The 140,091-nt window shown below is 49.7% G+C and overlaps 3 protein-coding genes and 2 long non-coding RNA genes across 9 annotated transcripts; 2 read left to right on the forward strand and 3 right to left on the reverse strand.

Moving 5' to 3' along the window:
• Positions 1-13,892: 13,892 nt before the first annotated feature.
• On the reverse strand, positions 13,893-19,644 carry LOC128783128 (maestro heat-like repeat-containing protein family member 7). 3 transcript variants are annotated; one of them, XM_053933716.1, is made up of 16 exons: positions 19,486-19,644; positions 19,123-19,369; positions 18,637-18,701; positions 18,378-18,527; positions 18,046-18,194; positions 17,576-17,723; positions 17,144-17,331; positions 16,919-17,056; positions 16,535-16,649; positions 16,221-16,361; positions 15,850-16,026; positions 15,561-15,716; positions 15,299-15,400; positions 14,830-14,932; positions 14,501-14,557; positions 13,893-14,210 (listed from the first exon to the last, which is right to left on the reverse strand). In XM_053933716.1, the coding sequence occupies exons 4-16, from the start codon at positions 18,477-18,479 to the stop codon at positions 14,011-14,013; spliced, it is 1,776 nt and encodes a 591-aa protein (XP_053789691.1). In that variant the 5' UTR covers positions 18,480-18,527; positions 18,637-18,701; positions 19,123-19,369; positions 19,486-19,644; the 3' UTR covers positions 13,893-14,010. The 3 variants fall into 3 exon arrangements, with proteins under 3 accessions (XP_053789691.1, XP_053789690.1, XP_053789692.1); XM_053933715.1 differs by having other exon boundaries at positions 19,070-19,369; XM_053933717.1 differs by lacking the exon at positions 19,123-19,369.
• Positions 19,645-50,682: 31,038 nt separating this feature from the next.
• LOC128783125 (uncharacterized) lies at positions 50,683-52,736 on the reverse strand. The gene is made up of 2 exons (XR_008429009.1): positions 52,665-52,736; positions 50,683-51,873 (listed from the first exon to the last, which is right to left on the reverse strand). It is a non-coding gene; the product is annotated as an uncharacterized LOC128783125 (long non-coding RNA).
• A 93-nt stretch (positions 52,737-52,829) lies between these two features.
• Positions 52,830-76,713, forward strand: LOC128783123 (TOG array regulator of axonemal microtubules protein 2-like). Of its 2 annotated transcripts, none has more exons than XM_053933709.1 (16): positions 52,830-53,066; positions 54,279-54,481; positions 55,326-55,486; positions 56,796-56,842; positions 59,917-60,075; positions 62,217-62,349; positions 64,016-64,121; positions 64,856-65,091; positions 66,608-66,760; positions 68,031-68,148; positions 69,145-69,248; positions 70,631-70,835; positions 72,014-72,230; positions 73,311-73,397; positions 75,574-76,023; positions 76,480-76,713. In XM_053933709.1, exons 1-15 carry the CDS (start codon positions 53,027-53,029, stop codon positions 75,807-75,809), a joined length of 2,205 nt encoding a protein of 734 aa, XP_053789684.1. In that variant the 5' UTR covers positions 52,830-53,026; the 3' UTR covers positions 75,810-76,023; positions 76,480-76,713. The 2 variants fall into 2 exon arrangements, with proteins under 2 accessions (XP_053789684.1, XP_053789685.1); XM_053933710.1 differs by having other exon boundaries at positions 75,574-75,989.
• Positions 76,714-88,573: 11,860 nt separating this feature from the next.
• Positions 88,574-112,456, reverse strand: LOC128783124 (TOG array regulator of axonemal microtubules protein 2-like). Of its 2 annotated transcripts, none has more exons than XM_053933713.1 (16): positions 112,221-112,456; positions 110,806-111,008; positions 109,801-109,961; positions 108,445-108,491; positions 105,212-105,370; positions 102,938-103,070; positions 101,166-101,271; positions 100,196-100,431; positions 98,527-98,679; positions 97,139-97,256; positions 96,039-96,142; positions 94,452-94,656; positions 93,057-93,273; positions 91,890-91,976; positions 89,298-89,713; positions 88,574-88,807 (listed from the first exon to the last, which is right to left on the reverse strand). In XM_053933713.1, the coding sequence occupies exons 1-15, from the start codon at positions 112,258-112,260 to the stop codon at positions 89,478-89,480; spliced, it is 2,205 nt and encodes a 734-aa protein (XP_053789688.1). In that variant the 5' UTR covers positions 112,261-112,456; the 3' UTR covers positions 88,574-88,807; positions 89,298-89,477. The 2 variants fall into 2 exon arrangements, with proteins under 2 accessions (XP_053789688.1, XP_053789686.1); XM_053933711.1 differs by having other exon boundaries at positions 89,264-89,713.
• A 94-nt stretch (positions 112,457-112,550) lies between these two features.
• On the forward strand, positions 112,551-114,604 carry LOC128783126 (uncharacterized). Its single transcript, XR_008429010.1, has 2 exons — positions 112,551-112,622; positions 113,414-114,604. It is a non-coding gene; the product is annotated as an uncharacterized LOC128783126 (long non-coding RNA).
• The last annotated feature ends 25,487 nt before the right edge of the window (positions 114,605-140,091 follow it).

Genomic DNA, 140,091 nt, shown 5'->3' on the forward strand with positions numbered 1-140,091 from the left:
CAATTAGCTAATTAGCATTTCACTATCGGTACTTAGCTAGAGTTCGTAGGTTTTTTTTTTTTAGTGTTGCCATGGGAACTAGGAAGGCCCTGCCCGCATCTCTGAGGAACACGTGGAAACTATTCATAACAATCTGACTTGGACTCCTGGAAAGGTTTGTGCAATCTCCTCTGAGGCCCTGAGGTTCCAGGGCTCAGTTCCAAATGCACCCCGTGGCTCATTAGGATCAAGCAAGTCCTGACAAACCTTGGCTGTGCCTTGATTTCCCTCTGCTCTGGGGCAGTTCATCAGTAAGTTTTCCTACTGCAATTATGGAGAAATGTTTCAAAGAGCTTCTAAAAAAGCCACATTCCTATTATAAAGGATGTATTTTATTCCTGTTCTTTTGTGAGAAGATATGACTACAGCATTCTGTGACTGATATTGATCCAGGGTCTTTCCTAACGAGGTCTGGCCTGCTCAGAGAAGCTGTGCCTTGAGATGTGACCCAGTGGGGACAACCTTGCTCCACATTCCCCAAGCCCATCCTGTCTCTCCTCACTCACCTGGGACCTGCTTTGCTCAGAGAAGTGGCTGTGCACAGCCAAAGAGGGGTTTTCTTCTTCTTTTTCAAGCAATAGAAAACTCCTGAGTTTCCCCACTGAAAACAGACACCCTCCTCTAAGGGTGTGCCAAGCCTAAGGTGCCTCCAAGGTGGTTCCCCTTCCCCAAGGCAGTACCATGCAAGGAATGATTTAGACACGCAGGAATTTCTGCAATAAACACAAATGCAGACTTGGCTCAGGGCAGAATTTGACCAGCTCCTGGAGGACAGAGCAGCTTGGAACTCCTTGCAGCTCAAAGCACCCAGTGGGTTGTTGGGAGGTGTGGGAGTGACCCAAGAGTGAGGGAAGTGCAGAGAGCCCTGGAAGTGCTTCTGTGCAGACAGGCTGTGGGGAAGGGCACTGCAGAGCTGCCCTGGGCCAGCTGTGAGGGTGGATCATCATGCCAACCTGCACTGGGCCATTGCAAGGGGCTGTGGCCATGGACACTGTGCTGACCCCACGGTGCCAGCACATTGCTCAGGGCTGCTGTCACTGCCCAGAGCCAGAGGGGATCCCGTGCTGGGGGCTTGTGCCACGGCCACCTGCCCTGTGCCGCACTGGCCGCTCAGGCGCCGCGGAACCAGCAGCAAAGGGCAGTGCCTGGGCCAAAGGCCAGGTCAGACAGACAGAAAGGGGCCGTGCTGGGCACTGTTTCCATGGCAACCCTCACTAGCTGTGACACCTGGGTCACCTGTGCTGGAACTTGCCATGGAAACCCCTGGCAGGCACTGATGGCACAGACACTGGCACTCAGACACTGCTGGGCCGGGTGCTGAGCACAGGGCTGAGCACACAGAGATGGTTTTGTTCTTGCTGAGCTCCCACTGAGCCAAGCCCTGTCCTGCCCCTCATCCGGCCACCCTGGGGAGGGGCTGGGGCTGTGGGGAGGTTGGGAGGGGACACAGCCAGGACAGGTGACCCGAGCTGAGCCCGGGGATACCCCAGACCATCGGACATCCTGCTCAGTGTATAAAGTGGGGGAACAAGGAGGAAGGGGGGACATTTGGAGTGAGGGTTTTTGTCTTCCCAGGTAACACTTGACAGGATGGGGCAATGTTTCACCAGAGGGCAGGGTCAGCACCAAAGACACAGACACCAACCTAAGAAATTGTGTCATTTATATCATGCAAAACAGCAAAGAATCACAAAAGGATAAGCTCAGCAAAGCACATTGTCATTAGCAAAGTATTCCAAAAGGAGCAGCTCAGCAATGCACCCAACCATCACTACCCAAGATTGCCTGCAGTGATTAAGAAAGATCCAGCACCAGTTGCCCTCAGGCTTTGCCATCCCCCAGATCCAACCTCCCTGTGGGAGGGCCCAGCTTTTAAACTGTTAAACAAACAAGCTGACATCACTGCTAGTGTGGGAACTTATGGTTTCATTCTCCCGTGTCGTGGTTTGACATGGAAGTGAATTTTTTCCAGGAAGTTGGGTCAAACCAATCAGTGGTCAGGTTTGGATATTGGCACCTGGAGTGACCACTGAAAGTATGGACACGCCTCTGAGAACACAGGGGGTTAAAAGCAAGAACTCCCAGGAGAACTCTCTCTTTTGGTTCCGGTCGTCAGAGAGTGCAGACTCTCCCCTGCCCAGCCATCGGCTGGGTGGGGGAGGGGAAGCCACACGGCCTTGTCCAGGTAGGCCGAGGGGCTGAGGGTCTGGAACCGAGCCAGCTCCTGTGGACGGAAGGGTGGAGAGAAGTGGAGATTGCCTTTGCTCCCCCCCCCCCCCAACAGGGAAAGAGATAGAGAGCCTGGCGGCACCTGGAAATTTGCCGGCAGAGGAGAAGGAGAAGGGGGGGGAATGTCCAGCGTGGGAGGCGGAACACCGGACCGAGATATCAGCCGTCCAGGGAGTCTGAACGTTTAACCCTTTCCAGGAAATGAGGGCTTTTTAAAAGTATTACTCCTCCTTGATTTGTAGTAGAAGAGAGATAGTCCGGGACCTGAGATGTTAGAAGAAGAAATATTTAGGTGGGAGGAGATGATGAAGTAGCTTTTGGCTGGACTTTTCTTGTTAGCCATGGACTGAACCAAAATCTCCTGCAATAGAGACTGCATTTTAGGGGGATGCAGTGGTGACCCAGGGAGACCTGTTTCAGCTTCGAACAGCACGAGAATGGCGAGAAACGAGGAAAGCTGAAGAGGGAATGGTGATACCCTCTGTCTTCGGGAAGAAGATGAGTCCTGTTTTTGGACCCCTCGGTCCCAGGATGAGAAACTGAACTGTTGTAGCTTTGAGTCCATGGCAAAGCATCCTTAAAGGAGCCCTATGAGCAGTCTGTCCATGCACGGTGGTGAGAGCACTGTGACATGGAAAGGAGAGTGTCACACTGGCAGATTTTTTTTTTCCGTGCTGTTGCCATGTGTGACAGGGAAACACAGGGGGGCAGCTGTGTTTCCTGGGGGGTCTGTGGTGCAAGAGAGACTTCTCTCTCCCTTGATAGTTTGAGTATGGATTACCTGAAGGGTGGTAATTTGATCAGGAATCCCGGGTGATGTTTCATGGCTGAGTGTTTTTAGAAATTGGGAGGAGGAGGGGTGTTTTAAAAGGTCTTCATCCTAGATTTAGTTTATGTGTTTTCTGTATTAGTAGTAGTTTAATAAAGTTTTTTTTCCCTTTGTTATTAAGCTTGGGCCTGCTCTGCTCTGTTCCTGATAACATCTCACAGCATTTATTTTAGGGAAGGTGCATTTTCATGGGGACGCTGGCATTGCGCCAGTGTCCAACCATGACATCCCGTTTGGTTTCTCCCAAAGCCTGGCCAGGACTCCAGGAGGAACCAAGGGAGGTGACTTTGATCCTACAGCCCCAAACAAAGCCAGATGGGGCCTTGTCCAGTTTTTAAATACAGAAAGATAAATATATGTTTTACCAATGAACACATACATAGATCATATTGTTAGTAATGCTTTCGAAATGAGTGGATGCAAGTATAAAATTGGGTTGGGACGTTCATTGCGAGGTCACCTTTGGCTCAGGGCCTGTTGTTCAGGCCTCGATCAGGGCCTGGTGTTCAGGCCTTGATACTTGAAGCTGTGCTTTGACCTACAGATGAACTACAACCTTCATAACAATTCTTTCAATAACACAGTTTAGATTTAGGTATTAAGCACAAAGGCATCACCTCTTGTTCTTCAGTTAAGTTCTGCTTAAGTTCATTACTTGGAGCTCCTCACATTCCTTAAAATACATGCATAATTACTTGCTGTTTTCCATTCTTTATCAAATGCCTCTGTTTTTTCTTGAGACTGTCTCTTTTTAGACAAGTCTCAGTACTTCATTTCCAGCACAAAGTGTCACAAGAACTCTACCATGGACTCATAACACACCAAGTGCTCACACGGCAATGATCACAGTGTCCGCCACGAATGCATTTTGCAGCAGCCTCCAATTTGGCAGCCATGAAGCCAATGCCACCATCTTCTTGCTGCCACTCTTCTACTGCTCTTTCTGCCAAGGTGATTCCTGATTATTGGACCTCAAACCCAGCACTGATAGACAATTTCTGCAACATTCCTGTCCCATGATAGCCCAGGTTCCTCCTTGGCCAGCAAGCAGATAGTCCAAGGCCATGCAGTTCTGTAGAGCCCCATTCGTGTTGGAGCTCATGGGATATGCTATTGGATATTTTAACAGTATCATTTGCTGATTCTTCTAATAATTGATTTAACTCATTAATGTAAACTCCACAGGATGAGGCAGTGCACATGGGGCACAGGGTGAACCAGATCCTTTGGCTTTCTGAAACCCAAGGCACTCCTTGGGGGGAAAGTGTTCTCTTGGCCTCAGCTCTTCCTTGTGGCTGTTGCTGAAGGACCCTAAATGGTGGCCCTGCAGCTGGGAGCGGTGTGACACTGACACTGACCAGCTCCAGCACTCCGAGTTCTACTGGCATTGGGAGTGATGGTAAAGCAGAGAAATCCTCTCATGCCGTGGCCTCTAGAACTAGAACAGGGTTTGGTTTCTCCGGAAGGGAAATCCTAGTGAATCCTGTCAAACTGAGCATTGTATCCCTGTGTTCCACAGCACAGTTTTCTGTACTTGTCCCTGCACTGACTCCATTATGAGGCAGAGCTCATGGACAGAGTTCTGGCCACCCCACAGGGTGGGCCCTCCAAGGGAACCCCATTCCTCCCAACTGCAGCTGAGAACACACCCAGCCATTAGTGCCATTGAGTACTTTGGCTACTTTGAGTTTTAAATTTTCAAAACAGTTTCCATGACTAATCCTTGGTGAACCTCTAGAGGTGTTTGTGGCAAAGATTCTGGCTGACTCTCAAGATACAACTGAGAGAGATCAGCAGTACTTCAGTGACAAGGTTAATCATTCTTTTTCCTCAATCTCATTCGGGAAAAGAAGAATAATTCTGTTGTCCATGGAGCTGGCACCTTTTTAATTCCAGAATAATGCCCCCGAGGTCCTTTGCTTGTCCATTGGGGCAAACAGAGAGATTTGGTCTGGCAGGATGTGTAAAACAATATCCTGCAATATCTACTTGTTCTCACACACAGAACACTTGGCTTCAGGGACACATTCCCATCATTCCTGCCCAGGTTTCAGGATTCAAACAGTGCTGTCTTTCCCAGGAGCTGTCCCTTCAGCTGCCTTGGGAGGGCCTTTTGGCCTCTGGACCCACACTCTGGTTCCATTCTTAGCCCTGCTGGATCCAAACCCTTTATCTCCACCAACAGCAGTGATTTGAGGTGGATGTCCTTTTTCCCAATTGTTTTAACAATTGACGATATTAATAATTGTGCTACCCTGTCATGGGTTTGAATAATCCAATCTTGTTCACTATTGTTTAACCAATTTACTTCAATTTCTCCTTGATAATCTGCATCAGTTCCTCCTCCCATGACATAAGCACTTTGCAAGGCCAAGCTCCCGTGAGCAGTTATCAAACCAAAGTGTCCTGGAGGAATCTGGATTCCTGTTCCTGTGTTGTTAACTCTCATTTGCTTCTGATTTATCCTAACTAATTCCAATGCATGAAGGTCCAGCCCTGCAGCCTCTGGGCTGGCCCTGCCAGGGCCATCACACCCAGAACAATTTCCCAGGTAGTCCAAGTCTCACTGTCCATGGCTGTATTTGCAAATTGGGATCAGCCGTGCACAGCCAGGGGGCTTCCATTTCCCCAGGGGACCATTGTTAAGGGCATGGAGCACATCTGGGAGATGGCTTCTCCAGCAGAATAGGTTCCCATCTCCTGGTTTTTTCAACTGCTCTTTTAACAACCCCTTCACCCGTTCAACCAATCCTGCAGCTTGGGGATTGTCTGGGACATAAAAAAACCCAGCAGTCTTAATCAGTGTATTTCTCATGTAACAGACAAAGCATTCCACACCACAGTATCATCAAACCCTATAAAAATAGCCAATTTCATCCCTTCCTCCTTTATTCATTGTATACAATCTTGCAGAGTTTACCACTGACAGCTGGATCTTGGCCAGTCCTTTTCTGTAGGGTATTCAGTGTCACAGGGAGCAGCCAAACCTGACAAATTAGTATTATCAGCATTATTTCACATTATCAATTTATAATTATATAAAAAATAGATATGATCATGTTATATTTTTATATACCTGCTATTACTAACAATAATTATATAGTATTTCACTTGCACAAATGAACCTGAGTTCATGACTTAAACCTTCCTCTGTCCCTCCATGTGGGAGCATTCCAAAAACAGTTCTTCCTTCTGTTGGTGCTATTTCAAATGTGCTGTTAACAAAATCCATCCCCGTCTTCCCAAATCCACAAGTTCTTTTCCTTTTCCCATATGCGATTTTTGGATGCATTTTAAGACATCCAGGGGTTCAGCCTCTTTTAACCAACTGCCCCACTGCTCACACGGTGCTCTGACCTCAGCCCACTCCAGAGCCAGTGAACTCCAGGGAAGGGCACACAGGAGGGAAGAGTGGCAGGGGCTGTGCTGAAAGTCAGCTCCATGTGCTGCTGCTGCTGGGGGGTCATTTGTCCAGCCCTGCCCAGAGTCAGGGATCAGATCCAGGCCCTGCTGCTGCTCCCTCTGGATCAGCCCCAATTTGGGTGTTGCTGTCAGGGCCAGCAGGAGCCGTGGCTGGAGCAGCGGGTGCTGACCGTGCCCCAAGCCCTGGGGTCGGAGAGGTCCCTGGGCTGGGGCTGGGAGGGAGCTGCCCCTTGTTCTCCCCCTGCCTCACGCAGAGCTGGGACAGGCACAAGGGAGGCAGCACAGCCAGCGGGGAGCCTGCGAGTCTCTTCCAGCCCTGTCTGCTCCAAGTTTGGGCCTTGGAGCCTCAGGTGGCCAAAGGCAGCTGCTGCTGGTCCCTCTGTGTGTGCCCGTGTTCAGCAGTGCTGCTCCATCAGTCTGTGCCCAGCAACGGGGAAAAGCCTCAGCCCTGCAGGGCCAGGAGCTGCCGGGCTCTGCCTGAGCAGCTCAGCCAGCGGGAAGGGAGCTGCTCCCCACGAGAACCAGGAGCAAAGGACACTCCTTTTATAGGACATGTTTTCTATTTAAAGAAAAAAAAAAAAAAGAAAGAAAAAAGAAAAAGCAATAAAAACCTATATAAATGTGAAAGATAAAAACAAAACCTAAGTGTGTAGTGAAAAAACTTCTCTAGCTTAGGATTAAGAGATAACTGATCTTTTGAAAAAGAGAACTCAGTTATTTACTTTGTGAATGAGCTGATGGCATGGATCCATCTAACTGGCCTCAGCAGCCTTTTTAAAAAGTTTTCGGGGTTGGTTTCCAACATTGTTATTTTAAATTGTGCTTGAAGCAAGAGGGAATTGCTTTGTGCCCTTCCAGCTCCAAGCAGGACTGGGAATCTAAACTCTGTCAAATCCCAAACCCTTCAGAAGATGCCCTTCCTTCTCACCCTGTGAATGAGCTGCACATTCCCTTTGAAACTGTCAGGGGTTTCTTAAAGACACAAAGTCCCACTTACAGCTTTTTGCTCTGGTTCGCAAGTGGGAAGGGCAATTCTTCATCCATCAGCTCCAGACTGCACTGCCTCGGGAACACGGCCCACTTGCCAGGTTTGGCCCACACGTGGCACTTCTAAAGGAGGAAGAAAGTGCAACTGCACAATTCCAGCCAAAAAGAGTGGGACAGACAAACCATCCTGAGGAGATCAAGGCATTCAGCTGGGACTGTGGAGAGTTTGGGTCCTTGCCAATTGGATGTGTGTCCCCAAGCACAATCTCCTGGCCTGCAGGAGAGTCTCGCTCACCTGCCAAAGCAGAAAGCTCAGGGCTGTGCTCAGAAGGGGCTCGTCTGATGCAAAGCTGTCAGAGCAATGTAAGGGCAGAGCCAGCCCAGCTGTGCCCAGGGCTGAGCCCAGCAGAGCCCAGAGCAGCCTCAGCATCTGCAGAGCCCGGCTGCAAGGAGAGAAACCAGAGAGCGCTCGTCACCTGAAGGCTCCTGTCCCCTTGTCCCAGCTGCCCGCTGGGCCCAGGCCATGCTGGCCGTGCCCAGCACGGTGCCCAGAGCTGCCCATCACTGTTGCCTTTGGCAGCAGAGCAGGAGGGCAGGACATGTGCCCAGCCTGCAGCCAGCCACGGCACATCCACCTCCTCAGCAGCTGCCCAGAGCAGGATGCTCCTGTGCTCACTGCCATCTCCCCAAAGCTCTGATCCCACCATACCAAGCAGATGGGGACCCACCTCATGCCATCCCCGTGTAAGAGACGGTCCGAACTTTCCTTCATTTGCATCATGGCCGCCACAAAGACCCTGCAGACCACTGACAGGAATTCTGGCCTGGCTGAGGTGGACACATGTTGAGGAATTGGCACAGCTGCCCAGCCAAAAAGGAAAAGAAAGAACAAGCTGTCAAGTTTTTCAAATATTTATCCTGCTTTGCTGTAAGAGTTGTGCTGCACACACGGTGTGGAAAGCCAAGAGAAGCTGCAGTTGGTGGCACATCTTGTGACAGAAGCTGCACCTCGTTCCCCAGGAAAAGTTCTTGGAAAGAGCAAACAGGACTCCCCGGAGTAGATTCCGGGAAAACTGAAACAGCTTTTAGGAAGTGAAATGAAAATGGAAAGAAACAATCCAAGATGTTTTTCTTTGCTTATTTTTATGCTCTCCTTTTGCATCTTGCACTACTTCTCCATCCCATTAATTCCAAACAGCTCTCACCTCTAAGATCCATGACATGGCAAGTTTCAGGCACTGGAAAATACCATGAGCTACACACAGTTTGCCCTCCCCTGGTTTTCTTGGAAAGCAGTGTTTGAGACTAAGTGCAGTGCTTGGGTCAGGTACAAATTCTGCATTCAGGGAATGAGCTCCGATAGTGTTTGACCCTCAGCAGGGACAATGCACAGCAGCGACCGAGGGGATTCCTGTGTCCCTGTGCAGGAGTCCAGACTCTGGGTCTGGGCTGAACACGGCAAAGTTCCCGTGTTTGGACAGGCTCAGGGGCTGCCCCCGGGGACCATGGGGCTGGGCGCAGGGGCGAGTGGGCAACGGACAAACGGACACGGGGACAAACGGCCCCGGAGCTTCAGCTGCAGCGGCAGCAGCGGCAGCAGCAGAGAAAGAAGCAACTTTGCTGAGTCCCTCTTGCTCCTCCTCTCCCACTCCCGCTGTCCTGCAGCCTCTCCCGCTCTCCCATTCCCGTTGTCCCCTCCTCTCCCAGTCTCTCTCTTCCAATGCCCGGCCGGGCCATGCCCCCAGCCCCGGGCGGGGCTGCCCCATCCCCGGCCGTCCCGCCGCGGTCTCGCCTCTGCCCGGCTCTGGCCGTACTGGCGCTGGCGCTGCTGGGTGGGCATCAGTGCCTGGGGCTGGGGCGGCATCGCCTCCCTTTGGCTCCGCCTGGCCCGAGTGCGGGCCCCGGCCCCGGCCCCGACCCCGCCCCGGCGCCGGCTCCTCCCGGGCCCCGCTGAGGACACAGGCGGCGCGGCCGCTGCCGCCGCCTCCGCTGCAGCTTCCCCGGCCCGAGCTCCGCCGCTCGGCAGCGCAGCCGCCGGCCCCGAGCCGCCGCTGTCCCGTTGCCAGGAGTGAACGCCTGGGGATGGCCAGCCCGGGGAGCTTGAGGGGCACTCGGGGGCCGCTCCTGGCCCCGGGCCAAGCGCTGACAGCCGCGTCCCGCCAGCAGGGAAGGCGCAGCAGGGCCTGCAGGAGCAGTACCGCCTGGGTTCGCTGCTGGGCCACAGTGGCTTCAGCAGCGTCTTCGGTGCCACGGAACGGCGTCCTGCACTGAGGCGAGCTGGTGAGTGAGCGGGGCCAGCGGGAGAAGCCGGGGCGTGCCGGGAAGGGATGAGCCGAGGCCCAGCAGGGTGGAAGCCGCCAGGATGCCTCGAGGGAGAGCAGGCGTGGGGCCAGCGCAGGGTGCAGAGCATCCCGGGCTGGCGGAGGGGTTCCCGACCCCCGGCACGGCATCAGCTCCACTGACGGCATCGTGCTCCTCCCGCAGCCCGACGGCACCAGCGCACCCCTGGAGATCGTGCTGCTGGCCAAGGTGTCCACTGGCTTCCCCGGTGTCGTCCAGCTGCTGGAGTGGCTTGAGCTCCCCAACAACATCGTGATGGTGCTGGAGCGCCCAGAGTGGTCTCAGGACCTGCACCATTTCATTTGGGCACGGGGGATCCTGTCCGAGGAGGAGGCGCGGGAGCTGTTCCGCCAGGTGCTGGAGGCCGTGCGGCACTGCACCAGCTGCGGGGTCCTGCACAGGGACATCAAACCAGGGAACATCCTGGTTGACCAGGCCACCGGGCAGGCCAAATTGATTGACTTTGGCTGTGGCACCTACCTGCAAAACACACACCCTTTCAGGGGGTGCCAGAACATCAGCTGGGACCATCAGCTCTTGCTGCCACAACGGCTCTCTCCAGGTGGATCCTCATCCCTGGCCACAGGGGCAGTACCAGTGCTGGGAGACAGCAGCAGCTCGTGAGCATCCCGCTCTAGCAGCTGTTGAGGAGGTGGCACATGTCCTGCTCTCGTGCTCTCCTTCAAAACAGGGAATTGATGGGAAAGTTTAGGCCCAGCTCTGAGTCCATCCAGCAAGGCCTGAGCATGGCATTAGTGGGGCAAAGCCAACAGGAGCCTTCTCCAACTGACCGGCGGTTCTGGTTTCTCTGCCCAGCATGCCAAGATCTGATCAGGTGGTGTTTATCCATGGTGGACTTGGAAAGGCCCTCGTTAGAGGAGCTGTTCTGTGATCCTTGGATGCAGGACATTCATCTGCCCTAGAAGAAGGGAGAGAGCCACAGGCACACTTTGATGCAAGGCCCTGGTAAGTTACAGCTCCACACGCCTTGGCAATCAGAAGCAAAGGCGCCCAGATTTTTTTTGTCCTGCCTGTGTCACTGCCCAAGGGTCATCAGATGGGAACACGCAGCCCTTGTGCTGCAGCTGAGCTGCTCTGCCCAGCACTGGTGGCCGCCATCTGAGCTGGTTTTGCTTGTCAATGGTTCCCTGACAGCTGGGGCTCTGGGCAGAACCCTGACAGCCTGGTCTCACCCCCACAGAAAGAGAAGGAGCCCCTGGAGAAGCTGTACCAGGTGGGGCTGCTGCTGCTGGAGACAGCAAGGACAACATCATGGATGACAACCTCTTGCTCCATCTGGTCACCGGCAGGCTGAAGATTATGGGCTTTGATTCTGGCACCTTCTTCAAATCCAGGCTCCACAGGGAATTTGCAGATGAGTCCACATGCAGGGGATGCTCCCAGATTTGGGCATTGCACAGCCTGGCCAGGAACCAAAGGTTGCCCCTTTGCTGGGACGGATGAAGCTGATCCTTCAGTCGGCTGCCCAGCTGCTTTTGGCAGGGCTGGGGGGATGGGCTGGGGTGGGTACAAAATGGGAGTGGGCTCCTGGCCCTGCCAACAGCTCCCACCACCCACAGTGCCCCAGGCTGGGGCTCGGGCTGGGGCAGCCAGCCCAACACAAACAAACCTCCATGGTGGGAGCAGAGGCGGGACTCCAGAACCTGTGCAGGGGCTGCTTTGCTTTGCAGGCAAGGAAGAGCTTGGGCTGCTCCACTGCCCTTGTTTGCTTTGGGATCATCCTTATTTTGGGGGGCAGTGCAGGGGGAAAGAGAAAGCCTGGGCTTCCCTCACCTCTGGGTGGGTTTTTCCCTGGCATGCAGCGGTTGGGCCTTCCTCAAGTCCCTGACAGAGATACGGTTTTTGGCCTTTTTTCTTGTTTCCCCTTTTTGTCTGTAATCTATTTTCAATAATTTGTTGTGTGTTTTTCTAGAGGAAGCGTTCTAGGTGGGGTCCAGTCTGGATCAGGAGGTGCTTGGGAGCAGCTGGGGCGTGGATGGGCCATGCCCTTGGAGAAGGCTGAGGACATCGTTCGGGACCAGCTTTTCTTCCAGCGATGGATGGCGTCAGGTGGGTCCCGTCTGCTTGGCATGGTGGGATCAGAGCTTTGGGGAGATGGCAGTGAGCACAGGAGCATCCTGCTCTGGGCAGCTGATGAGGAGGTGGATGTGCTGTGGCCGGCTGCAGGCTGGGCACATGTCCTGCCCTCCTGCTCTGCTGCCAAAGGCAGCAGTGATGGGCAGCTCTGGGCACCGCTCTGGGCACGGCCAGCATGGCCTGGGCACCGCGGGCGGCTGGGACAAGGGGACAGGAGCCTTCAGCTGACGGGCGCTTTCTGATTTCTCTCCTTGCAGCCGGGTTCTGCAGATGCTGAGGCTGCTCTGGGCTCTGCCAGGGCTCTGCTGGAGCTCAGCACCGGGCCACAATCAGCCAAAGAAGAAATGGTGTGACCTGCAGCACAGACTTGCTTGAGCATTTCAGCAACACAGCTCAAGTTTGGAGAGTGTACACCTCCCAGGGAAAACATGCCACCACCCAAAAATTAAACTTGTTCAATAGCTTCTGAAATGAAATCAATCTGGCATGACCCCAAATGCCATTTTTCACCTTGCTCAAGCTGTAGCTCAGGCCTTCTCTGAACTGTTCTCTCCCCCACCTGCCTTTTACTTCCCAACGGCTCCCTCTTTTCCCCCAGTGAGTTCCCAGCCCATGGCAGTCTCCATCACACTGTTGCCTTCCTTGATGCCCCTCACCACGAGGAAGGCCGAGCCCCTGGCTTAGGGACTCATCCTGTCACTGGCTGAGGAGCAGCAATGTCTCAGAGATCTGGTTGGATTTTAGTGTCATTGGGAGTTGCTCTCCAGCCCTCAGCTCTCCTCACTGCTGAGCTCCCACTCCCTTTTCCTTGTCCTTCCAGCAGGATGAGCTCTGTGAATCCCCTTGGGCCTCCCCACTCTTCCCAGCCCATGCAGTTAGGCTGAAGCTGCAGCTTCTCTGTCTCCTCTGGCACACCAGTCCAGTCCCCTGTGCAGGGAGCCCCAGCCCCAGAGCGCAGCACCCAACAGTGCAGTCCGGGCTGGAGCAGCTGCCCTGCAGCCCTGGCTTGGCTCTTGGAGGTAAGGGAATGCTCCCTGTTTGCAGCTGTCCCTGCAGGATGGCCCCAGGGCAGAGACCAGCCAGGCTCCCACTGCAGCCCTGAAGCTTGGGGCAGACAGGGGTCCCAGAGCTGAGGTTCATGGGGAGCACCCGCAGCTGTGCCTGGCACTCTGTTGCCGTGTGTCACAGTGTAGGCTGGCTTGTACTGGGTGAATGGACCAGCCCCTGCTTTGACTGACAGGGGCCTCGCCCATCACATCTCTGCCAAGGCTGCAGGCATTTCACAGGCCAGAATCTGAAGGGCTGCAGAGATCAACCAGTGAAATTATCCAGACTGGCTTTTTCAAAGGCCCTTTAGAAGGAAGGGCTTGAGAACAAACGCTCTCTGTTTGCCCCATGAACATCGGGCTGAGTGGTCTCTTTGGCTCCAACCCACATCCCTCCCTGAGCCAACGTTACCCACTCCCTCCCACATCCCCCCCGTGCCTTCCCACTGCCTTGTCCTGTCAGGGCTTTCGCAGCCCCTCATCCCTTGGTGGCCCCGTCCCCTCAGGGTCTCCCTCAGCCCGGCCAACCTGCCTGGCAGCAGTGTCGCAGCCCCACAGGAGCTCCCGAGGAGCCCCATCGAGAGGCACCTCAGAGCCCTCAGCAATCCAGCCAGCAACACACGGGCAGGAGGACACAGATGGTGGTTCCTGCCTGGGACAGGCCTTGTGGCCATCTCCAGGCACCGGTCTCACAGGGATCCCTGGAACTCCGGCCCCTGCCCACTGGCTCTGTTGGCAGCACAAAGGTTTCAGCAGAACCACCAAAGGCCAAGGGCCTTCTGGCCATTTTCCCTGCAACCCTGCACACCTGGGCAGCTTGCTGAGCCCAGGCACCCTTTGCTCCCTCTTCCCCTATGCCCTGCAGAGCCTGGGCAGCAAAAGAAAGATCCTGGGAGTCTGTCTATTACAACACATCCTATATTTATATGCTAAAGAAAAACGAAAAGAAGGAAAGAAAATCTTGAAAAAATGAAACATTCCTGCTGGCTTAGGTGGCCCCAGCAGACAGAACCTCTGGGATCAGCTCTCTGCAGAGCTCCAGCAGCGCAGCCAGCCAAGCCCCAACAGACGAGGCCGTGTCCTCCATGCCCTGCAGAGCTGATCATGCAGCCTGTCGAAGATGGAATATCGAGCTCTCTCTACTGCCTGGAGGATGTAAAAAGTTTGAATTGCCAGGCTTCCAACAGCGATGCTGATGTCATTTGCCATGCTTTCAAGGGCTGAAAGAGAGAGGAACAGAGCCACGGTCAGATCCCGGATCTGAGGGGACCGGAGGACACCTCCGTGCCAGGGCCATCCCAGCCGGCTCCGGCCACGGCCAGCAGGGAGCAGGGACCAACGGGATCAGCCCCAAGCTGCTGGCCACGACCCCCCCAGGTGGCCCTGAAATCTCTGTGTGCTCTGCCCACGCCGCCCCTCGTCCACACAGGGAGCAGAGCCCTGCGCAGCTGGGGCACGGCTTGCAGCTCCCCCCGCCAGCCCCCGCTGACAGCCCGCTGCCCTCACTCACCCTCACAGATGAGCTGGAGCTCTTCCTTCTTTCCCCTCAGCTGCCGCCCGGCAATCCCTGGCAACACAGAGTCTGTCACGGCCCAGCGGCACAGCTCCCTGATAGCGGCGCTGCCAGCCCCGTGGCCACACGGCCTCCTGGCCCGGCAGGGCTCAGCCGGGCCCTTGCCGCACGCTGCCGCCCAAGGGCACGGCTAGCAGAGGGCGGCAGCAGTGCCCAGGCCAGGCGGGGCTCCACCCCGCCGGGCCCGGATGGCGCTGCCGGGGCAGCAGGCGGGGCTGGGGCCGAGCTGCGGCGGGGAGGGGAGGGAGCCCGGGCTCGCGGCTCACCCAGGAACCTGATGGCCGCCTCTCGCAGGGGCTCCTGTGGGCTCTCCAGGTAGGGCAGGGCCCGGCGCAGGTGCTCGGCCGCTCTGCTCCTGTCGTCTGCCAGCTGGAGAGAGCGGCAGGAGGGAAGGGTTGGCGCGGGCTCAGGCCCTGGGCCGGGCGCTCCCTGCGCCCAGCCCCGGCCTCCCCTTCCTGCACCGCCCTGAGGCGCGGCCAGCAGCCGCTGGCGCCGGGCTCTGGAGGGGGCAGAGGGCCGGCTGCTACCCGGGGAGCCGCGGGGCCGCCGCGCCCCGCAGCCCCGCCGGGCCGGGGCTCCATCGGCCCCGGCTCGGGCCCACAGGAGTCTGGAGAAGAGCCCGCGCCGCCTCTGGCTGCGGCAGCGGGCAGGGGCACAGCTGCCAGCCCCGCACACTGAGCACCGTGCTCAGGGGGCTTCTCCAGCCTGAGGCTGGCACTTCCAGGCCATCCTTACCAGGCACTCGGTGAATTTCCACAGCTTCTTGTTCCTCACAACTTTTTCAAGGTCCCTCCTCTTCAAGAACTGGGCCACACAAAGCAGCATTTCCTGAGAAGCCTGGAGAGCAGCAGAGACGCGGAGATGGCCTCACAGCCCAGGGCGCAGGACCTGTGTCCCTGTGCCAAGGCCTGGAGGAGGCTGCAGCCCACCAGGCACCAGGGCAGGAGGCAGCTGAGCCCCCTCCGGGCGTGGGCTCCGTGAGCCCACGTGGCCTCACCTCTGCCACACGCCGATTCTCATCATGGCAGTGGAAGAAGAGTGGCAGCAGGCTCTGGTGCACGTGTGTCTTCTGGACCTTTTCGTCCTTTTCCAGTGGAAGAGACAGCAATGCTTGGAAGAGCAGTATGGAGAGCAGCTGCACCTGGCTATTGTCCTGCATGAAAGGAAGAAAAAAAGACCTCAGCATCAGCTGCATGGGGCTCAGCTTGGCTCAGGCCTGCAAATCCACAGGGCACAAAGCGTCCGGGCAGCAGCCAGTGGCTGTGGCTGGAGGCAGCGAGCCTTACGTGGTCAAAGAGTGGCAGGAGCACCTCTACCAGCTGCAGTGCAATGGGGCTGGCTATCAGCGTGTCTTTGTCCCAGAAGATAAAGCTGAGGAGCATGACTGTCATGCTAACTATCTCTCCATCTGTGTCCCACAGGAGCTCCACAAGACTTTCAGTCAGGCTCCACATTTTTTCCCTCTGTGCGGAACACAAGTTTGTGAAACGCCATCCTGCTGCCACAGGGCCTAGAGGCCAAAGACCTGTTCCAAAGCACTTGGGCAGCTGAAGCAGGAGACAGGAGAGCTGGGAGCAGCTGCCCCAGCGCCCAAAGCCCAGCCAAGCCCAACTGACTGCATTCCCAAGCGCAGCCTTAGCCGCTGCCCCCTTCTCACCATTGCCGGATCATCAATGAGCTTGAGAAGGGCCCTGAGTGCCAGGTGACGCCTGTCCTTGCACTCGCTCCTCAGGTGCCTTGACAAGATTTGCAGGACTCGGTTAGCACCGTGTTCACTCAAGTTCAGGCACTCGAGGACCTGAAAGGCACAGGGCAGTGACAGGGGACTCGGCCGTCAGGAGCCCAGAACTGCACAAGGCTGGGCCCAGGCAGCAGCACAGGGCGCAGGCACCCATCCCAGGCAGCTGCGGCTACGAGAGGGCAGAGAGCTGGGAGGCAGCTGAGCGAGGCAGCGCTGGCCATCAGGCTCACCTTCACAAGGAACGCCAGGGCGGGCAGCTCCCAGCGTGGCTCCTGTGTGCTGAGCAGCCGGAGCAGGTAGCGAGCGATGCGGGAGCACAAGGGGATGGAGACAGAGGATATCTCCCTGGCAGGAAAAAAAGTAACCAAGACTTTGGGCTGGGGGACAAACCTCTCCCAGGACAGACTCACAGAGGTCTGGTCTTTCTGCAGCATCCTGCAAGGGGCCCTGGGCTATTTGGGAGGCGGCTCCTTGTGGGCACCCTCCTCTCCCAGCCTTTTCCAGTCTGTTTGGCTGTCCCTCGGTGACAAGGCCCTCTGGCCCATGACCACGGGGACTGTGTGGGGCACCCCAGGCACAGAGCACAAATGTCAGAGGGGAGAAGGGGATCTCACCTGGCCAGCAGACCCACGGCATAGTGGTGGGTGTCAGCACACAGCAGCATGTCCCAGCCACACTTGCGTTGCATTGCCACCACCACATCCTCGTGCTGCATTTGGCAGAGCAGGGACTTCAGGGTCCGCACTGCAAACCTGTGTGCAGAGCAAAGCCCAGGTCACGCTGGGAGCACTGGCTCCTGCCCAGGGATGTGGCAGGGACAGAGGAGTGGGATGGAGCACCTGTTGGGGCTGGTGGCAAGGCCATATTGCTGCTGGCATCCCTTCCAGAAGGTATCGACCTCCTCTGGCATATCCAGAGTGCTGAAGAACACTTGGAAGAGCAGATGCACCAATAGGCGGGGGAAATACACCGTCACCATCTGTGGGACACAGGGCACCTGGAGGATCTTCCACATCACCACAGTTGCCTGCAAAGGACAAAGCCCCCGAGACAGCGCTCAGTGCCGAGGTGTCCGTGTGGCAGGGCCCGAGCACGGGAGGGAGAGGCCCGGAGAGATGCAGGGGGAGCAGCGGGCCTGGTGCCACTGAAGCTGCCCCGAGGCCAGGTTTCAGCCCAGCGCCTGAGGCAGGGAGATGCAGTGGGGGAAGGAGGATGGAGAGCTGCTGGACAGGTGGCCTTGGGGCCAGCAAAGGCCAGTTGCAGAAACTCACAGCCAGGACAAAGACACCCGTTTTGTCCCCATCAGAGGTGCACATGCTGTGCTCTGGCCAATTCCCCAGCACATCGAGGAGTATCAGCTGCACCGGCTCCGCAGTCCTGGGCGAGCACATGATGCTCTTCCACATGGTGAAAGCAGCTCTGCGGGGTTAGAGCTGTGTCTCAGGGGGGTCTGGGACACAGCACCGTGGCCTGGGCAGCAGCGGGGACCTGAGCTGGCTGCCAGCTCTGCCTCTGCCCACTGCCCCTCACCAGCAGCACCCAGTCAGCCCAGGCCTGTGGGGACAGGCCCCTGAGGGGCAGCGAGGGAGCATGGCAGCAGGCTCGGGGGCTGACATGCCAGGGCTGGCAAAGGGAGCAGCCAGAGGGCCCTGGGGACGCTCTGTTGGTCAGACACCTGGGACAGGCTGTACAGGCTGATGGGCTGGGGAACCCTGAGCCCTCTGGGCAGGTGGCCCCGTACCTGTCACAGGATGGGGCCACACGCAGGAGTGTCATTACAACATCAGCAGGCTGTTCTTTGGTGAGATCCAGCAGGGCGCTGTTCAGCCTCTGCTCAGCAAACTGATTGGCCATGAGCCACTGGTGGATGTACCTCACCATGGCGGGCACCTGGAGAAGGCACGGGGAGACTTGGAAAGCTGCCAGAGGGAGGAATGTCCCCAGCTTCCCCAGAGAAGTGCTTCCCTTGCCACCACACTGCCATGGCCTCAAAGGCTTCCAGTGACCAGCAGGCGTGGCATGGGAGGCCAAGCAATTCCTGGGAGGATCAAAGCCTGGCCACAGGCTGCTTACTTGCTTTGGATTGCAAAACCCCTCCTCTACGAGCATATCCAGCAGGGCAGCACAGGTCTTGGTTTTGAAGATGTGCGAATATGCTCTGAGCCCTGTGCCCATGGTGCTGGTCTCTTCCTCCCGAATCCTCTTGATGAATTTGCAAACCAGCTGTAGGAGAAGGGCAGGAAGCCAGGGATGTTCCACGGAATGCTCCAAGCGCGCTGCTCGGCTGAGCGCTGACAGTAGGCCCAGCCCAGGTGGGGATGGCTGCAGGTACCTGCGCTGTTCTGCGGAAGAGGCCACGGGCGGGGTCCTGCTCTTGTGTGCGGTCCACGGCTGCATCTGGCAAAGAGCGAGGGCAGCCAGAGCTGAGGGGCTGCGGGAGAGGCCAGAGAACACAGCCCAGCCCTGCGCTCCCCGGGCAGGGACAGCCCCGGGATGCCCCAGGGGATGGAGCACAGCTGCTGCGGGGTGTCTACCCGGCCCCTCTTTCATCCTGTCCGTGGGCATGTCCCCAGGGGATGGGATGGGATGGGATGGGATGGGATGGGATGGGATGGGATGGGATGGGATGGGATGGGATGGGATGCCATGGGATGCCATGGGGTGCCATGGGATGCCATGGGATGCCATGGGATGGGATGCAATGGGATGCAGTGGGATGGGATGCAGTGGGATGCAATGGCACCAAGCTGGCTGCAGGCACCAACCCTGTAGCCCAGCTCTGCCACTCATCCTCCTGCAGTGGCTCAAATGGCACCACCTCTGCGATCTCCTCTACTGGGGCAGCTCCCAGGACTTCTTCCTCCTCCTCCACCCAGGCCAGCTTGGGCACTCTCAGGGGTCTCTGCTCCATGGCAGTGATTGGATTTGTGGCTACTTGCAGGAGAGATGCCTCGGAAAAGCTCCGAGTCAGCAAGTCCTGCAGTCGTGCCTGGAAGGCACCTTCAAGAGAGAAGCCTCAGGAAGGCTACAGGACAGCAAGTCCTGCACTCTGGTCTCGAAGGCTCCTGCCAGAAGGACAGGAGACTCTGTCAAAGATTGTGGTCTGGCCTCGAGGGCACTGGTGGCAGGGATGGGAGATGCCTCCAGGGCACCAAGTCCCACGGTCTGCCCTCAAGGGCACCTGCAGAAGAGAAGCCTCGGGAAGGCCACAGGTCACCAAGTGCTGTGGTCTGGCCTCAAGGTCAGCTGCAGGAATAACGCCTGGGAAAAGCTCCGGGTCAGACACGAACGAGTGTGCTGTGTGGGGGCTCCTCACGGCACTGCTCTGTCCTGTCCTGTCCCGTCGCGTACCCCGGGCACTGTGGCATGGTCTTCTCACCGCCAGCTCCTGTGTCACTCCATGTCACAAAGGGCCCTTGGACACGCTGTCCCGTTCCATGACATGGTGACCATGCTGCACCGTGTCACAAAGGGCCCCTGCACACACCGCCCCCTGCCCTGGGGCTGCCCCCAGCCCACCCAAAGTGGCTCAGGTTGGAAGGAATTCCTCACCCCAAGTGTCTAAAAGAGCCCAACAGGGTCTTTAGGAACGGCTGAAACCATCAGCAAACGCTGCCCTGCTCTGGGGGCTCAGGGCAGCAGAAGGAGCCCCCAGGGCTGCTGACGCAGCCGCGCTGGGAAGGGCATGGGACCTTCCACAGAAGCTGGCACGGCCTCCTTGGGACACGTCCCGGCTGGTGGCCATCCTAAACCCGCGGATGTGACACAGACAAGGAACGTGTGGGCCAGGGCACCAATGCTGCTCAGACCCCTGTGGCCCGGGGAGCGCTGACATCAGCAGGTGTGGCAGAGTCCCTGCCCAAGCAGACCTGCCACCCCCCGAGCCGTGGCAGTGCTGGTGCCCGTCTCCTGTCCCAGAGACCTGTGCCCGTGGGGGGCTTCCATGCCAGAGGGAGCCAAAGCCCACGTGCATTGGGGGCTGTGCTCCTGCCTGCAGGGGCTGTTGGCAGGAGCACCTGGAGCAACTGCTGGCAACACTTGGTCTCTGTCAGAAGCTCTTACTCCATGCTGAAATTATTTTCTCATTGAAGTTCTTGCCTTCAGCACAAAAACACCTTAGTGGCAAAGGCACGGAAGAATCTGGCAAGTCAGAATCCTCAATTCAGGAAAGCTTTACTTCCCATTGCTCAACTCAAGTAGTTCCAAAAAATGGCAAACTTCCCAAATTAATTGGGATGGCCTGAGGAGGGGAAGACTTGGAATTTTGCTTCCCATCTCAAAGCAGCAAGTCGTTTGCCTTAACCTCATCCACTAAGAGTCACTTTACAGAACATAACACTACACAAAAAAAGGGCAAAAACAAGGGCCATTCTTAGGTTTTCTAGGAAGGGATGATAATATCCTAATTCTCTTAAGGAATAAAAGCTCTCAAGAAATCAAAGTCCACTCAGTGGTAGCAAAGTAGCCCAAAGAAATGAGTAGATGGCAAAAGGGCTAATCCTCCCCCTGGTACGGATATCTAAGTGGCCAGTAAAGTGCAGCTCTGCCCTCTTGTTCCCTGCAGCAGAATCAGGACCATGAAGAGGAAAAGTCACTGATACTCTTTCTGCCCTCGCTAAGCAAAGCTGTTCCAAAGCACAGATGCTGCCTTCCAACTGACTCACATTCCAGCCTAGACCTCTCAACTTCCACACAACTCCTTCTCCAACACCTGCGCAACCCCACCAGCACCAACCCCCCTGAACTCCTGCACAGAAGGCCTCAACACACCGCCAGGAGCCCCAGCTGTCCCCGTCCCTCTGCAGAGCTTTCCCACCCTCCAGCAGACGCCCTGGTTCCCTGCAGGTGCCGTGGGATGGCACTCAGGAGGATCTGCTCCAAGGCCTTCCCCTGGAGCAAGCTCAGGCTGCCAGGCCTATGGTTCCTGGATCATCCTTCCCACCGAGCCTTCCTGTGCACGGCTGTTCCATTTGCACCTTTGCGCTCAGCTCAGATTTCTCCACTGAACCACAAGTGCTGGTAAAGGACAGAGAGCAGCCTGGCAAGCTCTTTCTCCAGCTCCCTCTTTACTCTCAGGGAGGTAGAACATTCCACAGGAAAGCAACTGCTGCCACAAGGGGCAGGTGGCCTCAGGCACCTTTGGCAAGGAAACAAGGCCTTTGTTTGACATAAGGAAGCACAAGCAATTCACATGAGTAAACAAGTAATTAGCACAGACATACCTAAGTACTTAGCACCAGTTAGCATCAGAAAAACTTGGCAGGCCTAACTTGACCTGAGAGGGACTTGACAAAAAGTTTTGGACATAGTCTACCAGAAGAACTAAGTGTGGAGTCAGCCCAGTGCAGGGAAGCCATGAGGAAGACTTTGTGCTGCTTTAGGGCATAGAGACGGCTCCTGGCCATGGCCCTGACATCAGCTTCAAGTACAGCAATCTGACACAATGTATTTCTAACCCCCTGCCTATGGAATCACCTGAGGAGTGTAAAGATGGATGGTATGTTTGATACAATTCCTACATCAACCCACTGGAATTTATAGGTGGTGGAGAAACATTTCAGTGGGTGCAGAGCCCTCCCCTCCAAATAAAAGGGCTTTTGGCAGACCATGCATTTGTCTGTTGATTTCTTTGAACAAGGGAGACCCCTCAGGACTGCTATATCCTGAGGGAACACTGTTGGCCTTGACCTGTAGGCACCTGCACAAGCTTAAAATCAGCTGCCTCAGCTTCCAGGACCTCTCTTGGCCAGCATCCTGACGTGGATGCAGGACTGCTGCAAGGCACTGCTGGGACCCAGCGGGACGGGACCGGCTGTCTCGTGTCCATGTAGCACCCCCTGACACAGCCAGGGTCATCCCGAAACCAGAGAAACGCTCACATGTCAGCACAGGGGAGCAAGGAGCACTGGGCTCCTCTCAGGGTATCTCAGCTGGGCTTGCTCCACAACACAGCCAAGCTGCCAGAAATGCCTACCTTGTTCTCTCCAAGATGCACAGGGAGAGCCAATGAGCAGGACGCCTTGGGAGGCAAACCTTCCCTGCCTTTTCTGAGGCCAGGGACACACCAAGATCAGCCAAGACTCTCCACGCTGCCTGGCCCACACAGCCCAGCTCTGTGCTGGCCCTGGGCTACAGCAGCTTCCACCAAGCAAGAGGCAAATGCATATTGCCAAGAGTTGAAACCCAGCAGACAGGGAAGAGGTGAAAAGTGTGTGCATAAAGGCCTTTTAATTCACAGCTCTCAAAGAGAGCTTTGGGCCTCACGGCTGGACAGAGATGCTCCTGCTCAAGCCTCTGTCCAAAGGGGGGAACACACCCTGCTGCAGGTGCTTGGCTTGGTCTCCGCAGGTGCAGGCGGATGCCAAACCTGCTCTTCACAGCCTTCTCCCTTGCCCTGCCCCTCTGCCAAGTGCAACGAGCCTCAAGGACTGAAAGGACCACAGAGAGCCAAAGGGGGACACTTGCACCTGCCTCCCTGGGAGCTCCCTGGGAAGCACTTCCCTTGAGAAGCAAGCCTCTTTCATCCAAAGGCATTTCCCCAAACGTGTAGCTTTCCTGAGAAGCACCAACACACTCTTAAGAAAAGCTGGCAATGCTGAATGACTTCAGGTACTTTCAGGACAGGCACTCCAGCTGTAGCTTGTATTCCCCCAAGTGTGTTTCCAGGTGGAGGCTCAGAGGTGCAGCCCCAGGCCCTCTACAAACACAAGCTGCCCGCTGCCTCTTCACCTGCCTCAACTCCTGCCTGTGGTCATGGCAGCAAAACCAGGCTATTCCAGCCAGAGCCCAGAGCCCTGTTCCCGCAGGACGCTCTTGCCAGCACCTTCCTGCAAAGAAATATCATCTAGGCTATCATGCCCTGGTTCCACAAGAAATTCCTCTACACATTCCCCTTTTTCTTTCTGGACAACCCAGGCTCTATTTACAATAGACTCTAAAGTTTTTTTCATACACGCAAAAATACTGCCAAAGATAATACGCACAGCAAAAGTGACAAGAAGGATTCTAATTCCTTCCATCAAGAAGGTTTTCAGCCATCCAGTAATTCCACATTCCTTGAGCCATTTGTCAAAAGGATTTTCAACACTAGTAAGCTTTTTCATATTCTCTTGAAGTAGGGAAAGTCTCTTGTCAATGGAAGCAGAGTGATCAGAAAGATTCATGCAACACATTCCTTCAAAATCCTCACAGCTACATCCTTGAGCCAGTAATAAGAAATCAATTGCGGCACGATTCTGTAATACAGTGTGTCGTCTACTGCCAACGTCAGTGGTGAGCTCACTTAATATTTTGGAATTGATCCCTGTCCAACAAGCCAGTCATCTTATTAGTTCAAAAGCTCAGGCAGAAGCAACTCCTGGTGCAAAAATTGATGCTAAAATGACAGATGGTCGTCCCCACAATTGAACATCATCTCTACAGTCAGGTCCTAATTCTAACTGGTGTACACTGCGCTTAACACGTTGAGACTTGTGACTTATGTTGAGTGCCTGTTGGATGCTGGGGGCAAATGATGTTAATTTGCCAAAGTAACACGGTCCTCCTGCTGCTTTAGCAGGTATGGCAGGCCAGGCACGATCCGCACAAATGAGGAATACTCCTGGAGGTTACATCTGTGCCGTGGCCCTAAACCGTGGAATAGGCCAAATCCAATTGTCACAAACAGCAGTAATGTTGTTGTACCAAGGGGATCCAGGGGCAATGCAAGTACTATTACTTCTTGGTTTGAATGCCTGAAGGTTTTCTGAGCTAATGTCCTTTCTCTGAAATACAAAAACTAAATAGTAGTTTCCTGGAGCAGACCCTAAAATGTCAAGCTCCTGAGGTTCTATACCTGCAACATTCAGTCCTTTTTGCAATTAAGAATGCTTGGGACCCTAGGGGGGTTTGTCGAAATGTTGAGTTGTTTGCAGCAATTAATTGGAACGGCTTTTGTTTCATTTCATTGTTGTGGATATTCTCAGTTCAGTCAGAAAGAAAAAGAGGTATTTCTACCAGGCTGGGCCTGGGAGAGAGTTGGAAAAGAATGTAAAGAATTCACTATGTCTCTTGTTGTTCAATTTTGTTTATAGATATATTCTGCCACTGTGCGTCATTCAGAGTGCGCCAATGGTGTGAGATGATTTTACTTTTAAGAGCAATGAAATTTGTCTGCACAATGTTCTCTCTAAAGAGAGTGGTGCATATGAAATAAATCAGTTTTCCTTCTCGCCCTCTGAACTGGAGTTCTTTGTTCCTGTCCTGCCTCAACAACAACAACAAGAGGTGGTAGTACAAAACTCATCTGCTGCTTGTTCAGGCTTGGGATATACTTTACTTTTTGTCCAAGGCCTGAATTCTGTGAGATTGTTCAAAGGAACTCCAATGAAGCAAGTACAAAAGGGATCAGAGGGGGTAGCTAGTGATCAACAGAATGATTTTTGCCCTGCCTGATTGGCCCAGGTAACCCACATATTTCTTCATGGTTGGATGTTAATCCATGCTGTCTTCTCCAAGGACAGTTTTGTCAGTCCTAACAGCCCTATAATCAAATGAAACAATTTCATCATTTTGTAATTCTTGTTCCTAATTGGCAAAATGAACACCACAGGCTAAGAGCTTGAGTTCTTTTTGTGAATAAGACAACAGTGTAAGCCTTGGTTAAAACATGCCAAAAGAAAGCTTTGTATAGGCAGGCCTTCAATATTTTCTGGTGTCCATGTTTCTGGCAAAGGCTGATCTGGCTCAAGGTTCAGAAATGCTCTACCACGTTCTTCAAAGGTAATACTAACAATGACATCTCAGCAGTCTAAGCACAAAGCATGATCATTTTGCAAGTGGTTCCACTGTATAACAAAATTCTTTCTACAACTACTGCAATGTAACACTATGTCAGCTTGCTTTCCACAGTTCTCACAAGCAGAATTTTTATAGCACTTTCTTAACACAGCATTACAAGCTAGCAGTCCAAATGATTGTCCTGCTCTTACTTTTGACATGACGTCTTCTATGGAAGGTGGGATTGGTCCGAGTTCTTTGTGGAGTCTCTTGAAGATTGGGAAGAAGTAGAGCTGATATCGATATTCCCTTCATTCTTCTGAGGTTGACATGCAGGGCAGACAAATCTGCTAGGGACCCACAAAGGTTCTTTACCTGTGGAAATACAGAAATATCCTTGACCGATAAAGAACACTGGACTGGGTCCCTCCCAGTTGCCCGTAGTCATATTTTTAGAATGAACTTGCATCCCAGGAATGGTTTGATTTTGACTGTTTTGAATAGCCTGATGATGTATAACAACAGGAGGCCCCTCTCTTCCTTCTGTTAGAGAGAAGTAATTCAGTGTAAAAATTAGTTTATTTAACTGTTTACTTGCATCCATCTCAGTTGTCTTTTCTTTCCTCAAGTATTCTTTTATTGTGCGATTTGCTCTCTCGACTATGGCCTGTCCTGTAGGGGAGTGTGGAATTCCCCTGACATGTTTCACCCCTCATGTTATCATAAATCTAGCAAACCATAAACTACTGCAAGCAGGGCTATTATCTGTTTTGATTTCTGCAGGCACTCCCATAACTGCAAAGCAAGCTGTTAAATGTCTTTCAACATGAACTGCCTTTTCTCCAGCCTGGGCAGTGGCCCACATGAAGTGAGAATATGTATCAATTGTTCCATGGACACATCTAGACCTTCTAAATTCAGGAACATGTGTTACATCCATTTGCCAAATCTGGAACGCTTTTAAACCTTTTGGGTTTGTTCCCAACCCTATACCAGGCCCATGATGACTACACCGAGGACAGGAATGAGCAATTCCTTTTGCATCTGCCAAAGGAATTCTGGTCTGTCAATGCAATGATTTTGCATTTGGATGTAACATTTTGTGAAAAATGCCAATCACTTGTTTTTAAAATTTTTAAAAGTTTAATAATAATAATAAAATGGTTATAAAAATAGCAATACAATTACAGTAGTAAAAATTTAGAGTTAGGACAATTACAAGACAATTAAAAGCAAAGAGTTACAGATGTCCGGATGTTCTTGGGCACTAAGCTGCCAAAAACATGACTTGCGAATAAAGGAATAACCCTTAAAAGCAACAGCCTGTTGCATATTCATCTATCTCATATATGATGCATAAATTCCTTGCTACTTAAGAACTTTTCTGGTTTTTGTCAACTTCTTCCTCTTAATCCTGGTGGTCCCATAAAGATGGAGAGTAGGTGGAAGAATGTTTGTCTTTTCCAATAAGGAGGCCGTAACTCTTTGTGTCCTGTCACTGTTATCTTTCTGCGGAGAGTTTCTTGATTATCTTATCCCTTTCTTGAGCTAGTAAAGAATCTTACATCACAGAGTTTCTATGTTAACATTATGTTAGGACCTAAAACTATATTTAACCCACCACTCAAGAGAATTAATACAGCATAACTTTCTAATATTACACATATCATATTCATTTTAATCTTTGTGAAAAGCCAGTCATAAAAGATGCATTTTTCACAATTTCATGGCTGTTTCGGGCATCTTCTAATTTGTTTCTTGGAGGTGTTATTGCAAAACAACTGACTGCTTCATCTGCTCATGCATTGCCTTGGCCTAATCTAATGTTCCACTGATGGCTTCTGATATGCATAATGCAGAATTCTTGCTCTCTTTGCTGAAGTGTGGTATGGAACTGTACAAACAGTTCACCAAGCTGCTGATTTTTTGTTTCTGGTAGCAAAGCATCTTCAATGCGCTGCACTACGCCGACTACATCCAATGAATCTGATGCCATGCTTACAGGCGTATCTTTCCAGCTTTCAAAACCCCAGCACACGGCTTCCAGTTCTAAGGTTTGGAGGCTGTCTCTCTGTTGCCCAAGGATGATGTGCTTCTGCCAGTGATTTTCTGATTGCCACACACATGCAGCCTTCTTCATTTTTCGCCCTGCATCTGTAAACACTGTTGGCCCTTTAACTGGCCTTTCAGAAGACAGTGGCCTTTTGACCCGTATCGTTCAAGCATCTTCCAAAGAGGCCCTTTTGGTCGATTATTATGTGCAGTTCCTGTTTAGCCTATCAAGGCTTCTTGCACTTCAATCGAATGCCACAGGAGCCATTCCAAATCATCTCCAAGGACCAGGATGCTGATGCCTGCAGCCTCAGCTCCATCTAGTTCAATGATTCTGTCCCTCCCTTTCCTTACCAAAGCTGCTAATGCTTCTGACCGACACAAAATATGATGCCATAGTTGCATTGGCAAAAACACCCACTCAAGAATGATGGCCGTGTCCTCCCCCTTTTTCTTTTGCCATTGTAGGATAATGGCAAGGGGAGAAGTGGTGGCGTTGCAGATCAGAAGAGATAATGGCTGATCTGGCAATCGGCGATTACTCCATCCTGTTTGAATCTAACGAGCTACTGCGTGCAGGGCAGCCTCTTGTTCTGGTGAACAGGTGTGGGGACTATGTGCCTCGGTGCCATGCAGCCAAGACTGGAAGGGGAGGAGGTCATCATTGGTGATGCCAACTATATTACGAACCCATTGTAAGTCTCCCAAAAGCCTTTGAGCATCATGCAGGGTACCAATCTGTGCAGTGATGGTTACCTGTTGTGGCCTGATCTGAACCTCCGAGATGAGCCAACCCAGGTATTTCCATGGTACAGAACACTGGACCTTTTCAGGGGCGACAGTCAGTCCACAGGAGTGCAAATGGTTGATGATCCACTCGAATTCACTATCTGTTAAAGCAGATTCGGCAGCAAACAAAATATCATCCATGTAGTGATAAATGAGCATGTGAGACCATCGCTTTCACACAGGCTGACTACCCATTCATAGTGTTTGGCAGGGGCTGCACGGTTGACAGATGGCAGAGTAAATGCAAACCTCTGTCTATCATCAGGGTGTAAAGGAATTGTGAAAAAGCAGTCCTTTAAGTCTATTATTATTATTTGCCAATTTTGTGGGATCATTGTAGGAGCAGGAAGGCCAGGTTGCAGTGCACCCATACCTAACATTTGATCATTAACTTTTCGTAAATCCTGTAAAAGTCGCCACTTGCCAGATTTTTTCAGGATGACAAATATAGGAGTGTTCCACGGGCTTGTGGAAGGTTGAATGTGACCTGCTTTTAGCTGTTCCTGCACTAACTCTTCTGCAATGCGCAGCCTTTCTGAGATCATCGGCCACTGGTCTACCCACTCTGGTTTTCCAGTTAACCATGTAATTTTTAGAATGGGCGGCTGACGCCCAGTGGCCTTGGCACAAAATGCTGATCTGTTGTCAGCACCAGTCCCAGTTGTGACAAAACATCCCGTCCAATCAATCCTAGTAAAGTGTGTGGAAGTTGCATTACATAAGGTTTAATTACAATTGTTTGGCCGTCTTCAAACTGCAAAGTAATTAAGTCTTTACTTTGTTTTGGTGCTTTTGCTCCTCCCACCCCCACTGCTTGGGCAACTAGAGATTGTAATTCCCATGTCTGAGGCCACATATGTTGATTAATGACAGTGACATCTGCTCCAGAGTCTAGTAATGGTTCTAAACTAATTTCTTGACTGCCCTTTTTCAATTGAATTTTTGGATATGGTCTTTGATTAAGGTCCAATGTGAAAAAACATCATATCCAGAGGATCCAAAACCTTTATTTCCTCTTACTTTAGCTCCTTGGCCTTGTTCTTTGAGTTTTTCATAGTACTCTCGACATGTAAGAAAGTTTTCATAGGGAAGTATTTGTGCAATCTTGCTGCCTTTCGGAATTGTTACAGGTGGTTGTAAAGCACAGGCCATGATTTGTACTTGCCCTGTGAAATCTGCATCTATTACATCGGGTAATGCAATTACTCCTTGTTTGCTTGTTGATGACCTGCCAAGTAGAAGTCCTGCGACTCGCGACTCAGCCCTGAGCATAGGGCCTTTTACTTCAGCTGGAATCAATGTTACCTCTTTGTTGCTCAGGGTTACCTCTACTGTGGTTGCCACGTCCACTCCGAGACTCCCTCGGGTGGCTGGGACGCGCTGGCATAGGAAACTGTATTTTTCATCTGTGTCGAAGGGGTATGTTGGGTTGAAGGGGTCTGTACTTGTGTCTTTGTGTGTGTATTTGTCGCGCTGCTCTGCATGTTTCTTGACGGTTTGTGAGGACAGGCAGCGGTGGCATGAGTGTCAGAGTTACACACATGACACCAAACAGTTTTGGAACAGGTTCGCCACATATGTCCAAATTCACCGCATCGGAAGCAGGTAGCAGTTTTAATCTTTCTGTTATTTTGACCTTTTATTTTAGCTTGCCTGCCTCTGTTTCCAGACAGAGCAGCTGCAATTACATGACCTTGTTCCTTTAATGTTTCTTTCATCGCTGCCGTGAAGGCGGCTGTCTGATTATTCTGTTCTGCCCGAGCGGCTCTCATAAGCATTTTGTCAACTGGGCTCCCTTGGGGTAATGTTGCCAGGATTGCTCTCGTTCTGGGATTTGCTCCTTCAAAAGCAAGAGTGCGGAACACATGTTCCTGGAGTTCAGGAGGCAAATCTGCATTATCTTTTATTGCTGCTGACAAACGGTCTAGGAATTGTCCACAGGGCTCTGTTCTTCCCTGGCGGACTGTGGTATAAGGTGCAGGTTTTTTCTTATCAGGTACAGACAAAAGAACTCAGTGGGCTAAAGTCTGGGCAATTTGGTGCATTTGAATAGGATATTGTAGCTGAACTTGTGTGTTAGAATAGGGTCCTTGCCCAGTTAGCATGTCTGCCTGTATACCATACAGAAGGTCTCCTCCTATTAAATGTTTATTTGCTTCTTCAACTGCTAATCTTTCCAATTCTCTTCCAAACAACAAATACTGAGACAGAGTGAGGAGAAGGGAAGCAACTCTTGCACAGTCAGCAGGGGCAAGGACATCTGCTGTAAAAATAAATGGAATAATTTGTCGGGTAGCTTCTGATCGAATACCATGGCTAGTAACTGTTTGTTTTGCTTGTTGCAATATTTTCCAATCATGACGTTCCCAATTTGCTTAATTACTACTGACTATTACAGGGCAAGCAAGAGAACTGGAAGCCTGCCATTCACCTTCTATGATAGCATCTCAAATCACACCCGACCATCGCTGTTGAATTGGATTTTTTCCGGCCTTGTTCCCTGCAGGGGTATTGCAAGGCATCCGGGCATCGGTGGAGCAGTCGGCTCCACAGGGGGTGTCACAGGGACTGGGACGGAAAGGGGTGTCGGAATAGTCTTTAGCACTGACACAGTCTCTGTTTGTTTTTCCAATTGTTCCTGCCGTATGGATAATTCTGCTAATTTCTTTAACGCTTCTTGAATTGAGTCATTACAATCCGATTTTTTAGCTTTGTACTTAGATTCAGAGGGCTTTGACCTTCTAACCATATCTTTTTCCTCTCCCTCGGACTCAGCCGACAGCATAGATTTGAAACATAAACTTTAAGAGATTTAGAGATTTTAGAGGAGCTAAGATTTTAGGTAGAGGTAAGCCTTACTAGAGTTAATTAAAGTAAAAGGATTCTATAAGTAGGCCTTGATGAAGTTAAGAGTTAGTAGTTAACTAAGAATCGATTGCTTGTCAACACAATGTTTAGTAAGCTGGGTTTATAATGAAGAATATAGAAACTGACAAATAGCTTTTAGGAACATAAGACAATTGTGGGCCTCCTCTGTTCTGAAACCAATTGAAGACAAGGGATGGGAGTTCTACCAAGACTTCATTTGTCATATTTGCATTGAAAAGGTAGAAAGGTCAGAATGAGGAAGACTTCATTTATTTCTTCATTTTGGGACCCCTCCCCATGAAAGGGACCAGTGACCCATTTCAAGGAACAAACTACGCATGCTTAATAGCTTTTGGAATGATTAGCATACGAAGCGAGGAATGGGATGTACTAAATTAGGAATATGTATTTGTATTTTGGGTATTCAATTCTTGTGTGGATAAAAGGACGCTGTAATAATTTGAAAGGCGTGGTGTGTATCTGGGAGCTATCCCACACGCTGCCCGGCGTCGCAATAAACATATACTTTCTAACTTTAAACTGTTAGAGAGTTTTTGTCCGTCACAGTTGGATATCGGTGCTAGATCGATATCCATATTTCTTTAATAAATCAGATTTGTCTGATGCTATGTCAGGCAAAGGAGGGTACAGGGAAAGGCAGCCTTCTTTTCTTTTCCTTTCTGCCCGCAAGCTGAAGCTCCCTTTTTCGGCCTTGCATCACCCACCGCCTCAGGAATTTCTTCTATTTCTGCTGCTTCAGGCACTGCTTCCATATCTATGGCTTCTCTTGAAGGGGGATCAGTTACTTTTTCTAATTTTTGACCAGCTGCAGCAGACTCTGATGGGGCAACCTCCTCTTTTTGTGATGGATTATTTAGCAACTCTTGCAAATTAGAGCAAACAGGGGCAGAGATTCCTTTCATGGGGACCTTTCCAACTCCAAAAAAGTTAGCGAGACGTGACGACTTGGAAGGAACTTGTTGCTTTGTTCCATTCGTATCGCCTCCCAAATCCTCAATGGCTGCGGCAGCTACCTTTTTCTCAGCTGTCATAGTCTCTAAAGTATTGGCGATAGATTTCCAAGTAACTCCTAACTCCCTTGCTTCTTTTCCATTTTTTCCACCTTCTATCCTGATGTCCCGGAGATAGTTTCCTACCTCTTGCCACTCAGATTCACTAAAGAGCAGGGCAGGTTCAGAAAGCTTTCCTTTTTTACGTGCCCATTTTATTAGGGCTATTACTTCTTCTTCTTTGGTGTCCTCACCTCTCTTTGAGAGGATAGTTGTCAGTAATTTAACTGCCGCGTCTAATTCCATCGTGGTCTTACCTTGGCCGGGGCTTGATCGGCCGCTCAAGCTCCGGACTCTGCTCTTGCGTTTGCCTACCAGGCCTCTCCTGCCTCCAGCTCTCCGGCTCCCAAATCTGGTGCTTACCTGATGCTTGGGAGCCTTCTGCATTTAAGCGATCCGCATTTAATCAAAGGAGTCCCTGTTCAGGGTGCCAGTATGAAGAGGGTCCCACGGAGAGCCGGCCGGAGTAATGACACTCAAACCACTAGGGCTAGATGTCATCCTCCTTTATTGTCTAATTTATCCATATTTTATACCTTATTGCCTTACATAATACAATAGCTAATTAACATTCATTGGTTAATGTAATATGATTGCATCTACAAGTCACTTATTGATTGGCTGTTATACGACAAGCATCTGATCAGGTTATAGTACGTGACAGTTTTCAGCATCCAGCACAGACTATTGTATTCATACAAAGCTTATTGTCTTTCCAAGGATGTCCTAAATCCTTCTGAAGTAACTAAAGTATCTCTGTAATCTGCAGGCCAGGGTTGTCGAGTTTCTGCAAAGAAATACCATCAAGGATATCATGCCCTTGTTCCATACATTTCTCTAATGTCACACAGCTGGTCTCTAATGTCACAGCCTGTTCTGTGATGTCATAGCCTGCTCTGTGATGTCAGACCTCTGCCCTGTGATGTCACAGCTGACTCTGTGATGTCACAGAGACAGCCTATGATACCAGAGTTGTGTGATGACCTCACATAACCCACTCTGTGATATCATATCCCACTTTGTGACCTCATGTTCCCAGACGATAAATTATCTCCACCTGCTGAGCACACACAATGCTCGTTCTCCAAAACCCCGGGCCTATGGAAACCACACAATGCCCATTGTGTGAGAAGGGGAACTGAAATTCACCAGCCTCAGTGTCCTGCCAGCTCAGCCAGGCCCACGGGAACATTGGGGTCCACAACCACCAGGGACCACCAGAGAGACCCCCAGGACGGAAGAACACATGGGTAAAGGGGAGGGGAAATGTGTTCATGAGTGTCGTGGTTTGACATGGAAGTGAATTTTTTCCAGGAAGTTGGGTCAAACCAATCAGTGGTCAGGTTTGGATATTGGCCCCTGGAGTGACCACTGAAAGTATGGACAGGCCTCTGAGAACACAGGGGGTTAAAAGCAAGAACTCCCAGGGGAACTGTCTCTTTGGTTCCGGTCGTCAGAGAGTGCAGACTCTCCCCTGCCCAGCCATCGGCTGGGCGGGGGAGGGGAAGCCACGCGGCCTTGTCCAGCTAGGCCAAGGGGGCTGAGGGTCTGGAACCGAGCCAGCTCCTGTAGACGGAAGGGTGGAGAGAAGCGGAGATGCCTTTGTTCCCCCCCCGCCCCCACAGAGGGAAAGTGACAGAGAGCCTGGCGGCACCTGGAAATTTGCCGGCAGAGGAGAAGGAGAAGGGGGGGGATGATGTCCAGCATGGGAGACGGGATGCTGGACCGAGATATCAGCCGTCCAGGGAGTCTGAACTTTTAACCCTTTCCAGCAAATGAGGGCTTTGTAAAATATTACTCCTCCTTGATTTGTAGTGGAAGAGGGACAGTCTGGGACCTGACATGTTAGAAGAAGAAATATTTAGGTGGGAGGAGATGATGAAGTAGCTTTTGGCTGGACTTTTCTTGTTAGCCATGGACTGAACCAAAATCTCCTGCAATAGGGACTTTTTGCATTTTAGGGGGATGCAGTGGTGACCCAAGGAGACCTGCTTCAGCTTCTAACAGCACAGGAATGGCAAGAACAGAAGAAAGCTGAGGAGGGAATGGTGATGCCCTCTGTCTTCGGGAAAGAAGATGATTTCTGTTCTTGGACCCTTGGCCCCAGGGGAAAATGGGGGGGACTGTAGGCCCAGGATGAGAAGCTGAACTGTTGTATCTTTGGGTCCGTGGCAAAGCATCCTTAAAGGAGCCCTATGAGCAGTCTGTCCATGCACGGTGGTGAGAGCACTGTGCCATAGAAAGGAGAGTGTCACACTGGCAGATTTTCTCCGGGCGGTTACCATTTGTAACAGGGAAACACAGGAGGTGGCAACTGTGTTTCCTGGGGGGTCTGTGGTGCAAGAGAGACTTCTCTCTCCCTTGATAGCTTGAGTATTGATTATCTGAAGGGTGGTAATTTGATCAGGAATCCCGGGTGATGTTTCATGGTGGGTGTTTTAGGAATTGGGAGGAGGAGGGGTGTTTTAAAAGGTCTTCATCCTGGATTTAGTTTGTGTTTTCTGTATTAGTAGTAGTTTAATAAAGTTTTTTTTTTTTCCCTTTGTTATTAAGCTTGGGCCTGCTCTGCTCTGTTCCTGATAACATCTCACAGCATTTATTTGGGGAAGATGCATTTTCATGGGGGCGCTGGCATTGCGCCAGTGTCAAACCATGACAATGATTTTGGGGAAATGATTATCATCTGTGTGTTTAGTCCCGGACAATCAATGAATAGGTGTGCAAAATACAGAATATGAACAGAAACTTTCCTGCACTCAGCATGCTCGGCTTTGGGAGGAGCTATCCCCTGTGCATCCGGCTGAATAAAGAATGCTGCTTCTTAATGCTGCACTGGTGTGAAGGAGTTTTCTGTTTTACTGAATTTTTAGTAACTCCCACTCCCAAGGAAAGCTCTGTCTCCTGCTGTTCACAAACCGAGAAGGGCTGGTGGCAGATGTGGGGGTCAGAGGCTGCCTGGGGCACAGTGACCATGAAATAATCAAGTTTTCAATGTTCTGTGAAAGAAGGAGGGGCAGCAACAAAACTTCTACACAGGAATTATGGAGGGCAGACCTTGGCCTATTAAGGATGCAGATTTGGAGAGTAGCGAATCAAGTACTGATTTTTTCAGGGAAACAGCCCTTAAAAACAAAGAGGTTCAGGAAGGATGGACACATCTCAAGAAAGAAATCCTAAGGGGGAAGGAGCAGCCTGTCCCTCTGTGCCAAAGTTGAGCCAGCGAGGAAAAAGGACTGCTCTGTCTGTGCATGGAGCTTTTGTGGGAACTCAGGAAAAAAGAGGTTGTATCAACTTTGGACAGAAGATCAGGCGTGTCAGGAAATCTTTAAGGATGTTGTTAGGTTATGCAGAAAGAAAAGTAGAGTGGTGAAAGGTCAATCAGAGCTTAACCTGGCCACTTCTGTGAAAAATAATAGAAAGTGTTTTTAAAAATAAACTAATAGCAAAAGGAGGGATGAGTAGAACTTCTACTCTTATTGGAGGCAGTGGGGAATAAAGTAACTAAAGATAAGGAAAAGCTGAGCTGCTTAATGCCTTCTTTGCCCCAATTTTCAACATTAGGACAGGTCATGCTGAGGACAAGTGTTCTCCTGAGCTGGTGGATGGGGACAGGGAGCAGAACAGCTCCCTGTAATCCAGGAGGAAGTAGCTGGGGACCTGCTGAGCCACTCAGATGATCACAGGTGTATGGGATGGGATGGGATCCATCCTAGGGGGATGAGGGAGCTGGTGGATGAGCTCCCCAAGCTGCTCTCCATCATTTCTCATCAGTCCTGGCTCACCAGGGAGGCCCCAGAGGACTGGAGGTGCCAGTGTGAGCCCATCCCCAAGAAGGGCTGGAAGGAGGATCTGGGGAACTCCAGGCCTGTCAGCCTGACCTCGGTGCCCGGCAAGGTTCTGGAAGAGATCACCCTGAGTACCATCACAGGGCACCCACAGGATGGCCGAGGGATCAGAGCCAGCCAGCGTGGATTTCAATGTCTGCATTGATGATCTGCATGAGGCGACTGAATCCATCATCAGCAAATTTGCAGATGACACCAAGCTGGGTGTGAGTGTGGATCTGCTGGAGGGTAGGAGGGCTCTGCAGAGGGACGTGGACAGGCTGGATCCAGGGCCCAAATCCAACAAGGTGAGGTTTAACAAGAGCAACTGCTGGCTCCTGCACTTTGGTCACAAAAACCCCTGCAGCACTACAGGCTGGGGACAGAGTGGCTGGACAGTAGCCAGGCAGAAAGGGACCTGGGGGCACTGATGGACAGCAGGCTGGACATGAGCCAGCAGTGTGCCCAGGTGGCCAAGAAGGCCAATGGCTCCTGGCCTGGATCAGGAATGGTGTGGCCAGCAGGAGGGGGGCAGTGATTCTTCCCCTGTGCTGGGCACTGGTTGGGCAGCACCTCAAGTGCTGTGTCCAGTTCTGGGTCCCCAATTTAGGAAGGACATGGAGGGGCTGGCGCGTGTCCAGAGAAGGGCAGCAAGACTGGTGCGGGCTCTGCCACACAGGTCCTGTGAGGAGCAGCTGAGGGAGCTGGGGTTGTTGATCCTGGAGAAGAGGAGGCTCAGGGGAGACAAGGCGGTGTCAGGGCACAGGTTGGACTTGATCATCTCCAAGGTCTTTTCCAGCCTTGCTGATTCTGGGATTCTCTGAAACCACCCTTGGAGCAGTTGCAGGAGGAGCCCTGGGCCTCCTCTTCAGAAGCTCCAGCAGCCCAGGTCCCTCAGCTTCTCCTCACAGCCCCAAAGCCCATCCTGTCAATCCTGCAGAGCCTCTGCAGCCGCTCATTGCCCAGAACAGGGAGCCCCACAGGCAGACACAGCAGCCCAGATGTGCCCCCCTGGCCTGAGCTGCCTCTGGCAAGGGAGCAGCACGAGGCACTGCAGGAGCCTGCAGACAATTCCTGCAGCACTTGTGGGATGATCCTGCTCCCCAAGGGACATTCCCATGGTGCCAAGTCAGGAACTGCAATGGGGAGTGGGGCCAGAGAGGAAAGGGCAAACAGGGATGGGCTGTTTGCAGGGCAGGGAACAGGGCTGGGCAAGAGAAAGAAATCTGGATCAGGAAAGATGAAAGAAAGCAAAGGTGAAGCCAAGGAAATGCTCAGGGCAGTTTGGGGTGGCTGCCAGGCAGCCCTGGCTCTGAGCAACAGCGTCTACAGTGGGACAGGAAACTCCCAGCTGATGGGAACAAACTTTCTGGCTGGGTGCAGAGGCCAGGAGAAAGCTGAGTGCTTTCCCTGGCGTCCCTCAGCCCTTCCTGGCCCCGGGGGCTGATGGCATTTGTGCTCCCTCAGGTTCATGTCCCCACAGCAACAGCATGGGTTGCTCCTGCCTGCTGTGTGCAATGCAAACAGGGGCTCCTGAGCCAGTGCTGCCATGTCTGTGCCTGCAAGGATGTGGCACCTGTGTGAGCTGGGGGAGAGGCCAGGCCACAGAAGGGGGATGTTGTTGGCAGCTCCATGAGGACGCACTGGGACGCTGCCCTGGGCTGTCCAGCGCACTGGGGATGGATCAGCCCCTGCTCTGCTGCTCCTTCCCGTCTCCCCCAGGGCTCTGGCAGAGCACCAGCCGTGCTGTTTGCCCCCAGCCTGCCCACGGCCACCCTAGGACTGCTCACAGGGGTTTTCTGTGCTGAGCATTGGCCTGGCCGTGTTCTTGAGAGAGCCTGGGCAAGGAGCCTGGAGCCCCCAGGCCCTGGCCTGAGGCGTCAGCGTTGCCCCAGCATCGCCCATGGCCTGTCCCTGCTGCAGCCCCGGCACTGCCAGCCCCAGGACTGTGCCCGGCCCCGAGAGCACTCAGGCCCTGCAGCAACACCAGGGCCACCAGGGCAGCGGGGCAGGGCCATGGGAGCAGCACTGGCAACACCAAGTGCTGCTGCTGCTGCTGCTGGGCACAGCTGCTGTGCCAGCACTGATCTGCCTCCAGCTCTGCACACAGACATTGCTGCTGCAGCTCCAGAGAAGGCAACAAAAGGGGCATCTCCAGTGAAAACTCTGCTGGGAGATCCTTTAGTTCATTTAAAGAGGCTGAGAGCACAGCTCCTCATTGACACAGTCTGGAGCCTCAGCAAAGGTGGAGAGAAACAAAATGAGAAATGGCACAAGCAATGGCATTTCTTTGTGGACAAGATTAAAAAACCAAATCAGAGGAATGAAAAGAAGAAACCAACCTCAAAACCCAACAAGAAATATCAAAGATGAATTTTATTGCAAGTGATTTGCAGAAATAGGCCATAAGTCTACTGTTTCTAAAATCGTCCAGTGATCAGTCTCCACAGTTGCAGCCTTGAGCTCCTGGTTCCTCAGGCTGTAGATGAGGGGGTTCAGGGCTGGAGGCACCACCGAGTACAGAACTGACAGGGCCAGATCCAGGGATGGGTAGGAGATGGAGGGGGGCTTCAGGTAGGCAAATGTGCCAGTGCTGAGAAAGAGAGAGAGGACGGCCAGGTGAGGGAGGCAGGTGGAAAAGGATTTGTGCTGTCCCTGCTCAGAGGGGATCCTCAGCACAGCCCTGAAGATCTGCACATAGGAGAAAACCATGAACACCAAACAGGCAAAAGCTAAGAAGGTAGTGAAAACAGAAACCCTGAGTTCCCTGAGGAAGAAATATGAGCAGGAGAGCTTGAGGATCTGTGGGATTTCACAGAAGAACTGGCCCAGGGCATTGCCATGGCACAGGGGCAGGGAAAATGTCTTGGCCGTGTGCAGCAGAGCATTGAGAAAGGCACTGGCCCAGGCAGCTGCTGCCATGTGGGCACAAGCTCTGCTGCCCAGGAAGGTCCCGTAATGCAGGGGTTTGCAGACGGACACGTAACGGTCATAGCACATGATGGTCAGGAGGGCAAGCTCTGCTGAGATGAAGAACATAATGTAAAAGAGCTGAGCAGCACATCCTGTGTAGGAGATGGTGCTGGTGTCCCAGAGGGAATTGTGCATGGCTTTGGGGACAGTGGTGCAGATGGAGCCCAGGTGGCTGAGGGCCAGGTTGAGCAGGAAGAAGAACATGGGCGTGTGCAGGTGGTGGCCGCAGGCTCCGGCGCTGATGATGAGGCCGTTGCCCAGGAGGGCAGCCAGGGAGATGCCCAGCAAGAGGCAGAAGTGCAGGAGCTGCAGCTGCCATGTGTCTGCCAGTGCCAGCAGGAGGAAGTGGCTGATGGAGCTGCTGTTGGACATTTCTTCACTCTGGGATTCATGGACTATTGAAAGAAGATATTGACAAGCTGGGAAAGATTTCATTGTGTCATTCCTATGAGTTTTTATTAGGAATCCCCTCAAAAATACTTCTCTTTTTTGGCTGAACTTTGCTCAGCCTTTTTTCTCTGAGCTCAGGTTTGTGCTGCTGCCTCATCTTCGACACTGCTCTCAGCCTGAACCCCGGGGAGCCCAGAGGGAAAACAGGGCTCCTTGTGCCCCAGTGCAGTGAGACCTGCTGGTCCCACACAGGTGCCCTTTGCTCATTTCACCTTCTTCTATTTCAGAGTGATCCTACTTCCAACGTGCTTGAAAAATAAAGTGGCCTTTTTGAAGACTTCAGTTTCATTGTCAGCATCTCTAATTTTTTCTACATTTCCCTGTGCAGCTGGAAATGGAGGGATACCAAGGGTTGGTCTGGCTCTCTGCTTTTTTTGTCAGTGCTACCCAGAGTGCTTTTGTGACGGGAAACTCAGACTTTTTGTCAAAGGCATCATGATTAGCAGATCTTGAAATACTCCCTTGACTCCTCATTGTCTCTGCTGGACCCCACATCCCACAGCCAAACCCAGCCCCTTCTCTGCCTTTCCTCCCCCTGCCCCAAGGGCTGGCAGAGCCAGGGTGGCACAGGTGACCTTTGGGCTTTGCAGGGTTGGCACCGCTTCAACAGAAGACACCAAAGAAGGGGGATCCTTCAGTGAAAAAAAGCTTCATGAGGATCTTTTTGTTAGTTTATGACATAGTTAAAGAAGTGCAGACAGTCGGGAAACGCGGGAAACTGAAAAGAGTCCATCTGCTTTATTCCCCCCGTCTCCCCGACCCCCACGGTCTGAAAATGCTATGTTGAATGTTGAAACTTCTGTTTCTAACCCCTCTCCTGATTCCTTTCACAGTTGTGGCTGTTCCCAAAAATGCTGTACCCCTTCTAACACCTTCCCACACCCCCCATGGGACGAATTGCCACAAGATGGCGGCGGCCGCGTGGCGGGGGTCTTTGTCTCTCCACAAGGTAGACAAAGAAGCGCGGTGGGAACTCCTCCTTCCCAGGTACCCCCTCCCCCCCCACGCCAGTCCCTGATCCTCCTTCCCTTTGTCCTGACCCCTCCTCCTCTCTTGCGGCAGACGAAACCCCTCCCAGGTGCTACTGCAGGCCTCCGCCCACAGCACCGCCCCTCCAGGTGGTTCCTTCAGCTCCACCCCTCGAGGTTCCTTCACCTGATCCCGCCCCGCTCCACGCGGCATCACCAACCTCAGCCACTCCCACACAAACCTCCACCCCTGAGCCTCCGGACCCTGCCCCCGCTCCTCCTGATTCCCAAAGCCCAGCCTCTGGTTCCCATGGCAACGGGAAAGGTGGGGAGGCCGAAGCCGGGAAACAGAAAGCAGGCAGAGATTCAAACTCCTTGTTTCTCGCACCAGTGTTGTACAATGCGAGAGGGCAAAACCCCAGATGGGAACCACTTTCATATGAAAGCATAAGGGAACTCTACAAAACGAAACGTGAATTTGGGCAAAAAAGCCAATTTTTTAGGAGCATGTTAAAAGCAACTTTCAATTCTAACACCTTAGTTCCCACTGATTTAAAGCACTTGTTCAGTTGCTTGCTCCCTCCATCAGAATACAGAATGTGGGAAAGAACTTGAAAAAGGTTTGCAGGAGACCTTCTTCCAGGAATTTTGCAGAGTCCCGATTATGCAAAAGATATAGAGGATGACGAGATCACCCTCGAACATCTTGTGGGTGAGGGGGATTGGAACCAAGCCCAAAAACAGGCAGCAGGGATTCCAAGACTAGTGTTAGATCTCACAAAAGATGCAGCAGAACGGGCATTTCTTAATATGCCCTCAAAAGAACCTATAGTACCTTATATCGCTCTCAAGCAATCTGTTTCAGAGCCATTCATGGATTTTGTTGATCGAGTGAGAGACACGGTCAAGAAAAAGGTGGAAGGGCAAGAAGCACGAGACGAAATCACGTTTGAAATTGTCACCACAAATGCAAATGATGCCTGTCGGCGAGTCATCATGGCTCTTCCAGCGTCACCTCCACCTATGCTGGATCAGCTCATTGAGGAGTGCACAAGAAAAGCCACACTGATGGCAGAGGACTTGGTGGAAAGTCCTCAGGAAAAAGTGGTTGCTCCGACATCAGCAACCCCAGAAACTCCAACATCGAGTTCTCCTCCTCCCAAACGCAGATGTTATTACTGCAATGAGGAAGGCCATCTCATCAGCCAGTGCCCCTTTCGGAGGACAGTGCCTCCTCAGGGAGGGAGGGAGTGGGGGGGAGAATTCTCCAACCAGCAAAAAAACTAATTGGGGAGCGCAGACCTGCCCTGCGTGATGATACAAATGGGGTGGGTCAGGGGGGTGTTGGAGACCCCACAGATGACGCAGTTGCATCAAACAGGAAATGCCGCAAGGGAGGAGGAGAACCGTAATTCCTGTTTTTCCTTTATACTGGCAGAATTTGTTATAGTTAGTTTACCCTGTTGTATGATTGCATTTTTCTTTCAGATTAGCAGGATGTCAATTCCTATGTTCCTGCTCCTCATTTGGCTCCAGAAAAGCAGGAGAATGAGGACTGGTTCAAGGGCGTGTTTAAGGGCTGGGATCTTTTTGGGTGGGTGTTGTCCCTTCTAAAGGACATTTGTTATTTTGTAGTTGCGATCTTTCTAGTTTTGCTATCGTTTGGGATTCTCAAGCGAATCATTTTTAGCATTGCTTCCTCCAAGTTTGCAGCCTCCGCACCTGTCGTAGTTGCCACTGCCACCACGGGAGGAGAAAGGTGAGAAGATGGAAAACAAAACAACACTGCAGTTTGACAGCCGCAGTTTCTCCTTCCCCCAAAGCTCCGTTCATTTTATTAAACAAAAAAGAGGGAGATGTTGTAGTGTACAGCTATGCAGACAGAGCAAAAAAGCTTTGTGAATTTGAAATGGAAGTTTCTGTTTCCTAAACCTAAAGCTGGAGTTTCTATTCTGTATTTTTACGTGTATTTACCCTTCCCCCTGAAGTTATTCCCATTGGATTTTATCTATAATGTATTCACACTGGGCATTGTTCTATTGGTTTCACCTTATCTCTTATTTTCCCCTATAAAACCTGTAACTCAACCCCAAACCGTGGTCACTTGTACGTGCGGCGTTCGAGCAAATACAACCTACTTCCGACTGCACACAAGTGTCCAGTCTCTTGAGTCTCTTTATCCCGGTCATGATCGCGCTTTCTAAATAGCTCTGTCTGTATCAAATGAACCACAAAGGTGTTTGTCTCTTCTCTCTGGCTGCTCACGGAAGCGCCTGGCCAGCGCCCCGGGAAAGAGGAGCCGGGCGAAAACAAGGAAGTCGGAGAGAGAAGAGCAACAGAGGAGGGGCTGCAAAGCCAGCCCAGGGTGATCTGAGGAGGAAAGACCCAACCTGTGCCAGGAAGGTGGACAGAGCTTCAGCCAGAGCTCGAAGCTGGTGGTCCATGAGCAGCTTCATGATGGGGAGAAGCCCCACAAGTGCTTGGAGTGTGGGAAGAGCTTTAGGTGCAGCTCCCACCTCATCTGCCACCAGAACATCCACACTGGAGAGAGGCCCAACGACTGTGGGAATGTGGGATGAGCTTCAGCTGGAGCTTGAGCCTGATCTGCCACCATTGCATCCACACCGGGGAACAGCCCTACGAGTGTGGGGAATGTGGGAAGAGCTTCAGCCAAAGGTCCCACTTGATCTGCCACCAGAGGATCCACACTGGGGAAAGGCCATACACATGTGGGGAACGTGAGATGACCTTCAGACAGAGGTCCCAACTGATCATCCACCAAATGATCCACACATTGGGGAGAGGCCCTACGAGTGTCCCCAGTGTGGGAAGAGCTTCACCCAGAGCTCTCACTTGACCCGGCACCAACGGAGGCACAGGTAAGGGAAGCCCTGCAAGTGCCCCAACTGCAGGGAGAGCTTTGTGCACTGCTCAAACTCTATCCCCCACGGGAGGACTCACGTTGGTCAGAGCCCTGGTGATCCACATTCCCTGTGATCCAAGTTGGGAAGACATCTGGTTGGTTATCCTTTTGGTTTGGCCATAATTTTCTTGTGATTTATCTTCATCCCTTAGAAACAGCTGAAATACAACTAAAAAAAAAAAGAGATTGATTAAAGATGTCTAAAGTTCCACCATTTCACAGGTATTTGAGGGGAAATTTATGCTTTGGGGACATCTTCTGGAGGATTTGTGGGTTCTTGGGGTATTTCAGGCAGTGTTCTCCATCTCTTTGCACTCCAAAAGCCAAGACGGATTGATCCGTCACCTCAAAATTACTCAGTCCCACTGAAAACAACTCAATCTTACCCCAGAAAGGCTCAATCCCACCTCAAAATGGCTTGTTCCACCTTAGAAAAACTCAGTCCCACATCAAAACTCAGTCCCACGATTCCACAGCCTTTAGGGTCAGATGGGTTTGGAAGGAGATTGGGAGAAGTGGGATCCAAGTTCAGCGGGTGGGGGATCAGGATTGTGTGGGGCTGGGTGTGTGGGATGTATTTTGATAGTAAAGAAAACTTTCAGAATTATTGATTTCTGTCCCGTTCGTTTTCCATCAGTTCCAGTTTGGTTTTCAGTGCCACCTTCCCAGCTGATTGTGCTTGTGTCCTCCTTTCTCTCCTGCCTTTCTTTGCCTGCTCTGTTTCTCTCTCCGTGTCTCTCTTGACCCAGGGCAGCTCCCACCAAAGACCCTCCCCTGATTTAATTCTCAATCCATGAGCTACAACAGCCATGGGTAAAGTTATGAAGGCTGACAGTGATCAATTCCATTTAAAACTTCCAATCCTGTCCCTAATATCCCAGTTAGATCCTTTCTTATTCTGCTCCTGAGGTGTACTTGTCTTTGTAACCATGTTGTCCAGCCCTCAAAGGATGTCTTTAGGAAAGAGGAAGAGGCTGGCTGGATTTCTGAGATGTTAATTTGCATTAGCAATTCAACACGTTTGAGAGACCACTCTGGATTGAACAACATTTGTTGTTGACCCAAATTTCTCACTACGTATGGGCCTATTTCATATACCTTAGGTTCAAGCTTGGTTTGGGTCTGAACTGCTTGAGTACTGGTGTGAGTTGTGTGAGGTCTTGCCGTTGTAAAAGGTATAACATCTATTTTAAATTTAAATGAGAGCCCGACAGCATCACGAGCTCAGAGACAAGTCACTTCTACAGGCTGTATTAATGTGAAATTACACCAACAATCTGATTTACTTGGGCTATCACAAACCTCCTGGTGCCTGTATACAGGAGAGGCTGAGACACTAATTTGATTTGGCCTCTCGTGAATGGTCCCATTGACCACCTGGCATCCTACCTGAATTTCTTCTCCTCTGATCCCTTAAAGTGTCCACAGTTCCTGTTCCTGCCACTCCTACTCCTCATATACTTGATTCCCATGGACTACTACAGTGGAAAGGTTTAAATCTTTTATCTCAAAAGGTTCCCCCATGGATCCATTATACTGATTGAAAGCCTGGGACCAAGGCCATTCAGCATTGGTTTGGATAGAGGTACTCTCTAATTCCAAGACTCCAATTATAATTATACACAAAACAATTCCGTAAATGAGACTACAAACTACCCCCGGCCGCAATACACTCATTTTGCCCAAGTAAGTTTTAGTCTCAGTCCTTTGTCTCCTGGTGTCACTTTCCAAGGGGCTTCTGGGGCCTTCTTCACTCGAGAGTGGTGGATGCAGGCATTCTGCTCCTTGACCTTGATCGCGGTGAAGGTGGTGAGAAGCACCTGGAATGGTCCTTCCCACTGTGGTTCCAAAGTCTTTTCTGTAAGAGACTTAATATATACATAACCTCTAGGCTGTATATTGTGTACTGGTTTATCTGGCTCTCTGTTCTGAGTTCCAGTCACGTTTTTCAATTTCTCTGAGCTGTTTACTTAAAGCCACCATGTAGGTGGCCAATGTTACCTCCCCAATGTGGGTGGACATTCCCTTTTGTATTCCATATGGCCTTCCATAAAGCATTTCAAAGGGACTCAGCCTTTCTTTAGCTCTAGGTTTAGTTCAAAATTGCAATAATGCCAGTGGAAGAGCTTGGGGCCGGGGTAGATTAACTTCCTGCCCCAGTCTTACAATTTGCTGCTTAATCAGATGATTCATTTTCTCCACTTGGCCATTTGATTGGGGGTGGTATGAAGTTCCCAATCTATGCCCAGGTGGCTATTAATCTGGAAATGAACTTGCACTATTCTGGAAATGAAATGTGATCCTCTGAGGATATTGTGGCTGGAACCCTGAAGCATGGTATTATTTCTTGTAATAATACCCTGGTCACCTCTCGAGCCTTGACAGTTCTGGTGGGAAGCACTTCTGGCCACCCTGAAAATGCATCTGTCAATGCCAATAAATACCAATACCCCCCCTTTTCTTGGGAGTTCTGAAAAGTCAATTTGCCACTGTTGTCCAGGTCCATGGCTCCTCCCAATCTGACCGAGTTTTGGTCTGGGGGTATTTTTGGGGTTAGTCTGGAGGCAAAGATCACACTGTTGGGTCACTTGAGTAATAGTGGCATATAAATTCCTGGCAACGATTCTTTCAATCAAATAGATGTTCAGGGCATCTATTCCCCAGTGTGTTTTCTGATGCTCCTCCCTTACTAGTCACCACAACAAATAGGAAGGGATTACCAGCATCTCCCTTCAATGGTAGCCCACCCCTCTTGGTTGTATGCCCCTTTTTGATTAGTTTTGATTAGTATGTCCCTTTGATTAGTTTTCTGGCTTTCTTATTATATTCTGGCTTAACTTCAAGGGAAGTTTGTCCGTCTGGAATTAGAGCCCCTTCAATAATTACCTCACCTTTCGCTGCTGCCTTTGCCTCTCTATCTGCCAGCTCATTTCCTTCCTCCAGTTCTGAGCTCACTCTCTGGTGTGCTTTAATATACATAATTGCTACCTTTCCAGGCAGCTGAACTGCTTCCAGCAGCCAGATTATCTCTTGCAAATGTTTAGTGTTCTTTCCTTGTGAAGTCAGCAGTCCTCTCTCTCTCCAGATGGCTCCATGTGCATGCACAACTCCGAATGCGTATCTAGAGTCTGTATAAATGTTTATTCTCTTTCCTTTTGCCATTTCCAAGGCACGGGTCAGTGCGATAATCTTGGCCTTCTGTGCAGAGGTGCCTGTTGGAAAGGGTGCAGATTCTATTACCTTTCTGCAGGTAGTGACTGCATATCCAGCAGGTCGCTTTCCACTGGCAACGTAGCTGCTCCTGTCAGTGAACCAGGTCCCTGCATCGTCCAAAGGAGTGTCCTTCAAATTTGGGTGGCTGGAGTAAGTAGCTTCAATAGTCCCCAGGCAATCGTGGTGTACTGCTTCTCCTTGATTTCCACCGAGAAAAGAAGCTGGGTTGACAATGTTAGTTACCACTATCTCTATATCATCTTGTTCTACTATGATGGCCTGGTACTTCAGGAACCTCTGTGGTGAGAGCCGGTGGCCGGCCTTTACTTCCAGTACTGCAGGCACTGTGTGGGACACTAGTACAGTCATTTTTTTGTCCCAGGGTAAACTTGCATGCTTCTTGAATATTCAGCATGGCTGCTGCTCTGAGGCAACCTGGCCATCCTTTGGCCGTTGCATCTAGTTGCTTGGAAAAGTAAGCTGCTGACCTCCGATATGAACCCAAGTCCTGAGCCAATATTCCCAGGGCAATTCCCTGGTTTTCATGGGAAAATAGAAAGAATGGTTTACTTACATCGGGCAGTCCCAAAGCTGGAGCTGACATGAGGGCACTCTTTAGCTGGTGAAAGGCCTGTGTGGTTTCCTTTGTCCACTGGAGCTTTCTATTTTCATTGGCAATAAGAGCATAGAGGGGTCTGACGAGCAGTCCATAATTACAAACCCACAGCCAGCACCACCCTGCCATGCCTAAGAAGGTTCAGAGTTCCTTTCTTGTCTGGGGTTTCGGGGTTTGGCATATTGCTTCCTTGCGAGCCTGCCCTAAAGTCCGTTGCCCAGCACTGACCGCATACCCCAGGTAGATTACAGTCTGCTTCACCACCTGTGCCTTTTTCTTTGATACTCTGTATCCTTGGAGCCCTAGGAAATTCAAAAGGCTTACTGACCAGGCCACACGTGCTTCCCTCGTCCGAGTGGCTACTAGAAGATCATCCACGTACTGCAATAGCCTTCCTTCTTCCTGTGGAGCTTCCCAGGACTCTAGATCTTTTGCAAGTTGTTCCCCAAACAGAGTGGGGGAATTTTTGAAGCCTTGAGGCACATGGACCATATGAGCTGGGTTTTGTGCCTGCTTTTAGGGCTTTTCCATTCAAATGCAAAAATTTTCTGGCTGGCTTTGTGGATAGGGAGGCAAAAGACGGCATTTTTCAGATCTAAAACAGTAAACCAGGTTAGTTCAGGTGTTAAACAAGTTAGTAAAGTATATGGATTTGCTACCACAGGATATAAATCCTTTGTTATCTTATTGACAACCCTTAATCCTGTACTATCAATTATTGGGCTGGTTCCTTCCCTGTCTTCTTTTTCAGGGGGTACTGCTTAATTCTCACTGGTTGTGTCCCTTCCTTAAGCTTGATTACTATGGGGGGCATTCTTTGCCCTCCCTTGTACATCAGAGGCACATACCCCCGAAATACTTGTCCAAATATCTCTTCACTAATATCCTCCTTATATTCAATGGCTGTTAATGTTAAAGTTAACACCTCTATGTACCTTTGATCATTTACCTCCAGAGTAACCTCCCCATTTTAGAATGTTTAGGGAATTGGGCATATACAAAAACTTGTAAATACCCCATTGTTACTTCAAAGGTTTGCAAAAGTATCCACTCCAGTGGGCTGAACTCCGGCGTTCCTATGGGACACGGGCACAGCTCATCAGGCTGATGCTGCTCCCTCCCTCCCTCCCAGCTCCCATTCCACAACAGCCAGCCCTTGCCCTGCCGAAAAGCAACTTGGCTGCAGCCGGCTGAAGGAGGATTCCCCCTCCCTCCCTCCCTGCCTCTTCCCCCTCTGCCAGCCAAGGGGGGAACCTCCGCTGCCCGTCTGGGCCCCGGCTTTGGGCTCACCTGACATCTGGGTGTAGAACGCGTCCTGGAGGATCGTGCCGCACCTGAAGTCGATGAGCTTCGCCTCGCCCGTGGCCAGGTCGACAAGGACGTTCTCGGCCTTGATGTCGCGGTGCAGGACGCCGCGGCTGGTGCAGTGCCGCATGGCCTCCAGCACCTGGCGGAACAGCCCCCGCGCCACGGGCTCCGTCAGGAACCCCTGCTCATGCAGGAAGTCCCAGAGGTCCTGACAGCGCTGCAGACGCTCCATGACCAGCACGAAGCCGCCGGGCAGCTCGAACCAGTCCAGGAGCCGCACAACGCCGCGGAAGCCAGGGCACAACACCATCCACAGCAGCACCAGCTCCAGGGGCACAAGGGCGCCGTTGTGCTGCGGGGGGACCGCGATGGCCTCAGCGGGGCCGATGATGCGCCGTGCCTTGGCCACCCCCTGCCTGACCCCGCCGCCACTCGCCATTGCCTGGCCCGGGACACTGCGCGGCCCCCGCTCACTCCCCGCTTGCTCCCCTCGCAGCCTTCCAGCTGCCACCCTGCCGGGCCTCGCCTTAGCCCCGCCCGGCATGCCCCGCCGGCTGCTCCCGCTGGCCCCGCTCAGTCACCAGCCCTGCCCACTCCGAGATGCAATCCCGGGACACTCGCTTGATGGCCACTGGGAAGCCAAGGCGAGCGGCGGGCTGAGCTCGTCACCCGCTGCCTGCCGCCGTTTCCTCCGATACGGCCCCGTCTCTTACCGGGGTGTCGGTGAGCTGGCTCCCGGAGTAAACGCTGCCGCAGCCGCCGCTCCCCAGCAGCGGCCCTCCCGGTGGAGCTGCTCCAGCGGAGGCTTCTCTGGCCGTACGGGCGGCACTGCGCTCCTGCTCTTCTGCACTGGGAACCCGACCACCCAGCGCGCTGCTGCTTGCCGAGCTGCCCAATGCTACCTACTCTCTTTCCATTTGGATCCATTCTCCCTTGTCCTGTCTCTGCTTGCCCTCGTACAAAGTCTCTGTTCAGCTTTCTTGTAGGTTGCCCTCAGGTACTGGAAGGCCACAGTTCAATCAAGTTTAAGTCCCTTTCCCAGGCTGAAGAAGCCGAGCTGTGTCAGCCTTTCCTTGCAGGAGAGGAGCTGCAGCCCTCACATCATCTCGGTGTCCCTCCTCGGCACCTGCTGCAGCGTGTCCAGGTCCTTGCCGTCGGTGCTGGGGAGCCCGGCAGAGCCGGACGCAGCACTGCAGGTGCAGTGGCAGCGGCAGGGTGGAGACACGGCCCTGACAGCGGCTCCGGGAGCAGCACTTGGCGATTGGCCACCCGCATTGCAGACAGCCAGGGCCCTTGTGCCTGCCCTTCTCGCCTGCCCGCCCGCTCGGGGGAAATGCACCCTGTGCTGCCCCTCGCTGCCGCCCCTCGCCGCTGCCCCAGGGGCTCCCCGGGACCATCTCGAGGGCCCCAGGCCTCGGCCTCACTGTGCTCAGCCCAAGGCTGTGGAAAAGCAGATTAAAACACCCAGCCAGAAAGTGCCCTATGATTCCAAGGTCAGTCTTTTGTCTACAGCACGGGTTTGCTATCAGAGTCTGGCTGGGATTATAAAATCACCAGGAGAAAAGAGCATGAACAAGTTCTGCTTTAGCACTACCTCAAGGCTTTGAGGGAGAGGGTTTGTGGTGCTTACTTGCTCACAGGGACACACAGAAAGTGTTGAAATGGTAAAAATAGTCCAAACCCCTTAGAAATTGGAAGGAAAACCTGAGGCACTGGCAGCTAGCACCTGAGAAACCTGTAGCTTTTGCTCCTATCTTCCACCTGGGAGCTTCCTGGGTGGGGGCAATTCTTCCAATTGCATCAGCGTGGTCATGGCTAGAAAGGGCAGTGAGCAGATGGATTTAGCTTCTCGTGCCAGCCCCTGAAATGCCAGTTGTCATTTGTGTGCGCTGAGGATTCTGCTTCAGACTCAGAACTTGCGCAGCTGCTCCTGGGGCGCCGCTCGCACGCAGGCGCAGCGGTGCTGCAGCAGCTGTCCCGCACACAGGGAGGGCTCTGGAGCCTCCCCAGGGCCACCAAGGAGGGGAGGAGGGAACGTGCCTGGGATCTGCTGCAGTACCGTGAGGTTGCGGGGGATCCTTCGGTCTCTTTGATGGGCGAGGGAGCGGGGCAAATTGAATCAAGGTGAGACAGGGATCAGACAGTCCCACGCCAGGCAGCGTTTTCTCCCACCTGGGCTCTTCTGAGTCGAGCGAGCTAGCGAAGCCTGCGGAGCAAACGAGACCTGGGAGACAGGGAAAGGCTGTCTAGGAAGGAGTCAGATAAACCCGTGTGGGCATTTCTCTTTCCAAGGGGCTCCTGGGGAGACAAAGGAGACAAGAAGGATGTCCCATCTCATGACATTTCCTGGGATTTGCTTTTGTGGTGGCTTTGGCAGTGTTAGTGGTCTCAGGTTATTGGGAGGACTCTGTGGTCTTAAAGGTCTTTTCCAATGGAAACGGTGCTGCAATTCTAAACCTCCATTCCTGCTTTTGAAGGATACAGCCCCCCTCATTAGACCCCCATCTGTGTTTTTAAGGAATGTAGCATCTGCCTTTCCTTGAAAGTAATAGGAATCAGGCTTTAAATGCTCTCAAAACACTTTAATTCCTTGCTGTTAAGCTGTGTGTTTGAATTGAGGTGCTTTTGTACAGAAAGGTTTGAGCATGGGATAAATGCAGGCAATTCAGCTGCAATGGCACTTGTTTCATCTGCTTTTCTTCTTCCTTTCCCCATGGGTGGCCAATTTGGGAGTATTTGTCTTGTACTTTGAGTTTCAGCTCAGACTTGCTCATGGATGTGCTGTAAAACCTTATGTACCCCTTTCTACTGAAAAATGCTTGCAGACTGGTGGGAATTGCTAGAGACAAGGCTTACCAGCCAATCCCCAGTATGATTAGCCCAGTGTCCCTGCTTAAACCCAGGTATGCTTGTATTAGAAAGGAGTGAACTATTCTAACTCCCTTTTTTTTTGTTTGGTAGTTCTTGGGGCGAGTCCTGGGTGCTATTCCAACTCTTTGCTATCAAATGTGTGAAGGCATGATGCTGCTGTAGCAGGAGCCTGAGTTCAGTGGGAACATGTCCAAAGCACCGGGTCTCACAGCAGTGGGCACGGTGAGAGACTTGCCTCTGCTGCCATGGCCATCCAGCCATGGGAAGAGCAGCTGCTGGGGCTTGCCCCATTCTGCCAACAGCAGTCTGCCTCCAGCATGTGGACTGTATGGCCATGATTCTGACAGAATGTGGAAAATGCATCGTTTGAATGTATTTTGATGGTGTCTGACATCACCTGACTGGAGCAGTTTGGTAGGCAGGACGCCCTGTGGGCAGGGCCATGGCAGGGATTAGTGGCTGGCACTGGCACTGGCGGTGTTATTTTTCCAGACAGGCTCCTGGTACAGCTGTGGGGGAGGGCACCAGCAGCTGTATCAGCGCAGTGAGCTGCAGCACATGGAGGAGACCCTCATCTGCAAGAGCCCGTCACCCCCTTTGCTGCCCCCATGGTGGCACAAGATGATTCCGCCACAGGTGAAGGGCTGCAGCATGACTGGAGACTCCTTCAGCCAGGACTTGTTGCAATCTCATTGCTGCAGCTGTGCCCGGAGGATGTTGGCCGGCAGCAGCGCTGCCGATGCCCAGGAATGCTGCTTGGCCCAGAGAGGCAGAGTTTGTACAAAAGCTGCATTCAAAGCGCTGATCGCGAGACCCCGGAGCTGCTGGCAAGTGCAGCAGCTCTTCTTCATTCCGTGCAGGTGAGAGCCCAGCCTTGGAGCCTTTCCCTGGGGACAGGGAAATGCTCTGAGTATAGTTTTGAATTCTCAGGGACAGTCCAAATGAGAATTGTTTTGAGGCAGGAGTTGTAATGTTGGGTTTGGGTGTGCCTGCAAGAAAGAAAGTGGGGATAAACCCCTGCCACAACGAAGGAGAACTTTGCATGGCCAATTTACACCCTATCAATACACTGATCATATTGGCCCACTGAATACTGGGGGCATCTAATGCAGAGTGCAAAGCTTCTTTGAATAGATAGGAGAGATGAGACTTGAAGAAATGATTTTGCAGATGCAGAAAAAGGGATCAGACCCACGGGTCCCATGGCTCAGGCTAAGTTGTGCCAAACCAAGCATGATTAGTTTTATCTGCTCTGTTGGAGAGTATTTCAGAATGACCTGCCTATTGTGCTATTTCCATGAAGGAAATTTTGAATTGTCAGGAACTGCCAAGATCAGAAATGTTTTGAGGCAGATCATGTTTATGTTGGGCTTGGGTGTCTCTGCAATAAAGGAATCAGGGAATAAAGCCCTGGCACAAAGAAGCAGAGCAAAAGTGGAATGTTTGGATGGTCAATTTGTTCCCTACAGACATCGGCCAACTGAATTGTGGGGTCATCTACTGGGGAGTGCAAAGCTTCTTTTACTTCCACCGCCTGGTGCCATTGTTTGTGTCCCACCACTTTGTTTGATGTGAAGAGAAATAAACAAAATCCCACAGCAACAAGCTGCAACCCAGAACTGAGTGGGAATTACAGAAATAAAGGCCTTGAAAAGTAGCTTTGCAAAGGGTCTACTACCTAGACAGTGTGAAGCCTTCAGGCCTGGCCTGGCTGGGCTTAGGGCTGGCTGCCCTGGGGAAGGGAAGGGAAGGGAAAGGGATGGAGTTGGGGTGGGGTTTTGCAGCCTTGGAGACAAGAGAACCACTGGTGAGCGCGTCACAAAGGGGCAGCCCCACGCTGGGATTGTGAAGGTTGTGGTTGACACGGCCACAGCGGCAGGAGACGCGTCTGGCTCTGCCTCTCTGTGCCGAGCGCTGGCGATTGGACTCACCCGACCTTGTTCTAAGGCTGGGTACCAAGCTCCTGTCGCTGTCTACTCTTGAGAGCGTTCCCAAATTCAAACCCAGATACTTCTGCGAGGCAGAAGCACGGGTTCAAACATGGATTTGACTGGAAAAGGAAAGACCACTGAAGGAAAAGGTGAGGACAGAAAGGAGCTGAAAGCCCTGAGCCAAATGGAAAAAAAATCCCAGCAGGGAAAACTTGTCCATGGCGGTCAGTGCTGGCTCTGTGTCAGAGTAGGTGACTGACAGATAGAAATGATCCTGCAAGGACACCCAGGGCATGGCAACATTCTATCATTAGTTTACTCTGCTTTCTCCTTTTGACAGTAGCCAAATCACTCGTACTGTCAGCCAGGACAGGGACTGTGGCCAAAGCTGACCACAGATTGGACATGGTCATGAGATGCAAGTCCTGTTGCTTTCTTTGCCATCAGTGTCGGGTCTCACTACAGATAAATTTCCCTTTCTTCCTCTGCTTGCTGATCGGGTCCAACCCTGAGGATGGTATTTCGGTGCTGCACAAACACCACTAAGGCCTGCCTGCTTGCTGACAAGTCTCTGTGGTTTGCGGAACTAGCAGTCACAGCTGGGTGGATTTTTCCTGTGGATTCATAAAAGGCCACCCTCAAGAAGGAATCTTTTTTCCCCTCTTATCATTGGAGCCTTCCAGACTTGATAGCTTCAGACTTGATAACTTCAGACTTGATAACTCAATACTGCTCAGAGGAATTAAATGCAGGCTAGTTCCATGAATAATAAAACCAAAGAAATTTCCTCAATAACGAAGAATTATTCCCCTTGAGTGGCACACCCATACATTTGTTGATGATAAATGTGGGAGTTCACCTAAGTCACTTCTTCCCTTGTGAGCATGGCTCAGCCTCACCCAGAGGTGAGGGGGGATCTGGGCCCATCTGTGGTGGGACGAAGGGTCTTGTGGCAGCCCAGAGAGCCTGTGCACATTGCCAGGGAACAGTTGTGCCCTGCATGTGCCCCCTGCAATGAGCTGTGCTCTCCCAGTGCCCTGTGGAGCTGTAGGGCTGCTCAGCTGTGGGGCAGGGAGAGGAGCAGGAGGGTGCATGTGCAGCTGAGCCATTCCTGGAAAGCACAGGGCTCTGGGCTCCCTGCTGTGCCAGGAGAGCCCAGAGGCCAGGCTGTTCCTGTGGTAGCCCTGTGGAAGTGGGTCAGGGTTTTCCCCTGGCCTGCCTCAAGTGTCTGCCGGTAGGAGCATGTTTCCCTGGGCAGCTGTTTAGAAGTTGGCAGGAAATGTGTCCCATGAAATACGGAGCTTCAGATGCTTTAGGTTTGCATTGCGGCCTCTGTTAGATTTTGTGTCTCCACTTTGCAGGCCTGACTGGCTACCCTCTTGCCAAGAGGTTTTCCCTGGCCAGTCCCTCTATGCTCCTTCCCTCCAAGCCGTTGCCTCCCATTCAGAAGAGCTCTCCTTCTACCAAGCCAAGCCAGATATGCAGCGGAGAGCAGGAGAATGGGAAACATGGCAGCAGCTATGAAAAAAAACAGGAGCTGAGTTCCGAGGGAACAGGATGTAAGGTAAGGAGACCAAGCTAAGTCCAGTGTGGGAAATGTTCAGTTCATGTGCTGTCAGCAGAGCTCTGAGAGCTTTTCCCGGACAGGAACTGACCCTCTCACTGAAGGCAGAACAGGCCCTGATTCGTCTCTTTAGCTGGGCCAGAAATGGGATGGGATAAGAAGGAAGGGTGTGCATGTGCCCCTGCTGCCTCCAGCCCCATTCCTGGCCATGGCATGGCGGCCCTGGAGGAACTTGGGCAGGCAGAGACCTTCCAGAGAGCAGCAGGGCAGGGAGCTCTGCTGACCTTCCTAAATGCCAGTGAGCCTGAGATGATGGATGTGTGAGAGCTGGAGAGCAGCGAGCATCCGGAGAGCTCAGCAGCATCTGGGCTCAAAGGCTGCTGGGGAAGTGTAGGAGGGAAGGGCAGCAGCAGAAGAAATGAGGGGCTTGGGAAAATGGGTTTTGACATCCTGCAGAATGGCTTTGTGGGGACTTGGCTGGAGATCAGCACTGGCTGTTAGGTACCACACGGGCAAGGAGAGAACAGTGATCTAAAGCCGCTCCCATGCCATCCAAAAGGCCTGTGGCACCTCAGAAACATCTTGATGTCAAAGATGTGAATGCCAGCTGGGCATGTAGCCACACTTGTAGAGGAGTGAGCACAAGGGCAGAGGTGGCCAATGTGTGACATGGTCTCTCCGTCACCACTTCCCTTTCCATTCCCCATGCTGGGCCAAGCTGCTCCATGCATTTGACTTGTCTTTTCCTGCCAGGTCCCAGTTAAATGCATGGCTAAAAGTCTTGAGGCATGAATGGAGGCAAGACTGGATGCTTGATCTGAGCACAGTGTTCTACTCTTTCCAGACTTCCTTGCTGTATTCCAGTGGTGGGGTTATGCAGAAGGGGTCATTGGGACCACCTTTGATCCCCCCCATACGCAAGGCAATAAGTCCCACTCTTGGCAGTACCGCGGGGTCTCTGCAAAGCTCTCTGCAGCTGGAATTCCAGGAGTCCCAGGAGATGAGGTAAGCCAAGGTGTCTGCCGCTGCAGTGTGCTGTTCACCTGTCTCTTCCCATCTTGTGTGGTAATGTTCCACAGCCAGGTGTCCCATGTATTTTGGCAAACCTCAGTGTATTCACCATTATGCCCATCTATAATGATCCAGCACAATGTGAAAGCCAACACCAATGTCCCAGGAGCAGAGGTGGTGGTGGGGAAGAGGAGGCAGGGCTTCAAAGCACCTCAAGAAGTGTTGGCTGCTGGACTTGGCTGTTGATTCCCTCTGTAATGGTTGTGGTGTCATTTGCAAACTGAATTGCAGGGGTCTGGATTCTGCAGATCTTTGCATTCTCTGATCCTTGTCTGTCAACTTCTGCACCCATGAGAATATGTATGGGCAAATAGAGGCTAGTGGAGAGGTGTCTGCAAATTCAGGTGCTGCTTCTGTAATCATCAGGTGTAACTTCATTGTGCCAGGGCCTGCACTGTGAAATGAGACCCCTGATAAGTTTTGGGGTATAGATGTATAATCCGATGGATGTTTAATATTTTGACTGGGGCTTAAGATGAAAGAGGGCAAAGTGCTAGAGAAGAGTAATCGGACTGAATCTGATGGAAAGATATTGGCTTGGACATGAGTGAGAAAATGTAGCTGTTAAGCTTATCCGAATGATAACAATAAAGAAGGAGACACAGAAGCATCATTCCAATAGAAAATCTTTGGGGGTGCTTTTAAAGTGCAATCTGAATATCCTTCCCTAGCAGCTGAGTTGGAAAAAGCCTGTTTGTTCTTGAAAGAGCTAGGAGGTCTAATACTATTCTCAGGAGACAGCAGGGCTCTGACCACATGTAGGACGAGACTGCCACCAGGCTACGGCACGAGCAGGCAAAGTCAAGCTTTGGCAGCTGTACAAAAAGAGCTGCCCTCCACACAAACTGGTGTCTCAGCTCAGCAGCTCTTGCTGCTTCAGAGAGGCTGTAGGAGCCACCTGGCTCCAAAAGGAGCGACAGCAGAATTGGGGAGTTATGATGCCAGTTGAAGAATGACTGCTGGTGGTGGGGAAGAGGAGGAAGGGCTTCAAAGCACTTCAAGATGGGTCCTCTGCTGGACTTGGCTGTTGTTTTACACCGAGCTTGGCCAGCTCTGGGTGACTCCAGCAATGGAAAGCTTAAGGACAGTGAATTAGCTCTGCATCGTGTTGTGTTTATGTGTTGCATTTCCTCCTTCATCAGAGTGACCATGCTAAGAAGGTTTGCCTCCTTTCATGATACACCCGTTCCCTCCATTCTCTTTCTCCCTCCTCATATGTTCTTTTGGCCTCCATCTTCTCCAGGCCAACATCCAGCAGCAGAAGCAAGGAGGAGAACTGTGGACATGCAGGTAGGTAGAGGGCATGTCTGTCCTAAAATGACCATTGTAGTCTTGGCTCAGAGGTGACATTTGGAAAGCTTGGTTGAAACCCGTTCTTTTAAAAAATTCTTTAAATTTGTTTCAATTCCTTGATGGGCTCAGTGGACTCTCCCAGAGCCCAGACACTGGGAGTGTGCTCCAGGGGTGAGGTGAAAATTCCTCCAGTGTCAAGTGTTGAGTGGCAGGAGCTGGAGTGGTACCTTGGGGCCCTGGAAATGCAATGCAGGAAAAGGAGACATTGCTCTCCATCCTGCACATGCCTTTTATCTCCCTGCAGCCTTTCTAGTGTCACAGTTAGTAGGGGAAAAGAAGGCATTTAGCATGAAGTGAGAAATGTTCCCACTCCATCCTCCTGCTTTTGAAGCAGAAAACCTTTCCTTGGGGTGGTTTCTGAGCTGAACCCTTTTGAGATCTGAAGGAGATTGATGGACATTGCCTGGTTTTGTATTGGCAGAAATAGGAAAACCTCCTCTGACAGAACGTCCTGATAAATTTTCCGGTTAGGGAGAAAGGGCCTTCCAAATGGCTGCAGCCTAGGCAAGCTCTGAGTTTGTCATCCTCTGAGAGCACAATGACAAATCTCTTCCCCGGCTCTCTCTGCCTGCGTCAGTGTTGCAGGCTGAGGCTGGGGGAGGAGATGCCTTCTGCCTTGTCCTCCCTCCCAGCCTTGCCTGATCCCTGTCCACAAGTGGACTTGTGCCAGACAAAATGTGGTCTCTGGTGCATCTGGGTCAGCCAATGCTTTCAAGTTGAAAGCCTCAATGAAAGTCTGTTGCTGTTCCTTTGCCATCTCTGGGTGTGTAATGATAGAAGAGATGAGACTCAAAGGAATAATTCTGCTGATGCAGAAAAGGGATCAGATCCCCTGGTCCCTTTGCTCAGGGTTAGTTCTGCCAAATCCTGGGTACGACCCCTTTGGAATGACTCCTGAATTGTTGATTTGCAGCTGGAATGCTTAGTGTAAGTAGGGTGTAGTATTGCTCACTAAGTAAATCACATTTTTTCTGGATTAGTTCTGGACTAGAAATACCTCATCTCATTAAACCTTACCTTTCTCACTTTTATGACTGACCCGAGCATTCTACACCATGAAGGAATCCAGTTTTAAGACAGGTTTTGCTCTTGTACGCTTGGCTGCCATATGAATTTATCCTCTGTGAAGCCATGTAAAGAATTACTTCTGTTAGTTCGAACAACTCTGTTGGAGCGCATTTCAGAATGACCTGCCCTCTGCTACTTCTATTAAGGAAATTTAGAATTTTCGGTATTAGCCAAGATAGAAATATTTTGAGGCAGATCATGTTTCTGCTCATTGAGTTGAGTGGGGTTGAGTGTCTCTGCTGAAAAGCAAGCAGAAAATAAACCCCTTGAACAAGTAAGGAGAGCAAAAGAGGAACTTTGGGATTTTAACAGCTCTGTTGGAGAGTATTCCAGAATGAGCTCCACTGTTCTACTTGCATTAAGAAAATCAGCCTTTAGTCAGGCTGGCCCAAAAGTGGCCCAATCTCATACAGTTTAGAATGAAAATCCTTGGGGGAAACAAATTATCTAGTGTCAAGAACACAGTTCACGTTTGGGTATCACTTCTGCAACTCTAGGCTTTTCTTTGAATGTCCTCTAAAATATTCCAACAAAGAGAAGAAAATGTTGATCTAAATGCATACAGGTATTAGAACCCAGGACTTTTAGGAACTGGAAAGAAGATGTTTACTAAAATCAGCATGAATAAGGGCAGATAAGAATCTCTGTCAAGAGCAATCTCCTTCTCTGCCCTTCTCTATCAGACACAGAGGCTCTCCAGCATCCAGGGGCTGTGAGGCCTTTGTCATGCAGCAGGTTTCAGTCTGCTGGCCAACAGAGTAATGTCATGTCTGCTGCCAGCAGCCCATCCCTTGGAAGAGGGTCTAGGCATTGTACCTTGCTGCTCTCAGTCACAATCTCTGTGTCTTCTGAGAGCTCTGCAATCTGGGACCTGTCTTGTTGCAATCAAACTGGGGGACTGTTCCACTTGCATCTGAGTGGAAGCTTGCGTAGGATTTATTTCCATTTCCCAAAGGAAAATACAGAGGCATGAAGTGTCTTGCCCATGGCCTCACTGAGTCAGTAACAAGATCAGCTTCCCACCTTCATGTCTAAAGTCTCTCAGAGTAGAAAATTCTGTCTTGCAAGGTACACTGCAGCTTCAGACTCTCTCCTGGAGAGCAGCCTCCAGGGAAGGTGGGTCCAAAGAAATGCTTTTCAACCAGGGTGCAACCTGGAAGCAAGAAAATTCAACTCCTTCTACTGAAGATTCCAGAGATCCTTCTCTGGCCACTCCCTGCTGAGGAGCTGGTGCTGTAGAGCTGTGCTTGAAGCCCCCAGCCAGTGCTTCTGTTGTAGCCCCAGGAGCAAGCAGCGTTCCCGACTGAATCCCGGCTGAGGGGCTCTGACTGCAGGGCTGTGAGCGCTGCCCCGAGGGTGGCAGCAGGGCCCTTAGGAGGCAGCACTCAGCCCGAGGGCATCACGCAAGTTTATTTGCACTTTCTTTTGCTAACTTCCCCTGCCAGCCTCTGAAACAGGAAAACAAAAGCAAAGCAATACTGGTTTTCCTTGTTTCTTAGGGGAAGCATCACTGCAGTTTGGTTTTAAGCTAGAAGATGGTAGATTTAGATTAGATATTAGGGAGAATTTTTTTTTTTTATAATGAAAGGGATGAAAAGCTGGAAGGGTTTGCCCAGAGAAGCTGTTGTTGGCCCATCCTTGAAGGTGTTCAAGGCCAGTTTACATGGGGCTCTGAGGAACATGATCTAGATGAAGATGTCCCTGCTCACAGGGGTTGGACTAGATGGTGCTTAAAGGTGCCTTCCAGCCCAAACTCTTCTAGGATTCTGTGATCACTGTCCCATGTTACTGTTTTACTTGGTATAGAGTGGTATACCATTGTTATACGTGACGTTCTTTGGGATAACAAAGAGATGTTCCCCAGCTCTGGGAAATTTTCTGGTGCTTTCCATCATCACCTGTCCAGCACCATCCACCTACAAGCTCCTCTTTGGTCCCTGCAGGCTTTAGCCTACCACCTGTCGATGGCACAGCTTCTGGAGTGCAGAGAAAACACCCTGGTAGTGGCTTGAAGAAGGTCTTGAGGAAGCAGGACAACGTGCCCTTACTGCCCAATATGCCCATCATCCACGGGCATGGCAGCTTCCCACGCAACTCCTCAGGTAAGCCTGCTCCGTGGCAGCTTTTTCCCGCACGGGTTTTTCCTTGCACAAGGAGCGCAAACTGCCTCCTGCCTCAGCCAGCACAGCTGGGATCTTGGATCCATAGCCTGTCCTGAGAAGGAACAGCAAATCTACTTTTGAGTTACTCCAGCTTGGTAGGACTGGAGCAGTTGGTTCTTAGAGATCCATTGGAAAGTTGAGCTGAATGAAGTAGTGGGAAAGGCCTGAGCTCTGGCTTTTGCCCATCCTGATAGTCCAAACTACAGCACTGGTGCCAGGAGGCAGCTGTGACTGCAGGGATGAGCTGCAGGGCAGTCTGCCAGGGTATGCTCACCGTGCACCTAGGAGAACCACCACGATCAGTTGTCCACTCACCATCTGGGCCCTCTGCCTGTGCTGCTGTCCGGTTCTGCAGGCAGCTTTTCTGCTATCCCAGCAAGGGTTGTCTCTGCATGGCAGTCAGCGGCTTGGTGCAGTCATGCTGCTTGCTCCCAGAAGTGCCCCATGGCTCCTCGCTGCCACCATCCCACGGCCCGCAGTGCCAAGAGGGAACAAGCAGTGCCTCCTGTGTCACCCAGCAAATACAGCGGCCATGTGCAGCAGATGACAGGCAGGAGGGGCTGCCTGCTGCTCCCGGGCTGTGTGCTGCCTGCAGTCAATAGACAGCAGATAGTCCCTAGTGGCTCTTGTCTCTCCTTTGTGGGTAGCCTGCCTGTGCTGTGATCCCAAGTAGGGTGAGATAAGAAGAAGGCAGCTGGGAATGATTCTTTGAATGCTCTTTTCTAGTGATGCTGCTTCCATGTTCAGAATTGACCAGAACTAGCCTGACGTGGCCCTGCGTCTATAGTGAATCTGGATGTGTATGTCTACATACTTCTGCAGTGACATCACTGGTGCCAGTGGCTGGGGTACCTCAGTGACATCCAGATTAGCTCCCATCTGAATATTTTTGGTATTATCATTCCTCCATACTTTGTCAGAACATGCAAGGGAGCACAAAAACCCTCCAGAATCTAGAGCAGTTCATTTGGATTCTGTGCAATATTTATACTCCATCATTTTAGACAGTGCAAATGTTTTCATCTACACATTAGAAAAAGAGCTTTTGAGTGCACGGCATGAAAGTTTTGATTGGCAGTGCTTTTGATGACAAATGGGTTTCATGAGAAATGCATTTATCATCTGATTTTTCTCACGCCTTGTAAATATTTTTCCTTACCAAATGATTCAATTAAGGCAAACCCAGGTCAACTGATTAACAAGAGAGTGCATCTCCCAATAATGTGGGTCTGTATTTGCATATTTTTTATCCTCAGAGTGCATTTGGAAGGCTTTTTTATCAACTGTCTAGTCTGGAAATTGCGTTTTTCCACAAGAGAAAGCCTAGAAACTGCCGAGTTTGCAAACACGTCCATTAGATGGCAAACAAATTTCACCTCAGCATCTTTGAAATACAGCCAGTGTGTAGCTCTGAAAGAGTAAAGATTCATGATGCTTGGAAAGAACAAAACCCATAAAGTACTCCCTTGCCAATAGTAGGCTAAAATGGATGTGCACTCAGCTGCCTGCTGTCTAGAATATTTGCAGTCAATGGAAACAGAGGCGCTGTCAGGTGGGAAGGGTCAGGCATGGCTGTTCCCTGGTAGCTGCTCTGTGGGGATTCAGCCGGGCCCAGCAGGGCTGGCTTGTTCAGGCTTGGCTTGGTGCTGGCGCCAGGCAGCTGCAGGTGTCTCCTCAGGAGTTGCAGAGTGCCCCTGTCCTCAGGCCTGGGGGAAATCAGGGCGCAGAGACAAGAGAGGCACTGGAGGGGTTCCCTCCTGGGTAGCCAGTCCTGCTGTCGGCACTGTCTTGCAGGGAGCGGGAGCTCTGCGGCCGCAGGAACCTGCCGCTGGCTGTGGCACCTGTGGCACTTGGGAGCTGGCGCTGCGTGGGCAATTGTCAGGTTTAGCCCGGAGCTGTGCCCAGCTCGGGGAGGCTGGGAGAAAGCAAGGAGCCCAAGGTGCCAGACAGCAGGGAAGCCTAGGACCCAGTGCCAGTCTGTACCACATGGAGCCCTGGCTGGGAGATGGGGCTGCAGGCCGCTCCATGGCGGGGTGCCTTGCCCGGGGCTGCAGCGCCCATGGCTGACCCTCTCCTTACAGTGACCTCGCAGACGGCCACTGGTGCCGAGCGCCGAGAGGAGCCGCTCTGTGGGAAGGGGCAGAAGGACACAGCCTCTGCAGACCCACAGCAGTCCTTGAGGGAGGCACTCTCCTTGCTCGGCAGCGATGACTGGTAAGAAAGGCCCTGTTCACTCTGTGTCTCTCTTAGCATTAAGCTGGGTTAGAAGCGTGTCTTGCTAGTGCCTCTGAGCCCCGAGAGCCCAGAGGGCCAAAGGGCACTGCTGAAACCACTGCAGAGCAGTGAGAGGATAAAGATTTGAGAGCAGCCTTTTCTCGGCCTTGCTCTGCAGCAGTGCTCCAGCTGCAGCAGGTCTGTGCTGTTTCCTCGGTTTGCCCGCTGCTCCATGAGGCTGCAAAGGAAATCTTGAGGGAAGAGAGAAAGCTCCGGAATGAGATGATTTGCTGGCTGAAGGCAGAAGCAGCATGGCAGAAATTTTGAGTGTAGAGATTTGGGTGCCGTGGGCCACTGGCCCAGTGGGACTGAGTAAGATTCCTCTCTGCTGCCACTGCTGCCAGCAATGGCAGGTGACAGGGTCTCCCTGTGACCTCTCCTGCAGGAGAGTGCCAGAAGCAGCTCCAGCTTCCAGGGAGTTGTGCTTTCAAGTCCCTCAGCCTGTCATTACTGCAGAAGGGCTCATGGCAGAAGAGAAGGAAAAAGAAACAAAATCCTCTAGGAATCTTGCACTTTTGGAATTCAACTTTTTCCTTCTCACTGCCTCATATGGGCCTGAGATGTTTTGTCAATACCTCACCATGTGTCCCAACATTATACACAGGCAGAAGGAGGCCCAGAGGTGATAAGTCTGCAAATGTTAGGTGATATTGGTTTTCTTTTTGATGTCTTTTTGATCACTCCCTGGTGGATGCTTCATTCACACAGGGGTAAGGACTCCACTCACACTGGGACAAGCATGAAAAATCGGCCACGATGCATCTCCTTGTGCAGTCACCTTTGTTCTGCCCTTTCTCTTCTGCTTTCTCTTCCCCGTTTCTCTTTGGTGCCCTGTGAGGTGCAGAGAGCTTCTGCAGGTCTGGGGGGTCTGGATGACACTCTGGGGTGTCCGTGGGATCGGTCACCAGCCCTGTGCTGCAGCCCTGATGCCTCACAGACCTTCCTGTAGCTGAGGGCCTGCGCAAAGCAAGTGCTGAGAGACAGAGTTGTTTGCACCTTTGGAATAACATGTTGCTGTTGTGGGGGTTGTTTTAGGTAGGGGGTGTTGGGAAAAGCCAGAGTTTCAACAGTTCTTGCCCAGGGGTGGAATCTTCTGGGACATCCTGCTGCTTTTTTTGGGGAATGTATGAGGTGGAGTGGAGGGGGTGACAGAGAGGCCTAGATGGCAGAGTGGAAACTCAGCTCCAGAGTGCCAGTGCAGACTCTCCCTGCTGAACTGCCTGCTGGGGCTGACAAAGAAGGAAAATGCCCCAACAACAGCCCGGTGGGACTGTGTCTCAGGGACAGGTACAGAGAGGTGACAAGAAACAGCAGCATGGCCCCGTCTCACAGCTGCTAGGAAGCAGTGACAGAGGGGCATCATGTGCCAGAGACTTCAGAAAGGCTGTCTTCTTAAATGGCCACAGCTGAAGACTCTGGAACCCCTCTATTTGCCTCTTGGATTTGTGTATGCTTTTGACAGCCACAGCATCCTGTGGCAACGCCTTCCACGATTTCATGAAGTACTCCTTGCAAAACACCTCCCATTGTTCGACTGAGCTGCCAGCCTGGTAATTTCAAAGGGTGCTGCCTTGGTGGAGAGAAAAATCAATCTTTTGCCTTTCAGGGAGCTGAAGGAGAAGGGACTCTTCAACATCAGACACCTGGCTGGGTCCCATTCAGAGGTCCTGCTTTGTAGACTTGGTGACGTTTGCTTGGCAGTTACCAGCGAGGTGAGAACATTGTTCTGAACTGTCCTCCATACTTCAGACACGGTGTGTGGAGTAGGCATGTGCTTGTTCATCTCCATGTGTGCTCAGGGTCTGCCTTCATTTCTGGTGTTAGACCTTCTATTTCTAATGTCCGTCAGCTCTCTGTAGGATCTGTGTGTACATGTAGCTGTATTTACTGCTAGGTCGGGTATCAGACACTCGTCTTTGAGCGTGGTGCCTTTATAATGCAATGTGAAAATGCAGAAACTGAGGCACTAATGACGTTATTTGCAGAGCCCCAGTCTCTGCCCAAGCTGTAATGCACACTGCAAATTAGTCAGTAGGCCTGAGCCTGTCTTTTCTGTTTCCTGGCTGTGTGCTTCAACTGCTGGCATTGCTTTTTTGAACAGGAGCACCTGACTCTTCTATCTTTATGACTTGTGCCTTTATGATTTGAAAGCAGCCCTGGCTTCAATTTTCTAGTAAAAGGGCCTAAAATCAAAGGCATGGACATTTTAGAAGGGTTAAGTAGAACACTTTAGTGAAGTTTTTTTTAGGCCTGCAGTAAGCAGTTCTGAGGCCAGAAATTGGTGCCAGAGTAAGTGCCTTTCTGTGCTTGTGCTCTTCTGCTCTTCTTGTACTTTTATGTTCCCCTGAACACAGTGGGGCGTGTTGTCATTTCCTGGGACTTCTGTTGAAGGCAACTGGTTTTCTTTTCAAGGTGATTCTTATGTTTCCCCTCATGACTTCCCCAGGTGACCAACCTCCGATCCAAGGTGTCCTACTCTGCAATCGTCACTCTGGGAGAGCTCTTTGTGACCTTGAAGAAGGACATGGACTCTGAGGTGGATGAGGTTGTTCGGGTCCTTCTCCAGATGGTGTGGAACTCCCCAGAATTTGTTCAGAAAGCAGCCAGTCAGACCCTGGGGATCATGGTGGAGAATGTGACTCCTGCACGAGCAATGACTGCTCTCATGGACATGGGAGTCAAGTAGGTTCTTCTTCTTTTAGTGATATTCTTCACCTGCTAGTGTGTGGGAGGGGGAAGGGATGAGAGAGTGAATGGGAATGGTGGGAGGGAAGGGCCCTGTATCCTGCATCTTCTGTGAACTCAGTGACTTGATTCCCTGATCAACCTCATTTCTTTCCTCTTGTCGCCTGTTTCTGCCCTCCTGCAGCCTCTTAGTTCTCAGAATGAGAGAACTGTAGAATATGGGCAGTTGGAAGGGGCCCATCAGGACCATCGAGACCTGGCCTTGCACAGAACAGCCCAAGGGTCACACCAAGTGCCTGAGATTGTTGTCCAAATGCTTCTTCAACTCTGTCAGGCTTGGTGCTGTGACCACTGCCCTGGGGAGCCTGTTCCAGTGCCCAACCGCCCTCTGGGTGAAAAACCTTTCTCCTGATAGCCAAACTAAAGCTCCTCTGACTCAGCTTCCTGCTGCTTCCAGGAGTTCTCCCAGTCTGTCAGGTTTTCCTAGACCTGGTGGCCGCTGGGGAAGTGAAAGTGCCTGCAAAGGCTAAGGATAGAGCCTTGTGCTTTTGTGGGAAGAGGGACAATTGCAATTGCAGCTGCGAGCGGTGTTTGATATTTCACAGCGCTAAGCACAGAGGCCCTGGGAAAACCATGTCTCCTCATGATGCCATTACCTTGAGAAATAAGGAGGGCACTTGCTGGGGCGTGGAGCACATGGGGGAGAATCTGCTGGGTGTGGCACAGCCTGCACAGCAGGTGCAGCTCCTGCCAAAAGGAGTCTTGTATGACTGTCCTGGCCACAGAACTCTAGCTTCTATTCCAAGTGATGTTTCATGTTAGCCTTGACATGATGAATCACTTTAAAGGCACCTCCACAGGCCGACTGCTGTGGGACAGTTGAAGCAAAGCTGCCTTAAATGTTGGTGCTGGGCCGGATAGTTCCCAAGAGACACTCTCTAGAACAGGACAACCTGGCTAAACTGCCTGCCACCCTTTCCTCAGCTTTGGAATAGGGTAAAACATTCAGATGTTTCCCTTGCCAAGCCTCACAGAAGAAACAGGCTGCATTGCTGGATATTCTGCAACTTCACAGCCCACAACGTGTTTTCCCTGCATTTGTCTTTTTCCAAAGGTCTGCAGATTTGGGGATAAATGGGTGGAAAGAGCCTCAATCCTGCTGCAGCTCTGTGTAGTGGGTGCCCTCTGATGGGTCAGCATGAATTGTCCTTCATTTCTAAATAATTCATATGTAATCTATTTCTTTAATCTTTCTCAGAGTAAATACTGTGAAAGAAGTGGAGTATCTGGTAGTGCAGGGAGACTGAATTCCTCCCTCTTCCTTGCAGGCAGTCCTTCTGTACAACGCTAACTTTGTGTTTACTTGAGGACAGAAACTTCTACAGGTGTCTAAAGTTGCAGGGAGAACCCAGGCCTCCTTCCCCCAGCGAGGACAGGGAGCAGGATCTGGCCAAGGCCTGTGCTGCTGTTGCTCCTTCTCCCTGTGCCCCAGGGTTTCCTCTCTCCTTCCCAGGAGCCGCCACGTCCAGGTGCGGAAGTGTGCGGCCGAGCTCCTCCTGTCCTTGATGGAGAGAATTGGAGTCACAAGGCTGGCAGGCACACCCAGGGCTGAGAGGCTGGCACACGTGGCAGGGAAGCTTGCGCAGGACTGTCACAAGGACACAAGGTAATGATCTTCATTTCACCTCCTAAAAGAGGAAAACCGTTTTGTGTCTGGCTATAAAGGTAAAATGACAAAAGAGTGGGAACTAAAGGAAATATGAAGTAACCTCACTGTGTGAGTAAGGGTCATAGAATGATGGAATATGCTGAGTTGGAAGGGACCCATCAGGGTCATCGAGTCCATCTCCGGGCCATGTGCAGGACACCCCAAGAGTCACTCCATGTGCTTGAGAGCACTGTCCAAACGCTTCCTGAGCTCTGTCAGCCTTGGTGCTGTGCCCACTGCTCTGGGTTGCCTGGGCAAATGACTGTACTGGGTAAGCTGAGGTTGGCCAGCAAAAAGGAGCATTGCCAATTTCCTGTGGCTTGAAGGATTCTTTACTGAGATCAAAAGAGCTCAGATTAGCCAGTCCAACAGTTTTGTTTGGCCTTAGGTGCACAACACAAAGCCAACGTGTTGACTAACGTTCATCACTGAAGGATTCCAAACATCCATTTCTCATTAACTTAAGACTTTCCTAGAAATATTTCAGGGGTCTTTAGCCAACATAATCAGTCGTTCTAAGCCTGTTCTGCAGATTTCTAGAATGCTGTTATCTGTGGCTCAGTGACCTCCAAATTTCTTCTTGAAGAAAACTGTGGTTTCCTAGTGGCAAAACCAACCCAAACCGCCAAACTCCTCTTACTTTGATGATGAAATTCCCATTAATAGCTGCCAAGAACACCAGAGCAACTAGCTGCCCCGCTGCATACATATAGTATAGAATAATCAATAGGATGCATGAGGTGTTTTGTCCTGGCTTCCCTGCCAGTTGAAGAAAGGCAAATTACTGTGCAATGGCAGCAGGACACTGCTAATAGGCTCTGACAACAAAGCAGATGTGTTTTGCTTGTTCCCTGGGATCCTTTGATCCCACAGAAGCACACTCACACTTTCAGAGTGAAATGATATTTTTCTGTTGCCCCACATTCTCCTCTTGCCTCTTGTGTTCAGCTGACAGCACTGTGCAGTGTCAAGAGGAGGTAAATCTCCCTCTTTGCTGAGTAGGTAATGCCTTCTCATGCAAGGATTGCACCTGATGAGTTTAAGGTATCTGCCTCTTCTGTTAACACTCTTCCTTTGTTTATTCACTTTTCCTTCCTTTCCTTCCTTCCTTCCTTCCTGTCTTCCTGCCTTCTCACCTTCCTTCTTTCCTTCCTTTCTTTCTCCATCCCTTCTCTCTCCTTCCCTCCTTCCCTCCTTCCCTTCTGTCCTTCCTTCCATCCTTCCTTAGGCATTATGGACAGGAGATGGTGAAGATGTTGCTCAATCATCAAAAATTTAAAATGCTTTTGGAACGGTCTCTTTCCACCTGTGGCCTGGAGGACATTCTGACAAGAATGAAGAAGAAAGTAAGTGCTTGGCAGGAGAAATGTCTCCTTTGTGCAAGTATTGCCACTGCTAATATGAGCTCAAACATACCCAATCTGTCTTCATCTCATTCCTCTTCTGCTGAATCATTTTGCTCCTGGCAATGAGCTGTTAATCCTCAGCCTGTTCATCTGCAGTCCACAAAGGAAGCGATATTATTAGGGAAAAAGTGGGCTTTTGAATATTTTGAATATCAGTCACAAAGAGGAAAGGGAAAGGGGAGAAAATGGGTTTACATTTAAGTGTAAGCCCCCCTGCGCTCTCCCTACTCTGCCCCCAGTGAAGCAATTAAGTGAGAATAGTGCTTCTGAAGGTAACAGAGTCTTTGCAAAAGACACTGGAATTAGTAGTACCAAGAAAATTTCCAAATCTACAAAAGATGTCCAAGTCAATCCTAGTTACTGCAATTACTGTCTGTCTTTTGGGAATACTGCCCTGCTGTCAAGCCCTGTGGAGCTGGAAGAAGCTTGGTGAATTCAGCAGCATCCAGTGGGAAATCCTTTGCTTGTTTGGGGGAGGATTTTATTTCTTTTATTGACATTATAGAAGGGAGCGTGCCTTTGTGCAGGCTCAGGGAGAGCGAGTGTTGAACCAAATCGACTTCCAACACAATGGGCCAACCCCCACAGGGTCCATTTTTTTCTGTTACTTCTTTTACGAACACTTGTGTTGCCTACCAGTTTGCATTATTCCCATTTATGCTCAATGAGCATAATAATAATAATGAGCATAATAATAAGAAATAATGAATTTGGGATTTTAGACTGCTGCTCATTATGGTAGCACCCATAACTTGCCTTGAGCTATTGAAAACAAAGAGTTGACATCACTGAATCTCTGGTCTGTTTCCATCTGTCAGTTAGGAAAGGTTTCCCTAAGCCTTGGTAGCAGTGATCCTGGTTCTAACTTGTGTTTTAAACAGGGAATTTCCTATTTTATAGTCTAAAGATGGATGGGGTTTCTCTATGTCTTTGTAGGGAATGGAAAACCAGAAGGGTGAATGCCCACCTGTCAAGGAGCTGGTGAAGAAGAGGAGCGATGGCTCGAAGAAGCCCCAGGCCACATTGTCTTCTAGCAAATGGTACTGAGCACTTTTGTTAGATGTGACAAAGCACATGACAAGCTTTACATGTCTCTTCCTCAGGAAAATCTTTCTGGCAGAGATAACCAGTGCCACAGATTGTTTCCTTTCCCTACAAATGCTCTATGATAAAAAATGCCTACCTCTGCATTACGCTGAACACAGCCTCTCTGGAGGGTTTCCCACAGAAATTGAGAGACAAAAAGGCACCCATTGGTTGCAGCTCAGACAATCCAGTGCAGTGGCAAGGGCGGTGTTGTGGAGGCTATGACAGGGACAAGTTTCTGCTGCCTGACTTGGGACAAGTAAATTCAACCAGAGTTTTTTTTTCATCTGAGTGGAGTCTTTTTCAGTGGGTGTTTTGATGAGAAGTCCCAGTCTAGCAGCAAGATTCCATTCCACAAAGTTTCTCACCCATGTGGGTTGGCCTGGCTGAATCATGGTTTTCTTACCCTCAAACAGTATCAAGTTTGAGTAGTAAGTAGCAAGGCAATTCCTGAGCAACTTTGGTCAACAGGTGCCTCAATGTGGATTTTTTGTCTTGATAGTCCCGTCCTTCATATAATTTGCTTGACAAACAGCATGTTTGGTTTATTTCGTCCTGTGCTGCCATTAGCATTTAAGACAGGAATTTGCTCCTTGCTGTCTCTTCATGGCAGTTGCAGAGCTACTTGTACCTGTTCTCCTCTGATAGCAGAGGGGATTTATTTAGCTCTGTCATGCTCAGCGGTGGCAGGAAAGTGACCACATGCCTCAATAGCATAGCTAGCATCTTCCTGTGCACATAGAAGAGACAGGTTGATCCAGGAGAATTGTTCCCCGTGGGGTTGTTAAGCTGTCTCTAGATCTCTAGCGGATCTAGTCTCTAGGGAAGCAAATGAAATGTGAGCGTTGTTCTGGGATGTCTGGCTTCTGTTTTCATCTCTGTTACTGATTTTCTGAATCATTCAAATATGGCCCTGTTCATCTGTTCAGATGCATCTGAGCTACTTTTCCAGACTGTCATGCCTGGTTGTAGAGACACTTCTCCAGAAGGATGAGTTTCCTTATTATAAGACACACACGTCCCATATGAGGAGGCATTTAAACTCGGAAGTAGCATCTCTCTTTCTCCACAAAGCAATGTGACCTGTGTGCCTTGGAAGCCATCTGAAGATAGATCAGATGCATCTCATCCTTGGTCTTCCCGAGTGGGCGCTGGCAAGAATGTTACTTGCAGATTGTCTCCCGTAGTGATTGGCATGAGGCCCCCATTGTTGTTCAGAGCTTCATGATTTTCTGGCTTAAAATCCCAGAATTAGGAAAGCTCCTCAAGATGTTTTACTCACAATTAACTGAAGGTGTTATCACCAACAGGTTCCTAATTTGCTTTTATTTTCCAGGGTGAAATCTACCTCTGATGGACGCCTCCTACACCGTGCAAAAGCCCAGGTCACATTACCTCCAGCTGTGGAAGAAACGGAGCTGCTCCAGAAGCTTTACAGTCTCCTGGAAGCCAAGGGCTTTCAGACACGGATGGAAGGAGTGGCACTCCTCCAAGACCTGTGCAAAACCAGCCCCCAGCTCATCTCCACTAACATTGTCCAAGTATGTAGGATATCTTCATTGTCCCTTTCCTTTAGCTCCTTTCCTAAGCCTGTAGCAGGAAAGTTTATTCAGTGTGTCTTGGCACTCCATCCTGGCTCTTTGGGACACGCTGGTCCCTCTTAGCCAGACAAATTCAATTCAGGTTTAGGCTTCAGGACAAGTTATTTCAGTCCAGCTGCATTTGTCTGGCAGGTGCCTATTGGTGCTGTTCATCAGATGATGACAGAATTTTCTGCTGGTCTAACTGCTGCTCTCTCCTACTCCCAGTTGGGTTAAGTGAAGGGAATGCAGCCCCTGAAAGCATGGCAATTATTCTCTAGACCAAAAATGGATTTGCATCGGGAAGAGAAGTATCAGGCTGGGTTGGTTTAAACCCATTGTTTTTTTTAAAGAATACTTCTATATACTCCATCTTGTCTTGCACAGGCACAACTCTAGCTACTCATTTCCATCCTTGTTCCTATCCCTCTTGGTAAAGACAGTGCTCACCCTTCCTGGGCGGGTCTTTTTTTCTCTTTGGAAAAGGAGGAAAACAGCTAAGGACACATCTCTGCCTTCTCCTCCCAGTCGCTGCTTTGTCCCTTTTTCCAGGAAAAGGTGCCTGATAATGTGGCTGTCAAGGGACTGAACCTGCTCTACTGAGAGCTGTAGAGCACATTACATTTCAGAAGTCTACCTGTTACTTAGAGAAATGGTCTAGATCCTGGAAGAGTTGATCGGAGCCCTGCACTTCTCCAGACACTGGTTCTGAGATAAACAAAAGAAAACTTAGACTTCCTCCAGCCATAGTTTTGGCAAAATCGTAACTGCCTTCAGTACATGAGGCAAGTGTGTAGAAAACCAGGCATTCTAAACATCTGCTTCCATACTTCTAAAGCAAAGGTAGTCTTTTGCATTAGTAAATGGAATTGATTTAATGATTTATAGATGGAGAGAAATACCATAGGAACGATTCTGTCCCCAACCAAACCTCTTAAAAAGAGAAGAAAATCTTTCAACCAGCATGAGGTTGTGCCACCATTCCAGTGAGTGGCCCACAGGAAAACAGTGAAATTGTGCAAGCAAGTGCTGACTTGACAGAAAGGATCACTTTCATCTTTTATGTTGCTGAGTGCTCCATCCACTCTTCAAACAAGGACATTTTAATCCAGCTTTCACGTTGTTTGTTCGCTTCACAGATTTTTGATTATTTTGTCCTGAGAATATCTGACAGCCACAAGAAAGTGAAGCAGAAGGCGCTGGACGTGCTGGCCGAAATCACGGGCGTCCTGAAGGAAGCCTTGAACCCGGTGATCATTGGTTTGGTGGAAGGAATAACAAAGAGCCTGAACTCAAAGGATCCCAGGGTTCGTGCCTCAGCCGTGAAAGCACTGGAAGAATCCATTGCTCATTTAGGTAAGGCTGACCCCTGGCATGGACTCTCCTCAACTGCCTCTCTGTCTCTCCTACACAAGAGAACGCTGAGTGCCTTGATAGCTGCTGTTGTCTGTGGAACGCTCCAGCTGACATCCACCAGAAGCTGGGCAGGTGCAGTCCTTATGCACCAGTCCCCCAACAGGCTTGAATGTGGTCAGCATTTCCCAAAAGTCACAGGAGCCCTTGGCTCTGTGCTGCTTGTCTGAAGAGCAAGTCCCGGAGCAGAGCTTTGCTGCAGTTCAGAGGCACAGGGGGTTTTGGAGTTTGCTTGGGCCCCGTTTGACTTCCCAAATGAATAGCTTTGCTGTTGGCATGAAGGAACACTGACCCACCAGAGCTTCTGCAGAGCAGCCACCTGGAAAGCTCTACATTATAGGCATTAGCTGCCTATTTTCCACTTTTCTTCTTTGTCTTCTATTTTCAGAGGGCAACTTAAGATTCACCAAGTTCATTTCTTTATAACAAACAGGTCTAATCCTAGCTGTCAATGAGGCCTTGTTCCACACGTTGTTTTGCATGGGGCAAGATGGCTAGAGCAAGTAACTTCATAGGCAAGGGCTGCTCTAAATTCCTTTGCCATGCAGATTTATGTCAGCTCTGAAAATGCCGCACTGGGGAAATATGCCTGAAAAAAGGAGTGTTGAAGAGGCAGCTCTTCAGAGGGACTTTCCACGTTCCCCTCCTCACTTGCTCTCTGAACTCACAAACTGCCTGACTCAGTGCCTTTCTGTGCCCCAAGGATGGGGTTCTTCCTTTTTGCTCTGGGATGCAAACCCTTTTCACTGCTTACATGTGACTGAACTCTTGAGGTGCCTGATGTGAAATGTTTTAACATAGCTCCTGGTACAGCAGACAAGTTTGGATTTACAAATGGGAAAGGAGAGCTTTTCTTTTGGAATTTAAAAGCCTGCCACATAGGCTGTAAGAAGAAAAGGATTCAAAAGTCAGCAGAAATGCACTTTATTTTATAAAATGGGGTTGCCCCTGCCCTTTCCCTCCCCACTGTCCTTTCTACAATGACCTCAGAAAAGTGAGCAGAAACATGTGTTTCACTTGTAGATAAAGTATCACTGCTGAAAGAGTTCAGCTACCAATGGAATCAACTGAGTGGCCAAGCTCTGCTGGATGTCGCGGAGCGTATCACAGGTATGGCCTCCCCTTCGAAGCCAAGAGGTCTTCCCAGGGACTACTTACAGGGAATGCCTGTGAATAGACAGTAGAGTAGCTCCTCCAAATCAGGAGGTGCTGAGCTGGTCCCTCCTGCCCAATACCCATGGCAGGTGTATTTGGCAGGTTTTCCCTGGCTGCTGCAGAGCTGTGCAGCATCTGAGATGGGGGCGGCGCTCGGCCTCGGGGCTGAGCTCTCACTGGGGCATCTCAGAACCCACCTCCAGGAAAGGAAGGGGCTAAAAATACCCCAGCTGGCTCCTCTCTTGGAGGCTCAGGGACATCTGTGATCCTCTAGGGACAACGGTGGCAAATGCTGTTTCAGGGGATCAGTTTCTTTTGTCCTCACAGAATTCTCATTTTCCTCTTGGAAAGTTTTGCGGCTGAACTGTGCAGAGCCTGGGGGGTCACAGCTGAGGTCAAAACTCAACAGACATATTGGAGGCATGGATTTAGTGCAAGGCAGCCTTTGGGGGCAGAGGGGAAGAGGCAGAGTGCTGAGGCTCCCTGGCTGTGCTGTCAAAGTGGCATTGGACTGAACATTTCAGGGTGTGCAAACAGTGTCTTCCTGTGACAGCGCTGTCCAAAATGCCACAAATGCAGCTGATAATTGATTCCTCAGAGCAGCTTGCTATGTCAGCAATAGGCAAGGAATGGAAAAATGATAATCTCAATATAAAGTAGAGAAGATGATTGATAGCCTTGCTTTAACTGGGGCTAATGGCACTGCTAATTATGGCACCATCTTTTAAATGCAAAGTTTAATCCACTTTGTGTCTTCATTAGGAATCTCAAAAGGGCATGTTCAGCGATTGGGAATGTCAAAGGCCCTTTAATGAGCATTTGAATAAAGTAGTTCTCCAGCAATAGGGAATTTAGTTTGGCAGTATTATCCTTTTGAAATAAAGGAATTAACCATAAATTAGGATTACTTTAGAAAAAGTAATTAGGATTACTTTAGATGTTCTCTCTGAGATTTAGTAGGAACAGAGAGCTGTTCCTCTCATTCAGTAATCACCAATGTCTTTAATTACATATAAACTCAAATGAATCCCCATTTTGAAGTGGGGACGCTTTTCCTCCTTAGCAGAATTGGTTTTGGGTACTTTCAGAAGCTGTTTCAATGTTGATGACTGCTGGTGGATTAACAGCATAGGGAAAATGAAGGCTCTTCCACCACAGAATGAGAAATGGCTACTAGATAACATTTTGCCTGACCAGAAAATAAGAATGGTCTCCAGAGCGTTTCAGGCTTTGATCTCTCAGCCCAGTCTACCATGCCAGGAGCCTGTTGGTAGTAAATTTTTGTCTGTGCTTGACATAGTTCAGTTCAGAAAATGAGCAGAGAGCAGTTTTCAGAGACAATAGGAGAAAACACTCATGTTTTGGTTACATTTCAGTCCCCTGTGTAGCATTTTTCTCTTTCTATGCCCCTATTGCAGTGGGCATTATGGGAAAAAAGTGGCATTAACAATGGGAGGGGAAATGGCATTAAAATGTGGAGATGCTCAAATGCCTCAGCAATAGGGTCTGGGTAATTATCTAAGACACCTTGAAGTTTGAAACAGCTCTTTGTTGGAAGTCACAAAAGCATTCTGCCAAAGACACCAGCTAGTCACTGATGGTTCTAATCCAGCTGTCAAGCAGCAGCCATCTCTGGTGGGCTGGAGCTTTGAAGTGTGTTCTAATACTGCCCTTTGCTGTGTGCCACTGAGCAAAGGGAAGAGCCAGATGAGACATTTGGCACTTGACATCAAAATTACAACAATGGAATCATCCCTTTTATTAGAAATCTCTCCATTTCCTCTCTAGGGCGCATTTCCAAACCTTCAGTGTGGGTTTAGACAACTTCTTAATGGAAAGAAAAGGCAATTTGACATTTCATTCATTGTTCATGCAGAAAGAGCTTGTGAAATAACGTAGTAAAGTTACCAAGTCTGCCACAGGGACAAGGCTCTGGTTGGAGAAATTAGTCCTGAGGGGTTGGTGGTTCTGTTTCCAGGATGATCAGCTGCTTTGCCCGTTTCTGGATGATGGGGCCCTGTGTGCTATTTTGCTGGTCTTAGCCAGAGAGGCTTCCAAGAAGCAAAAGCAGAGGTAGATCCTTGTTTGCATTAAGGTTGGTGGTTAAGAAGCTGTGTCTCTCTCCCGGCAGTGCTCGTGGAGTGGGTTTATGCCAGGAGCCCTGAAGTCGTCCAGCATGACGCCCTGCCCGTGCTCTGGTCCTTCCTGGAGAACAAGGCGCTGCCTGTCCGAAGTGCCAATGTCCGCACTGTGGCCACCAAGCTTGCCTCGGCCCTCTACAAGGTGATGGGCAGCAAGCTGAAGAAGTGTGCTGCCAGCAAGCCTCCACATGTGCAGGACAACCTGTCCAAAATTTTGGGCTGGTGAAGGCGTGATGTTCTCCAGGAAGCTGAGGAAGTGCTGAGTTGGACACCTCCGGATCTGCCTCTATAGCTGTGCCAAAAATGCTGCAATATTAAGGAAGGGTGTGCATCTGCCCCAGCTCTCTCCATCGCCCTTCCTAGTCATGGCATGGGGGGCCTGAAGCAACTCCAGATTGAGGACAAGGTGAAGGCCGATCATGGCTCAGCCTCACCCAGAGGTGAGGTGGGAGCTGGGCCCATCTGTGGTGGGAGGAAGGGTCTTGTGGCAGCCCGGAGAGCCTGTGCACATTGCCAGGGAACAGTTGTGCCCTGCATGTGCCCCCTGCAATGAGCTGTGCTCTCCCAGTGCCCCGTGGAGCTGTAGGGCTGCTCAGCTGTGGGGCAGGGAGAGGAGCAGGAGGGTGCATGTGCAGCTGAGCCATTCCTGGAAAGCACAGGGCTCTGGGCTCTCTGCTGTGCCAGGAGAGCCCAGAGGCCAGGCTGTTCCTGTGGTAGCCCTGTGGAAGTGGGTCAGGGTTTTCCCCTGGCCTGCCTCAAGTGTCTGCCGGCAGGAGCATGTTTCCCTGGGCAGCTGTTTAGAAGTTGGCAGGAAATGTGTCCCATGAAATATGGAGCTTCAGATGTCTTAGGTTTGCATTGTGGCCTCTGTTAAACTTTGTGTCTCCATTTTGCAGATCTGACTGGTTACAGTCTTACCGAGACGTTTTCTCTGGACACTTCGATGTTGCCTTTCCCACAAAGTCCTTGCCTCCCATCCAGAAGAGGTCTGCCCTCCAGGCTCAGGAGGAAGCTGCTGCCCGTCTGAAGATTGTTTGAAGAATAGGATTTATGTGTTAGGCTTCATAGTTATAGATGTACATATGTTCTGATCCTTAGATGTAGTTTTGAATAAATTTGTTTCGACTATATCTTTAAATCTTGATGACATATTTTTAATTTTATATATTTTAATTTGATGGCTAAAAAAGTAAATAAATAAATCAAATTTAAATAAACCAAGAGGAGAATGTGAGACCAGGACCTGCTAGCCTAGAGATTATGGCAGTGCAGCTCACTTGATGTGCCAGTGTTTCACCACATCCTTTCCTCATTGGGCTTCTCCTCTTCCGCTTTTGCCATGTTTTCTTTGTGTCATTTCTGCTGCTCTTTGTTACTTGGCGTTACAGGGGGGCCACCTGTTGACCTCTTTGCGGGACAATGGATCCAAAAGATCCTGTATAATCAAAACTTTCCTACCTCGATGTGTTCTGTGCTCACAAAAGGCCTGAGCAAGGAAACAAAGAGAAGTGTGCCCAAATCCCAAAGCTTTGCTCCTTTGCAGTCTCACATGGATCTGGCTCACAGGGGTCTTCAGTCACAATTTCATAGGCAAGAAGAGGTCGTGTATTTCACTGGGAAAAGATGCACTGCTTTGCAAAAGTCATCTGTATGTACATTTCCCTGGGACAGCAGTCCAGCTGTGTCATTTGCACCTGATTTGCAGAAGGATGAGTGCACTGGGAGGGCAATAACAAGTGACAAGGGTTCCTCAAATCTATACCGCAGCCTGGGTGCCATTCAGCCCAGAGCTAGGGGATCTTTTGTTCCCATGGACCAGTGCTTGCCAGTGTCATGAATTCCTGCAGAGCTGAAAGAAGCAATTCTGGATTCAGCTCCAGCTCTTGGTGGGCTGCATGATCATGGACAATGCTGCCTTTCTAGAAATTATCCCGCAGTTCCTTTCATAGTCACTTGAAGCTTTTAAACTTCACATTTCAATTTGCTTTGCCTTAGGGAAAACCACTTCTGGGCCCAGTGCAAACTGTAACCTTTTGCCAGCAAAGTCCTCGTGGTTGCCAGCTTCTGAAGTCACTGAAGAAACAGCATGTGAATGTGTTAATTAGGTTTTCTGAAAGAAAAACTTTATATCACCTGCTGCATGTGTTTGCTTAGCTCTGGGTCTAGTCCTGGCCTAGTAAAGCCCAGGCAGAGTGGCATGTTGCAGGGAAAGCTAGTCCGTGAGCTTATGGGGATGCCATCACCAGAGGAGTGAATGTGACCTTTGGGGATTTCTCTGGGGACAAAAATAGGGATCTACTCCATGCCATAATATTATCTTAAATCTTTCTAATATATCCTAGAAAAGGCTGTGAAACTTCACGTCTCCTTGCACACCCACTGTTTGAATCGGGGCGGTTTTGTCCCTCCTGAAAGTCATTGCTCTTGCACACCAGAAACATGAACATCCACAAACAGGAATGATGCATGGTCCTCCTGCTGCTGCTTCAGAGTCCTGGGAAGTGCAGACCTGGGTATTACCAATATGAACACTTAATTAGCATTTCATACTCCTTCAGGATACCCTGATCTCAGGGCTTTTTGTTTCAAAGCTGCCACTGTACCAGCTCTAGGGAAGAACAGTAAGTGGGAAACAGCGACTGCCAGCCTTACAAGGCTGTAGGGGAAAACCTGAAGTGCCTGCGTCCAAAGATGAATGGGAAGAGTGTAATTGCCAAAGGCAACCCTTCATTAGGATAGCAGGATCGGTTCTTTACTGCAGGCTTGCATGAAGATCATTTGGGACCTCCTTTTTGTATCTCATGCAGAAAAGGATCTCTTAATAATCCCATGCTACTTAAAAGCACATTGGGATGCAGCCCTGTAGTGATTCACAATGAAGCAGACTGCCGGCTTTGTCACTGCCAGCCCTGGTGACCCTGTGAGGGACCGTAGGGTATCCCATGCCTGTTTTGCCTCCAAGCAAAGCTTCCTTTTCCTTAGTGTGGAGTAAATACAAGAGTAATAAAATGGACAATTAAACTGGCCACTTTGGAGGATGTGCTCATATTTTCGCATGTCAGTCCTCTACCTCATGCTCCCAAGGCTTGTTACTCATCATGAAATATTTTAATAAAAAATCTCAGCTCTCATGTTACATCTGAATAAAATTGCATACGATCATCAAGAATTCTGCTGGCAGGAACAAGACAAGAGCCTTCTGACACTCCCTTGCAGCTGTCCTGGATTTCTGCAGCCCTTTGTGTAAAGCTGCTGTAGATAGAATGTTTGGAGCTGCTTTGAGCCTTTATGAAAGATATGTGGAAGAGTATGCAGGGCTCTCCTAGCAGAAAACTCTTTGTCCAAGCCCAGGGACATTGTGCCAGCAGAAGTGGAGCAGCCCTGCTCCCAGCCCAAGAGTCTGTGAGCTGAGCTGAGGGGCTCCAGCCCAGCTGCTTCACCTGCTGTGACCGTTCTGAAGAGCTCTGCCACTGGGACGCACCACTGAGCTTTCATCAGCTGCTAGAACCACTCTGTGACAGCTCCTGTTCTTCCCGAGAGAGAACCCAGAGCCATCTTGTAACACGTGTCATGGGGGCATTCTGTTTGTTAATAAACTGTTGGGTTTTTTCCCACTTTCATCTATTAGTATTAATTTCCTATTGCTGGAAAGGGATTGTTGGAACACTTTAGAGGAGACGACTTACTGCACAATATCCTGTTTTAAGTTGTCTCAAACTGTGTGAGACAGATGGCCTCACATAGAAGCATCCCCAAGGCTGCTGAGGGGAAGGCACAGAGGAAGACAACCCTAGTATTTCTGAGGCAAATTCCTTGACACCAAACCAACCTGAGTTGTCAAACAGTGGACCTGACGTCTTGAGACATGGGACAAAGGGGAAACCTTTCAGTGCGTTTGGTCCAGGCTGGGTTATGCTCAAGGCAAAGGTGCGTCAGTGTGTTGGATAATACTCTTTTCTTGACCTAGAGATGGGGCAACTGAGAGGCATTTTAAAAACTCTTATTCCATTTTCAGTATCATAAGAAGGGTGAGACAATACAGATGTTATAATTCACGCCATTATAATCAGAAGCTAACTATTTCTTAATTACAATATACTGTAAGCGTTTCTTGGTCTATCAGCTTTTTGCCACGCCATGTTGTAGATGCCTTAAAGCCTATTATTTAAAACTCCCCCTCGTGGGTCCTACTACAATGCATCTTTCATAGTTCTATTTTTCCAAAGTATCTAGTCTTATTTACAAGACCATCTTTTGAAACTTTTTTCTAGCTCCATTTCTCTCTCAACAATATCTATCCTCTTCTATGGCATTTTTAAGTTAACATTTCTTGTCTCAAGATTTATATACGGATGCATACTGTGTGGGCCTTCTATTAGGACCGAAAAACTTTTTACAAATCCATTTCCCACATCAGTGCACTTAGCTCCTTCTCTCCTCCTTGTGTCCGGCATGCACAGGAGCCCACAGCTCCTGCAGAAACCATCCCAGCACTCAGTGGGAGCAAACTTGTGTCCCTTCCTCACCTAGAGCTGTGGTGCCCAGCACTCCACAGCATTGGAATGAGGAACTGTTCCAGCTCTTTTAGAAGGAGCTAAGGAGGTTTGGCCTTCAGATCAGCTCCTTCCCAGCTCTTGATTTGCTGCCCTGGGTAAGCTGCTGCTTGTGGCAACACTTGTTTCACAGCTGACAGCCCTACTGTGCTGGGGAGCAGCCACTGCAGGAGCTTTTGCTCGTGACATTGAACCTTTCAGATCTTCTTAAGGAAAGCTCAGGGCAGAACTTGTCAAAAGAGCATTGCCTGGGCGATGTTTTTAACATTAAATCTTTCCTCTACCGGCCTTCATGTCCAGGGGCCTGTGAGCCTGAGTGGGCTGCTGCCTCCTAAAATCCTGAACAGCGCAGGATGTCTCCCAGACCCAAGCTGCCCACACCTCCAACTCAGGCTGCCCTGGCAGTGCCAAGTGCCTCCTGCAAACTGACATCAGGAAACTGGGGTTGTGAGTTTTGTTTCCCATGGCAAAGGGCTGGCGTTCGGGTCCAGGGGCTGTGGCGCAACAACTGCCCCGGGCCCTGGAGTCTCAGACCTCAGGCAGCCTCCGATGACCAACAGGGAAAGGAAGGCAACAGGACAGGTCTTGGTCTAGCAAAATCCAGGCTCCTTTATTGTGCCAGGGTCCAAGACAAGAAACGAGGAGGTAGGGTCATGGGTTTTATATGACAGCGTAGGGATGGAGTTTAGAGTCGGGGTCCAATAGCAGGAGGAGCAGGAGACTGCAAAGGGGTGAATCCAGGATGACAACCAATGGAAAACACTAAGGCAGGGACATCGCAGCAGAATTTCAACCAGTGGGGGGTACGGGAAAAGAAGAACATTCTGGGGCCTTCTTGTTTGACAAAATGGGGGTGGAGGGGTGGAATCGCCTTTAAATCACGCCCCTCACCCGATGCTGTCTGTCTGGGTAGAATCCCCACCTCCTGGGGCGGGGGCATCCCACAACTCCCCCTTTTTGATTTCTTTTAGAAACAGGGGAATAATCTTTAACTTATGGGCCTAGAATATTCTTAAACTTAAATTACTTAATACTTATGGGGTAACTTATAAAGGGATTATGACATCTCATAACGGGATTCTCAGGGACATAATAATGAACTGTAAAACACTATTAACATGACAATGGCAATTATAAAACTGATAATTTTAGCTAAACTTGAGAAAATGAACAATCTTAATGGAAAGACTAAACATGAAAGGGGTGCACACAAGAAATTAATTTTGACATATGTAAAGATTAAAAGGTATAGGTAAGAAAGTACATTTAATGTAATAATTAAAGTAACGCTTAACTAAAGCCTTTTCTTTCATTTCTTTGCTCTCAACTGAATACCCTTATTCTTAGTAAAATACTCCTTTTCTTTTTTGCTTACTCTCTCACTGTCTCTCTTTTCTTTTTCCTTTTCTTTCTCTTTCTCTTCCCTTTAACAGTCTTTCAAGTATTCTATATTATGACTCCTTGACTTACTATCAAACAGCTTATGCACACCTTATTTTCACTTGCTTTTCACTCTCATTAAAACTTCTGTTACTTTTCTATTAATGAAAATTGTAAGTTCATCAAGTATGACAGTAAAACACATCATTTATAAAAACACAAAATAAAACTCAACATTTGTAAAAAACCTTTGAAAGCAGTGAAAAATCAAACATCAATTTGGACTTATACTTTTATCATGAGATATTGTCTTTCTGCAGGGTTCCTTGCAGAAAGGACAATAGACAGGGTATAAAGAGTGTATTCTGGAAACTTGATTTTTCAAACTCGTTAAAATAGAGGGATTTAAAAACTTAACATGAATAATGAGAGTTAGGATTGTTTGTGTCATATTAACTTCTTCTAACTTTAGTTGGGAACTCTTTACATTTATGTATATATTAAAATGAAAAGAGATAATAATAGTCTGTAAAAACGAAATTAACATTAACAAACTAAATAATAATACTGGTATTTAATAGCTTATAAGACTTAATACTATGAAATCAAGTTACTCCTTTTAAATGAAGACTGGGGGGCTGTAAAAGGTTAATCAAACAAACATATCTTTAACGTGATATAGAACTCACTTAAATTTAAAATTATCTAAATACAACTGAAAATATATTTACCAGGAAGGGGGAATAAAAGGGGAAATGTTAGGGTTTGTACAGAAAACTTGTACAGTTACATTAATTTGCTATCTGGAGCAGGCATGGTGATGGTTTCTCCTTCTCCTTCTCCATCGGTGGTGCTTGGGAGCTCTAGGGGTCAAACTTTGTTGAATCCAGCTTGTCATAGCGTGCTGGAGATGCCTGCTGCTGCAATCGATGGCGGTGGTCACTGACACAGGCACAATTTGGTCGAACACAAAGTTTCTTTGGGGAGTCCGGATGGCAACGGTCGCATTCAAAGGAGGCTCTCAACGCTGAAACACAGGTCCCAAACTGTTGGGTGGATCGGCCTGGCTTTGGAGGGGCCATATGGTGCCGGCAGAGGCAATGAAGTGGGAGACCTCTCAGGAGAAGGAGTGGAAGCCCTGATGTTGTGTGCTGGGTAACTGTAGGAAGTTGTCTGGGACCCCAGTAGGAGGGTTATGGGCGCCACCATTTTGGAGGAGTAAACAAAAGAACAGTTTCTGGAGTGGGGTTTTTGGTTTCATCTTCCCTGGAAGAGGCGTGTCCTATGATGGAGTAGTCACAAACTTCAGAGGTGGAGCATGCGGGAGAAGAGATGGAGCCAGAGGTGGGATCAGGGGCGGGAAGAGAAGGTGAAGAGCAGGAAAACAGGTTCCAAGTGGCAGGGCCGTCACCATCTTGGAAAGAAGAGTCCAGGGTGGAGCGGCCACTGCTACTCCAGACAAAGGACTGGGGAGAGCGTGGGAAAATCAGAGGGGAAGAGAATAAGGGGAGCTTCATAGAAGCTAGAAGGGGTTTTATGGGACAGGAGGCCTTGACATGCTGCCTGATAGTATAGGGTCTCTCGGATGGCAGAGGATATGGGCAGCAATCGAGGTGCCAGAGTGTCCTTCACACAAACTAGGTTCCAAAAGTTGATGTTAAATATGGAGTCTGCAGATGCATGGGGAAAGGTGTTGTAAAGCCACCAAATGATCCTTTTCAGATCCCTTTTAGAAAATTCTCCTCCATAAGAAACTAAAAGTAAATTAAAATGTTTAAAAACGTCCCATTGTTCCTTTGTAATTATTGTTCTCATCTTTATCCTTGTCCCCATAAACTTCCCCCCATTCAGCACTAGGACTGGGGGTTCCCGCAAGCTCGGCCTGAAAGGTCTTGGGGGTGAGACCTGGGTCTTCCATATCAAATTGTCCTAGCTCGACAGCTCTTTTCAAAAAAAGACTTACAGGGTTCTTGGTCTTGACCTGCTCTCCGCTGCCTCTGAAGCTCAGCTCTTCTCCTTTCTTATGGAGTGGTGGTTATCTGGTACCCTGGTGACTGGTGACTGGCGATCATCGGGGCCTCAGGGCCCTTAACATTTTTGCCTCACATTGGGCACCATGTGCCTCAGCGGGTGGTTGTCTAGAGTGCCTTCCTGAAGAAGCGTCTTGAAAAAGACACCTTGGGGGCACAGGCAGGTCTGCGCTCACACTGGGTGATTTCAGCTCTTCTGTGATCCGGGCAATGCAGAGGGAGAGACGGGGTCTTTGTGTGGGGTTCCAAGGAGAATCTTTATTGAGCCTCTTCCTCAAAAGCGTCCAGGGACAAAGAGCCACTCAGGCAAGGAAAGCAGGGGTTTATATTGGGATCTCGAGGGGCAGGACAGAACACCAGAACGAATGGGATGAGGGCACAGTGGCGGAGCAAAGGGGAAAGACCAATGGGTTGCAAGGGATCAACATAAAGCAACAAAGGATTGTGGGGGAGATCTTTTTGCTCCCCCTTACCACGAGAGTTATGGCTCAGGGGTTGCCCTTCCCAGCTCCACACTCTCTTTCCTAGCCCTTCTGTGGCTGTATGGCCAGAGTGCTCTGGCAGCTTGGTCACTGTCCTGCTGTGTGTCTGTGCTGTGAGCACAGGCAGGGACAGGCCATGGGCACTGCTGGGACACAGCTGGGCTCCACCAGAGCAGCTCCACCAGCAAAGGGCATCTCCTGAGGGTAGGGCAGGAAGGCTTTGCCCTCTCTCCAGAGCTGCTGTCAGGAATGTGTCCCCGGAATGTCCTGACAAAGCAAAGCCCAGTGCCTGGGGCAGAGTGGGAGTGTGCAGGGAGGCACACAGCAGTGTCCTGGCACAGCCAGAGCTCCTGGCATGGCCCTGAGGGAGCAGCAGAACAGGGCCTGGGCTGTGTCCTTGTTCCAGGGACAGCCTGGGAAGGTGCCCCAGGGTAACTGTCCCACACCAGCCCCTGCAACTACCAATCCCAGCACTGGCCTCTGCCCTCACCTGCAAGAGGTTGTTTGTCCCTGCATGGAGGGACACCAAGTGACCAGGCCAACAGTCTGTGTTTGCTCTCCTGAGGAGATTTCAGGAGTGCATTGTGTGTGTGTGGCAGGGGGAGATGAATCTGAGTGAGCACAAACACCGTCATCAGCACTCGGGGATGGCACAATTCCAGTGGCACAAACAGTGCCTTGAGGCCACTTCACTCAAGAGTAATGTCCTCTGGGAAACGACCTGAATTCTTTGCTGGGCTGTGCTGAGGACTGCATGGAGAGAAACATCCAGGGCAGGGAGGCTCCATGGAAAATGCTCAGGACCACCATGGACTGCACAGAGAGACATTGGAGTGGTGGTTTTGTGGGGAAAAATCACAGCTGCCTCCCTTCTGAACCACCCTGAGGATCTGGTGTCCCAGATTGAAAAGCAAGATGTGTTCTATTTGCCATCTGTATGGCAGTTGTCTTGTGTTAAGTGGGCAGTTGTTCCTTATCTCTTCCACAATCAATCCTCCCTCCGGGGAGACATCTGCTGATAATGGGCCATTGAGTGTCACTGCATGACTGATAAGAACTATAACATCCCACTGTAAGATGCTCTGCCCAGAGGGAGGAGCCAAGCATTCCTACCTGCATAGATAGTCTTGAGATTTTGGCCCACCAGCACAGCTTTTTCTGTGCTGGATTGTCCCAGAGGAACAGCTGCCTCTTCCACTGCCTCTTCAGAGGAAGACTACACCCTTTTTTCTACAGGATCACTGCTCCAACAGAACCACACCTGACACTCCAAGAGGACTGCAGCCACAATTCCAATTGGACTGCCACCAACACTCTGTCCAAGAGGGTGTCAGGTTGTATTCTGACTCTGTCAGTGTTGTTTTAGTTCGCTGCATTGTTTATTTTATTTTTTTATTTTCTGCCCTAATAATGAACTGTTATTCCTGCTCCCATATTTTTGCCTGAGAGCCCCCCTTAATTTCAAATTTATAACAATTTCAACAATTTCAAATTTATAACAATTCAGAGGGAAGGGGTCTACATTTTTTCCATTTCAGAGGAGGCTCCTGCCTTCCTTAGCAGACACCTGTCTTTCCACACCAAGACAGATTTTGGCACCCAACATGCGGCTCAAGGGCATAGAAGCAAAAAAGGGAATCACAGTTCTTGAGTAATCTAATTTTTGTGTGCTGCTATAGAAACCTTGTTAAATGGCACCACGTGGTCCAGCTTACCCTGGTTTGGGTGGCAGGTAATCGTGGCTGTATTTCTCTCATTTGCAGGCCCTTTTCTAAACATGGCTTCTATAACCAAGGCTACTGTGGCTGTTATCTGGTTTGTTTTATGGGTGAATAAGGTGAGGAATTCATGGAGTTCTTACTTCCTCTGGAAAGCAGGCACATGGATTCACAGCTACCACACACTAACTGTATGTTTTTGGGGTTACTTTAATAATGGCACCTACTGTAAGGAAATGATACCAGGAGAAATTTTCTCCCAACCCTTTAAGCATCTCTTTGGGTCTGCCCCACCAGTTTTTGAAGGGTTCAGATCCACTCTAAATACTAATGATATATTACAGTGGCTGGTGTTGCTGTTAGGCCTGTTCTATTTAGCATTTAGAGATAAGGGAAGATTAACCTGGATAACCACCCTGACACCTACCCTGGAACCTGACACGACACCAGAGACTAGGGATGCTGCTGTCCCAGAACCTGACCCTGCCCCACAGCCCACCCCAGATATGAACTACCCAGATTGGGTGGGGGGTCTGGTGAAGGAGATGTGCAAGATGCTGAAGGAGTACATTTCCCCAGCTGGTGAGAAACCCCGCCCCCGCCTCTAAGAGGGAGAGTCTAATACTGCAACAGTAGAACCCACAGATGTTACAACTGTCCAGGTTCCAGCTGAAGTGCAGTCACAGCAGCAGCAGTTGCCCCTGTAGAAACAAGGAGATCTAAGATGAAACCAGAGCACCCAGATAGGGGAGGGCCCTCACAACCCACAGGGGAGCCAGAGGCTGCAATCATCACCGAGTCCCTGACATACGAAAGTCTCCGTAATCTGCACAAGGACATTCTACAATGGGGACGTGAGGCTTATCCAACCTGGCAGCTTCGGGTCTGGGACCTTATGGGTACAGGTGTCCAGCTGGATGGTGGTGAGGCATGGAATCTAAAACCCAGGACTCAGGTATGAATCAGATTTTTGTAAAGGAGTCAGGGTCCCTTTCCCTCTGGGAGCCGCTTTTAATAAGTGTCAGAGAGAAGTTTGTCCACAAGGAGAGAATGCAGGAGCACCACCTTAGAATGCGCTGGAAGACCCTTGAAGAAAGGATCCAACAACTGAGAGAAGTGGCAGTATTGGAGGTAATCTTTGGGAAGGATAAACAGCATGATAATGACCCTGACAAGGTCAAGTACACAAGGCAAATGTTGTAGAATCTAGCAAATCTAAAACCATCTCAGTGTGCAAGGAGACATTTCACAGCCTTTTCAAGGATATTTTAGAAAGATCTAAGAGAATATTTTTGGAATGTTGAATATTTGTTTTATTAAAACTATACTATATTATATTAATATAAAATTTAAAGAGACACTAAATTATTTTACATACTAACTTCATACTTATTTATTTAACCAACTAACAAAACTTGTGACTCTCTGCTGAGAATCCAAGACACAGTTAGATCTGATTGGCTATTGAACTTAAACAACTTTTACTAGAATCTAATCAAGCAATTACTTCAGGTAAATAATCTCTATACTACATTCTACACGGGGAAAACAAGGGAGTAGAGATAAAGATTGTTTTCTCTTCTTCTCTTAATACAATCTAGAGAGAGAATTATGTCTCAGTTTAGAGAATGTGAATGTTACAAGTACCGTGGCATTGAGTAGATCCCCAAATTTGTCTCTAGAGAAATCCCCAAAGGTCACATTCACTCCTCTGGTGATGGCATCCCCATAAGCTCACGGACTAGCTTTCCCTGCAACATGCCACTCTGCCTGGGCTTTACTAGGCCGGGACTAGACCCAGAGCTAAGCAAACACACGCAGCAGGTGATATAAAGTTTTTCTTTCAGAAAACCTAATTAACACATTCACATGCTGTTTCTTCAGTGACTTCAGAAGCTGGCAACCACGAGGACTTTGCTGGCAAAAGGTTACAGTTTGCACTGGGCCCAGAAGTGGTTTTCCCTAAGGCAAAGCAAATTGAAATGTGAAGTTTAAAAGCTTCAAGTGACTATGAAAGGAACTGCGGGATAATTTCTAGAAAGGCAGCATTGTCCATGATCATGCAGCCCACCAAGAGCTGGAGCTGAATCCAGAATTGCTTCTTTCAGCTCTGCAGGAATTCATGACACTGGCAAGCACTGGTCCATGGGAACAAAAGATCCCCTAGCTCTGGGCTGAATGGCACCCAGGCTGCGGTATAGATTTGAGGAACCCTTGTCACTTGTTATTGCCCTCCCAGTGCACTCATCCTTCTGCAAATCAGGTGCAAATGACACAGCTGGACTGCTGTCCCAGGGAAATGTACATACAGATGACTTTTGCAAAGCAGTGCATCTTTTCCCAGTGAAATACACGACCTCTTCTTGCCTATGAAATTGTGACTGAAGACCCCTGTGAGCCAGATCCATGTGAGACTGCAAAGGAGCAAAGCTTTGGGATTTGGGCACACTTCTCTTTGTTTCCTTGCTCAGGCCTTTTGTGAGCACAGAACACATCGAGGTAGGAAAGTTTTGATTATACAGGATCTTTTGGATCCATTGTCCCGCAAAGAGGTCAAAAGGTGGCCCCCCTGTAATGCCAAGTAACAAAGAGCAGCAGAAATGACACAAAGAAAACATGGCAAAAGCGGAAGAGGAGAAGCCCAATGAGGAAAGGATGTGGTGAAACACTGGCACATCAAGTGAGCTGCACTGCCATAATCTCTAGGCTAGCAGGTCCTGGTCTCACATTCTCCTCTTGGTTTATTTAAATTTGATTTATTTATTTACTTTTTTAGCCATCAAATTAAAATATATAAAATTAAAAATATGTCATCAAGATTTAAAGATATAGTCGAAACAAATTTATTCAAAACTACATCTAAGGATCAGAACATATGTACATCTATAACTATGAAGCCTAACACATAAATCCTATTCTTCAAACAATCTTCAGACGGGCAGCAGCTTCCTCCTGAGCCTGGAGGGCAGACCTCTTCTGGATGGGAGGCAAGGACTTTGTGGGAAAGGCAACATCGAAGTGTCCAGAGAAAACGTCTCGGTAAGACTGTAACCAGTCAGATCTGCAAAATGGAGACACAAAGTTTAACAGAGGCCACAATGCAAACCTAAGACATCTGAAGCTCCATATTTCATGGGACACATTTCCTGCCAACTTCTAAACAGCTGCCCAGGGAAACATGCTCCTGCCGGCAGACACTTGAGGCAGGCCAGGGGAAAACCCTGACCCACTTCCACAGGGCTACCACAGGAACAGCCTGGCCTCTGGGCTCTCCTGGCACAGCAGAGAGCCCAGAGCCCTGTGCTTTCCAGGAATGGCTCAGCTGCACATGCACCCTCCTGCTCCTCTCCCTGCCCCACAGCTGAGCAGCCCTACAGCTCCACGGGGCACTGGGAGAGCACAGCTCATTGCAGGGGGCACATGCAGGGCACAACTGTTCCCTGGCAATGTGCACAGGCTCTCCAGGCTGCCACAAGACCCTTCCTCCCACCACAGATGGGCCCAGCTCCCACCTCACCTCTGGGTGAGGCTGAGCCATGATCGGCCTTCACCTTGTCCTCAATCTGGAGTTGCTTCAGGCCCCCCATGCCATGACTAGGAAGGGCGATGGAGAGAGCTGGGGCAGATGCACACCCTTCCTTAATATTGCAGCATTTTTGGCACAGCTATACAGGCAGATCCGGAGGTGTCCAACTCAGCACTTCCTCAGCTTCCTGGAGAACATCACGCCTTCACCAGCCCAAAATTTTGGACAGGTTGTCCTGCACATGTGGAGGCTTGCTGGCAGCACACTTCTTCAGCTTGCTGCCCATCACCTTGTAGAGGGCCGAGGCAAGCTTGGTGGCCACAGTGCGGACATTGGCACTTCGGACAGGCAGCGCCTTGTTCTCCAGGAAGGACCAGAGCACGGGCAGGGCGTCATGCTGGACGACTTCAGGGCTCCTGGCATAAACCCACTCCACGAGCACTGCCGGGAGAGAGACACAGCTTCTTAACCACCAACCTTAATGCAAACAAGGATCTACCTCTGCTTTTGCTTCTTGGAAGCCTCTCTGGCTAAGACCAGCAAAATAGCACACAGGGCCCCATCATCCAGAAACGGGCAAAGCAGCTGATCATCCTTGAAACAGAACCACCAACCCCTCAGGACTAATTTCTCCAACCAGAGCCTTGTCCCTGTGGCAGACTTCGTAACTTTACTACGTTATTTCACAAGCTCTTTCTGCATGAACAATGAATGAAATGTCAAATTGCCTTTTCTTTCCATTAAGAAGTTGTCTAAACCCACACTGAAGGTTTGGAAATGCGCCCTAGAGAGGAAATGGAGAGATTTCTAATAAAAGGGATGATTCCATTGTTGTAATTTTGATGTCAAGTGCCAAATGTCTCATCTGGCTCTTCCCTTTGCTCAGTGGCACACAGCAAAGGGCAGTATTAGAACACACTTCAAAGCTCCAGCCCACCAGAGATGGCTGCTGCTTGACAGCTGGATTAGAACCATCAGTGACTAGCTGGTGTCTTTGGCAGAATGCTTTTGTGACTTCCAACAAAGAGCTGTTTCAAACTTCAAGGTGTCTTAGATAATTACCCAGACCCTGTTGCTGAGGCATTTGAGCATCTCCACATTTTAATGCCATTTCCCCTCCCATTGTTAATGCCACTTTTTTCCCATAATGCCCACTGCAATAGGGGCATAGAAAGAGAAAAATGCTACACAGGGGACTGAAATGTAACCAAAACATGAGTGTTTTCTCCTATTGTCTCTGAAAACTGCTCTCTGCTCATTTTCTGAACTGAACTATGTCAAGCACAGACAAAAATTTACTACCAACAGGCTCCTGGCATGGTAGACTGGGCTGAGAGATCAAAGCCTGAAACGCTCTGGAGACCATTCTTATTTTCTGGTCAGGCAAAATGTTATCTAGTAGCCATTTCTCATTCTGTGGTGGAAGAGCCTTCATTTCCCCTATGCTGTTAATCCACCAGCAGTCATCAACATTGAAACAGCTTCTGAAAGTACCCAAAACCAATTCTGCTAAGGAGGAAAAGCGTCCCCACTTCAAAATGGGGATTCATTTGAGTTTATATGTAATTAAAGACATTGGTGATTACTGAATGAGAGGAACAGCTCTCTGTTCCTACTAAATCTCAGAGAGAACATCTAAAGTAATCCTAATTACTTTTTCTAAAGTAATCCTAATTTATGGTTAATTCCTTTATTTCAAAAGGATAATACTGCCAAACTAAATTCCCTATTGCTGGAGAACTACTTTATTCAAATGCTCATTAAAGGGCCTTTGACATTCCCAATCGCTGAACATGCCCTTTTGAGATTCCTAATGAAGACACAAAGTGGATTAAACTTTGCATTTAAAAGATGGTGCCATAATTAGCAGTGCCATTAGCCCCAGTTAAAGCAAGGCTATCAATCATCTTCTCTACTATATATTGAGATTATCATTTTTCCATTCCTTGCCTATTGCTGACATAGCAAGCTGCTCTGAGGAATCAATTATCAGCTGCATTTGTGGCATTTTGGACAGCGCTGTCACAGGAAGACACTGTTTGCACACCCTGAAATGCTCAGTCCAATGCCACTTTGACAGCACAGCCAGGGAGCCTCAGCACTCTGCCTCTTCCCCTCTGCCCCCAAAGGCTGCCTTGCACTAAATCCATGCCTCCAATATGTCTGTTGAGTTTTGACCTCAGCTGTGACCCCCCAGGCTCTGCACAGTTCAGCCGCAAAACTTTCCAAGAGGAAAATGAGAATTCTGTGAGGACAAAAGAAACTGATCCCCTGAAACAGCATTTGCCACCGTTGTCCCTAGAGGATCACAGATGTCCCTGAGCCTCCAAGAGAGGAGCCAGCTGGGGTATTTTTAGCCCCTTCCTTTCCTGGAGGTGGGTTCTGAGATGCCCCAGTGAGAGCTCAGCCCCGAGGCCGAGCGCCGCCCCCATCTCAGATGCTGCACAGCTCTGCAGCAGCCAGGGAAAACCTGCCAAATACACCTGCCATGGGTATTGGGCAGGAGGGACCAGCTCAGCACCTCCTGATTTGGAGGAGCTACTCTACTGTCTATTCACAGGCATTCCCTGTAAGTAGTCCCTGGGAAGACCTCTTGGCTTCGAAGGGGAGGCCATACCTGTGATACGCTCCGCGACATCCAGCAGAGCTTGGCCACTCAGTTGATTCCATTGGTAGCTGAACTCTTTCAGCAGTGATACTTTATCTACAAGTGAAACACATGTTTCTGCTCACTTTTCTGAGGTCATTGTAGAAAGGACAGTGGGGAGGGAAAGGGCAGGAGCAACCCCATTTTATAAAATAAAGTGCATTTCTGCTGACTTTTGAATCCTTTTCTTCTTACAGCCTATGTGGCAGGCTTTTAAATTCCAAAAGAAAAGCTCTCCTTTCCCATTTGTAAATCCAAACTTGTCTGCTGTACCAGGAGCTATGTTAAAACATTTCACATCAGGCACCTCAAGAGTTCAGTCACATGTAAGCAGTGAAAAGGGTTTGCATCCCAGAGCAAAAAGGAAGAACCCCATCCTTGGGGCACAGAAAGGCACTGAGTCAGGCAGTTTGTGAGTTCAGAGAGCAAGTGAGGAGGGGAACGTGGAAAGTCCCTCTGAAGAGCTGCCTCTTCAACACTCCTTTTTTCAGGCATATTTCCCCAGTGCGGCATTTTCAGAGCTGACATAAATCTGCATGGCAAAGGAATTTAGAGCAGCCCTTGCCTATGAAGTTACTTGCTCTAGCCATCTTGCCCCATGCAAAACAACGTGTGGAACAAGGCCTCATTGACAGCTAGGATTAGACCTGTTTGTTATAAAGAAATGAACTTGGTGAATCTTAAGTTGCCCTCTGAAAATAGAAGACAAAGAAGAAAAGTGGAAAATAGGCAGCTAATGCCTATAATGTAGAGCTTTCCAGGTGGCTGCTCTGCAGAAGCTCTGGTGGGTCAGTGTTCCTTCATGCCAACAGCAAAGCTATTCATTTGGGAAGTCAAACGGGGCCCAAGCAAACTCCAAAACCCCCTGTGCCTCTGAACTGTAGCAAAGCTCTGCTCCGGGACTTGCTCTTCAGACAAGCAGCACAGAGCCAAGGGCTCCTGGGACTTTTGGGAAATGCTGACCACATTCAAGCCTGTTGGGGGACTGGTGCATAAGGACTGCACCTGCCCAGCTTCTGGTGGATGTCAGCTGGAGCGTTCCACAGACAACAGCAGCTATCAAGGCACTCAGCGTTCTCTTGTGTAGGAGAGACAGAGAGGCAGTTGAGGAGAGTCCATGCCAGGGGTCAGCCTTACCTAAATGAGCAATGGATTCTTCCAGTGCTTTCACGGCTGAGGCACGAACCCTGGGATCCTTTGAGTTCAGGCTCTTTGTTATTCCTTCCACCAAACCAATGATCACCGGGTTCAAGGCTTCCTTCAGGACGCCCGTGATTTCGGCCAGCACGTCCAGCGCCTTCTGCTTCACTTTCTTGTGGCTGTCAGATATTCTCAGGACAAAATAATCAAAAATCTGTGAAGCGAACAAACAACGTGAAAGCTGGATTAAAATGTCCTTGTTTGAAGAGTGGATGGAGCACTCAGCAACATAAAAGATGAAAGTGATCCTTTCTGTCAAGTCAGCACTTGCTTGCACAATTTCACTGTTTTCCTGTGGGCCACTCACTGGAATGGTGGCACAACCTCATGCTGGTTGAAAGATTTTCTTCTCTTTTTAAGAGGTTTGGTTGGGGACAGAATCGTTCCTATGGTATTTCTCTCCATCTATAAATCATTAAATCAATTCCATTTACTAATGCAAAAGACTACCTTTGCTTTAGAAGTATGGAAGCAGATGTTTAGAATGCCTGGTTTTCTACACACTTGCCTCATGTACTGAAGGCAGTTACGATTTTGCCAAAACTATGGCTGGAGGAAGTCTAAGTTTTCTTTTGTTTATCTCAGAACCAGTGTCTGGAGAAGTGCAGGGCTCCGATCAACTCTTCCAGGATCTAGACCATTTCTCTAAGTAACAGGTAGACTTCTGAAATGTAATGTGCTCTACAGCTCTCAGTAGAGCAGGTTCAGTCCCTTGACAGCCACATTATCAGGCACCTTTTCCTGGAAAAAGGGACAAAGCAGCGACTGGGAGGAGAAGGCAGAGATGTGTCCTTAGCTGTTTTCCTCCTTTTCCAAAGAGAAAAAAAGACCCGCCCAGGAAGGGTGAGCACTGTCTTTACCAAGAGGGATAGGAACAAGGATGGAAATGAGTAGCCAGAGTTGTGCCTGTGCAAGACAAGATGGAGTATATAGAAGTATTCTTTAAAAAAAACAATGGGTTTAAACCAACCCAGCCTGATACTTCTCTTCCCGATGCAAATCCATTTTTGGTCTAGAGAATAATTGCCATGCTTTCAGGGGCTGCATTCCCTTCACTTAACCCAACTGGGAGTAGGAGAGAGCAGCAGTTAGACCAGCAGAAAATTCTGTCATCATCTGATGAACAGCACCAATAGGCACCTGCCAGACAAATGCAGCTGGACTGAAATAACTTGTCCTGAAGCCTAAACCTGAATTGAATTTGTCTGGCTAAGAGGGACCAGCGTGTCCCAAACAGCCAGGATGGAGTGCCAAGACACACTGAATAAACTTTCCTGCTACAGGCTTAGGAAAGGAGCTAAAGGAAAGGGACAATGAAGATATCCTACATACTTGGACAATGTTAGTGGAGATGAGCTGGGGGCTGGTTTTGCACAGGTCTTGGAGGAGTGCCACTCCTTCCATCCGTGTCTGAAAGCCCTTGGCTTCCAGGAGACTGTAAAGCTTCTGGAGCAGCTCCGTTTCTTCCACAGCTGGAGGTAATGTGACCTGGGCTTTTGCACGGTGTAGGAGGCATCCATCAGAGGTAGATTTCACCCTGGAAAATAAAATCAAATTAGGAACCTGTTGGTGATAACACCTTCAGTTAATTGTGAGTAAAACATCTTGAGGAGCTTTCCTAATTCTGGGATTTTAAGCCAGAAAATCATGAAGCTCTGAACAACAATGGGGGCCTCATGCCAATCACTACGGGAGACAATCTGCAAGTAACATTCTTGCCAGCGCCCACTCGGGAAGACCAAGGATGAGATGCATCTGATCTATCTTCAGATGGCTTCCAAGGCACACAGGTCACATTGCTTTGTGGAGAAAGAGAGATGCTACTTCCGAGTTTAAATGCCTCCTCATATGGGACGTGTGTGTCTTATAATAAGGAAACTCATCCTTCTGGAGAAGTGTCTCTACAACCAGGCATGACAGTCTGGAAAAGTAGCTCAGATGCATCTGAACAGATGAACAGGGCCATATTTGAATGATTCAGAAAATCAGTAACAGAGATGAAAACAGAAGCCAGACATCCCAGAACAACGCTCACATTTCATTTGCTTCCCTAGAGACTAGATCCGCTAGAGATCTAGAGACAGCTTAACAACCCCACGGGGAACAATTCTCCTGGATCAACCTGTCTCTTCTATGTGCACAGGAAGATGCTAGCTATGCTATTGAGGCATGTGGTCACTTTCCTGCCACCGCTGAGCATGACAGAGCTAAATAAATCCCCTCTGCTATCAGAGGAGAACAGGTACAAGTAGCTCTGCAACTGCCATGAAGAGACAGCAAGGAGCAAATTCCTGTCTTAAATGCTAATGGCAGCACAGGACGAAATAAACCAAACATGCTGTTTGTCAAGCAAATTATATGAAGGACGGGACTATCAAGACAAAAAATCCACATTGAGGCACCTGTTGACCAAAGTTGCTCAGGAATTGCCTTGCTACTTACTACTCAAACTTGATACTGTTTGAGGGTAAGAAAACCATGATTCAGCCAGGCCAACCCACATGGGTGAGAAACTTTGTGGAATGGAATCTTGCTGCTAGACTGGGACTTCTCATCAAAACACCCACTGAAAAAGACTCCACTCAGATGAAAAAAAAACCCTGGTTGAATTTACTTGTCCCAAGTCAGGCAGCAGAAACTTGTCCCTGTCATAGCCTCCACAACACCGCCCTTGCCACTGCACTGGATTGTCTGAGCTGCAACCAATGGGTGCCTTTTTGTCTCTCAATTTCTGTGGGAAACCCTCCAGAGAGGCTGTGTTCAGCGTAATGCAGAGGTAGGCATTTTTTATCATAGAGCATTTGTAGGGAAAGGAAACAATCTGTGGCACTGGTTATCTCTGCCAGAAAGATTTTCCTGAGGAAGAGACATGTAAAGCTTGTCATGTGCTTTGTCACATCTAACAAAAGTGCTCAGTACCGTTTGCTAGAAGACAATGTGGCCTGGGGCTTCTTCGAGCCATCGCTCCTCTTCTTCACCAGCTCCTTGACAGGTGGGCATTCACCCTTCTGGTTTTCCATTCCCTACAAAGACATAGAGAAACCCCATCCATCTTTAGACTATAAAATAGGAAATTCCCTGTTTAAAACACAAGTTAGAACCAGGATCACTGCTACCAAGGCTTAGGGAAACCTTTCCTAACTGACAGATGGAAACAGACCAGAGATTCAGTGATGTCAACTCTTTGTTTTCAATAGCTCAAGGCAAGTTATGGGTGCTACCATAATGAGCAGCAGTCTAAAATCCCAAATTCATTATTTCTTATTATTATGCTCATTATTATTATTATGCTCATTGAGCATAAATGGGAATAATGCAAACTGGTAGGCAACACAAGTGTTCGTAAAAGAAGTAACAGAAAAAAATGGACCCTGTGGGGGTTGGCCCATTGTGTTGGAAGTCGATTTGGTTCAACACTCGCTCTCCCTGAGCCTGCACAAAGGCACGCTCCCTTCTATAATGTCAATAAAAGAAATAAAATCCTCCCCCAAACAAGCAAAGGATTTCCCACTGGATGCTGCTGAATTCACCAAGCTTCTTCCAGCTCCACAGGGCTTGACAGCAGGGCAGTATTCCCAAAAGACAGACAGTAATTGCAGTAACTAGGATTGACTTGGACATCTTTTGTAGATTTGGAAATTTTCTTGGTACTACTAATTCCAGTGTCTTTTGCAAAGACTCTGTTACCTTCAGAAGCACTATTCTCACTTAATTGCTTCACTGGGGGCAGAGTAGGGAGAGCGCAGGGGGGCTTACACTTAAATGTAAACCCATTTTCTCCCCTTTCCCTTTCCTCTTTGTGACTGATATTCAAAATATTCAAAAGCCCACTTTTTCCCTAATAATATCGCTTCCTTTGTGGACTGCAGATGAACAGGCTGAGGATTAACAGCTCATTGCCAGGAGCAAAATGATTCAGCAGAAGAGGAATGAGATGAAGACAGATTGGGTATGTTTGAGCTCATATTAGCAGTGGCAATACTTGCACAAAGGAGACATTTCTCCTGCCAAGCACTTACTTTCTTCTTCATTCTTGTCAGAATGTCCTCCAGGCCACAGGTGGAAAGAGACCGTTCCAAAAGCATTTTAAATTTTTGATGATTGAGCAACATCTTCACCATCTCCTGTCCATAATGCCTAAGGAAGGATGGAAGGAAGGACAGAAGGGAAGGAGGGAAGGAGGGAAGGAGAGAGAAGGGATGGAGAAAGAAAGGAAGGAAAGAAGGAAGGTGAGAAGGCAGGAAGACAGGAAGGAAGGAAGGAAGGAAAGGAAGGAAAAGTGAATAAACAAAGGAAGAGTGTTAACAGAAGAGGCAGATACCTTAAACTCATCAGGTGCAATCCTTGCATGAGAAGGCATTACCTACTCAGCAAAGAGGGAGATTTACCTCCTCTTGACACTGCACAGTGCTGTCAGCTGAACACAAGAGGCAAGAGGAGAATGTGGGGCAACAGAAAAATATCATTTCACTCTGAAAGTGTGAGTGTGCTTCTGTGGGATCAAAGGATCCCAGGGAACAAGCAAAACACATCTGCTTTGTTGTCAGAGCCTATTAGCAGTGTCCTGCTGCCATTGCACAGTAATTTGCCTTTCTTCAACTGGCAGGGAAGCCAGGACAAAACACCTCATGCATCCTATTGATTATTCTATACTATATGTATGCAGCGGGGCAGCTAGTTGCTCTGGTGTTCTTGGCAGCTATTAATGGGAATTTCATCATCAAAGTAAGAGGAGTTTGGCGGTTTGGGTTGGTTTTGCCACTAGGAAACCACAGTTTTCTTCAAGAAGAAATTTGGAGGTCACTGAGCCACAGATAACAGCATTCTAGAAATCTGCAGAACAGGCTTAGAACGACTGATTATGTTGGCTAAAGACCCCTGAAATATTTCTAGGAAAGTCTTAAGTTAATGAGAAATGGATGTTTGGAATCCTTCAGTGATGAACGTTAGTCAACACGTTGGCTTTGTGTTGTGCACCTAAGGCCAAACAAAACTGTTGGACTGGCTAATCTGAGCTCTTTTGATCTCAGTAAAGAATCCTTCAAGCCACAGGAAGTTGGCAATGCTCCTTTTTGCTGGCCAACCTCAGCTTACCCAGTACAGTCATTTGCCCAGGCAACCCAGAGCAGTGGGCACAGCACCAAGGCTGACAGAGCTCAGGAAGCGTTTGGACAGTGCTCTCAAGCACATGGAGTGACTCTTGGGGTGTCCTGCACATGGCCCGGAGATGGACTCGATGACCCTGATGGGTCCCTTCCAACTCAGCATATTCCATCATTCTATGACCCTTACTCACACAGTGAGGTTACTTCATATTTCCTTTAGTTCCCACTCTTTTGTCATTTTACCTTTATAGCCAGACACAAAACGGTTTTCCTCTTTTAGGAGGTGAAATGAAGATCATTACCTTGTGTCCTTGTGACAGTCCTGCGCAAGCTTCCCTGCCACGTGTGCCAGCCTCTCAGCCCTGGGTGTGCCTGCCAGCCTTGTGACTCCAATTCTCTCCATCAAGGACAGGAGGAGCTCGGCCGCACACTTCCGCACCTGGACGTGGCGGCTCCTGGGAAGGAGAGAGGAAACCCTGGGGCACAGGGAGAAGGAGCAACAGCAGCACAGGCCTTGGCCAGATCCTGCTCCCTGTCCTCGCTGGGGGAAGGAGGCCTGGGTTCTCCCTGCAACTTTAGACACCTGTAGAAGTTTCTGTCCTCAAGTAAACACAAAGTTAGCGTTGTACAGAAGGACTGCCTGCAAGGAAGAGGGAGGAATTCAGTCTCCCTGCACTACCAGATACTCCACTTCTTTCACAGTATTTACTCTGAGAAAGATTAAAGAAATAGATTACATATGAATTATTTAGAAATGAAGGACAATTCATGCTGACCCATCAGAGGGCACCCACTACACAGAGCTGCAGCAGGATTGAGGCTCTTTCCACCCATTTATCCCCAAATCTGCAGACCTTTGGAAAAAGACAAATGCAGGGAAAACACGTTGTGGGCTGTGAAGTTGCAGAATATCCAGCAATGCAGCCTGTTTCTTCTGTGAGGCTTGGCAAGGGAAACATCTGAATGTTTTACCCTATTCCAAAGCTGAGGAAAGGGTGGCAGGCAGTTTAGCCAGGTTGTCCTGTTCTAGAGAGTGTCTCTTGGGAACTATCCGGCCCAGCACCAACATTTAAGGCAGCTTTGCTTCAACTGTCCCACAGCAGTCGGCCTGTGGAGGTGCCTTTAAAGTGATTCATCATGTCAAGGCTAACATGAAACATCACTTGGAATAGAAGCTAGAGTTCTGTGGCCAGGACAGTCATACAAGACTCCTTTTGGCAAGAGCTGCACCTGCTGTGCAGGCTGTGCCACACCCAGCAGATTCTCCCCCATGTGCTCCACGCCCCAGCAAGTGCCCTCCTTATTTCTCAAGGTAATGGCATCATGAGGAGACATGGTTTTCCCAGGGCCTCTGTGCTTAGCGCTGTGAAATATCAAACACCGCTCGCAGCTGCAATTGCAATTGTCCCTCTTCCCACAAAAGCACAAGGCTCTATCCTTAGCCTTTGCAGGCACTTTCACTTCCCCAGCGGCCACCAGGTCTAGGAAAACCTGACAGACTGGGAGAACTCCTGGAAGCAGCAGGAAGCTGAGTCAGAGGAGCTTTAGTTTGGCTATCAGGAGAAAGGTTTTTCACCCAGAGGGCGGTTGGGCACTGGAACAGGCTCCCCAGGGCAGTGGTCACAGCACCAAGCCTGACAGAGTTGAAGAAGCATTTGGACAACAATCTCAGGCACTCGGTGTGACCCTTGGGCTGTTCTGTGCAAGGCCAGGTCTCGATGGTCCTGATGGGCCCCTTCCAACTGCCCATATTCTACAGTTCTCTCATTCTGAGAACTAAGAGGCTGCAGGAGGGCAGAAACAGGCGACAAGAGGAAAGAAATGAGGTTGATCAGGGAATCAAGTCACTGAGTTCACAGAAGATGCAGGATACAGGGCCCTTCCCTCCCACCATTCCCATTCACTCTCTCATCCCTTCCCCCTCCCACACACTAGCAGGTGAAGAATATCACTAAAAGAAGAAGAACCTACTTGACTCCCATGTCCATGAGAGCAGTCATTGCTCGTGCAGGAGTCACATTCTCCACCATGATCCCCAGGGTCTGACTGGCTGCTTTCTGAACAAATTCTGGGGAGTTCCACACCATCTGGAGAAGGACCCGAACAACCTCATCCACCTCAGAGTCCATGTCCTTCTTCAAGGTCACAAAGAGCTCTCCCAGAGTGACGATTGCAGAGTAGGACACCTTGGATCGGAGGTTGGTCACCTGGGGAAGTCATGAGGGGAAACATAAGAATCACCTTGAAAAGAAAACCAGTTGCCTTCAACAGAAGTCCCAGGAAATGACAACACGCCCCACTGTGTTCAGGGGAACATAAAAGTACAAGAAGAGCAGAAGAGCACAAGCACAGAAAGGCACTTACTCTGGCACCAATTTCTGGCCTCAGAACTGCTTACTGCAGGCCTAAAAAAAACTTCACTAAAGTGTTCTACTTAACCCTTCTAAAATGTCCATGCCTTTGATTTTAGGCCCTTTTACTAGAAAATTGAAGCCAGGGCTGCTTTCAAATCATAAAGGCACAAGTCATAAAGATAGAAGAGTCAGGTGCTCCTGTTCAAAAAAGCAATGCCAGCAGTTGAAGCACACAGCCAGGAAACAGAAAAGACAGGCTCAGGCCTACTGACTAATTTGCAGTGTGCATTACAGCTTGGGCAGAGACTGGGGCTCTGCAAATAACGTCATTAGTGCCTCAGTTTCTGCATTTTCACATTGCATTATAAAGGCACCACGCTCAAAGACGAGTGTCTGATACCCGACCTAGCAGTAAATACAGCTACATGTACACACAGATCCTACAGAGAGCTGACGGACATTAGAAATAGAAGGTCTAACACCAGAAATGAAGGCAGACCCTGAGCACACATGGAGATGAACAAGCACATGCCTACTCCACACACCGTGTCTGAAGTATGGAGGACAGTTCAGAACAATGTTCTCACCTCGCTGGTAACTGCCAAGCAAACGTCACCAAGTCTACAAAGCAGGACCTCTGAATGGGACCCAGCCAGGTGTCTGATGTTGAAGAGTCCCTTCTCCTTCAGCTCCCTGAAAGGCAAAAGATTGATTTTTCTCTCCACCAAGGCAGCACCCTTTGAAATTACCAGGCTGGCAGCTCAGTCGAACAATGGGAGGTGTTTTGCAAGGAGTACTTCATGAAATCGTGGAAGGCGTTGCCACAGGATGCTGTGGCTGTCAAAAGCATACACAAATCCAAGAGGCAAATAGAGGGGTTCCAGAGTCTTCAGCTGTGGCCATTTAAGAAGACAGCCTTTCTGAAGTCTCTGGCACATGATGCCCCTCTGTCACTGCTTCCTAGCAGCTGTGAGACGGGGCCATGCTGCTGTTTCTTGTCACCTCTCTGTACCTGTCCCTGAGACACAGTCCCACCGGGCTGTTGTTGGGGCATTTTCCTTCTTTGTCAGCCCCAGCAGGCAGTTCAGCAGGGAGAGTCTGCACTGGCACTCTGGAGCTGAGTTTCCACTCTGCCATCTAGGCCTCTCTGTCACCCCCTCCACTCCACCTCATACATTCCCCAAAAAAAGCAGCAGGATGTCCCAGAAGATTCCACCCCTGGGCAAGAACTGTTGAAACTCTGGCTTTTCCCAACACCCCCTACCTAAAACAACCCCCACAACAGCAACATGTTATTCCAAAGGTGCAAACAACTCTGTCTCTCAGCACTTGCTTTGCGCAGGCCCTCAGCTACAGGAAGGTCTGTGAGGCATCAGGGCTGCAGCACAGGGCTGGTGACCGATCCCACGGACACCCCAGAGTGTCATCCAGACCCCCCAGACCTGCAGAAGCTCTCTGCACCTCACAGGGCACCAAAGAGAAACGGGGAAGAGAAAGCAGAAGAGAAAGGGCAGAACAAAGGTGACTGCACAAGGAGATGCATCGTGGCCGATTTTTCATGCTTGTCCCAGTGTGAGTGGAGTCCTTACCCCTGTGTGAATGAAGCATCCACCAGGGAGTGATCAAAAAGACATCAAAAAGAAAACCAATATCACCTAACATTTGCAGACTTATCACCTCTGGGCCTCCTTCTGCCTGTGTATAATGTTGGGACACATGGTGAGGTATTGACAAAACATCTCAGGCCCATATGAGGCAGTGAGAAGGAAAAAGTTGAATTCCAAAAGTGCAAGATTCCTAGAGGATTTTGTTTCTTTTTCCTTCTCTTCTGCCATGAGCCCTTCTGCAGTAATGACAGGCTGAGGGACTTGAAAGCACAACTCCCTGGAAGCTGGAGCTGCTTCTGGCACTCTCCTGCAGGAGAGGTCACAGGGAGACCCTGTCACCTGCCATTGCTGGCAGCAGTGGCAGCAGAGAGGAATCTTACTCAGTCCCACTGGGCCAGTGGCCCACGGCACCCAAATCTCTACACTCAAAATTTCTGCCATGCTGCTTCTGCCTTCAGCCAGCAAATCATCTCATTCCGGAGCTTTCTCTCTTCCCTCAAGATTTCCTTTGCAGCCTCATGGAGCAGCGGGCAAACCGAGGAAACAGCACAGACCTGCTGCAGCTGGAGCACTGCTGCAGAGCAAGGCCGAGAAAAGGCTGCTCTCAAATCTTTATCCTCTCACTGCTCTGCAGTGGTTTCAGCAGTGCCCTTTGGCCCTCTGGGCTCTCGGGGCTCAGAGGCACTAGCAAGACACGCTTCTAACCCAGCTTAATGCTAAGAGAGACACAGAGTGAACAGGGCCTTTCTTACCAGTCATCGCTGCCGAGCAAGGAGAGTGCCTCCCTCAAGGACTGCTGTGGGTCTGCAGAGGCTGTGTCCTTCTGCCCCTTCCCACAGAGCGGCTCCTCTCGGCGCTCGGCACCAGTGGCCGTCTGCGAGGTCACTGTAAGGAGAGGGTCAGCCATGGGCGCTGCAGCCCCGGGCAAGGCACCCCGCCATGGAGCGGCCTGCAGCCCCATCTCCCAGCCAGGGCTCCATGTGGTACAGACTGGCACTGGGTCCTAGGCTTCCCTGCTGTCTGGCACCTTGGGCTCCTTGCTTTCTCCCAGCCTCCCCGAGCTGGGCACAGCTCCGGGCTAAACCTGACAATTGCCCACGCAGCGCCAGCTCCCAAGTGCCACAGGTGCCACAGCCAGCGGCAGGTTCCTGCGGCCGCAGAGCTCCCGCTCCCTGCAAGACAGTGCCGACAGCAGGACTGGCTACCCAGGAGGGAACCCCTCCAGTGCCTCTCTTGTCTCTGCGCCCTGATTTCCCCCAGGCCTGAGGACAGGGGCACTCTGCAACTCCTGAGGAGACACCTGCAGCTGCCTGGCGCCAGCACCAAGCCAAGCCTGAACAAGCCAGCCCTGCTGGGCCCGGCTGAATCCCCACAGAGCAGCTACCAGGGAACAGCCATGCCTGACCCTTCCCACCTGACAGCGCCTCTGTTTCCATTGACTGCAAATATTCTAGACAGCAGGCAGCTGAGTGCACATCCATTTTAGCCTACTATTGGCAAGGGAGTACTTTATGGGTTTTGTTCTTTCCAAGCATCATGAATCTTTACTCTTTCAGAGCTACACACTGGCTGTATTTCAAAGATGCTGAGGTGAAATTTGTTTGCCATCTAATGGACGTGTTTGCAAACTCGGCAGTTTCTAGGCTTTCTCTTGTGGAAAAACGCAATTTCCAGACTAGACAGTTGATAAAAAAGCCTTCCAAATGCACTCTGAGGATAAAAAATATGCAAATACAGACCCACATTATTGGGAGATGCACTCTCTTGTTAATCAGTTGACCTGGGTTTGCCTTAATTGAATCATTTGGTAAGGAAAAATATTTACAAGGCGTGAGAAAAATCAGATGATAAATGCATTTCTCATGAAACCCATTTGTCATCAAAAGCACTGCCAATCAAAACTTTCATGCCGTGCACTCAAAAGCTCTTTTTCTAATGTGTAGATGAAAACATTTGCACTGTCTAAAATGATGGAGTATAAATATTGCACAGAATCCAAATGAACTGCTCTAGATTCTGGAGGGTTTTTGTGCTCCCTTGCATGTTCTGACAAAGTATGGAGGAATGATAATACCAAAAATATTCAGATGGGAGCTAATCTGGATGTCACTGAGGTACCCCAGCCACTGGCACCAGTGATGTCACTGCAGAAGTATGTAGACATACACATCCAGATTCACTATAGACGCAGGGCCACGTCAGGCTAGTTCTGGTCAATTCTGAACATGGAAGCAGCATCACTAGAAAAGAGCATTCAAAGAATCATTCCCAGCTGCCTTCTTCTTATCTCACCCTACTTGGGATCACAGCACAGGCAGGCTACCCACAAAGGAGAGACAAGAGCCACTAGGGACTATCTGCTGTCTATTGACTGCAGGCAGCACACAGCCCGGGAGCAGCAGGCAGCCCCTCCTGCCTGTCATCTGCTGCACATGGCCGCTGTATTTGCTGGGTGACACAGGAGGCACTGCTTGTTCCCTCTTGGCACTGCGGGCCGTGGGATGGTGGCAGCGAGGAGCCATGGGGCACTTCTGGGAGCAAGCAGCATGACTGCACCAAGCCGCTGACTGCCATGCAGAGACAACCCTTGCTGGGATAGCAGAAAAGCTGCCTGCAGAACCGGACAGCAGCACAGGCAGAGGGCCCAGATGGTGAGTGGACAACTGATCGTGGTGGTTCTCCTAGGTGCACGGTGAGCATACCCTGGCAGACTGCCCTGCAGCTCATCCCTGCAGTCACAGCTGCCTCCTGGCACCAGTGCTGTAGTTTGGACTATCAGGATGGGCAAAAGCCAGAGCTCAGGCCTTTCCCACTACTTCATTCAGCTCAACTTTCCAATGGATCTCTAAGAACCAACTGCTCCAGTCCTACCAAGCTGGAGTAACTCAAAAGTAGATTTGCTGTTCCTTCTCAGGACAGGCTATGGATCCAAGATCCCAGCTGTGCTGGCTGAGGCAGGAGGCAGTTTGCGCTCCTTGTGCAAGGAAAAACCCGTGCGGGAAAAAGCTGCCACGGAGCAGGCTTACCTGAGGAGTTGCGTGGGAAGCTGCCATGCCCGTGGATGATGGGCATATTGGGCAGTAAGGGCACGTTGTCCTGCTTCCTCAAGACCTTCTTCAAGCCACTACCAGGGTGTTTTCTCTGCACTCCAGAAGCTGTGCCATCGACAGGTGGTAGGCTAAAGCCTGCAGGGACCAAAGAGGAGCTTGTAGGTGGATGGTGCTGGACAGGTGATGATGGAAAGCACCAGAAAATTTCCCAGAGCTGGGGAACATCTCTTTGTTATCCCAAAGAACGTCACGTATAACAATGGTATACCACTCTATACCAAGTAAAACAGTAACATGGGACAGTGATCACAGAATCCTAGAAGAGTTTGGGCTGGAAGGCACCTTTAAGCACCATCTAGTCCAACCCCTGTGAGCAGGGACATCTTCATCTAGATCATGTTCCTCAGAGCCCCATGTAAACTGGCCTTGAACACCTTCAAGGATGGGCCAACAACAGCTTCTCTGGGCAAACCCTTCCAGCTTTTCATCCCTTTCATTATAAAAAAAAAAAATTCTCCCTAATATCTAATCTAAATCTACCATCTTCTAGCTTAAAACCAAACTGCAGTGATGCTTCCCCTAAGAAACAAGGAAAACCAGTATTGCTTTGCTTTTGTTTTCCTGTTTCAGAGGCTGGCAGGGGAAGTTAGCAAAAGAAAGTGCAAATAAACTTGCGTGATGCCCTCGGGCTGAGTGCTGCCTCCTAAGGGCCCTGCTGCCACCCTCGGGGCAGCGCTCACAGCCCTGCAGTCAGAGCCCCTCAGCCGGGATTCAGTCGGGAACGCTGCTTGCTCCTGGGGCTACAACAGAAGCACTGGCTGGGGGCTTCAAGCACAGCTCTACAGCACCAGCTCCTCAGCAGGGAGTGGCCAGAGAAGGATCTCTGGAATCTTCAGTAGAAGGAGTTGAATTTTCTTGCTTCCAGGTTGCACCCTGGTTGAAAAGCATTTCTTTGGACCCACCTTCCCTGGAGGCTGCTCTCCAGGAGAGAGTCTGAAGCTGCAGTGTACCTTGCAAGACAGAATTTTCTACTCTGAGAGACTTTAGACATGAAGGTGGGAAGCTGATCTTGTTACTGACTCAGTGAGGCCATGGGCAAGACACTTCATGCCTCTGTATTTTCCTTTGGGAAATGGAAATAAATCCTACGCAAGCTTCCACTCAGATGCAAGTGGAACAGTCCCCCAGTTTGATTGCAACAAGACAGGTCCCAGATTGCAGAGCTCTCAGAAGACACAGAGATTGTGACTGAGAGCAGCAAGGTACAATGCCTAGACCCTCTTCCAAGGGATGGGCTGCTGGCAGCAGACATGACATTACTCTGTTGGCCAGCAGACTGAAACCTGCTGCATGACAAAGGCCTCACAGCCCCTGGATGCTGGAGAGCCTCTGTGTCTGATAGAGAAGGGCAGAGAAGGAGATTGCTCTTGACAGAGATTCTTATCTGCCCTTATTCATGCTGATTTTAGTAAACATCTTCTTTCCAGTTCCTAAAAGTCCTGGGTTCTAATACCTGTATGCATTTAGATCAACATTTTCTTCTCTTTGTTGGAATATTTTAGAGGACATTCAAAGAAAAGCCTAGAGTTGCAGAAGTGATACCCAAACGTGAACTGTGTTCTTGACACTAGATAATTTGTTTCCCCCAAGGATTTTCATTCTAAACTGTATGAGATTGGGCCACTTTTGGGCCAGCCTGACTAAAGGCTGATTTTCTTAATGCAAGTAGAACAGTGGAGCTCATTCTGGAATACTCTCCAACAGAGCTGTTAAAATCCCAAAGTTCCTCTTTTGCTCTCCTTACTTGTTCAAGGGGTTTATTTTCTGCTTGCTTTTCAGCAGAGACACTCAACCCCACTCAACTCAATGAGCAGAAACATGATCTGCCTCAAAATATTTCTATCTTGGCTAATACCGAAAATTCTAAATTTCCTTAATAGAAGTAGCAGAGGGCAGGTCATTCTGAAATGCGCTCCAACAGAGTTGTTCGAACTAACAGAAGTAATTCTTTACATGGCTTCACAGAGGATAAATTCATATGGCAGCCAAGCGTACAAGAGCAAAACCTGTCTTAAAACTGGATTCCTTCATGGTGTAGAATGCTCGGGTCAGTCATAAAAGTGAGAAAGGTAAGGTTTAATGAGATGAGGTATTTCTAGTCCAGAACTAATCCAGAAAAAATGTGATTTACTTAGTGAGCAATACTACACCCTACTTACACTAAGCATTCCAGCTGCAAATCAACAATTCAGGAGTCATTCCAAAGGGGTCGTACCCAGGATTTGGCAGAACTAACCCTGAGCAAAGGGACCAGGGGATCTGATCCCTTTTCTGCATCAGCAGAATTATTCCTTTGAGTCTCATCTCTTCTATCATTACACACCCAGAGATGGCAAAGGAACAGCAACAGACTTTCATTGAGGCTTTCAACTTGAAAGCATTGGCTGACCCAGATGCACCAGAGACCACATTTTGTCTGGCACAAGTCCACTTGTGGACAGGGATCAGGCAAGGCTGGGAGGGAGGACAAGGCAGAAGGCATCTCCTCCCCCAGCCTCAGCCTGCAACACTGACGCAGGCAGAGAGAGCCGGGGAAGAGATTTGTCATTGTGCTCTCAGAGGATGACAAACTCAGAGCTTGCCTAGGCTGCAGCCATTTGGAAGGCCCTTTCTCCCTAACCGGAAAATTTATCAGGACGTTCTGTCAGAGGAGGTTTTCCTATTTCTGCCAATACAAAACCAGGCAATGTCCATCAATCTCCTTCAGATCTCAAAAGGGTTCAGCTCAGAAACCACCCCAAGGAAAGGTTTTCTGCTTCAAAAGCAGGAGGATGGAGTGGGAACATTTCTCACTTCATGCTAAATGCCTTCTTTTCCCCTACTAACTGTGACACTAGAAAGGCTGCAGGGAGATAAAAGGCATGTGCAGGATGGAGAGCAATGTCTCCTTTTCCTGCATTGCATTTCCAGGGCCCCAAGGTACCACTCCAGCTCCTGCCACTCAACACTTGACACTGGAGGAATTTTCACCTCACCCCTGGAGCACACTCCCAGTGTCTGGGCTCTGGGAGAGTCCACTGAGCCCATCAAGGAATTGAAACAAATTTAAAGAATTTTTTAAAAGAACGGGTTTCAACCAAGCTTTCCAAATGTCACCTCTGAGCCAAGACTACAATGGTCATTTTAGGACAGACATGCCCTCTACCTACCTGCATGTCCACAGTTCTCCTCCTTGCTTCTGCTGCTGGATGTTGGCCTGGAGAAGATGGAGGCCAAAAGAACATATGAGGAGGGAGAAAGAGAATGGAGGGAACGGGTGTATCATGAAAGGAGGCAAACCTTCTTAGCATGGTCACTCTGATGAAGGAGGAAATGCAACACATAAACACAACACGATGCAGAGCTAATTCACTGTCCTTAAGCTTTCCATTGCTGGAGTCACCCAGAGCTGGCCAAGCTCGGTGTAAAACAACAGCCAAGTCCAGCAGAGGACCCATCTTGAAGTGCTTTGAAGCCCTTCCTCCTCTTCCCCACCACCAGCAGTCATTCTTCAACTGGCATCATAACTCCCCAATTCTGCTGTCGCTCCTTTTGGAGCCAGGTGGCTCCTACAGCCTCTCTGAAGCAGCAAGAGCTGCTGAGCTGAGACACCAGTTTGTGTGGAGGGCAGCTCTTTTTGTACAGCTGCCAAAGCTTGACTTTGCCTGCTCGTGCCGTAGCCTGGTGGCAGTCTCGTCCTACATGTGGTCAGAGCCCTGCTGTCTCCTGAGAATAGTATTAGACCTCCTAGCTCTTTCAAGAACAAACAGGCTTTTTCCAACTCAGCTGCTAGGGAAGGATATTCAGATTGCACTTTAAAAGCACCCCCAAAGATTTTCTATTGGAATGATGCTTCTGTGTCTCCTTCTTTATTGTTATCATTCGGATAAGCTTAACAGCTACATTTTCTCACTCATGTCCAAGCCAATATCTTTCCATCAGATTCAGTCCGATTACTCTTCTCTAGCACTTTGCCCTCTTTCATCTTAAGCCCCAGTCAAAATATTAAACATCCATCGGATTATACATCTATACCCCAAAACTTATCAGGGGTCTCATTTCACAGTGCAGGCCCTGGCACAATGAAGTTACACCTGATGATTACAGAAGCAGCACCTGAATTTGCAGACACCTCTCCACTAGCCTCTATTTGCCCATACATATTCTCATGGGTGCAGAAGTTGACAGACAAGGATCAGAGAATGCAAAGATCTGCAGAATCCAGACCCCTGCAATTCAGTTTGCAAATGACACCACAACCATTACAGAGGGAATCAACAGCCAAGTCCAGCAGCCAACACTTCTTGAGGTGCTTTGAAGCCCTGCCTCCTCTTCCCCACCACCACCTCTGCTCCTGGGACATTGGTGTTGGCTTTCACATTGTGCTGGATCATTATAGATGGGCATAATGGTGAATACACTGAGGTTTGCCAAAATACATGGGACACCTGGCTGTGGAACATTACCACACAAGATGGGAAGAGACAGGTGAACAGCACACTGCAGCGGCAGACACCTTGGCTTACCTCATCTCCTGGGACTCCTGGAATTCCAGCTGCAGAGAGCTTTGCAGAGACCCCGCGGTACTGCCAAGAGTGGGACTTATTGCCTTGCGTATGGGGGGGATCAAAGGTGGTCCCAATGACCCCTTCTGCATAACCCCACCACTGGAATACAGCAAGGAAGTCTGGAAAGAGTAGAACACTGTGCTCAGATCAAGCATCCAGTCTTGCCTCCATTCATGCCTCAAGACTTTTAGCCATGCATTTAACTGGGACCTGGCAGGAAAAGACAAGTCAAATGCATGGAGCAGCTTGGCCCAGCATGGGGAATGGAAAGGGAAGTGGTGACGGAGAGACCATGTCACACATTGGCCACCTCTGCCCTTGTGCTCACTCCTCTACAAGTGTGGCTACATGCCCAGCTGGCATTCACATCTTTGACATCAAGATGTTTCTGAGGTGCCACAGGCCTTTTGGATGGCATGGGAGCGGCTTTAGATCACTGTTCTCTCCTTGCCCGTGTGGTACCTAACAGCCAGTGCTGATCTCCAGCCAAGTCCCCACAAAGCCATTCTGCAGGATGTCAAAACCCATTTTCCCAAGCCCCTCATTTCTTCTGCTGCTGCCCTTCCCTCCTACACTTCCCCAGCAGCCTTTGAGCCCAGATGCTGCTGAGCTCTCCGGATGCTCGCTGCTCTCCAGCTCTCACACATCCATCATCTCAGGCTCACTGGCATTTAGGAAGGTCAGCAGAGCTCCCTGCCCTGCTGCTCTCTGGAAGGTCTCTGCCTGCCCAAGTTCCTCCAGGGCCGCCATGCCATGGCCAGGAATGGGGCTGGAGGCAGCAGGGGCACATGCACACCCTTCCTTCTTATCCCATCCCATTTCTGGCCCAGCTAAAGAGACGAATCAGGGCCTGTTCTGCCTTCAGTGAGAGGGTCAGTTCCTGTCCGGGAAAAGCTCTCAGAGCTCTGCTGACAGCACATGAACTGAACATTTCCCACACTGGACTTAGCTTGGTCTCCTTACCTTACATCCTGTTCCCTCGGAACTCAGCTCCTGTTTTTTTTCATAGCTGCTGCCATGTTTCCCATTCTCCTGCTCTCCGCTGCATATCTGGCTTGGCTTGGTAGAAGGAGAGCTCTTCTGAATGGGAGGCAACGGCTTGGAGGGAAGGAGCATAGAGGGACTGGCCAGGGAAAACCTCTTGGCAAGAGGGTAGCCAGTCAGGCCTGCAAAGTGGAGACACAAAATCTAACAGAGGCCGCAATGCAAACCTAAAGCATCTGAAGCTCCGTATTTCATGGGACACATTTCCTGCCAACTTCTAAACAGCTGCCCAGGGAAACATGCTCCTACCGGCAGACACTTGAGGCAGGCCAGGGGAAAACCCTGACCCACTTCCACAGGGCTACCACAGGAACAGCCTGGCCTCTGGGCTCTCCTGGCACAGCAGGGAGCCCAGAGCCCTGTGCTTTCCAGGAATGGCTCAGCTGCACATGCACCCTCCTGCTCCTCTCCCTGCCCCACAGCTGAGCAGCCCTACAGCTCCACAGGGCACTGGGAGAGCACAGCTCATTGCAGGGGGCACATGCAGGGCACAACTGTTCCCTGGCAATGTGCACAGGCTCTCTGGGCTGCCACAAGACCCTTCGTCCCACCACAGATGGGCCCAGATCCCCCCTCACCTCTGGGTGAGGCTGAGCCATGCTCACAAGGGAAGAAGTGACTTAGGTGAACTCCCACATTTATCATCAACAAATGTATGGGTGTGCCACTCAAGGGGAATAATTCTTCGTTATTGAGGAAATTTCTTTGGTTTTATTATTCATGGAACTAGCCTGCATTTAATTCCTCTGAGCAGTATTGAGTTATCAAGTCTGAAGTTATCAAGTCTGAAGCTATCAAGTCTGGAAGGCTCCAATGATAAGAGGGGAAAAAAGATTCCTTCTTGAGGGTGGCCTTTTATGAATCCACAGGAAAAATCCACCCAGCTGTGACTGCTAGTTCCGCAAACCACAGAGACTTGTCAGCAAGCAGGCAGGCCTTAGTGGTGTTTGTGCAGCACCGAAATACCATCCTCAGGGTTGGACCCGATCAGCAAGCAGAGGAAGAAAGGGAAATTTATCTGTAGTGAGACCCGACACTGATGGCAAAGAAAGCAACAGGACTTGCATCTCATGACCATGTCCAATCTGTGGTCAGCTTTGGCCACAGTCCCTGTCCTGGCTGACAGTACGAGTGATTTGGCTACTGTCAAAAGGAGAAAGCAGAGTAAACTAATGATAGAATGTTGCCATGCCCTGGGTGTCCTTGCAGGATCATTTCTATCTGTCAGTCACCTACTCTGACACAGAGCCAGCACTGACCGCCATGGACAAGTTTTCCCTGCTGGGATTTTTTTTCCATTTGGCTCAGGGCTTTCAGCTCCTTTCTGTCCTCACCTTTTCCTTCAGTGGTCTTTCCTTTTCCAGTCAAATCCATGTTTGAACCCGTGCTTCTGCCTCGCAGAAGTATCTGGGTTTGAATTTGGGAACGCTCTCAAGAGTAGACAGCGACAGGAGCTTGGTACCCAGCCTTAGAACAAGGTCGGGTGAGTCCAATCGCCAGCGCTCGGCACAGAGAGGCAGAGCCAGACGCGTCTCCTGCCGCTGTGGCCGTGTCAACCACAACCTTCACAATCCCAGCGTGGGGCTGCCCCTTTGTGACGCGCTCACCAGTGGTTCTCTTGTCTCCAAGGCTGCAAAACCCCACCCCAACTCCATCCCTTTCCCTTCCCTTCCCTTCCCCAGGGCAGCCAGCCCTAAGCCCAGCCAGGCCAGGCCTGAAGGCTTCACACTGTCTAGGTAGTAGACCCTTTGCAAAGCTACTTTTCAAGGCCTTTATTTCTGTAATTCCCACTCAGTTCTGGGTTGCAGCTTGTTGCTGTGGGATTTTGTTTATTTCTCTTCACATCAAACAAAGTGGTGGGACACAAACAATGGCACCAGGCGGTGGAAGTAAAAGAAGCTTTGCACTCCCCAGTAGATGACCCCACAATTCAGTTGGCCGATGTCTGTAGGGAACAAATTGACCATCCAAACATTCCACTTTTGCTCTGCTTCTTTGTGCCAGGGCTTTATTCCCTGATTCCTTTATTGCAGAGACACCCAAGCCCAACATAAACATGATCTGCCTCAAAACATTTCTGATCTTGGCAGTTCCTGACAATTCAAAATTTCCTTCATGGAAATAGCACAATAGGCAGGTCATTCTGAAATACTCTCCAACAGAGCAGATAAAACTAATCATGCTTGGTTTGGCACAACTTAGCCTGAGCCATGGGACCCGTGGGTCTGATCCCTTTTTCTGCATCTGCAAAATCATTTCTTCAAGTCTCATCTCTCCTATCTATTCAAAGAAGCTTTGCACTCTGCATTAGATGCCCCCAGTATTCAGTGGGCCAATATGATCAGTGTATTGATAGGGTGTAAATTGGCCATGCAAAGTTCTCCTTCGTTGTGGCAGGGGTTTATCCCCACTTTCTTTCTTGCAGGCACACCCAAACCCAACATTACAACTCCTGCCTCAAAACAATTCTCATTTGGACTGTCCCTGAGAATTCAAAACTATACTCAGAGCATTTCCCTGTCCCCAGGGAAAGGCTCCAAGGCTGGGCTCTCACCTGCACGGAATGAAGAAGAGCTGCTGCACTTGCCAGCAGCTCCGGGGTCTCGCGATCAGCGCTTTGAATGCAGCTTTTGTACAAACTCTGCCTCTCTGGGCCAAGCAGCATTCCTGGGCATCGGCAGCGCTGCTGCCGGCCAACATCCTCCGGGCACAGCTGCAGCAATGAGATTGCAACAAGTCCTGGCTGAAGGAGTCTCCAGTCATGCTGCAGCCCTTCACCTGTGGCGGAATCATCTTGTGCCACCATGGGGGCAGCAAAGGGGGTGACGGGCTCTTGCAGATGAGGGTCTCCTCCATGTGCTGCAGCTCACTGCGCTGATACAGCTGCTGGTGCCCTCCCCCACAGCTGTACCAGGAGCCTGTCTGGAAAAATAACACCGCCAGTGCCAGTGCCAGCCACTAATCCCTGCCATGGCCCTGCCCACAGGGCGTCCTGCCTACCAAACTGCTCCAGTCAGGTGATGTCAGACACCATCAAAATACATTCAAACGATGCATTTTCCACATTCTGTCAGAATCATGGCCATACAGTCCACATGCTGGAGGCAGACTGCTGTTGGCAGAATGGGGCAAGCCCCAGCAGCTGCTCTTCCCATGGCTGGATGGCCATGGCAGCAGAGGCAAGTCTCTCACCGTGCCCACTGCTGTGAGACCCGGTGCTTTGGACATGTTCCCACTGAACTCAGGCTCCTGCTACAGCAGCATCATGCCTTCACACATTTGATAGCAAAGAGTTGGAATAGCACCCAGGACTCGCCCCAAGAACTACCAAACAAAAAAAAAGGGAGTTAGAATAGTTCACTCCTTTCTAATACAAGCATACCTGGGTTTAAGCAGGGACACTGGGCTAATCATACTGGGGATTGGCTGGTAAGCCTTGTCTCTAGCAATTCCCACCAGTCTGCAAGCATTTTTCAGTAGAAAGGGGTACATAAGGTTTTACAGCACATCCATGAGCAAGTCTGAGCTGAAACTCAAAGTACAAGACAAATACTCCCAAATTGGCCACCCATGGGGAAAGGAAGAAGAAAAGCAGATGAAACAAGTGCCATTGCAGCTGAATTGCCTGCATTTATCCCATGCTCAAACCTTTCTGTACAAAAGCACCTCAATTCAAACACACAGCTTAACAGCAAGGAATTAAAGTGTTTTGAGAGCATTTAAAGCCTGATTCCTATTACTTTCAAGGAAAGGCAGATGCTACATTCCTTAAAAACACAGATGGGGGTCTAATGAGGGGGGCTGTATCCTTCAAAAGCAGGAATGGAGGTTTAGAATTGCAGCACCGTTTCCATTGGAAAAGACCTTTAAGACCACAGAGTCCTCCCAATAACCTGAGACCACTAACACTGCCAAAGCCACCACAAAAGCAAATCCCAGGAAATGTCATGAGATGGGACATCCTTCTTGTCTCCTTTGTCTCCCCAGGAGCCCCTTGGAAAGAGAAATGCCCACACGGGTTTATCTGACTCCTTCCTAGACAGCCTTTCCCTGTCTCCCAGGTCTCGTTTGCTCCGCAGGCTTCGCTAGCTCGCTCGACTCAGAAGAGCCCAGGTGGGAGAAAACGCTGCCTGGCGTGGGACTGTCTGATCCCTGTCTCACCTTGATTCAATTTGCCCCGCTCCCTCGCCCATCAAAGAGACCGAAGGATCCCCCGCAACCTCACGGTACTGCAGCAGATCCCAGGCACGTTCCCTCCTCCCCTCCTTGGTGGCCCTGGGGAGGCTCCAGAGCCCTCCCTGTGTGCGGGACAGCTGCTGCAGCACCGCTGCGCCTGCGTGCGAGCGGCGCCCCAGGAGCAGCTGCGCAAGTTCTGAGTCTGAAGCAGAATCCTCAGCGCACACAAATGACAACTGGCATTTCAGGGGCTGGCACGAGAAGCTAAATCCATCTGCTCACTGCCCTTTCTAGCCATGACCACGCTGATGCAATTGGAAGAATTGCCCCCACCCAGGAAGCTCCCAGGTGGAAGATAGGAGCAAAAGCTACAGGTTTCTCAGGTGCTAGCTGCCAGTGCCTCAGGTTTTCCTTCCAATTTCTAAGGGGTTTGGACTATTTTTACCATTTCAACACTTTCTGTGTGTCCCTGTGAGCAAGTAAGCACCACAAACCCTCTCCCTCAAAGCCTTGAGGTAGTGCTAAAGCAGAACTTGTTCATGCTCTTTTCTCCTGGTGATTTTATAATCCCAGCCAGACTCTGATAGCAAACCCGTGCTGTAGACAAAAGACTGACCTTGGAATCATAGGGCACTTTCTGGCTGGGTGTTTTAATCTGCTTTTCCACAGCCTTGGGCTGAGCACAGTGAGGCCGAGGCCTGGGGCCCTCGAGATGGTCCCGGGGAGCCCCTGGGGCAGCGGCGAGGGGCGGCAGCGAGGGGCAGCACAGGGTGCATTTCCCCCGAGCGGGCGGGCAGGCGAGAAGGGCAGGCACAAGGGCCCTGGCTGTCTGCAATGCGGGTGGCCAATCGCCAAGTGCTGCTCCCGGAGCCGCTGTCAGGGCCGTGTCTCCACCCTGCCGCTGCCACTGCACCTGCAGTGCTGCGTCCGGCTCTGCCGGGCTCCCCAGCACCGACGGCAAGGACCTGGACACGCTGCAGCAGGTGCCGAGGAGGGACACCGAGATGATGTGAGGGCTGCAGCTCCTCTCCTGCAAGGAAAGGCTGACACAGCTCGGCTTCTTCAGCCTGGGAAAGGGACTTAAACTTGATTGAACTGTGGCCTTCCAGTACCTGAGGGCAACCTACAAGAAAGCTGAACAGAGACTTTGTACGAGGGCAAGCAGAGACAGGACAAGGGAGAATGGATCCAAATGGAAAGAGAGTAGGTAGCATTGGGCAGCTCGGCAAGCAGCAGCGCGCTGGGTGGTCGGGTTCCCAGTGCAGAAGAGCAGGAGCGCAGTGCCGCCCGTACGGCCAGAGAAGCCTCCGCTGGAGCAGCTCCACCGGGAGGGCCGCTGCTGGGGAGCGGCGGCTGCGGCAGCGTTTACTCCGGGAGCCAGCTCACCGACACCCCGGTAAGAGACGGGGCCGTATCGGAGGAAACGGCGGCAGGCAGCGGGTGACGAGCTCAGCCCGCCGCTCGCCTTGGCTTCCCAGTGGCCATCAAGCGAGTGTCCCGGGATTGCATCTCGGAGTGGGCAGGGCTGGTGACTGAGCGGGGCCAGCGGGAGCAGCCGGCGGGGCATGCCGGGCGGGGCTAAGGCGAGGCCCGGCAGGGTGGCAGCTGGAAGGCTGCGAGGGGAGCAAGCGGGGAGTGAGCGGGGGCCGCGCAGTGTCCCGGGCCAGGCAATGGCGAGTGGCGGCGGGGTCAGGCAGGGGGTGGCCAAGGCACGGCGCATCATCGGCCCCGCTGAGGCCATCGCGGTCCCCCCGCAGCACAACGGCGCCCTTGTGCCCCTGGAGCTGGTGCTGCTGTGGATGGTGTTGTGCCCTGGCTTCCGCGGCGTTGTGCGGCTCCTGGACTGGTTCGAGCTGCCCGGCGGCTTCGTGCTGGTCATGGAGCGTCTGCAGCGCTGTCAGGACCTCTGGGACTTCCTGCATGAGCAGGGGTTCCTGACGGAGCCCGTGGCGCGGGGGCTGTTCCGCCAGGTGCTGGAGGCCATGCGGCACTGCACCAGCCGCGGCGTCCTGCACCGCGACATCAAGGCCGAGAACGTCCTTGTCGACCTGGCCACGGGCGAGGCGAAGCTCATCGACTTCAGGTGCGGCACGATCCTCCAGGACGCGTTCTACACCCAGATGTCAGGTGAGCCCAAAGCCGGGGCCCAGACGGGCAGCGGAGGTTCCCCCCTTGGCTGGCAGAGGGGGAAGAGGCAGGGAGGGAGGGAGGGGGAATCCTCCTTCAGCCGGCTGCAGCCAAGTTGCTTTTCGGCAGGGCAAGGGCTGGCTGTTGTGGAATGGGAGCTGGGAGGGAGGGAGGGAGCAGCATCAGCCTGATGAGCTGTGCCCGTGTCCCATAGGAACGCCGGAGTTCAGCCCACTGGAGTGGATACTTTTGCAAACCTTTGAAGTAACAATGGGGTATTTACAAGTTTTTGTATATGCCCAATTCCCTAAACATTCTAAAATGGGGAGGTTACTCTGGAGGTAAATGATCAAAGGTACATAGAGGTGTTAACTTTAACATTAACAGCCATTGAATATAAGGAGGATATTAGTGAAGAGATATTTGGACAAGTATTTCGGGGGTATGTGCCTCTGATGTACAAGGGAGGGCAAAGAATGCCCCCCATAGTAATCAAGCTTAAGGAAGGGACACAACCAGTGAGAATTAAGCAGTACCCCCTGAAAAAGAAGACAGGGAAGGAACCAGCCCAATAATTGATAGTACAGGATTAAGGGTTGTCAATAAGATAACAAAGGATTTATATCCTGTGGTAGCAAATCCATATACTTTACTAACTTGTTTAACACCTGAACTAACCTGGTTTACTGTTTTAGATCTGAAAAATGCCGTCTTTTGCCTCCCTATCCACAAAGCCAGCCAGAAAATTTTTGCATTTGAATGGAAAAGCCCTAAAAGCAGGCACAAAACCCAGCTCATATGGTCCATGTGCCTCAAGGCTTCAAAAATTCCCCCACTCTGTTTGGGGAACAACTTGCAAAAGATCTAGAGTCCTGGGAAGCTCCACAGGAAGAAGGAAGGCTATTGCAGTACGTGGATGATCTTCTAGTAGCCACTCGGACGAGGGAAGCACGTGTGGCCTGGTCAGTAAGCCTTTTGAATTTCCTAGGGCTCCAAGGATACAGAGTATCAAAGAAAAAGGCACAGGTGGTGAAGCAGACTGTAATCTACCTGGGGTATGCGGTCAGTGCTGGGCAACGGACTTTAGGGCAGGCTCGCAAGGAAGCAATATGCCAAACCCCGAAACCCCAGACAAGAAAGGAACTCTGAACCTTCTTAGGCATGGCAGGGTGGTGCTGGCTGTGGGTTTGTAATTATGGACTGCTCGTCAGACCCCTCTATGCTCTTATTGCCAATGAAAATAGAAAGCTCCAGTGGACAAAGGAAACCACACAGGCCTTTCACCAGCTAAAGAGTGCCCTCATGTCAGCTCCAGCTTTGGGACTGCCCGATGTAAGTAAACCATTCTTTCTATTTTCCCATGAAAACCAGGGAATTGCCCTGGGAATATTGGCTCAGGACTTGGGTTCATATCGGAGGTCAGCAGCTTACTTTTCCAAGCAACTAGATGCAACGGCCAAAGGATGGCCAGGTTGCCTCAGAGCAGCAGCCATGCTGAATATTCAAGAAGCATGCAAGTTTACCCTGGGACAAAAAAATGACTGTACTAGTGTCCCACACAGTGCCTGCAGTACTGGAAGTAAAGGCCGGCCACCGGCTCTCACCACAGAGGTTCCTGAAGTACCAGGCCATCATAGTAGAACAAGATGATATAGAGATAGTGGTAACTAACATTGTCAACCCAGCTTCTTTTCTCGGTGGAAATCAAGGAGAAGCAGTACACCACGATTGCCTGGGGACTATTGAAGCTACTTACTCCAGCCACCCAAATTTGAAGGACACTCCTTTGGACGATGCAGGGACCTGGTTCACTGACAGGAGCAGCTACGTTGCCAGTGGAAAGCGACCTGCTGGATATGCAGTCACTACCTGCAGAAAGGTAATAGAATCTGCACCCTTTCCAACAGGCACCTCTGCACAGAAGGCCAAGATTATCGCACTGACCCGTGCCTTGGAAATGGCAAAAGGAAAGAGAATAAACATTTATACAGACTCTAGATACGCATTCGGAGTTGTGCATGCACATGGAGCCATCTGGAGAGAGAGAGGACTGCTGACTTCACAAGGAAAGAACACTAAACATTTGCAAGAGATAATCTGGCTGCTGGAAGCAGTTCAGCTGCCTGGAAAGGTAGCAATTATGTATATTAAAGCACACCAGAGAGTGAGCTCAGAACTGGAGGAAGGAAATGAGCTGGCAGATAGAGAGGCAAAGGCAGCAGCGAAAGGTGAGGTAATTATTGAAGGGGCTCTAATTCCAGACGGACAAACTTCCCTTGAAGTTAAGCCAGAATATAATAAGAAAGCCAGAAAACTAATCAAAGGGACATACTAATCAAAACTAATCAAAAAGGGGCATACAACCAAGAGGGGTGGGCTACCATTGAAGGGAGATGCTGGTAATCCCTTCCTATTTGTTGTGGTGACTAGTAAGGGAGGAGCATCAGAAAACACACTGGGGAATAGATGCCCTGAACATCTATTTGATTGAAAGAATCGTTGCCAGGAATTTATATGCCACTATTACTCAAGTGACCCAACAGTGTGATCTTTGCCTCCAGACTAACCCCAAAAATACCCCCAGACCAAAACTCGGTCAGATTGGGAGGAGCCATGGACCTGGACAACAGTGGCAAATTGACTTTTCAGAACTCCCAAGAAAAGGGGGGGTATTGGTATTTATTGGCATTGACAGATGCATTTTCAGGGTGGCCAGAAGTGCTTCCCACCAGAACTGTCAAGGCTCGAGAGGTGACCAGGGTATTATTACAAGAAATAATACCATGCTTCAGGGTTCCAGCCACAATATCCTCAGAGGATCACATTTCATTTCCAGAATAGTGCAAGTTCATTTCCAGATTAATAGCCACCTGGGCATAGATTGGGAACTTCATACCACCCCCAATCAAATGGCCAAGTGGAGAAAATGAATCATCTGATTAAGCAGCAAATTGTAAGACTGGGGCAGGAAGTTAATCTACCCCGGCCCCAAGCTCTTCCACTGGCATTATTGCAATTTTGAACTAAACCTAGAGCTAAAGAAAGGCTGAGTCCCTTTGAAATGCTTTATGGAAGGCCATATGGAATACAAAAGGGAATGTCCACCCACATTGGGGAGGTAACATTGGCCACCTACATGGTGGCTTTAAGTAAACAGCTCAGAGAAATTGAAAAACGTGACTGGAACTCAGAACAGAGAGCCAGATAAACCAGTACACAATATACAGCCTAGAGGTTATGTATATATTAAGTCTCTTACAGAAAAGACTTTGGAACCACAGTGGGAAGGACCATTCCAGGTGCTTCTCACCACCTTCACCGCGATCAAGGTCAAGGAGCAGAATGCCTGCATCCACCACTCTCGAGTGAAGAAGGCCCCAGAAGCCCCTTGGAAAGTGACACCAGGAGACAAAGGACTGAGACTAAAACTTACTTGGGCAAAATGAGTGTATTGCGGCCGGGGGTAGTTTGTAGTCTCATTTACGGAATTGTTTTGTGTATAATTATAATTGGAGTCTTGGAATTAGAGAGTACCTCTATCCAAACCAATGCTGAATGGCCTTGGTCCCAGGCTTTCAATCAGTATAATGGATCCATGGGGGAACCTTTTGAGATAAAAGATTTAAACCTTTCCACTGTAGTAGTCCATGGGAATCAAGTATATGAGGAGTAGGAGTGGCAGGAACAGGAACTGTGGACACTTTAAGGGATCAGAGGAGAAGAAATTCAGGTAGGATGCCAGGTGGTCAATGGGACCATTCACGAGAGGCCAAATCAAATTAGTGTCTCAGCCTCTCCTGTATACAGGCACCAGGAGGTTTGTGATAGCCCAAGTAAATCAGATTGTTGGTGTAATTTCACATTAATACAGCCTGTAGAAGTGACTTGTCTCTGAGCTCGTGATGCTGTCGGGCTCTCATTTAAATTTAAAATAGATGTTATACCTTTTACAACGGCAAGACCTCACACAACTCACACCAGTACTCAAGCAGTTCAGACCCAAACCAAGCTTGAACCTAAGGTATATGAAATAGGCCCATACGTAGTGAGAAATTTGGGTCAACAACAAATGTTGTTCAATCCAGAGTGGTCTCTCAAACGTGTTGAATTGCTAATGCAAATTAACATCTCAGAAATCCAGCCAGCCTCTTCCTCTTTCCTAAAGACATCCTTTGAGGGCTGGACAACATGGTTACAAAGACAAGTACACCTCAGGAGCAGAATAAGAAAGGATCTAACTGGGATATTAGGGACAGGATTGGAAGTTTTAAATGGAATTGATCACTGTCAGCCTTCATAACTTTACCCATGGCTGTTGTAGCTCATGGATTGAGAATTAAATCAGGGGAGGGTCTTTGGTGGGAGCTGCCCTGGGTCAAGAGAGACACGGAGAGAGAAACAGAGCAGGCAAAGAAAGGCAGGAGAGAAAGGAGGACACAAGCACAATCAGCTGGGAAGGTGGCACTGAAAACCAAACTGGAACTGATGGAAAACGAACGGGACAGAAATCAATAATTCTGAAAGTTTTCTTTACTATCAAAATACATCCCACACACCCAGCCCCACACAATCCTGATCCCCCACCCGCTGAACTTGGATCCCACTTCTCCCAATCTCCTTCCAAACCCATCTGACCCTAAAGGCTGTGGAATCGTGGGACTGAGTTTTGATGTGGGACTGAGTTTTTCTAAGGTGGAACAAGCCATTTTGAGGTGGGATTGAGCCTTTCTGGGGTAAGATTGAGTTGTTTTCAGTGGGACTGAGTAATTTTGAGGTGACGGATCAATCCGTCTTGGCTTTTGGAGTGCAAAGAGATGGAGAACACTGCCTGAAATACCCCAAGAACCCACAAATCCTCCAGAAGATGTCCCCAAAGCATAAATTTCCCCTCAAATACCTGTGAAATGGTGGAACTTTAGACATCTTTAATCAATCTCTTTTTTTTTTTAGTTGTATTTCAGCTGTTTCTAAGGGATGAAGATAAATCACAAGAAAATTATGGCCAAACCAAAAGGATAACCAACCAGATGTCTTCCCAACTTGGATCACAGGGAATGTGGATCACCAGGGCTCTGACCAACGTGAGTCCTCCCGTGGGGGATAGAGTTTGAGCAGTGCACAAAGCTCTCCCTGCAGTTGGGGCACTTGCAGGGCTTCCCTTACCTGTGCCTCCGTTGGTGCCGGGTCAAGTGAGAGCTCTGGGTGAAGCTCTTCCCACACTGGGGACACTCGTAGGGCCTCTCCCCAATGTGTGGATCATTTGGTGGATGATCAGTTGGGACCTCTGTCTGAAGGTCATCTCACGTTCCCCACATGTGTATGGCCTTTCCCCAGTGTGGATCCTCTGGTGGCAGATCAAGTGGGACCTTTGGCTGAAGCTCTTCCCACATTCCCCACACTCGTAGGGCTGTTCCCCGGTGTGGATGCAATGGTGGCAGATCAGGCTCAAGCTCCAGCTGAAGCTCATCCCACATTCCCACAGTCGTTGGGCCTCTCTCCAGTGTGGATGTTCTGGTGGCAGATGAGGTGGGAGCTGCACCTAAAGCTCTTCCCACACTCCAAGCACTTGTGGGGCTTCTCCCCATCATGAAGCTGCTCATGGACCACCAGCTTCGAGCTCTGGCTGAAGCTCTGTCCACCTTCCTGGCACAGGTTGGGTCTTTCCTCCTCAGATCACCCTGGGCTGGCTTTGCAGCCCCTCCTCTGTTGCTCTTCTCTCTCCGACTTCCTTGTTTTCGCCCGGCTCCTCTTTCCCGGGGCGCTGGCCAGGCGCTTCCGTGAGCAGCCAGAGAGAAGAGACAAACACCTTTGTGGTTCATTTGATACAGACAGAGCTATTTAGAAAGCGCGATCATGACCGGGATAAAGAGACTCAAGAGACTGGACACTTGTGTGCAGTCGGAAGTAGGTTGTATTTGCTCGAACGCCGCACGTACAAGTGACCACGGTTTGGGGTTGAGTTACAGGTTTTATAGGGGAAAATAAGAGATAAGGTGAAACCAATAGAACAATGCCCAGTGTGAATACATTATAGATAAAATCCAATGGGAATAACTTCAGGGGGAAGGGTAAATACAAGTAAAAATACAGAATAGAAACTCCAGCTTTAGGTTTAGGAAACAGAAACTTCCATTTCAAATTCACAAAGCTTTTTTGCTCTGTCTGCATAGCTGTACACTACAACATCTCCCTCTTTTTTGTTTAATAAAATGAACGGAGCTTTGGGGGAAGGAGAAACTGCGGCTGTCAAACTGCAGTGTTGTTTTGTTTTCCATCTTCTCACCTTTCTCCTCCCGTGGTGGCAGTGGCAACTACGACAGGTGCGGAGGCTGCAAACTTGGAGGAAGCAATGCTAAAAATGATTCGCTTGAGAATCCCAAACGATAGCAAAACTAGAAAGATCGCAACTACAAAATAACAAATGTCCTTTAGAAGGGACAACACCCACCCAAAAAGATCCCAGCCCTTAAACACGCCCTTGAACCAGTCCTCATTCTCCTGCTTTTCTGGAGCCAAATGAGGAGCAGGAACATAGGAATTGACATCCTGCTAATCTGAAAGAAAAATGCAATCATACAACAGGGTAAACTAACTATAACAAATTCTGCCAGTATAAAGGAAAAACAGGAATTACGGTTCTCCTCCTCCCTTGCGGCATTTCCTGTTTGATGCAACTGCGTCATCTGTGGGGTCTCCAACACCCCCCTGACCCACCCCATTTGTATCATCACGCAGGGCAGGTCTGCGCTCCCCAATTAGTTTTTTTTGCTGGTTGGAGAATTCTCCCCCCCACTCCCTCCCTCCCTGAGGAGGCACTGTCCTCCGAAAGGGGCACTGGCTGATGAGATGGCCTTCCTCATTGCAGTAATAACATCTGCGTTTGGGAGGAGGAGAACTCGATGTTGGAGTTTCTGGGGTTGCTGATGTCGGAGCAACCACTTTTTCCTGAGGACTTTCCACCAAGTCCTCTGCCATCAGTGTGGCTTTTCTTGTGCACTCCTCAATGAGCTGATCCAGCATAGGTGGAGGTGACGCTGGAAGAGCCATGATGACTCGCCGACAGGCATCATTTGCATTTGTGGTGACAATTTCAAACGTGATTTCGTCTCGTGCTTCTTGCCCTTCCACCTTTTTCTTGACCGTGTCTCTCACTCGATCAACAAAATCCATGAATGGCTCTGAAACAGATTGCTTGAGAGCGATATAAGGTACTATAGGTTCTTTTGAGGGCATATTAAGAAATGCCCGTTCTGCTGCATCTTTTGTGAGATCTAACACTAGTCTTGGAATCCCTGCTGCCTGTTTTTGGGCTTGGTTCCAATCCCCCTCACCCACAAGATGTTCGAGGGTGATCTCGTCATCCTCTATATCTTTTGCATAATCGGGACTCTGCAAAATTCCTGGAAGAAGGTCTCCTGCAAACCTTTTTCAAGTTCTTTCCCACATTCTGTATTCTGATGGAGGGAGCAAGCAACTGAACAAGTGCTTTAAATCAGTGGGAACTAAGGTGTTAGAATTGAAAGTTGCTTTTAACATGCTCCTAAAAAATTGGCTTTTTTGCCCAAATTCACGTTTCGTTTTGTAGAGTTCCCTTATGCTTTCATATGAAAGTGGTTCCCATCTGGGGTTTTGCCCTCTCGCATTGTACAACACTGGTGCGAGAAACAAGGAGTTTGAATCTCTGCCTGCTTTCTGTTTCCCGGCTTCGGCCTCCCCACCTTTCCCGTTGCCATGGGAACCAGAGGCTGGGCTTTGGGAATCAGGAGGAGCGGGGGCAGGGTCCGGAGGCTCAGGGGTGGAGGTTTGTGTGGGAGTGGCTGAGGTTGGTGATGCCGCGTGGAGCGGGGCGGGATCAGGTGAAGGAACCTCGAGGGGTGGAGCTGAAGGAACCACCTGGAGGGGCGGTGCTGTGGGCGGAGGCCTGCAGTAGCACCTGGGAGGGGTTTCGTCTGCCGCAAGAGAGGAGGAGGGGTCAGGACAAAGGGAAGGAGGATCAGGGACTGGCGTGGGGGGGGAGGGGGTACCTGGGAAGGAGGAGTTCCCACCGCGCTTCTTTGTCTACCTTGTGGAGAGACAAAGACCCCCGCCACGCGGCCGCCGCCATCTTGTGGCAATTCGTCCCATGGGGGGTGTGGGAAGGTGTTAGAAGGGGTACAGCATTTTTGGGAACAGCCACAACTGTGAAAGGAATCAGGAGAGGGGTTAGAAACAGAAGTTTCAACATTCAACATAGCATTTTCAGACCGTGGGGGTCGGGGAGACGGGGGGAATAAAGCAGATGGACTCTTTTCAGTTTCCCGCGTTTCCCGACTGTCTGCACTTCTTTAACTATGTCATAAACTAACAAAAAGATCCTCATGAAGCTTTTTTTCACTGAAGGATCCCCCTTCTTTGGTGTCTTCTGTTGAAGCGGTGCCAACCCTGCAAAGCCCAAAGGTCACCTGTGCCACCCTGGCTCTGCCAGCCCTTGGGGCAGGGGGAGGAAAGGCAGAGAAGGGGCTGGGTTTGGCTGTGGGATGTGGGGTCCAGCAGAGACAATGAGGAGTCAAGGGAGTATTTCAAGATCTGCTAATCATGATGCCTTTGACAAAAAGTCTGAGTTTCCCGTCACAAAAGCACTCTGGGTAGCACTGACAAAAAAAGCAGAGAGCCAGACCAACCCTTGGTATCCCTCCATTTCCAGCTGCACAGGGAAATGTAGAAAAAATTAGAGATGCTGACAATGAAACTGAAGTCTTCAAAAAGGCCACTTTATTTTTCAAGCACGTTGGAAGTAGGATCACTCTGAAATAGAAGAAGGTGAAATGAGCAAAGGGCACCTGTGTGGGACCAGCAGGTCTCACTGCACTGGGGCACAAGGAGCCCTGTTTTCCCTCTGGGCTCCCCGGGGTTCAGGCTGAGAGCAGTGTCGAAGATGAGGCAGCAGCACAAACCTGAGCTCAGAGAAAAAAGGCTGAGCAAAGTTCAGCCAAAAAAGAGAAGTATTTTTGAGGGGATTCCTAATAAAAACTCATAGGAATGACACAATGAAATCTTTCCCAGCTTGTCAATATCTTCTTTCAATAGTCCATGAATCCCAGAGTGAAGAAATGTCCAACAGCAGCTCCATCAGCCACTTCCTCCTGCTGGCACTGGCAGACACATGGCAGCTGCAGCTCCTGCACTTCTGCCTCTTGCTGGGCATCTCCCTGGCTGCCCTCCTGGGCAACGGCCTCATCATCAGCGCCGGAGCCTGCGGCCACCACCTGCACACGCCCATGTTCTTCTTCCTGCTCAACCTGGCCCTCAGCCACCTGGGCTCCATCTGCACCACTGTCCCCAAAGCCATGCACAATTCCCTCTGGGACACCAGCACCATCTCCTACACAGGATGTGCTGCTCAGCTCTTTTACATTATGTTCTTCATCTCAGCAGAGCTTGCCCTCCTGACCATCATGTGCTATGACCGTTACGTGTCCGTCTGCAAACCCCTGCATTACGGGACCTTCCTGGGCAGCAGAGCTTGTGCCCACATGGCAGCAGCTGCCTGGGCCAGTGCCTTTCTCAATGCTCTGCTGCACACGGCCAAGACATTTTCCCTGCCCCTGTGCCATGGCAATGCCCTGGGCCAGTTCTTCTGTGAAATCCCACAGATCCTCAAGCTCTCCTGCTCATATTTCTTCCTCAGGGAACTCAGGGTTTCTGTTTTCACTACCTTCTTAGCTTTTGCCTGTTTGGTGTTCATGGTTTTCTCCTATGTGCAGATCTTCAGGGCTGTGCTGAGGATCCCCTCTGAGCAGGGACAGCACAAATCCTTTTCCACCTGCCTCCCTCACCTGGCCGTCCTCTCTCTCTTTCTCAGCACTGGCACATTTGCCTACCTGAAGCCCCCCTCCATCTCCTACCCATCCCTGGATCTGGCCCTGTCAGTTCTGTACTCGGTGGTGCCTCCAGCCCTGAACCCCCTCATCTACAGCCTGAGGAACCAGGAGCTCAAGGCTGCAACTGTGGAGACTGATCACTGGACGATTTTAGAAACAGTAGACTTATGGCCTATTTCTGCAAATCACTTGCAATAAAATTCATCTTTGATATTTCTTGTTGGGTTTTGAGGTTGGTTTCTTCTTTTCATTCCTCTGATTTGGTTTTTTAATCTTGTCCACAAAGAAATGCCATTGCTTGTGCCATTTCTCATTTTGTTTCTCTCCACCTTTGCTGAGGCTCCAGACTGTGTCAATGAGGAGCTGTGCTCTCAGCCTCTTTAAATGAACTAAAGGATCTCCCAGCAGAGTTTTCACTGGAGATGCCCCTTTTGTTGCCTTCTCTGGAGCTGCAGCAGCAATGTCTGTGTGCAGAGCTGGAGGCAGATCAGTGCTGGCACAGCAGCTGTGCCCAGCAGCAGCAGCAGCAGCACTTGGTGTTGCCAGTGCTGCTCCCATGGCCCTGCCCCGCTGCCCTGGTGGCCCTGGTGTTGCTGCAGGGCCTGAGTGCTCTCGGGGCCGGGCACAGTCCTGGGGCTGGCAGTGCCGGGGCTGCAGCAGGGACAGGCCATGGGCGATGCTGGGGCAACGCTGACGCCTCAGGCCAGGGCCTGGGGGCTCCAGGCTCCTTGCCCAGGCTCTCTCAAGAACACGGCCAGGCCAATGCTCAGCACAGAAAACCCCTGTGAGCAGTCCTAGGGTGGCCGTGGGCAGGCTGGGGGCAAACAGCACGGCTGGTGCTCTGCCAGAGCCCTGGGGGAGACGGGAAGGAGCAGCAGAGCAGGGGCTGATCCATCCCCAGTGCGCTGGACAGCCCAGGGCAGCGTCCCAGTGCGTCCTCATGGAGCTGCCAACAACATCCCCCTTCTGTGGCCTGGCCTCTCCCCCAGCTCACACAGGTGCCACATCCTTGCAGGCACAGACATGGCAGCACTGGCTCAGGAGCCCCTGTTTGCATTGCACACAGCAGGCAGGAGCAACCCATGCTGTTGCTGTGGGGACATGAACCTGAGGGAGCACAAATGCCATCAGCCCCCGGGGCCAGGAAGGGCTGAGGGACGCCAGGGAAAGCACTCAGCTTTCTCCTGGCCTCTGCACCCAGCCAGAAAGTTTGTTCCCATCAGCTGGGAGTTTCCTGTCCCACTGTAGACGCTGTTGCTCAGAGCCAGGGCTGCCTGGCAGCCACCCCAAACTGCCCTGAGCATTTCCTTGGCTTCACCTTTGCTTTCTTTCATCTTTCCTGATCCAGATTTCTTTCTCTTGCCCAGCCCTGTTCCCTGCCCTGCAAACAGCCCATCCCTGTTTGCCCTTTCCTCTCTGGCCCCACTCCCCATTGCAGTTCCTGACTTGGCACCATGGGAATGTCCCTTGGGGAGCAGGATCATCCCACAAGTGCTGCAGGAATTGTCTGCAGGCTCCTGCAGTGCCTCGTGCTGCTCCCTTGCCAGAGGCAGCTCAGGCCAGGGGGGCACATCTGGGCTGCTGTGTCTGCCTGTGGGGCTCCCTGTTCTGGGCAATGAGCGGCTGCAGAGGCTCTGCAGGATTGACAGGATGGGCTTTGGGGCTGTGAGGAGAAGCTGAGGGACCTGGGCTGCTGGAGCTTCTGAAGAGGAGGCCCAGGGCTCCTCCTGCAACTGCTCCAAGGGTGGTTTCAGAGAATCCCAGAATCAGCAAGGCTGGAAAAGACCTTGGAGATGATCAAGTCCAACCTGTGCCCTGACACCGCCTTGTCTCCCCTGAGCCTCCTCTTCTCCAGGATCAACAACCCCAGCTCCCTCAGCTGCTCCTCACAGGACCTGTGTGGCAGAGCCCGCACCAGTCTTGCTGCCCTTCTCTGGACACGCGCCAGCCCCTCCATGTCCTTCCTAAATTGGGGACCCAGAACTGGACACAGCACTTGAGGTGCTGCCCAACCAGTGCCCAGCACAGGGGAAGAATCACTGCCCCCCTCCTGCTGGCCACACCATTCCTGATCCAGGCCAGGAGCCATTGGCCTTCTTGGCCACCTGGGCACACTGCTGGCTCATGTCCAGCCTGCTGTCCATCAGTGCCCCCAGGTCCCTTTCTGCCTGGCTACTGTCCAGCCACTCTGTCCCCAGCCTGTAGTGCTGCAGGGGTTTTTGTGACCAAAGTGCAGGAGCCAGCAGTTGCTCTTGTTAAACCTCACCTTGTTGGATTTGGGCCCTGGATCCAGCCTGTCCACGTCCCTCTGCAGAGCCCTCCTACCCTCCAGCAGATCCACACTCACACCCAGCTTGGTGTCATCTGCAAATTTGCTGATGATGGATTCAGTCGCCTCATGCAGATCATCAATGCAGACATTGAAATCCACGCTGGCTGGCTCTGATCCCTCGGCCATCCTGTGGGTGCCCTGTGATGGTACTCAGGGTGATCTCTTCCAGAACCTTGCCGGGCACCGAGGTCAGGCTGACAGGCCTGGAGTTCCCCAGATCCTCCTTCCAGCCCTTCTTGGGGATGGGCTCACACTGGCACCTCCAGTCCTCTGGGGCCTCCCTGGTGAGCCAGGACTGATGAGAAATGATGGAGAGCAGCTTGGGGAGCTCATCCACCAGCTCCCTCATCCCCCTAGGATGGATCCCATCCCATCCCATACACCTGTGATCATCTGAGTGGCTCAGCAGGTCCCCAGCTACTTCCTCCTGGATTACAGGGAGCTGTTCTGCTCCCTGTCCCCATCCACCAGCTCAGGAGAACACTTGTCCTCAGCATGACCTGTCCTAATGTTGAAAATTGGGGCAAAGAAGGCATTAAGCAGCTCAGCTTTTCCTTATCTTTAGTTACTTTATTCCCCACTGCCTCCAATAAGAGTAGAAGTTCTACTCATCCCTCCTTTTGCTATTAGTTTATTTTTAAAAACACTTTCTATTATTTTTCACAGAAGTGGCCAGGTTAAGCTCTGATTGACCTTTCACCACTCTACTTTTCTTTCTGCATAACCTAACAACATCCTTAAAGATTTCCTGACACGCCTGATCTTCTGTCCAAAGTTGATACAACCTCTTTTTTCCTGAGTTCCCACAAAAGCTCCATGCACAGACAGAGCAGTCCTTTTTCCTCGCTGGCTCAACTTTGGCACAGAGGGACAGGCTGCTCCTTCCCCCTTAGGATTTCTTTCTTGAGATGTGTCCATCCTTCCTGAACCTCTTTGTTTTTAAGGGCTGTTTCCCTGAAAAAATCAGTACTTGATTCGCTACTCTCCAAATCTGCATCCTTAATAGGCCAAGGTCTGCCCTCCATAATTCCTGTGTAGAAGTTTTGTTGCTGCCCCTCCTTCTTTCACAGAACATTGAAAACTTGATTATTTCATGGTCACTGTGCCCCAGGCAGCCTCTGACCCCCACATCTGCCACCAGCCCTTCTCGGTTTGTGAACAGCAGGAGACAGAGCTTTCCTTGGGAGTGGGAGTTACTAAAAATTCAGTAAAACAGAAAACTCCTTCACACCAGTGCAGCATTAAGAAGCAGCATTCTTTATTCAGCCGGATGCACAGGGGATAGCTCCTCCCAAAGCCGAGCATGCTGAGTGCAGGAAAGTTTCTGTTCATATTCTGTATTTTGCACACCTATTCATTGATTGTCCGGGACTAAACACACAGATGATAATCATTTCCCCAAAATCATTGTCATGGTTTGACACTGGCGCAATGCCAGCGCCCCCATGAAAATGCATCTTCCCCAAATAAATGCTGTGAGATGTTATCAGGAACAGAGCAGAGCAGGCCCAAGCTTAATAACAAAGGGAAAAAAAAAAAACTTTATTAAACTACTACTAATACAGAAAACACAAACTAAATCCAGGATGAAGACCTTTTAAAACACCCCTCCTCCTCCCAATTCCTAAAACACCCACCATGAAACATCACCCGGGATTCCTGATCAAATTACCACCCTTCAGATAATCAATACTCAAGCTATCAAGGGAGAGAGAAGTCTCTCTTGCACCACAGACCCCCCAGGAAACACAGTTGCCACCTCCTGTGTTTCCCTGTTACAAATGGTAACCGCCCGGAGAAAATCTGCCAGTGTGACACTCTCCTTTCTATGGCACAGTGCTCTCACCACCGTGCATGGACAGACTGCTCATAGGGCTCCTTTAAGGATGCTTTGCCACGGACCCAAAGATACAACAGTTCAGCTTCTCATCCTGGGCCTACAGTCCCCCCCATTTTCCCCTGGGGCCAAGGGTCCAAGAACAGAAATCATCTTCTTTCCCGAAGACAGAGGGCATCACCATTCCCTCCTCAGCTTTCTTCTGTTCTTGCCATTCCTGTGCTGTTAGAAGCTGAAGCAGGTCTCCTTGGGTCACCACTGCATCCCCCTAAAATGCAAAAAGTCCCTATTGCAGGAGATTTTGGTTCAGTCCATGGCTAACAAGAAAAGTCCAGCCAAAAGCTACTTCATCATCTCCTCCCACCTAAATATTTCTTCTTCTAACATGTCAGGTCCCAGACTGTCCCTCTTCCACTACAAATCAAGGAGGAGTAATATTTTACAAAGCCCTCATTTGCTGGAAAGGGTTAAAAGTTCAGACTCCCTGGACGGCTGATATCTCGGTCCAGCATCCCGTCTCCCATGCTGGACATCATCCCCCCCCTTCTCCTTCTCCTCTGCCGGCAAATTTCCAGGTGCCGCCAGGCTCTCTGTCACTTTCCCTCTGTGGGGGCGGGGGGGGAACAAAGGCATCTCCGCTTCTCTCCACCCTTCCGTCTACAGGAGCTGGCTCGGTTCCAGACCCTCAGCCCCCTTGGCCTAGCTGGACAAGGCCGCGTGGCTTCCCCTCCCCCGCCCAGCCGATGGCTGGGCAGGGGAGAGTCTGCACTCTCTGACGACCGGAACCAAAGAGACAGTTCCCCTGGGAGTTCTTGCTTTTAACCCCCTGTGTTCTCAGAGGCCTGTCCATACTTTCAGTGGTCACTCCAGGGGCCAATATCCAAACCTGACCACTGATTGGTTTGACCCAACTTCCTGGAAAAAATTCACTTCCATGTCAAACCACGACACTCATGAACACATTTCCCCTCCCCTTTACCCATGTGTTCTTCCGTCCTGGGGGTCTCTCTGGTGGTCCCTGGTGGTTGTGGACCCCAATGTTCCCGTGGGCCTGGCTGAGCTGGCAGGACACTGAGGCTGGTGAATTTCAGTTCCCCTTCTCACACAATGGGCATTGTGTGGTTTCCATAGGCCCGGGGTTTTGGAGAACGAGCATTGTGTGTGCTCAGCAGGTGGAGATAATTTATCGTCTGGGAACATGAGGTCACAAAGTGGGATATGATATCACAGAGTGGGTTATGTGAGGTCATCACACAACTCTGGTATCATAGGCTGTCTCTGTGACATCACAGAGTCAGCTGTGACATCACAGGGCAGAGGTCTGACATCACAGAGCAGGCTATGACATCACAGAACAGGCTGTGACATTAGAGACCAGCTGTGTGACATTAGAGAAATGTATGGAACAAGGGCATGATATCCTTGATGGTATTTCTTTGCAGAAACTCGACAACCCTGGCCTGCAGATTACAGAGATACTTTAGTTACTTCAGAAGGATTTAGGACATCCTTGGAAAGACAATAAGCTTTGTATGAATACAATAGTCTGTGCTGGATGCTGAAAACTGTCACGTACTATAACCTGATCAGATGCTTGTCGTATAACAGCCAATCAATAAGTGACTTGTAGATGCAATCATATTACATTAACCAATGAATGTTAATTAGCTATTGTATTATGTAAGGCAATAAGGTATAAAATATGGATAAATTAGACAATAAAGGAGGATGACATCTAGCCCTAGTGGTTTGAGTGTCATTACTCCGGCCGGCTCTCCGTGGGACCCTCTTCATACTGGCACCCTGAACAGGGACTCCTTTGATTAAATGCGGATCGCTTAAATGCAGAAGGCTCCCAAGCATCAGGTAAGCACCAGATTTGGGAGCCGGAGAGCTGGAGGCAGGAGAGGCCTGGTAGGCAAACGCAAGAGCAGAGTCCGGAGCTTGAGCGGCCGATCAAGCCCCGGCCAAGGTAAGACCACGATGGAATTAGACGCGGCAGTTAAATTACTGACAACTATCCTCTCAAAGAGAGGTGAGGACACCAAAGAAGAAGAAGTAATAGCCCTAATAAAATGGGCACGTAAAAAAGGAAAGCTTTCTGAACCTGCCCTGCTCTTTAGTGAATCTGAGTGGCAAGAGGTAGGAAACTATCTCCGGGACATCAGGATAGAAGGTGGAAAAAATGGAAAAGAAGCAAGGGAGTTAGGAGTTACTTGGAAATCTATCGCCAATACTTTAGAGACTATGACAGCTGAGAAAAAGGTAGCTGCCGCAGCCATTGAGGATTTGGGAGGCGATACGAATGGAACAAAGCAACAAGTTCCTTCCAAGTCGTCACGTCTCGCTAACTTTTTTGGAGTTGGAAAGGTCCCCATGAAAGGAATCTCTGCCCCTGTTTGCTCTAATTTGCAAGAGTTGCTAAATAATCCATCACAAAAAGAGGAGGTTGCCCCATCAGAGTCTGCTGCAGCTGGTCAAAAATTAGAAAAAGTAACTGATCCCCCTTCAAGAGAAGCCATAGATATGGAAGCAGTGCCTGAAGCGGCAGAAATAGAAGAAATTCCTGAGGCGGTGGGTGATGCAAGGCCGAAAAAGGGAGCTTCAGCTTGCGGGCAGAAAGGAAAAGAAAAGAAGGCTGCCTTTCCCTGTACCCTCCTTTGCCTGACATAGCATCAGACAAATCTGATTTATTAAAGAAATATGGATATCGATCTAGCACCGATATCCAACTGTGACGGACAAAAACTCTCTAACAGTTTAAAGTTAGAAAGTATATGTTTATTGCGACGCCGGGCAGCGTGTGGGATAGCTCCCAGATACACACCACGCCTTTCAAATTATTACAGCGTCCTTTTATCCACACAAGAATTGAATACCCAAAATACAAATACATATTCCTAATTTAGTACATCCCATTCCTCGCTTCGTATGCTAATCATTCCAAAAGCTATTAAGCATGCGTAGTTTGTTCCTTGAAATGGGTCACTGGTCCCTTTCATGGGGAGGGGTCCCAAAATGAAGAAATAAATGAAGTCTTCCTCATTCTGACCTTTCTACCTTTTCAATGCAAATATGACAAATGAAGTCTTGGTAGAACTCCCATCCCTTGTCTTCAATTGGTTTCAGAACAGAGGAGGCCCACAATTGTCTTATGTTCCTAAAAGCTATTTGTCAGTTTCTATATTCTTCATTATAAACCCAGCTTACTAAACATTGTGTTGACAAGCAATCGATTCTTAGTTAACTACTAACTCTTAACTTCATCAAGGCCTACTTATAGAATCCTTTTACTTTAATTAACTCTAGTAAGGCTTACCTCTACCTAAAATCTTAGCTCCTCTAAAATCTCTAAATCTCTTAAAGTTTATGTTTCAAATCTATGCTGTCGGCTGAGTCCGAGGGAGAGGAAAAAGATATGGTTAGAAGGTCAAAGCCCTCTGAATCTAAGTACAAAGCTAAAAAATCGGATTGTAATGACTCAATTCAAGAAGCGTTAAAGAAATTAGCAGAATTATCCATACGGCAGGAACAATTGGAAAAACAAACAGAGACTGTGTCAGTGCTAAAGACTATTCCGACACCCCTTTCCGTCCCAGTCCCTGTGACACCCCCTGTGGAGCCGACTGCTCCACCGATGCCCGGATGCCTTGCAATACCCCTGCAGGGAACAAGGCCGGAAAAAATCCAATTCAACAGCGATGGTCGGGTGTGATTTGAGATGCTATCATAGAAGGTGAATGGCAGGCTTCCAGTTCTCTTGCTTGCCCTGTAATAGTCAGTAGTAATTAAGCAAATTGGGAACGTCATGATTGGAAAATATTGCAACAAGCAAAACAAACAGTTACTAGCCATGGTATTCGATCAGAAGCTACCCGACAAATTATTCCATTTATTTTTACAGCAGATGTCCTTGCCCCTGCTGACTGTGCAAGAGTTGCTTCCCTTCTCCTCACTCTGTCTCAGTATTTGTTGTTTGGAAGAGAATTGGAAAGATTAGCAGTTGAAGAAGCAAATAAACATTTAATAGGAGGAGACCTTCTGTATGGTATACAGGCAGACATGCTAACTGGGCAAGGACCCTATTCTAACACACAAGTTCAGCTACAATATCCTATTCAAATGCACCAAATTGCCCAGACTTTAGCCCACTGAGTTCTTTTGTCTGTACCTGATAAGAAAAAACCTGCACCTTATACCACAGTCCGCCAGGGAAGAACAGAGCCCTGTGGACAATTCCTAGACCGTTTGTCAGCAGCAATAAAAGATAATGCAGATTTGCCTCCTGAACTCCAGGAACATGTGTTCCGCACTCTTGCTTTTGAAGGAGCAAATCCCAGAACGAGAGCAATCCTGGCAACATTACCCCAAGGGAGCCCAGTTGACAAAATGCTTATGAGAGCCGCTCGGGCAGAACAGAATAATCAGACAGCCGCTTCACGGCAGCGATGAAAGAAACATTAAAGGAACAAGGTCATGTAATTGCAGCTGCTCTGTCTGGAAACAGAGGCAGGCAAGCTAAAATAAAAGGTCAAAATAACAGAAAGATTAAAACTGCTACCTGCTTCCGATGCGGTGAATTTGGACATATGCGGCGAACCTGTTCCAAAACTGTTTGGTGTCATGTGTGTAACTCTGACACTCATGCCACCGCTGCCTGTCCTCACAAACCGTCAAGAAACATGCAGAGCAGCGCGACAAATACACACACAAAGACACAAGTACAGACCCCTTCAACCCAACATACCCCTTCGACACAGATGAAAAATACAGTTTCCTATGCCAGCGCGTCCCAGCCACCCGAGGGAGTCTCGGAGTGGACGTGGCAACCACAGTAGAGGTAACCCTGAGCAACAAAGAGGTAACATTGATTCCAGCTGAAGTAAAAGGCCCTATGCTCAGGGCTGAGTCGCGAGTCGCAGGACTTCTACTTGGCAGGTCATCAACAAGCAAACAAGGAGTAATTGCATTACCCGATGTAATAGATGCAGATTTCACAGGGCAAGTACAAATCATGGCCTGTGCTTTACAACCACCTGTAACAATTCCGAAAGGCAGCAAGATTGCACAAATACTTCCCTATGAAAACTTTCTTACATGTCGAGAGTACTATGAAAAACTCAAAGAACAAGGCCAAGGAGCTAAAGTAAGAGGAAATAAAGGTTTTGGATCCTCTGGATATGATGTTTTTTCACATTGGACCTTAATCAAAGACCATATCCAAAAATTCAATTGAAAAAGGGCAGTCAAGAAATTAGTTTAGAACCATTACTAGACTCTGGAGCAGATGTCACTGTCATTAATCAACATATGTGGCCTCAGACATGGGAATTACAATCTCTAGTTGCCCAAGCAGTGGGGGTGGGAGGAGCAAAAGCACCAAAACAAAGTAAAGACTTAATTACTTTGCAGTTTGAAGACGGCCAAACAATTGTAATTAAACCTTATGTAATGCAACTTCCACACACTTTACTAGGATTGATTGGACGGGATGTTTTGTCACAACTGGGACTGGTGCTGACAACAGATCAGCATTTTGTGCCAAGGCCACTGGGCGTCAGCCGCCCATTCTAAAAATTACATGGTTAACTGGAAAACCAGAGTGGGTAGACCAGTGGCCGATGATCTCAGAAAGGCTGCGCATTGCAGAAGAGTTAGTGCAGGAACAGCTAAAAGCAGGTCACATTCAACCTTCCACAAGCCCGTGGAACACTCCTATATTTGTCATCCTGAAAAAATCTGGCAAGTGGCGACTTTTACAGGATTTACGAAAAGTTAATGATCAAATGTTAGGTATGGGTGCACTGCAACCTGGCCTTCCTGCTCCTACAATGATCCCACAAAATTGGCAAATAATAATAATAGACTTAAAGGACTGCTTTTTCACAATTCCTTTACACCCTGATGATAGACAGAGGTTTGCATTTACTCTGCCATCTGTCAACCGTGCAGCCCCTGCCAAACACTATGAATGGGTAGTCAGCCTGTGTGAAAGCGATGGTCTCACATGCTCATTTATCACTACATGGATGATATTTTGTTTGCTGCCGAATCTGCTTTAACAGATAGTGAATTCGAGTGGATCATCAACCATTTGCACTCCTGTGGACTGACTGTCGCCCCTGAAAAGGTCCAGTGTTCTGTACCATGGAAATACCTGGGTTGGCTCATCTCGGAGGTTCAGATCAGGCCACAACAGGTAACCATCACTGCACAGATTGGTACCCTGCATGATGCTCAAAGGCTTTTGGGAGACTTACAATGGGTTCGTAATATAGTTGGCATCACCAATGATGACCTCCTCCCCTTCCAGTCTTGGCTGCATGGCACCGAGGCACATAGTCCCCACACCTGTTCACCAGAACAAGAGGCTGCCCTGCACGCAGTAGCTCGTTAGATTCAAACAGGATGGAGTAATCGCCGATTGCCAGATCAGCCATTATCTCTTCTGATCTGCAACGCCACCACTTCTCCCCTTGCCATTATCCTACAATGGCAAAAGAAAAAGGGGGAGGACACGGCCATCATTCTTGAGTGGGTGTTTTTGCCAATGCAACTATGGCATCATATTTTGTGTCAGTCAGAAGCATTAGCAGCTTTGGTAAGGAAAGGGAGGGACAGAATCATTGAACTAGATGGAGCTGAGGCTGCAGGCATCAGCATCCTGGTCCTTGGAGATGATTTGGAATGGCTCCTGTGGCATTCGATTGAAGTGCAAGAAGCCTTGATAGGCTAAACAGGAACTGCACATAATAATCGACCAAAAGGGCCTCTTTGGAAGATGCTTGAACGATACGGGTCAAAAGGCCACTGTCTTCTGAAAGGCCAGTTAAAGGGCCAACAGTGTTTACAGATGCAGGGCGAAAAATGAAGAAGGCTGCATGTGTGTGGCAATCAGAAAATCACTGGCAGAAGCACATCATCCTTGGGCAACAGAGAGACAGCCTCCAAACCTTAGAACTGGAAGCCGTGTGCTGGGCTTTTGGAAACTGGAAAGATACACCTGTAAGCATAGCATCAGATTCATTGGGTGTAGTCGGCGTAGTGCAGCGCATTGAAGATGCTTTGCTATCAGAAACAAAAAATCAGCAGCTTGGTGAACTGTTTGTACAGTTCCGTACCACACTTCAGCAAAGAGAGCAAGAATTCTGCATTATGCATATCAGAAGCCATCAGTGGAACATTAGATTAGGCAAAGGCAATGCACAAGCAGATGAAGCAGTCAGTTGTTTTGCAATAACACCTCCAAGAAACAAATTAGAAGATGCCCGAAACAGCCATGAAATTGTGAAAAATGCATCTTTTATGACTGGCTTTTCACAAAGATTAAAATGAATATGATATGTGTAATATTAGAAAGTTATGCTGTATTAATTCTCTTGAGTGGTGGGTTAAATATAGTTTTAGGTTCTAACATAATGTTAACATAGAAACTCTGTGATGTAAGATTCTTTACTAGCTCAAGAATGGGATAAGATAATCAAGAAACTCTCCGCAGAGAGATAACAGTAACAGGACACAAAGAGTTATGGCCTCCTTATTGGAAAAGACAAACATTCTTCCACCTACTCTCCATCTTTATGGAAGCACCAGGATTAAGGGGAAGAAGTTGACAAAAACCAGAAAAGTTCTTAATTAGCAAGGAATTTATGCATCATATATGAGATAGATGAATATGCAACAGGCTGTTGCTTTTAAGGGTTATTCCTTTGTTCGCAAGGCATGTTTTTGGCAGCTTAGTGCCCAAGAACATCCGGACGTCTGTAATTCTTTGCTTTTAATTGTCTTGTAATTGTCCTAACCCTAAATTTTTATTGCTCTAATTGTATTGCTATTTCTATAACCATTTTATTATTATTAAACTTCTAAAAGTTCTAAAAAGAAGTGATTGGCATTTTTCATAAAATGTTTCATCCAAATGCAAAATCATTGCATTGACAGACCAGAATCCCTTTGGCAGATGCAAAAGGAACTGTTCGTTCCTGTCCTCAGTGTAGTCATCATGGGCCTGGTATAGGGTTTAAACCCAAAAGGTTTAAAAGCATTCCAAATTTGGGAAATGGATGTAACACACGTTCCTGAATTTAGAAAGTCTAGATGTGTCCATGTAACAATTGATACATACTCTCACTTCATTTAGGCCACTGCCCAGGCTGGAGAAGAGGCAGTTCATGTTGAAAGACATTTAACAGCCTGTTTTGCAGTTATGGGAGTGCCTGCAGAAATCAAAACAGATAATGGCCCTGATTACAGTAGTTTATGGGTTGCTAGATTTATGATAACATGGGGGGTGAAACATGTCAGGGGAATTCCACACTCCCCTACAGGACAGGCCATAGTCGAGAGAGCAAACCGCACAATAAAAGAATACTTGAGGAAAGAAAAGACAACTGAGATGGATGCAAGTAAACGGTTAAATAAAGTATTTTTTACATGGAATTACTTGTCTCTAACAGGAGGAAGAGAGGGGCCTCCTGTTGTTATACATCATCAGGCTATTCAAAACAGTCAAAATCAAACCATTCCTGGGATGCAAGTTCATTCTAAAAACATGTGACTACGGGCAACTGGGAGGGACCCAGTCCAGTGTTCTTTATCGGTCAAGGATATTTCTGTATTTCCACAGGTAAAGAACCTTTGTGGGTCCCTAGCAGATTTGTCTGCCCTGCATGTCAACCTCAGAAGAATGAAGGGAATATTGATATCAACTCTACTTCTTCCCAATCTTCAAGAGACTCCACAAAGAACTCGGACCAATCCCACCTTCCATAGAAGACGTCGTGTCAAAAGTAGTAGCAGGAAAATCATTTGGACTGCTAGCTTGTAATGCTGTGTTAAGAAAGTGCTATAAAAATTCTGCTTCTGAGAATTGT

The sequence above is a fragment of the Vidua chalybeata genome, unplaced genomic scaffold (assembly GCF_026979565.1).
Source record: "Vidua chalybeata isolate OUT-0048 unplaced genomic scaffold, bVidCha1 merged haplotype W_reject_16, whole genome shotgun sequence".
Classification (NCBI taxonomy): domain Eukaryota; kingdom Metazoa; phylum Chordata; class Aves; order Passeriformes; family Viduidae; genus Vidua; species Vidua chalybeata.

What these genes read in the sequence shown, in the direction of transcription:
- LOC128783128 (XM_053933715.1), bottom strand. Translation starts at nt 19,094, where the DNA reads ATGAGTGGCAGAGCTGGGCTACAGG. An exon ending in TCTTCCGCAGAACAGCGCAG is followed by an intron (nt 18,528 to 18,636) that starts GTACCTGCAGCC and finishes CTTCTCCTACAG; the next exon opens with CTGGTTTGCAAATTCATCAA. An exon ending in CTTGCCACCAGCCCCAACAG is followed by an intron (nt 17,057 to 17,143) that starts GTGCTCCATCCC and finishes CTCTGCACACAG; the next exon opens with GTTTGCAGTGCGGACCCTGA.
- LOC128783123 (XM_053933709.1), top strand. Translation starts at nt 53,027, where the DNA reads ATGGATTTGACTGGAAAAGGAAAGACCACTGAAGGAAAAG. An exon ending in CCGAGGGAACAGGATGTAAG is followed by an intron (nt 54,482 to 55,325) that starts GTAAGGAGACCA and finishes TACTCTTTCCAG; the next exon opens with ACTTCCTTGCTGTATTCCAG. An exon ending in AGAATCCATTGCTCATTTAG is followed by an intron (nt 72,231 to 73,310) that starts GTAAGGCTGACC and finishes TTTCACTTGTAG; the next exon opens with ATAAAGTATCACTGCTGAAA.
- LOC128783124 (XM_053933713.1), bottom strand. Translation starts at nt 112,260, where the DNA reads ATGGATTTGACTGGAAAAGGAAAGACCACTGAAGGAAAAG. An exon ending in AAAGACCACTGAAGGAAAAG is followed by an intron (nt 111,009 to 112,220) that starts GTGAGGACAGAA and finishes TCCACTTTGCAG; the next exon opens with GCCTGACTGGCTACCCTCTT. An exon ending in TGTCGCGGAGCGTATCACAG is followed by an intron (nt 89,714 to 91,889) that starts GTATGGCCTCCC and finishes CTCTCCCGGCAG; the next exon opens with TGCTCGTGGAGTGGGTTTAT.